Below are 144,179 nucleotides of genomic sequence, written 5' to 3'. Positions count from 1 at the left end.
CAAGGATGGGAGCAAACTGAGCAGGGCCAGGTTCCAGCACCTGCCAGCAAGAGTCAGGACTTGGGATAGGCTGGGTCAGGCCAGGCTACAGCATTCAAAAGTAAAAGTCATGACAGATGAGGGACCATGCCAAGCTGGGTCAGAGCAACCACTAGCACGCATGACATCTATGCTGGGAACAGGCCTGGTTGGGGAGAAAGGAAGACACTCTGGCTGGGTTGTGGTTCCCACTGTTGAGTGCAGGGCCAGAGTGGGAGTTGTGTTCTGGTCTGGATATGGCTACAGTGTCCGATAGCACAAATGTGGACTGGGGCTGGGCGCACCGGATTGGGCTGGACTCCAGCACGCACTGATGATCATGAGGACTAAGGTAGTTGTAGGCTAGGCTAGGCTTGGCTAGGCTAGGTTGTTGCCTCTGTGTGTGTAAACTAGGCTTGGCTGGACATGAACACCCAATAGTAAAACCCAGTTGGGTGAAGGCCAGTCAGGAAAGGCCACTGTTCCTGCTGGGACAGGAGGTGGACTGACCTATGGAACTACCAGTGTGAATGAGATCTGGCATTGGGAGAGGTCCTGATGGAGGAACTTGGGAAACTCTTCTGTCATGACAGTCTCTGCAGGTGAGCACAGGTACCACAATAGGAGAGCCCAGACTAGGCCAAAGAACATACATTTGGCACAGGTTTCAGGTGAACCAGGCAGAGCCAGTTCATATTACCTGCTGGTAAATCCAAGCACCAGAATAGAGTGTGGGTCAGGCCAGGTTCAGTTGCAACACATGCCAGCATACATGAGGACTGCGACTAGGTGCTGGCTGGACTGGGGTGGGCTGTAGCACCCAACAGCATGAACTGGAATTAGAGATAGTTTGGGCCCAGCTAATGTATAGCACCCAATGACAAATGCCGAGGTGAGGCTGGTCATACCACACTGGGCTGCAGCACCCCATTAGCACACTTGAGAATCAGGGAGGAGGGGGCAAAGTCATTAGGGAGGCTACATGGAGCTCCAGTGCTAGACCACCACTCCCACTGGAGGGCAAGAGTGGGGATAGGGGCAGTCAGACTGGGAAGGGCTACAATACCTGTTGTCCTTACATGGCCTGGACCAGGGGAAAGCCAGGTTGGGTTGACTGTCCCTCTGGTGCAAGCATAAGTCAGAATGAGTGTGAGTTGGTTCAGCTTTGCTGCAGCAGCATCAGCTGGCAGATGCTGGCACAGGAAGCTAATTCTGTCAAGTTAAACTGCAGAACCACCTGGAGAGTGCAAGGTCCAGGAGTGGGAATAGGCCCATTAGGGAAACAGTGGGCACCTCCCTCTTGGATTACCACACTGTCTAGTGAGCTTGAGCACCAGGACTGGGACAGGCATGACTAGACAGAGAGTGGCACCCACTGGCATGTGTGTGGGCTGCATAGTGGGGCAGTTGAGTTGAACTAAATTTAAATGCCCATTGATATGTATGAGAGCTGAAGGGGATGTGGACCAATCTGCTGTACATACTGTAACCGATTAGGTTACAGTTTCCAGTAGTGTCTGTGAAGGCTGAGTGTGTACTGGGCAGGATTGGGCTGTGCTGCAACACCCATTGTTTTGTGCAGAAGACAGAGCTGAAGGAAGAACTGATCCAGCAATTGCAACCAGCAGCATATACATAAGCTGATTGTGGTGACAGACTGTGCCAGACCCTGTACTGGCAAGCACACACAAGAATCAAGTCCGGGAACACTTCAGACAAAGTTTCGTTGGGGACCTCTCCAATTGAACTACTGGACTCAGAACTCTAACCATGAAAAGAGTTGCAGGTTCCACGGTCTGACCATGGAATGCATGTATCTAAGCTAAGTCTCCTTATTGGCTAAGATGGAGCAGTGGACAGCATAGCCAGGTGCACATGGAAAATATGGCAATACATTGGAGCCCGTTGAGGACACTTGGTATCATGACAGAGGACAGAACAAACTGATCAACCCACCCCCCCAGCCATGTGTTGGCAGTGAATATCTGGGCAAATGGATACTCTAAGGTGGGCTATGTCAACCAAAGGAATCCTGAGAGATTTCCTTGAGTTTGAAGTGGCGAGATTGGCAGTAATTCAGAACTGTTGGATTATCAAAACCACTTGAGCAGTGTCTTCAGAGCATGCCCCACATCAGGGATCCTGGGGAGGTTGGGAGGCTAGGTGTGTCTTCTCTTTTTATTTACCCTCTTCTCTTGGATAGAAAAAGGGAAAAAGGAGAATGCGGAAACAATGGTCTTACTCATTTTCATGTAGCGCTTGACCCTTTGCCTTTGACCCTAATCATCCCATTCAACTATGTAAAAATCATCAGAATAAAATAATAATAACAATAATAAAAGGAAAGAGATGCTGAAATGTTATTTGTGGTAAATGAAGCTTATTTTGATGAATGTCTAAATGAGTAAAAGAGGTAGTAGTAATAGGAATACTAACACCTTCATCACATATATTCCAGGTGTTTACTCTGACCTTGCTTTTGTTCTATGAGGCACTCCACATGTGAACACTTCTTACAAAAGATGTAAATCTTTACCTAATTCCATCTTTCTTTATTTATTTGAAAGGCTGAGTTACAGGGAGAGAGGGAACTTTCCTTCCACTGGTTCACTCAGTTTATTCCCAGGGTTCTTTTGTTGTCTTCAGCATTTTGCGTAGTTGTTGGCTGTCTCTTACCTGGGACCTCCTCCAACCTGGACTTCTATGACACAGTGGAAAGAGACCCTGATCTTTCCTCACTTACCCTCTTCCTCTCCTGCCTCAACTCCCTTCTGCCAGCCCTGGTGCATCACCCTGCTCCTCTGTCCCTGTACATCTTCAGTTTCTTCAGGGTCTGTCTTGGGGTCATAAATGTCTTCTTTTCTGGACTGACACTCATACATTATTGCATAAGCCATAGAGTAGAAAAATTATTTATGTAGCTGTCACATGGTGTTACCTAAATTGTCTGGAAATGTACTTAAAATGTTCAATAATTATTTAGGTTTGTATGCAAACACTGTATTATATATAAGGAATTTGAGAATCCATAGATTTTTGTGTGTCTTTGGAGAGTGCTAGAATAAATCCCTCATAGCTAGTAAGGTATTTACTAGATATCTTTAGCACATCTAGTGCTTGTTTTCTGAACGTATAGCCAAGTATCAGGTTGGACATTGAGAGTACATATATGAGGTGGCAAGTGTCATACTTGGGAGACAAATTTCCACACTTTAGGGTGAAAATGGCAGGAGGTTATTTTAAAGTACTTAGTGCCTAAGTGGACCACACTGATGAGGAGGGTCAAGGGATGGGGAAAGTAGAAGAGGCAATTGTTGCTAACCTCCTTTTATCTTTCCTAAGCTGAAGAAAGTGGAGAAAGGAGAGACAGCCACTCTCAGAGGCCCAACTACATCAGTGTTCAGAAATGGTGATCAGGCAGGCATTCCATGGTCTGACCAAAAATCCTGCTATTTTCCCCATGATTAGAGTTCTGCATGTGGTGAGCAAGTTGGGGGTGGGATCTCTAAAGAAACCTCACCAGAGGTGACCCCAGATCTGACTCCTGTGTGGGGTCCGGCACATTCTATCACCCCCATCACATCAACCTACACACACACTGGTGGTTGCAATTTTCTGGTCAGTTCTGTCCTCAACCCCATCTCATATGCAAGGCGATGGGTACTAAGGTCCAACCCAACGATGCCCACCACACAGCTGGTCCTCATGCACACCAGCAGTAACCTTCAGCTTTGACTTGTGTGCAGGCCTAGTATGAGCAGCAGACTGGTCCAATGTGTCCGGCATTCCACTAGGCTCTCATACACATCAGTGGGTATTTAAGCTTAGCTCAGCCCAACTTACTCCATTATCCAGCCCGCACTCATGCTGGTGGGTGCCACCACCTGTCCAACCAGGACTAGCATGATCCATGATTCTCATGCTCACCAGTGGGAGCTGCAACCCATCAGAGGTGTGCTTACTCTGTCCGTGTTAGGCCCATTCCCAGCCCCAGATCCTGCACTTCCCAGGTGGTTCTGTGTTCTAGCCTGACAAGACTTGCCCCCCAGTCCAAGCACCTGCTGGCTGATGCTGCAGCCTGCACTTAGCTTTGGCTCACATGTGCATCAGTGGATATGGTTGCTTAACTCAGCCTGGGTCTCCCCCTGACCCAGCTCACATGCTGGCCTACAGGTGTTATAGCCCTGCCCAGCTTGGTTCGTCCCCAGTCCCAACTTTCATACTTACCACCACGAGCAGCAGCTCAGTAGAGGTGTTCCTACAGCCTCATATCATACCTCACACATGCCAGCAAGTGGCAAGCCCTTACCCAGCACAGTTTGCCCCTAAGTTTGGCTTTTGTATGTGCTGGTGGATGTGCCATCCCGGCCCTCCCCACACCCAATTCTTGGGTGTGCCTGTGGGTACTGCAGTTTGGACCAGCCCAGCCTGCTTGCAACTCCAGTACTCATAAGTGTTGATGACTTCCATGATCATGCCTAGCTTGGCCTGTCACTATTTACCCTCGAGCAAACTAGCTGGTATGGCAGTCCCAAAGAGTTCAGTGCACAAATCCCACAAAACCCAGTTCTCTTGTGACTGATTAATATAATTGCCCACCCTATCATGGTTCATATCCTGTCTTGACATTCACTGACGAGTACTGTGATCAAGCCCTGCCAGGTAGGCCCCCCAGCCATGGCTTTTGTGTGCACTGGTAAGCAGTGGTTGATACCAACAATCCCAGCTCAGGTCTCTGATGTGGGCAGTTGTATTGGTTTGACCAGGAGAGGTCCTCTATTTCCCCTCCTCCAAATCATCCAATCTTAGCCCCCTCATTTACCTGCAAGTGCAGTAGCCTGGTTGGTGAAAGTCCCCCAGAAGTCACTCCTCACCTGTCATGTTCTCCCTCAACAGTCCTCCCTTCCATACATCCCCAGACTCCTTTCCATGAGCAACCCACAGCCCCCTTTGCCCAGAAGCATGCAGATCCCTGAGCCCAGTCTTCTGGTGGTGTGTTGTGTTGACCTGGGGCCCATGCATAATTGCATGTGCTTTCCCAGATCCTGTCTGCTGGTGAGCCTGTATCTGCCCTCTACATATCTTGAAAAAAAAAATAGGACAGGCAGTTGTGCTAGCACACTGGTAATAATTAACATAAACTTGGCATTAACCAGGGCCAGAATGCCTGCCAGCTATTAACAAGTGTAACACTTGTCTAGGTATAATTCAATCTATGTAGCTGCCTATAGCTGTGAAGGAAAAAGCTTTGATGGCAAGAAGTAATACACAGCCAACTTTATTGTATGATGCTTGGATAGATTTGTATTGAAGGGGAATTGCCTATAGTCTGAGTCCATCCAGATGCTTATGGTGAATAGGGCACTGTCTAGAAAAGGAGGAGGGCAATAAAAGCTGAAGTTAGTGGGACAGAAGACAGAGCTTTTGTTTGATGCTCAGTTGGTACCATAATAAGGAATCTACAGATCAACATGCTTGGGAAGGCAGAGTAAGCATAGAGTCTTTGCAAAGTGAGGGCTCTGTCTTGTCAATGAATGGCAGATTATATGTATAGTTTCAAGGGGTACTCATAGACAAGTTCTGCATGGGCAGACCAAATATGATTCTTGGGAGTATTTTTTTTCAAATAATAATGTGTCAAAGTTTGAATGTAACATTTAACCTTGAGCTTCTGAGTTAATAGTTCTCAATCTGAGGTGCCCTGAGATGTGCTATGGCTTTGATGTCACTTGTTTTGCCAAGGTTCTTGAACTGGAGGCACGCTCCTCAGGGTGGTGGTTTTGAGGTGGTGTGAACATTTGAGACATAATGCCAGGTGGCAGGTCCTTAGATCATCAAAGGCACTCTCCTTGGAAAGGAGCACGTTTCTTGAAAGAGCCTGAAGCTGGGTCCTGCAATCTCTCTCTGGCTTTCTGTTTCAAACAAATTCCTAAACAAATGTCTCTGCCATTTTCTGTGGAGTCCTTGTCAGAGTCTGTTGGAATTTTCAGACTCCAAATTTATGAGCTAAATAAATTGCTTTTCTTTTTAAAATTACCTTTTTTTTTTTTTACAATTATAAGGAGCTCACCAATCCTAGGTCCAAAAACAGAGGTCATCTCTGGTTTAGAGCATCTTGCTTTCACACAGAATGGGCCATGCACCATGAATCCAGAGTCATACTTCATGCATAGAATCTGAGACCCTGCAATGAAGGTGCCATGTCTCACCTTGACAAGATTAAATATCTGGGAGACAGGAATTCCATACAAGAGGTGGTATATTTCATGCCTGAAGGCACAGACCTACATATGGAAAGACAAGTTCACCTTTACACACTCAGAAATCCAGGTTTTCACCATAAATGACCAATGCCAAACATGGAGAATCAGATTCCATGTCTAGGGTTAAGTATGAAGATGTAAGCTGATTCTAAGCCTGAGAAATCCAGGCTACTTATTCCAGGCATAGGTGGTTAGGTTCCATAGGTGGTGGACTAGACAACCTAATTTACATTATCATTGCAATAAGGCTATATTGCAAGTTTGGAGAAAAGTATTATGTTAGCTGGAAGTTATGATATATCTTAGAGGCCTAATTTCTTTTTACAAAATTTTTATTTTATTTTTGATGATGCTTACATAGTTGATTAGGGTGGGAAGGGTCCAGGATCAGGGGAAAATGGGTGAGACCTTTGTTTCCACATTTTCTTTTCCTTCCTGTATCTGGGGGAAAGGGAGAGACAAGGGGAGAAGCCACACCCAGCCTCCCAACCGCCTCAGCACTCAGGGATGGGGAATGACCATTCGATGTCATCCCAAAGTCCCTAATGTGGAGCATGCTTCAAGGATTCCGCTCAAGTGGTCTCAATCATCCCAAAATGCTGTTGACCTTGCAGATGCAAGAATGAGTATATCTTTTCAAGGTCCATTGGTTGATATAGTCCACCTCTGATTCTCTGGTTACTCAGATATTTGCTGCCATGCTTCACTGGGATAGGTGATCAATTTGTTTTGTCCTCCTTCCTCTACTACGGTACCAGGTGTCTTCTGCAGACTCCAATGGTCTGGCGTGTCCTCCATGTGCCTTGGGGTATACCATCTACTGCTCTGTCAGTCACTAAGGAGGTCTAGTTTGGGCAGATTCACTCCATTGTCAGATCACACGTCCTGCAGTGGCCTAATTTCATGGCTAGAGATCCTAAAACACATGTCTAGTCATATGAGACTAGAGAATGTTTGATGTTATGGGAATGATTCTATATCTAGGAAGGCAAGATTCACATTTGGATCAACATTGCACACATGTGAAATTAGAATGCCTACATGAGATTCTAATTCAGCAAGTACTAAATTCACATTTAGATAGCTACAATCAGCATGTAGAGAAACGATATTCTTCCTTAAAGAGCTGGATTTCACTTTAGGTATTTCAGATTCCAAGACAGTTGGGCTACATTTTTAGTATAAAATCGGCTTACACATCTATAAAGGTAGAATATGCACGTACAACTAAGTCAATGACTGACCTTACAGGGAATTTCATACAGATTACAAAGCTTAAAGCAATGGAGACCTAGATCCACAGGCAACAAGTGCCAGGCTCAAAGCCTAAATTGTCATATTTCACATTTGTAAGACCACATTTCATGCTTGTAGAGTGATCTTATACATGTGGGGCATCAGTTCCATTCTAACAAATGCAAGAGTCATGTTTAAACACCAGGATTTCACAGATGGAGTACCAGATTCAGTGATCAAAACGAGTTTTCTATAACTCTGAATGTTAGATTCTGTATCTGGAATGCCAAGTTTCTCACTTAAAGGCAATGATCAGAATTGAAATTTCACATACAAGATATCAAGGCTGAGTTCCTTGAAATTGACTTTTGTATATGTAGTGGGCCATGTTCTATCCCTTCTATGATGATGTCAGTTTCCTTGTTTAAGGCTCATTACCATGCATGGGGATTGAAATTCCACACAGTTCCATTCTTGCAGTGATGGCTTCCATGTACGATGTAAATGTCACACACAGTGCTATTCAGCAGCATGCTTTGGAAAGCAGGCTCTTTGGCTTGAGAGTCAATGACTATTATTAAAATTCCAGGCTGCAAGTCTAATTTTGGACTCCATACATTTCAAACCTAGCTCCATATATGTAGAGTGAAATTCTCAGTGTTGACCATGATGTTCCATGTAAGACTTGTGGTTCTCACAGAATGTGATAAGCATGTGACTTCACAGATTTCATGCTTAAAGATTAAAGTCACACAACTAAAGTGCAGGATCCATGCTAATGTTTTAACATCTATGTTTAAGGTGGATTTTGAAAAAAGCAGAATTTTGCATTATGTGGTTTTAGTGTCAGGTTCCATGAAAAGAGACTGAAATGCCACAAATAGAGTATGAGGTTTCATGTTTTCATATTAAGGTTCCATACAGTGCACAAAATGTGATATTTGGTAATCCACGTTACACATTCAACAGAGCCACAGCCTTTGACTAAACCACCAGCTTCTATGTTGGGGTTCCAGACTGCCCATGTCAGTCACCACAGTCTATGTCTGCAGGTTGAGAGTTCATACACTGAGATCCAGGTTCACTGTTTGAAGGATTCTATTCAATGTGAGGAGTATAAAAATTTGACACTTTCCACATTTGTGGTATCATAGTCCATACCTCAGGAAAGCTCCATGATTTAAAGATTGATATTTCATATATGTAGTTCCAGATTCCAAGCCCTGGAGACTAGATTATGTTACTTGAAGAATGTCAATGGCAATTTTATATGCTTCTATATTATAATCTATACCCAGTTGCATCTCTGGGAATTGATATTCCATATGTAGAGTATCAGATTCCATTGTTATTAGTGAATATTCACTACGTAAAATTATGTATTTAATATGTTGTGAGAAAGGCACCATGCTTTCAGATTAAGCATATTTTTGGATAGTAAAAGGTCTATGCTGACAGACAAGTGTGCTTTCCTTGGACAGCTAAACTCCAGAGGTCAAATCTCATGCTCCATTCCTACAGCGACAGATTTGAAACACAGGAAACCAAAGCACACACTTGTAGGTTAAGATTTCAAAAATAATCATGTTGCATATTTTAAAGACAGGTTCCCATGTGAAATTAAAATTCCACATATGGAATGCTAGACCCATTCTTTTTGTGCCGTAGTTCATGTCTAGAATTTAATAGCCACACGTAAAGAGCAGACTTTCATACATTAAAGGACTTAAAAGTTTGTTATATACATGATTTTAAGTAACAGTCAGTACATGAAGACTGAGACATATATGTGTGTCTAAAGTCCCGTGGGTAGAAGTTAAGTTTCATTGTCTTGTAAAACAGCTCTAGTACACATCCATGTTCAATGCCTGAATTACGAGGTTGCTGGCAAGCATGTTGTATTACATTCTTACAGCTTGAGGTTCATTGGGCTATATAAAGTAATTGTAGATGCAAATTCCACAGGTGAAACTCCATCTTTTTTTGATTGAACAAATGCAAGACGTTGATCTGAAGTATTGTGCCTATGGATCATAGCTTTTCATTGGAAACTGAGATTCATGACATTAAGTATCAGATTTCATGATTTTAAGGCTGGGTTATATGCTTGGATATCAAAAGTTCACACATGGAATTTAAGGTTAAATCCGAATTGGGTCCTATTCCACAAGTGGAGATTGAAATTCTTTGTATGGTGGGAGATGTTAGATTTCTGGAGCAAATTTGGATAGTGAGATATTATTTAAGTAGTACAAAATATTCAGCACAATTTACATACTCTACAGCTAACCTAAATGACTCAAGCATGAGTGCCTAGGTCTTGAATGTCAGGTTCAGTACATATGACACCATGGGTGTCCCTTGTCTAGTATTTTATGCATTGTGGAGTCACAGTCTATCTTTTGCAGGAACATTTCAATCTAGATTTACATATAGCATTTTTTTTAAGATTTATTTTTTATTAGAAAGATGGGTGTACAGAGAGGAGGAAGACAGAGAGGAAGATCCTCCTTCTGATGATTCACTCCCAAAGCAGCCACAATGGCTGGAGCTGAACCCATCTGAAGCTGGGAGCCAGGAGCTTCTCCAGGTCTCCCACTTGGGTGCAGGGTCCCAGGGCCTTGGGCCATCTTCGACTGTAATCACTAGGCTATCGTGCTGGGCCCTACATATAGTATTTTACAGTCTACCCTTGGTAAACTAGAGTATACTTGCTGTGTCTGTTTGAATATCAAGCATGAATACATATATTATGAACTTCATGCTTGGCAGATATAGGCCATGACTTGTTCTGCAGCTCACATGAAAAGTTCCTAGTCTGAAGTGTCATGTTGCATGAGTAAGCACTTGTTCTGTATGTGAAGATTGAGGTTCCATTTGTGAATATTATAAGACTAGACTCCATGATCGTTGATTATGATTCCATGGGTGGAAAGTTCATGCTTATTGAGGCCGATATCATACTCTGACATTGAAATCCATGCACAAAGGGTCGGTTTTTACACTTGTGGCCAAGTTCCATATTTTGAGATGGAAACTATACGTTTGTAGTGTACAATCGGCAAGGTTTCTCATGTTGAGTTGTCAACCTCTATTTCTTGTTTATATAGTTTTAGGTCACCACCTAAAACTTTCAGGCTCCACACCTAAAACTCCAATTGAATTTGTAAGCAGAATTTACATTTGTAGTTGCTGTAAATGTTTGGAAAGTCATATTTCCATGCTTCAAGGTCTAAGTTTCACAATTAAAGGGACACTTTCTACAAGCAGAGGATCATATTTAATGCTGAAAGCGATGTTTCCCATTCCTGAGGCTCTAATCCATGTATGTGGCTGGGTCTTAAATGTAAGACTGGATTTAAAGCTTGGAAAAGTAGAAATTCACACTTAAAAGACCTACATCAAAGACAAGATTTTCTAACTATTTGATCAGATTCCAAGCCTCCAGATTTAACATTCCGTACAGAATTGAAAGATCCTTATTTGTAGAATCAAGCTCTAAGCATAGCTCAAGCATGCCTTGAACCTGACACTTGATTACTGTTGGCCAGTCTCCACAACTGAATTTCCATGCCTCAAAACAGAAAGTTGATTTGTGCATATGAAATCCAGATCCCTTGTCTATTATGCCACATTTCATGCACATGTGAATTATGGTACATGATTACGGTGATTCAGGCCCTCTTTTCTCATCTGGAAGGCCATATTTCACACTTGCAAGAACGACATTCAGTTTCAGAGTCGCTGAGTCCATATATGGAGGGCATGTTCCATGACTCCATGCAGGATCACCTGCCTACAGCATCCACTTCCACACTGGAACATTAAGTTAAACTCATGGGGCCAATTTCACACCTGGAGCAGAGATGGGGCATGCTTGCTAGGTCACATTCCAAGGCTCAAGAACCAGGTTTCCAAGAAAGAAAGGCCATTTGCAGGGTCAAAGGACCAAATTTGAAGCCAGAATTATCTGGTTTCATGGCTAGGAGGCCAGGCTCTAGGCTTTAAATATGCTCCGACTCTGTTGTAGCTGGGAAAAAGAGGCACTACTATAGAACTGGTCATCCTAATTGCTAAATTGAGGCTTATTGTGGCATAAGCGAACCTGGAGTATGCAGAAAAAGTGTGCAACCTGCAATGGTGTAGTAAAATACCTCTTATGAGTAAATTTGACAAGGTATATAAAATATTTTTGGTTATGCACTTCCATTCATGCCTGTTCAAACTAGCAGTTACATGGATGATTACTGGTTGTTAATAGTGAGCCAGGTATTTTTACTTGCATTGTACCATTTTTTTCCCCATAAGATATGCCCTGTTATTCAACAAATGGGAAAATTGCACCACCGGGAGCTTTACTGATTTTTTCCCAAAGTCTCCTATCTTATATACAGTAAAGTAAGAATATGAACTCTGCCACGTTTAATGTGTTTTAAAACAATAATAGGCTTTGTCTGCAGTGTTGAACAAACCCCAAATGAGAAGCAGTTAGTGCTGATTCCCTGGCTGCAAAACCAGACTTATTTCTGTAATTTAATACACAGAAACTATGTTTTGGACTGCAATGTAATCTTAAGTGATGTAAAAAAGAAATGATATATCAAATCTAATAAATGCTTGTTATAAGAATAAATAAAAACATTCCATTCAACTTCAGAGGTATGAATGTATGGCATACACACAGTGTGATATTCATAATTAGTTCTTATAAAGTGATCTTTCTCCCTGGAGCATTTGTGGAATTAGCTGATTAATCATCCCCACATCCTTTAGAAGGAGATAACTGTATCCTGTGTGCACAGAGCCTCGGTTATCGAGCTCAGAATGCTTTATGAACATTATACACAGTGATAAGCAGGCTCCAGGCACTTCAACTACACACAAGCTGCCCTTGAGGATATTGCGATTCATTCTTCCACTAAGCAAATGTTTATTTGGTGTCATAACTGGAAACCTATAACATGGGGCTAATAATAGCCCAGGGAGGCAATTCATTGATTGCATTGGCTGAATGTAGTGGCGAGCGTGATAGTGGGCTGTTCTCATTAAAAAACACATAAGTACCTCATGATTGCCCTGATCCAAACATAGACTTGATCTCATGATGGCAGTTCCTCTAAGTACAGAGGATTTTTCCTCATCTGCATATTTTCCAATCTGCAGAGTTGATTTCTGATTTGGCTAGAGAAAAACTAACAACGTTGACCTTGCAGTACAGCCCCCAATGTTTGCGTTTGTTGCTTCTCATAGCTAGTGCCACTGTCTACTGCATCAGAACCCATTCATTTTTAGACATGGCCTCATACCCAGTACCATCCTCCACTGCAATCTGAACATATAGGGAGCCTCGCTTGCCTAGAAATCTGAGGCTTCATGTTCAATCACCTGTACCTTTAGCCCAGCACCAAAGTACTGATACCTTTTAGAAAACTAGGCTTGGGCTTTATCTTAGATGAGGTTCCCTAAAAGCAAAGCTAAAAGGAGGTGTTTGTGAAAATGATATATATGTTGGATGATCTCAGGAGGAACCCAGCAGGGAGTGAGAAAACCAGGATGGTAGAGGGGCTGAAACTGTGATTTAAGTTTGGCTTTGGGTCTAGCATTGTGGCATGTCAGATTAAGCCTCTAACTGTGATTCTGGCATCCCATATGGGTGCTGGTTTGAGACCCTGCTGCTCTATTTCCAAACCAGCTCCCTGCTAAGGCACTTGGGAAGCTTATGCCCCACGATCTCAGTTGTTACGAGACAATAGCATAGACTCAGTTCAAGACTGCTATTTCTTATTGGCCAGATATTTAGCAGTGTGTTACTTCGATCACTTCCTAGTGAGAAGGCATCGATTTTTGGCCCATGGATGTCTCTAGTTTTGTAATTTAGATGCTCCATTGATGCGATCATTGCAAAGCACAGGGCAGAAGCCAACCAGCAAGCAATCCTTTTTACTTTGTGGTTAGTACTTCATATGCACTGGATGGTTTCTGGTGGTGTGCGGATGTTGATACAGAGTTACAGGTGTCTGTGCTTTGTGCCCTCTTCTCTAAGAGCACCCACTTGCTCTTTCCTAAGACCTCCTTGTTTCAAGTCTTCTCATCTTGAGTCTTCCAGGTCGCTGAACATTCGGCCAAGCCATTCCCTAAGATCCATGATTAGATGCATTTTTGCAAGTCAGATTGCTAATTATAAGTAGAATGTGGGGTTCTCCACACAAATAATCTATCTCCTGGGCACATCTCACCACAGCCTTTCAGGATTATGCTTCAGTTAGAGTATAATTCAATGTAAGTCCATTTTTAACCTGCAGGCCATACTGGGATAAGCCACTTGTGAACAATTCCTGTGTTTCTTTCTTTCCATTTTTTGAACACTTGTGTTTTATCCTGTTAGCCCCTCTGAAGCCATCGTACCAGTTGAAGCATAAGTGTAGATGCAGAATGTCTGGGTAGTTGGGGATGTGGCTCTCTTATTGTAAATTATTCTTGTCTCCTAGACATACTTAAGTCCACTTCAGATACTCCAGCTCCAATTTAGGATGGACTTTTACTTTTGACATGATGAGTCTGACATATTTAATGTCATGATGGATGACTCTGGCTATATGATCACTTAATTGCCTATAATCAGGATCTCAATATCCACCGGGACCCATAAAGCGAGCCAAATTATGCTTTCAATTGTTCCTGTAATTCTCTGCTGCAGAGCATAACTGTCTCTTAGAACCCTGAATGTCTGTAATGTGATTCTCCTTCAGGCTTTACCAGAAATGTCTCCAGATAGCTGCAGTACTGTGGAATCTGTGGGATCATTAGACCAGACTGGCAAGTTTGTACAGTACAGCCTAAACCTGCTGCAGAATACTTCTTTGTTCTGAAGCTACTTCACTAGTAACAGCCTCCCATGTGATTTTCCTCCTGAGAAACGAGTTCAAGCAGCATTCCTACATGCCATCTCTGCTGCTTTCAAAGCCCAAAAAGTTGATTTAGGGTTGTGCTCCTTCATCAGTGGTAAGAGGGAGAAGGAAAAACTCTATCTTTTATTTGAAGCAGCTGACTTTCACACTCCACATTACTGACCTCTAAATATTGTAGCATGTTTCTGAAACATTTTAGAGTTTGACTCTTGTGATTTGGAGCATATGTCTTCCTGCATACCTAGAGTATTTGCCAGTTGTTGTTCATCAGGTTCAAATAAAATGTCAATAATATATTGGGTTAACGTTATGGTCCATGGGGTAGTCAGACGCCTTTGACCCATATTGTTAACACCTAGCCCTGTAGTAAAACCTTGAAAACATACTCATTGTGCATGCCGCTCCCACCACATGGTGGTGTGAACAGTTCCTTTATCTCCTTCTTCATGGCTGCAGAAGCATGTTTTACCAATCCAATAGCCTCATATTACAACGTGATTTTTTTTTAAAGATTTATTTATTGGAAAGTCAGATATACAGAAAGGAGGAGGGACAGAGAGGAAGATCTTCCATCCGATGATTCACTCCCCAAGTGAGTGCAACAGCAGATGCTATGCCGATCCGAAGCCAGGATCCAGGAACTTCTTCTGGGTGTCCCACACAGGTGCAGGGTCCCAAAGCTTTGGGCCGTCCTCGACTGCTTTCCCAGGCCACAAACAGGGAGCTGGATGGAAGTGGAGCTGCCGGGATTAGAACCGGTGCCCATATGGGATCCTGGCGCGTTCAAGGTGAGGACTTTAGCCGCTAGGCCACACCTCCGGGCCCTACAATGTGATGTTACACACCACAATCTATTTAGATTTTGCAATGCCTTCCTGATAAATTACATAGAGATATAACAAACTTCACCATTTCTGAATCATTTAACTGTTCAAGACTGTCCTTCTTCCTTCCACTCCATCTGCACTGTGATATCATTTGGGTTTTAAAAGGGATGTTTTATGGCATTCCGCCTGTTTTTTTCTATTACACTGCCTCTTCTTCCACAAATCAAGTGTTAAATGTGGAAATTCTATTCCACCAGCTACTAAATATGTCCCTTCTCACTTTACATGTAAGAATTGGGGAAATGATTGTTGGGTGGATCTGTGGGCCCAGTGACCCAACAGTGTGATACAATTAAGGTGATCTACACTCACTACTACTATGAGATGGGAAGAGGTTCACAATGGGACTAAGAATTTCACAATGGTAGTATCAGCTCAGAGCTGTCAAATGGATCTGGGTAGTCCCATCACACACACATCTTTGAAGGAAGATCAGCAATTGATCTTTGCTGAAGTACTGTGGTGTTCACTATTTGAGGGGATCTAGGCACTATTTCAGTTGATGAGTTCTGAGCACTGTCTCAAGTCTCATAATCAGCTGAAGGATCATGGCATGGGCAGCAACTGTGTGTGTATGTATATGTGTGCTCTCTTTAACTAGTGGTATATCTTGCCTTTGACAATATTATGTTTTGTTTTTTTGACGTTTATTTATTTTTATTGGAAAGGCAGATTTCAAAGAGAAAGATAGAGATGAAGATCTTCTGTCCACTGGTTCACTCCCCAAGAGGCCACACTGGCTGGAGCTGAGCTGATTGGAAACCAGGATCCAGGAGTCTCCTCTGAATTTCCCTTGTGGGTGCAGGGTCCCAGGGCTTTGGACTATCCTCTACTGCTTTCCTAGGCCACAATCATGGAACTGAACAGGAAGTGGAACAGTTGGGAGCTGAATTAGCACCAACATGGGATGCCATATTTTGAAGTGGAGGATTAGCCAGTTGAGCCAATGCCCTGGCCCTGGAACATCATTTTTGTTTTTAATTTTAGATTTATTTATTTTTATTGGAAAGGCAGATATACAGAGATGAGGAGAGACAGAGAGGAAAATCTTCCGTCTGATGGTTCACTCCCCAAGTGGCCTCAACAGCCAGTGCTGTGCCAATCCGAGGCAGGAGCCTCTTCCAGGTCTCCCATGCAGGTATAGGGTCCCAAGGCTTTGGGCTGTCCTCGACTGCATTCCCAGGCCACAGGCAGGGAGCTGGATGGGAAGTAGGGCCACCAGGATTAGAACCAGTGCCCATATGGGATCCTGGCACTTTCAAGGAGAGGACTTTAATGGCTACACTATCACGCTGGGCCCCAGAACATCGTGTTTTATGAGGCATCTCCACAGATTCATAAAGCTCAAGCACCCCTGGCTGCCTTTCTGACCTTACCAGTATGTAAACACATGTCTCCGATGGTTACTGTTGTGTGACTTCTATTCTGAGAGGTATCCTTCCCATTGCTACTAAGAAGTCTAGTTCTGTACCAATATGTCTTATGTAAAGAACAGCCACCACTCAGCTTGCCAATGATTAAGATCTCTCTCTCTTTTTCTCTCCCTCTAGCTCTCTCTCTTTTCCCTTGGCATTCTTACGGTCTTGATTAATAGATTGCCATTCAGGGATTTTACAAAGGAATCAGCTGGTGGTTCTTTCCAGCTTATATTATAATTTGACTCCAACACACCCACTTCACTATACTTTCTATTACCATATAAACTGCTTTTCTTAATTACCATGTCATCTCACCTACTTAAATGGTGGGACTTCAGTCTACCTTGAATCTCAATTTGCCAGAATTCTTTTATATGGTAAGAGTGAGCTGGTATCCCAATTTCTCTGGATGTACTATTGAATCTTGAATTCAGCATAGACATTTAGGTATAATATCAAACTTGAAGAAAAGGTTTCTAACATTTATTGATGATTCACCTGGGGTACCTTTACCAGACGTGCATGATGTCTCCAGCTGTTTAGGGTGGTCCAGCCACTGCTGTTAGCATCCTATCCTGGAGTATTTTCCCTGGTTGATGGGAGCTACCTTGCATCCTTTCCCCACCATGTGGTTCCACAACACTAGTGACTAACTGCTCAGACTGTGACTATGATGGTCATATCTCAGCAGGACTGAGAAGACTTCAGAAGTAGCAGCGGGAAGAACAGGATTGCTCCTGAGAGGGGTTTTGCAGATTCTTGCTGAAGTAGATGTGAACGTGTCAATAGGGGAGATTCTCCAATAATCACACCACCATGTCCTGACAGGGATCCTTAGAACGTCCTGGGTAGCAGACTGTCTTCCGGTCTCCACTCTAAAAGGCAGGTCTGGGTCTCAGTTCCAGCCATTCTGATTTGCCTCTCACTTCCACTGTTTGCATTTCAGTACAATGGTGTATGTACCACTTCCTGTGCTTGAAAGCTGATAGCATTATAGAGACATAGCCAGCTTCAGAGCATAGAAATCAATTAAACCACCATGATTTCCATGTCTTCAACTCCAGTGCTTTCGAATATCATTTTATTGTACCATTCTCATTGTTACTGAATATTATTTTCAAGCATGATTTGTTCCTGTTATCAAACAGTAAATTTGTACATTAAGGATTTAAAGTCAAATAATTCATGCTTTACCTAAGCAAATTAAATTTTTTTCCCTTGGAATTATTGAGAATATTGACTTCTATGAATTCTGTTGAGGCGGTGAAGAAGGAAATGCATTTTAAGAATCACATTTATTTGCAAAAGAGGTATTTTATCTGAGGAGGTTTTGAAGAGGGATGATGTATGAGCTGAAACTTAAGTTCCTCTCTTAAAATGCTCCGAAGTGTAAAACACTTTTGCAATATTTCAGATTATAAAATAATATAAAATTGTCAGTTTTTATGAAGATGCTCGGAAGAAAACTAAACAGTCATTTGAAATATTATCATCACAAAAATGGTGATCAATATTTTGAATTTTGGTAGCCTTTTTTCCTAATAGCTGTCACAGTCATACTCTCTTCATGTAATAATATATGCTTAAAATATTGATTAACCTGATTTTGATGTACTTTTGAATGTATCAAAATTTAATTAACCAATCCCTTTTGTATGAAAACTTGAATTATATAAAAAGCTGCTGTTCATAAACTATGTCACAATGAATATAGAACATCCATCTCTACTGGATTCAGTGTGTTTCTCTTTCCCAGTTTTTCTGGCTCCGTATAGCTCTTGGCTACTCACTGAATGGAGAACAGAGGTTGCCTTTGCCTCTGCCCTGTCTGTTGGCCCTGGGACCATCTCAGTTTCTCCTAAACATAAGAGTCAAGCAGAAAGCGTGAAGCTTGGCAGGGCAGCCGAGACTCATGCTATATTCCAGGGGTCCGAGAATGTTCCACCTACATTCACCATTCCCCAACTCTGTTAGAGCAAGGCATTCAAGGTTGAGAACTGGGGGAATTGTATCTGGGCTCCATAGACTTTCTGGGTGAACCAAACACATAACCTCCATTTTTAGTAGTTCTGAGTATGCAGACTGTGGAGGTGTTGGGGTGACTCATGGTAAAGCACAGCTGTGCCACTTCAGCTAGGTGATCTGGACTTATATGTCATCTTTGTGAGGTCATCTGCTTGCTACCTTAGAGAGACATGTCAAGAAACAAAACTACCAGGACAAATGGCGTAAAAATCGTAACAACATAAACTGTCACACCTTTCCAGAGAGGTTCAATTAGTTTGCACCATCCTATTCACTGAATGCTAATTTCTTTTTTACACAGAAAATGTTGGGCTATGAAATGAACTCTTGCTCACTGTCTTCCTTTGTTTTCTGATGCTGTAACATGATCCCTAAGGCTGAGTAGTTTATAACAAAAAGAGATCTACTTTGGCTCATGATTCCCAAGGAGAGTGAGTTGCCATCCTCTTGTTGGTTTCTGGTGAGAGCTTGCTGCTGCTTCAGCTGGTTGGGCAAGGACCAAAGGGCAAGCAGACAATTATGCGAGAGAGGATACATGTGAGAGAGACCCAGGGAAGGTGTCCGGCCCTAGGTAGCAATCGACTCTTGAGATGGTGAAGCAATTCCTACGGGGACTAAGCCAGTCTCAAAAGAACTAACCCACTCCTGGGGGAACTACACAGATCCCTGTATGAAGGTGAAGTTTGTGACCTGATGATGCTGTTTTCTTTGTTGTTGTTGTTGTTTTTGATACAGTTTGGTTGGCGTTGAGGTCTCCTTTCTGTTTTGAGAGCTCACCCAGCTGGCAGTGCTCTTATGTATTTTGGGGATATCACATCAAAACCTTAGTACTCACTGTTAGTAGTTTTTATCTTTTAATAAAACTAAATTCAAACTATTTCACTATTTCTAGAAAAAGCTCAGTGGCTTTTGACTTGCAAAAATGTTCTTTGGCACATTATGATACTTTGTTTATCAGATTTTCCTCCTGCATTGTTTCCATGAGAGAAAATAATAAAAAACCCAACTAATTAAAATATTTCTTTTTATATAAGACACTGAATTGATGAATTTAAGTGTGAAGAGAGCAGAATGAACATGGTAAGGTGCCATGTGACAAATTTGTATTCATCATTTGCCAAGCCAATCCACTGTAGCAGATGATTGACATACAATGGGAAGAAGGAGGAGTAAATGGGCTCACTCCTGTTTTGAGTTGCCAGTTCACAGACGCAACAGGAGATACTTTGCACAATCTGAATGTGTTGATAGGAAGAATATGGAACCAAGATAGGGCAGCCGAAAGCTCTGCAGGGCAATTGAACTGTAGACATACGTTTCTCTATAGCTGACTTTGCAATAATAAATAAATCTTTCTAAAAAAAAAAAGAATAAATGAGAGAGAAGCAAACTGTTGCAGTGCAGAACTTAGGCAAGTGTATATGTGCGATGTGTGCATTTGTGCCTTACAAACATCTGCATATGAGGGTAAGAATATGTTGGCATCTGCAGATGTACGCATGAGTGTTTGGGAGTTGGGCTCAGGAGAGAAATGAAATGAAGTGTTATCTTGGAAACAGCACAAGGGACATTTAGACTCAATTCCAAGGTCAGTGATGGCCAACATATGTTCGTAAGAGGGGGAAGATCACATGCATTCAAGATCATTGCTCTGACTAGGTTGAAACATAAATAGCGAAAGGAAACATGAGAGGTTGGGGGAGCCAGAGAGAGGTGACAGCTCACAGAGGAGGTATTCCAGGGGCCAGCCATGGTAAAGATACAGACAAACAGAAGGCGATGCACTCCAAAGCTGTTCATGTGTTACAATTTACAATACCAGGTGGATGGATAACTAGACTTGTAAGGGATCAAGAATCTAGGATGATCCCTATTCTTCTTTATATATACATATAAAAAAAGATGAAACTATCTCATCCCAATGCGTCCTGTTCTCTTCCTCGTAGTCAAAGGGAACTGAAAAGAGAGCCATAAAATTGCTTACTGCGTAAATGAATGATAATTGACTTCATTCAATTTGGTCCGTTGTGAGATAGCTCACTTTATCCTCACAACTCGTCATGAGGTGACAGCTATTGTCATCTATCTTTTCAGATGAAGGAAATGAAGATACAGGTTAAACAGTTTTCCTACAATTCCACCTTTCAGATGTGGAAGACCCAGGATGAATCCCATCCCCTCCTGTGTGTGTGTGTGTGTGTGTGTGTGTGTGTGTGACTTTGTTACAGACTCCAAAGACTGAATTACTTTCCTACAAACTTGTGTGTTGAAGTCTCAATCCCAAATTTTACTGTTTTGGAAACAGGACCTATTCACCTATTTATGGCTAAGTGAGGTTGTAAGTGTGGATTCTGGAGTAGGATCCATACTTAAAACCTCATTTCAACTTTACAATTACTTATCAGGTTTTTTTTTTCTTTTAAAGCATCACACTTTTAAGCTGAATCTTCCTCTTCCATTTTCTAACAGACAAATTTGAAACCAGAAAGAAAATTGGAAGGAAGAAGTTACTGCTGCACTTAAGTTCCGAGAATTTTCTCAAGTATAATTCAATCTGTAAACTGCTTTTGTGAATTGGGCTCTTTTGAAAACTTACCCTAAGATGTAAATAAGATGATACGCTTTTTATGGCACTTACATAGGATTATATCCACTTACCTCTAGGATAAACTGTGATGCAAAAGACTAGCTTTCTTCATAAAAAATATATTGTATGAGGCTTATCTTGTGGATTTTGAAATGTCTACAAGATGACTAGTTTTAAGATTAAAAATACAGGGCCCGGCGCGGTGGCGCAAGTGGTTAAGTCCTCGCCTTGCACGCCCGGGATAAATTTGGCACCGGTTCTAAGGAAGCAGCCCCGCTGCCTTAAGCTCCCTGCCTGTGGCCCAGGAAAGCAGTCGAGGACGGCTTTTGTGAATTGGGCCTTTTGCACTTACCCTAAGATGTAAATAAGATGCTCCGCTTCGGATCGGCATACATCGGATTATATCCACTTACTTAGGATAATCTGGACGGAAGACTTCCTCTCTGTATCTCCTCTCTGTATATCCGCCTTTCCAATAAAAAATAATAAAAATAAATAAAAAAAAGATTAAAAATACAGTTTCCAACTCTTGTGCAGTGAAAAGTAGTTTACAAATCTAGCCATTTTTGAAAAAATTGTTTCAAATAAACTTGGCTCATTCTCAAGCTAGGTAACATATTTTATTTAACTTTTGGGTGTTCTGTTACGGAGAAATGATTATGTGGCCATTCTCTTCTGACATAGTTCCTTAGTCAGGAGCCAACTTACATTTTTAAAAGTAAATGTCAAATGCATTGTAGGAGTTTTTATTCGTATATAAAGGAGCAGCCCAGAGGAGAAAATGCTACACAGAAAACTGACAACTTTTCACTTTCTTTATAATCACAGATGTTTTAGTCTCCCATTTTTTTTCCTGTAATAGAGTACCTAGAAATGAATAATTTACACGAAAAAGAAATGTATTTGTCCCGTAGTTCCCAAAGCTGCTCCACATCGGTGTCTGTATCCTGTGGGAGCCTTGCGCTGCATCATAATGTGGTAGAAAAGCAGACGTGTAAAACAGGTGCATGTGGAAGAAATAAAACACAAGGACAGCCTTGCTTTGCAGCAATCTGCTGCCTTCTCTTTGGGTCACAGCTGTTCCAGTCTTGTGCGCAGAAGGACAGCACTAATTTTGCTGACCTATCCAATCAACTGCTAAAGGTTGCATCACTTCTCAGCACTGCTACATTGGGGACCAACTTTCAATAAGACAAAGTATATGCAAATCAGAGCTGCAGGACAGCAAAGGAAGCACATATATGCTTGTTAGGGGGAGGAATAAACATGCTTGTAGCATTCTCATGATAGCGTCTGCCCATTGGTCCAGCTGAGGTTGGTGTAGCTTGCAAAGTTGCACACATGATGGCCCTACCATGTGTGCTCTTTGTTGATCTGTTCAAGAGCTGGAAATACAGTACTGACTAAAACGGGGTCTGCCCATGAAGTGCTCACAGCCACAGCCACATCCATTTCATTAATCGCACGAGAATTTTACAAAGTAACTATCATTATACTATCCTTAGAGATGAGAAAATTAAGGCTCTGACAGGTTAAATGACTTGCTTGTGATTCTATGGCTGGAAAATAGCAAATCTGTATTTGATTCTGAGGTCCCTCTCCAGGAGCTTATTATGATAGCCCAATGGGGCAAATCAGAGAAAAATCAGACCTGTTTTTAGAACCTGGGTAGGGACCCATAGGGCATCCACATAGAACTGTCAGCCACTGCTTACACTGCCTTGCAATTTCACATTTAAAACAATGCTAATGTGTATTGAAACCATCACAATTGTTTTCTCTGATATCCTTATGAAATTGCAGCCAACGCGATCCAAGTTGAGTTTTTCTCTTTTGAGGATATGGGGGTGCTTCTTTGTTTCTCTAAAGATTCTCTGAGAGGCAACCCAGAGCACCCAGCTCTGCCCAACTTCAACAGAAAGTGCTTATAAAACTTCCTTCAGATTTTCTGGCCTCTTTCCTTGTCTCCAGTCTTTTATCATGAATGCATGGAGTTAAACATCAATGATTAGTAACAATTATGCATTCTCTTACTTTAATGCCAAGAAGATTTATTTTTTTCTTCCTTCGTCCATTCATTCCACATTTACTGAATGCCATCATGTGACTAGCAATATACAGGTACAAGAAATAGATGGAAATTTCAGTTCCTGCTTGCAAGCGTCTCAGAGTTTAGACAGGCAAGAACAGAGGAGACCAAAAAGTGATAACTTTTTGGATGCAAAAAGGGGACTGGAAGGAGTACAGCACAGTGCTAAGGAAACAGGGAGGAGGGGGACCAATCAGAAACCAGTGGTTGGTGGGAGTCTCAGCAGGGGAGATTCTTCTGGAGAGAAAAAGATGTCTGAGCTGTTTGTCAAACACCAGCTACTGGGTCATGGGCAGGCTGATTTAGCGAAGTTGTGTTCTTCAGGCAGACAATGCCAAGGGAAAACACTCAGAAGCATAACAGTGAAATATATATCTACCAATCTACAAGTCATGAAAAATAATCACATTTATGTGTGCCGTTATTTTTGTGCAAGGTACTGTGCTAAGTGTCTCGCATTGCATACATTAACTGGATCTTCATCTAAGCACTCTACAGGAGGTATCATTCTTATTGTTGTTTCTGAGTAACTGACAATGCTTTAATATTGACCAAAGATTACAGGAAGCTGGACTGAGGTTTGAGCTTATGTCTTTGAATATCATAGTTTTTCTATTTATCCCCTCCATACCACTCCAGTAATCCCAAAAGGTCAGAATGCTGAAGTTGGGCTGGAGGGAGAAATGGCAAGAGATGGCACAGTGCCGGTAATTTTATTTTGAAGGCTCCAGTGAGCTTCTGCAGGATTGCTAAGCAGGTGTGTGCTATGCTTAGATATGCATTTTAGAAGCTTCATTGTGTGGAAAGTGTGAAGTATGGAATGAAAGGAGGCCAGACTAGAGATGGGAAATGCCAGCAGGTGGCTGGGGCACTGCTCCTGGTGAGATATGGCAGTTTTCTGATTTCGTATGGTGGTAGGGATGGAGAGGAGGGGGGTGGATTCCAAAGATATCACTTGCCACTGACTGAATGGAAATGAAGATAGAATAGAGGGAGGGTGGGAGTCAGGGAGGATAAGAGTCTAAGATTATTTCTGGCTTTCCCTTTGGGGTGCAGTGTTGAAATTTCTCATTATTTAACAAGCTATCAAGTATAGAGTAATTGGGGGGAAACGATGAATTCTTCTTTAGACAGTTAATTCAAAATACCTAAGAAATATGCATAAGGAGATATGCACTGGTGACACTGAAACATGATCCACGTAACCACTGCCACACAGCAAAATGGAAGCCATTAGATTGGATAATATCAGCATATGGAAGGGCAAGAATGGAGCTGAGCGAAAAGGTAAATCAGAGATACAATCTAGAAAGCATGCATACTGAAGGCTAGGAGAACTGGAAGAATCCAGGAAAGAGGTTAGGAAGGAGGAGGAATGTAATTAGAAAGCCAAGACAAGGATATTAAGAAGAAGGGGGCTACTCAGCAGAATCCAGGGGTCAGAAAGTGTGTGACAGTAGCAGCGATCACCTCAGCTTACTGGACCTCGAGCTGCTACAGACTGTGCCTAAGTTTCAGTCTCTCATCTTACAACATGGTTGCAAAGTAGTGCTGGTAGGAAGAGCATCAAGTAATTTCATCCAGTAGCTTTTCTGTGCCTAGTATTTGCTGAACCCTGCATGCACAATGCTTCACTCTGAATTTTTAAAATAAATCCAGCACTGGATGTTGCAGCCATCTAGGGAGTGAACCAAAACTCTTTTTGTGTAACTCTTACAAAAATGATAATAAATTAAAAAAAAAACTTTAGGAAAATGTTGTATTTGTATTTGTAAAGAAGAGTGACACAGAAAAAGAGAAAGCTCTTCCATCCACTGGTTCACTCCTTTAAGCAGCCACAGTGGCTTGGCCAGCTGAAGCCAGGACACGGGAACTCCACCCAAGTCCTCCATATGGGTGATGGGAGCACAGCTACATGCAGCATCTTTGGCTACTTTTGAAGTGTATTTTTAGGGAGCCTGCTGCAAAGCAGTACAGGTAAGACTCATGCTAGCACTCCGATATGGAATGCTGGCATTGGGAAGGCACCCTAAGCCACAGCATCACAAAGCCAACCCCTCATCCTTGTTTGCACAAAGGAGGAAGCTTGACTGTGAGAGAGAGAGCGAGACCGGAAACATTGCCTGGGTAACATATTGGGTTGTTGGGGAATACTGGGCGCTCAGCATAGTTTTGCTTTGCTGAGATGGAAGGGCTCTGAGTAAACAGAGTTTTATTCCACACAGTGGCATAATAGAAAGAATTTATTATCAGGGTAAAACAGTACCTAGGAGAGTAGACATTAATGGTTAATAGTTTTGGTGCATGCCACTTTTTCCAACAGATTTTCTAATTTTGCCATCCGTAGTTACATAAGTGATCATGCAAAGCAGGTCCTGATGGGGAGGAGTCCCTCTGCTCTCCCTACAAACCTCTAATTCTACTCGTTCTCATGGCATTACAATTTTCTGTTTAAAACTGTGTCTGTTTCAGCTTTGTGTGTCCTGCAAAAGCAAGGATCATTCTTTTTCATCATTTCCCCTGCCATGCCTGTTAGCCATGTGGAATAAATCAGGCAATCAACAAATGTCTGAAGGGAATTTGATTTTCTTATATCCATTATTTTTTCCACTAACTTAATACATGGCCCTTTAAAACAGGAGGAATTTCATCTGAATTTATTACCTAGAGTTTAAGCATGAGAAACAAAGGGTCTCTTACTCTAAGGTAAAACAGAAAAGAAAGAAATACCTAGGAACACTAGGTATTTCAGAAGTTGATAGGAAAACTTGGAGGAAAAACTGGGAGGACATGGTTATGGAAACCAAAGATCCTTTATCAAGTTGGGTGAAGCTGGCTTCAGGGCTCTGCTGGGGCTGTGGCCACTGGACTGCTTTGTGAGCATCCATTGCCATTCACACGTTTCTCTTCATATCCCTTGACATAGATTTAAAGTCCTAGTGAAGTAGCCCATTGGATGAGCCAAGTCTCATCCTCTAGTGCTGCTTCCAGGAGACACGGAGCAGCACTATGTTCCTTCTCACCAAGGGGGTAGATCCTGGCCCCTGCTATGAACACACACCACACGGACAGAACCCCTACAGGAGAAGCATTTTGGATATCAGCTGCAGGAGCAAGGAAAATGTCCACTACTCTAGCTGAGAGATTCTGAGTCATTGCTCAAAAGGGCAGTCTTCCCTAGAATTTAAAATACAAACAAGGCAGACTCGTGGTTATCTGGGATTGTTTAGAGAGGGCCTCCGCGAGGCAGGGTGGGTGGGAGTACAATATGTCCCTCGTGATTACCTTCTCCTGAAACGCTAGAAATTCCTTTCCTCAAAGTCTTGTCACAGGAAGCCCGAGAGCTGGAATCTAGGATTGCATCTTCCCCCACCCTTCCGCCTCTGGCCCTTATCAAAGCAGGTTGATAAAAAGATGCATTTCCTCCCCCCAAATCTGCTGGTTTCTGCTTGCAACTGACGCTGGGCAGAGCAGGGCAGCATCTGTGTGTCAGGAAAATGATGTGTGAAAACAGTTTTCAAAAATGCACTCTCTCTAGATAAAAAGAAAACTAAAAATACGTGTGGTTACCACTTTACAGAGCCTATTGAATTTGGCTGTGAATGAGAATCTAATTGCCATCCGTTTCTAGTGGAGCTTTCCACGAACATCACATTTCCATGAAAAAGAGATGTCAGCTATGGTATCAGGATGTTCATGCAGAAATTAGAGAAATAAATAATGACCAGCTCATTGTTTAATGTATGTATCATTCTTGGTAGACCATTAGAAGAAATATGCCAAACCACAGGTGCAGAAAATGTCATTCCTTGCTGGTACAAAAAAAGGAATGTTTTTACCTACATGCTATGAACTGCTCCCTGGTATTGAATGATGATTAAAGATTATTCTCCCGTTCTTCATTTTCAAGCAGAGAAATTCTTCACCACTTGTTTTTTCTGCATTTGGATTAACAAAAACATCTTGTGAGACTGAATTTAAGGGCTGAATGGATCTGCACAATTCAAAAGGGACAGACTGACATTGCACTTGCTGCAAAAGAATCATAGTCAATGCTCCATGCACAAATAAGATATTTTTGTAAACTCAGTAACTTACTGTTGAATATTTAGCTGATGGAGTGGTTAGTCTAGTTTTTCTTTTGTTAATGATTTTTCTTTGATAAGCCCCGGTCACAGGATAGGGTCTCTTTTAGTAGTTCCAATAAGGAAAATCATAGTCAATAAGGCAGAAGTACATAAAGATGCCAGTTAACAGTTCCAAAGCACACCTGAATCAATATCTCTTCCCTGATTAAGTCTGACATCTCTCATCTCTAGCTAATTAAGTCCAGAATTCTAGTCCTTGAACTTCACAGCTCTCCATCCTGTAATCCCTGCTCTTCTGATGATAGTTAATTAATTTTCCCATGTATTTGATGTAGAATATGGTCAAATTCAGTGGTTCTTAATCTTTATTACACATCAAAATCACCTAGAAAGTTTTTAAAAACTGTATACCCAGGTGTGGGCATTTACTCTAGTGGTGAAAATGTCCTCGTTCCAGTATCAGGGTTTACCTCCTGCCTCTGACTCCCGACTTCAGCTTCCTGCTAATGGAGATCTGTTAGATGAAGTCATGGCTGAAATCACTGGGTTTCTATCACCTGAACGAGACATCTAGGCTCCTACCTCCTTGCTTTGCCCTGGACATTGTAGACATTTGGGTGGTTAACCACAGGGTAGAAGCTCTGTCACTTTGTCTCATTCTCTCTCTCTCTCTCTCTCTCTCTTATTTTTCTCTGTCTCCCTCTCAAATTGTCTTTTAAATAATATTATGGTCTGGATGCCAGCACTCAGGCATAATGCGCAAAGCCATCATCTGTGACATCACCAGTCAAGATGGATTGCAGTTCATGTTCTGGCTGCTCTACTTTCAATCCAGATCCGTGCTAACGCACTGAGGAAAGCAGCACAGGAGGGCCCCTGCCATCCAACTGGAGACCCATAAGAAGCTCCAGGCACCTAACTTCAGCCTGACACAGCCCTGGCCACTGAAGCTATATGAAGAGGGAATTTTCAGACGAAAGTTCTCTCTTTCCTCCCTCTCTCAATCTCTCTCTCTCTCTCTCTCTCTCTCTCTCTCTCTCTCTCTCTCTCTCTCTCTCGTGTGTGTGTGTGTGTGTGTGTGTGTGTGTGTGTGTGTGTGTTTTCCTTTGTATAACTCTGACTTTCAAGGAAATGAAATCTTTAATTATGCCCAGGGACCACCATATGCTGCTTGAATATCAATCTGGGGATGAAGCAGAGGCACTGAGGTTTTAAATAAATGTTCATGGGCTTTTAAAAGCTTCTTATTTTAGTTATCTATTGTTAAAAGTCAAACCAAGGGTTATTTTTTTTCTTTTGTAAAGCAGTGAAGCTTTTCCTGTGCTCTGTGGATCAGATGTTCTCTCCAGGCCCAGAACTGAGGCAGGTTCTGTGCTCCTTGATGTCTGGACTGGGAGACCTCCTGTGGCTACCTTGGGTCATCTCTGCATCCCTCGGAGGCTCCTTTGGTGTTTCTGCTGCTTAGGCTGAGAGAATGAGATATCCTGCGGCTCTGTTCGGCTGCGCGTGCCAACTAGACACCTGTATATGCCTTTCTATATGCCCTGGACGCTGAGTGCGTGGTGGCTAATGATGGTCAGACTTGTGGCTGGAAGCTGCGGAAATGGGATCATCACAGTCTGCATTTTTAGTCTAGCCTCAGAAAGCATGTGGTGTCACTTTTGCTTCAGTCTATTCTCTGATGCAGTCACAATCTCATGTTCAAGGGAGAGGATCCACTTCTCTATAGAAAGGGCATCAGTAAATCTGTTGCCCAAGTGGGTGTTTGGAAGGTTGGTTACGACACCATTACATACTGCAGTATCTGGGTGCAAGTCCTGGCTGTATTTCCCATTCAAGCTTCCTACCACACTGAATCCTGGGAGGCAGCAAGCAACGCCTTAAGGAGTTGAATCCCTGCCACCCATATGGGAAACCTGGATTGAGCTCTTGGCTCTTGGCTTTTATCCGACCCAGCTCTGGCTGTTGAGGGCATAGCTGATGGCCGATTCTCTCTGCCTTTCAAATACATAAATTTGCTAACATGCACCACGCATGATTCCAACACACAGCCAGATCTGGACTTAACACTGGGACTGGTGTTGTCTGCGCACTGACCACCAGGGCGGGGCTGATGATGGATCTGCACATCTTGCAGGCTGAGGGCCTGCCTGCACTGCCTTCCTTACATTTTGTGCTCGAGGAGCCTCATTTTTACCATCCTCTTGCTCTGTGTGAATCCTCAGGCCACAGGGGCTCTTAGTTTGACATGGGGCTTCTTATTTTGACAGGGAAATTCAGGGAGACTGGGTTAGGACCCTGGATAGTTTCTGCTCACAGATCTCCCAGTGGGGACTCTGGCAGCTCAGCTCCCTCTTGCTTCTCTGGTGCCACACCCTTACTCAGGCTGTCTTCTCTGCGGGCAGACCTTTTTCCTTTTCATTTTTTTATCCACTGCAGTGAAGTTACTTATTTTTAAGATCATCTTTCAGATCACTAACGCTTTCTTGGTCTCTGTAGCCACATTAGCAGGTATTCCTCCTTTGAAATTCACAGCATGTTTCAGGAGCCTTGGGCAGTAGCATGGGGTGCCACATCTTGGTTGTCTTGGACTGTTTTTTTTTTTTTTTTTAAGAAATAACACGTCCTGCTTTCTTGGGAGGCCACAACGGAGGCTGGATCGCCCTGCAGGCAATTTTGTTTGGACAAGTTTCCCTGCTGTTTGCCTCAATGTGCCACGGGGGTCCGCTCTGTAAGCCATGCACCACCTGGCAACAGCCTCACCCACACCTTTCTGGATGTCAGGAAACAAGGGACTTGCCACCTGATGAAAGATGAACTCAACTTGCCATTACGGCAGCCCGCCCAGCATCTCTCAATGGTTAAACAGTTCGTCTAAACCCATTTTTAAAAAGGATCATCTTAAATTTTTAGTTCATTTTTCATCTTATTTGGGAGTCCCCAGATAGTCACCAGGGCTAGACCTTTCCAAATGGAACTTTCTGGATGCCTACTCTACGTGGAGTTCGTATCCCTGTCTGTGCACAGCATGACTCCAAGCAGGACTCCAACCCTTTGAGGCTGTGACCACTTCGCGGATGAGGAAAATCGGGGCCTTTAGTCTTAGGAACGTGCTACATTGCAAGACATCCCAAGAGTCAGGCAGATTCGGAGTCAGGGCTTCAACCCCAGTGGAGAGCAGCAGTTCCTCCCTGGTGGAGTCAAGAACTCACTCGCCTTCGGGGAGGGATGGACAGGGGGACCTGCTCTGAGCTAAAGCAAGGCACACAAAACCTCCGCCAGCCACCAGGGACTTAGGGTGTCCACCCTTAGGGAGCAAGCCTAGGGGTCGCGGTCCTTCCTTACTTGGCTGTTGCTGCGCCGGTCTCTGCCGGAACGCTCCCTCCCCTCTGCAGGTGTTCTGGGGCGCGCAGGTCCTCATCAGGGGTGCCGCGCGTTGCATGGTGCGGGGATGAGATGGCCCCGGCGCCGTGAGCAGGGCGTGAGAGCGAGCAGTGCGGGAGCGCGGAGGCCGGGGAGAGGGCGGGGAGACCGAGCTCCGAGCGCGCCAGGCAGCGCACACCCACTCGCAGCCGGAGGCGCTCGGAGGCAGCAGCTCGGCCTCGCCCTTGGCCAAACCCAAGGGTCCGCCCAGCCCAGCCCGGCTCCCGGCCGGCCCCGGACCATGGAGGATTCCCGGGAGACATCTCCGTCCTCCAACAACTCTGAGGAGCTGAGCTCTGCCCTGCGGCTGTCCAAGGGCATGTCCATCTTCCTCGACGTAAGTGCCGCAGGCAGGACTGGAAGCTGCCACAGCACCTGTCCTGTCCCCTCGGGGATCTGGTGGGGGTGGGAGCGGAGTGGCCAGTGTTGGAGCCCAGAACTTGGGAGAGAACTACCCCATCCACCCAAGAAACGACCACCACTCTGCTTATCTAAAGGGCTGCCCCAGACTGCAGCTTGAGATTCCTCAGCCCTTAAAGGAAATCTCCAAAAGTTAGATTCCCCAGCATGGCAGGATTGTATAGGTGCTGCGTTGGGAATGCCACAGTCTCCGTTTGGGTGAACAAAAGGGTACGAGGTGGGGTGGGGTCTCTGCCCGCCCCGGGGCCGCGGAAGCTTCAGGGATGCCCAGTGGCGCACAGAAGATGCCCTGCCATGCCATCCTCCCTCTGCCCCTGGGAAACAATGACTTGGAACACGTTTTGTTTTCCTTGTTACAGCAGTGGCCGAGGTCTCTATCATGCTTTCTTTCTTTCTTTCTTTTTTTTTTTTTTTTTTTTTTTGTTTTTTTCTACTGCTGCTTGTCCCCGATCCCCCAGGGTCTCCCTTACACTTTTACACGTGGTAATTAGTATTCTTTTCTCTGTCAGTTTCAGCTATTTTGCCTTTGGTCCTGTCCCTCCTCCATCTCTCTATGTAACAACGCTTTTCCTATTCTGCTTTCCGAGGGGTTTTTCTTCCCTCATATGTGGCTACTGTTTTAATGGCAGTGTGGTTCCTTATTTATTTATTCCCATTGACTCTGCGGTCTTGCTGTGCCCGTTGTCCATATTTTATTCCCCTGTCGCCTGGTTCCCCTCTCTGTCTTTGCTGAGTTTTCCTCTTTCATTTGTCTGTGGGCCCCCCAGTTGTCACATTCACACTGACCCCCTCCCCAGGTAGTGTCTGACCCACTGGGGACCTTCAGGCAGCCTCTGGCTTTGGCATGATGGAAGTGGGTGAAGGCGCAGATACAGCTGCATGCCCTTATCAGAGTTATCATTTCTTATTAAAATCGAAGTGAGGAGGAGATGGGCCAGAGGCCAAAAACATTTATCTGTAGCAAGATGAAAATATGAGGAAATCAAATTATTAGTATCATAATGGGGAAGCAGAGATAATGAAGACGGTAGGAAGTGGAATGGGGAATCTTGCAGAATTTATCTTGAATGGATTAGCTGGAATGTTTTCTTCTTTTTTAATTGAGAAAAACTGCACTCAGTCATTAAAATTGGTCTAAGGTAAAAGAAGATTTGAGTGCGTGTTCTGGCTGCCTTCTTTCTTGACTCGCACAGGATTCCAGGCGTTCGGGGCTGGCCACCCTCTTCCGATCCAAGTGTCCCAATTTCCATGGGTTCAGCCCAGACAGATGGACAGGTGCTTTCCCATTGGTGAGCGTTTATCTCTGCTTGCCTGGGACCAGTCGGTGATGGTACTAATGGTACAATTGACGGTGCTGTACCCCCTAACTGTGCTCTTCAGGGCCTTAAAGTTCAGGAGGAACTGAGCCGAGACAAGGTGCAGGTACCACAAGCGCCACAAGCCAAATATCCCCAGTGGCGGGGACCAATCAAGGCTGCAGAAACATGTTTCTTTGGAGGCTGACAGCTAACTAAGCTGCTAGCCATGAACTTGAGTCAGAGCAGCATGCTGACATAGGAAGAGCCAGAGTTTCCTTATGATTTTTTTTAGAAAGCAGTTACCAAGTTCTGTTGAAAGTGTCAAGATGAAAATATTGAAACCACGTAAATGGAAGATGAGCCTCCCCAGCCTACACTCCAACCTCTGCTCAAGGAGGCAGCTACTCTGAAAGACAGAGAGGAGATAGAATTAGAATTCTCATTATGAAATAAGTGTGATTACCCCCAAACCCTGCGGTCGGACAGCATCTGGTTACTGCACTGAAGGGGCTTGTCATGTTTATTTCTAGAATGGAAAACTAAAAACATGAAACTGATTCCATGTAAGAGGTGTTGACATACTTGTTTGTCAGAAAATGCTAGTCTACCAAATAAATTGCCATTAGTTCTTGTCTCAAAAGGATTTTGTTTACACTTGGAGTCATTTTGTGAAAAAAATCTGACACTCTGGTGAAATACGTGACATGGAAGAGCATTTATTACTTAGGGATTTTTGAATTATTCATTTTGCTTGTAGCAAAATAACATATGCATAAAATACATCATTTACTTGATTAGATTTAATATGTCTTAATGGCACTGCTATAAAAGATTGTTTTTTGATATAAAAATAATAAATAAATAAGGAATAAATACTATCTAGTCCAAACTGGGAAAGATGTAAAATCAACTGGAGGCTTCTACATCACACAGACTAATTTCCAAATTTGAGAACAATTTTGATTTGCAGTGGTGGTCTTAAAATATCACGGGAGCCAGCCTTGTAGCACGTGGGTTAAACCACTGCTTGCAGCACTGCCAATATTCCCTATCAGAGTGCTGTTCACAGTCCTTGCTGTTTGCTTCTGATTTGCTACTAGTATGTTTGGATAAACAGTGGGAGATCTCAGAATTGTGTGGCTCCCTGCTGTCCATGTAGGTGTGGCTGGAATACCGGCCTCTTGGCTTTGACCGGGCCCAGGCTTGGCCAACACACGAAGGTGCTCTCTCTCTCTCCCTCTCTTTATCTCTCTGCTTCTCCTTCTCTCTCCATCTCTCTCTCCTTCCCTTCTTTCTCTTTTTCTTTTTGTCCCTCTCTTCCTCTCTCTCCCTGTCTCTCTCCCTGTCTCTCTTCTCTGTCTGTTCCTCTCTCTCTCTCTGTCACTCTACTTTTCAAATAAATAGTGTTTTTTTTTTTAATTTACTTATTTTTATTGGAAACTCAGACTTATAGAGACAAAGATCTTCCACCTGTTGGTTCATTCCTCAGGTAGCTCAAATGGCCAGAGCTTAGCTGATCTGAAGCCAGGAGCGTGGAGCTTCTTCTGGGTCTCTCACTGTACAGGGTCCCAAGGCTTTGGGCTGTCCTCTACTGCTTTCCCAGGCCACAAGCAGGGAGCAGCTCTGATAGGAACTGGTGCTCATGTTGGATCCTGGAGCATGAAGGTGAGAACTTTAGCCACCAGGCTACTGCTCTGGGCCCAAATAAATAGTGTTTGTTTAAAAATGAAATACTATGGAAGGATTCTCTAGAAAGGGCTTAAACTGCTATTAGAATAATGCTAATGACTTTAGACATGTCCAGTTCTTAGAAACTAAAAATAGATAAATAACAAAATCACAGTGGTATTTCCAACAGTGGTCTTTTGCTTCATTTCCCTCATCTCCCAGTCAACCACAGCGATAAGCATGATATTTGCTTCCTGAGGCTGACATAACAGTTCATGAGAAAAAAGGGTACTATGCTTATGAATTTGAAATTTAGTAGTTACAGCAGTGTTCCGTGTTGACTTGATACATTAACTGTGGCTAAATCTGTCAGCCCATACAGGGACTGCTTTTTTATCAAGCTAGTTTACATGGCATTGTCTCTTAAAAATGACAGGGGTAAGTATCAGTTCATTGTAAATACTCATTCAAACCTCCCTTGGGGCTTAGCAAACCTGGCACTGGGTACCAAGGGACTCTACCGCACAGGCTGGTACGGGAGAGGGTCTGAACGGGGCTCTGTGTGCAACAACACAGCAGCATCGGAAGGATGGCCCTGGTTTCTGCGTTGCTTCCTTTGGCCAGAGGGCTGTGTTCCGAGCAGAGGGCGGGCCCGATGGAGCACACATCACTGGGATGCCATTGGTCCCTCAGCGCCGCCCTTATGCTGAGGGAGGAGGGTACGGCTCAGCCTGGAAAGCAAGAGCAAACCCAAAATGAAACTTGCTGCAACTCCATCCACCCTCTGCCAGCTCCCCTCCTTTGCCTTTTTTTTTTTTAAAGATTTATTTATTTATTTATTTTATTGGAAAGGCGGATATACAGAGAGGAGAGACAGAGGAAGATCTTCCGTCCAATGTGTCACTCCCCAAGTGAGCGCAACGGCCCATACTATGCCGATCCGAAGCCAGGAGCCTCTTCCGGGTCTCCCACGCGGGTGCAGGGTCCCAAAGCTTTGGGTCGTCCTCGACTGCTTTCCCAGGCCATAAGCAGAGAGCTGGATGGGAAGCGGGGCTGCCGGGATTAGAACCTGTGACCATATGGGATCCCGGATGTGCAAGGCGAGGACCTTAACCACTGCGCCATCACACCGGGCCCCCCTCCTCTTCCTTTTAACTGGGAAGGACGTCTGTCTGTCTTACTTCCCAGGTGAGGTGGGACTGAGGTTGAGAGGTTGGGAGGTGGAACTCCCCTGTCTTGCACACCGACTATACTCTTCACACCTGACACAGTGGTTAGGTGGCCAGGGACTTGGTAAAAAGGAACAATAGCTTTTCCTTCAAAAGGTCCTTACTCCTGAGTCCTTGTACACATTGGTCTCTGAGGGCAGAGACCTGTGAAAGGAGAAGGAGTCCACTTAGAGCCGTGTACTTCTTTTTGGGCAAACAGCAGTTAGCTTCATCATTGGCTGAGTTTCTCACACAGGCCTCCCCCATGGCCAGACTAAGAAAGTATTCTCACTTGTGCTGGTTGCCTTTCTTCCATCTTCAGTTTAAGGTCTACTTCCCCACATTTTGTCTTAGGTAACATTGCCGCCTGTGGGTGTTCACAGCATGAGTCACCTACTAGGTCTTCCCTTTGGGATGAGATTCCATGTTCTGAACAATGACCGACTCCATCCTGAGTCTCAGATTCTCAGAAGTGCACCTTGTGTCTGACCAGCTTGTCTCATTACCCAGGAGTGATCAGCTGTGAGGTATGAGGCAGTGGCAAATATTAGCTCAAGGAATGGTGATTATGCCCATTTGGGGTTAACATTTACACTTTCATGCCTGCCATTTGATAGTTTATGGTAAGGAATTTTAGTCAAAGCCATCAAAGGAACATTTTTTGTTTGTTTGTTTTAATGTTAGGGAATGTAATTTTTCTGGGTTTCATTAAACATTTGATTTGAGTTAACTTGATTTGACAGTCAGGTGGAAAGAACTTCTGTCTGTTGATTCTTCCCAAATGGCCGCAGAAGCCTGGGCAGGGTAAGATTGAAGGCAAGAGCTCATGAAGGAGCTCCAGTTCTCCTGTGGTAGAAGGGCCCGGGTGTTTAAATGGTCCCTTGTTGCCCCCAGGCTGCACCTTAGCAGGAACCTGGAAGTGCAAGTAGAGTCCTGACTTGAATCCTTGCCCTCTGATGGGAAATGGGGGTGACCCAGGTGATAGCCATCCCATCTTCAATTTTTTTTTAAGTGTTCTTAAGTAGTCTCTTGAGGTAAAGTAATGTCTTCATTACTCTTTAAATGGCATGGAAACTTCAGTATTATCTGTATTTGAATTTGAAACCTGTCCATGATATTTAAATTCATTTGCTGTTTCCTCTAGTGATAACAACCGTAAGATTGACTGACCTGGTTTACGGTGGTAACATAATATAATGAACTCAACTCTGATCGGCAGTATGTTCTTTATTAGTCTGTGGGCTCAGAGGCAAAATTTCCAGCAGAGACAGTTGTGTTCGTATTTAATTACAATAAGTGTCTCATTAACGCAAGCTGCTGTCTTAATCTCATTTCTAAAATGCTGAGTACTACTTCAGATTGTCCTTTATGAAATGAAATGTCACTGGTCCTGGGTCCAGTGCTCTAGTGTGTAGAGTTTGCTCTCCTAGTGACCGGAACTCACAAGGACATCATAGAACTTGAAATAAAATGGGAAGAGTGTGTCTGCGGTAAGAAAAGGCTTGTGCTGTGTGTCTTCTTTCCTTTCGGTTGGGCCCCTTGGTTTGGGGTGCAAGCAGCTGGTCGTGCTGTGGAGTTAGTTCCCTGATACATCCCCTGGAAGTTACTTAGCTAGAGGATAAGTCTTTGGTGTCTCATTTTGCTTTAATCATAGTTCTTACTACTGAATTCAGCCTTCCTGTAAAGTAATAATTCAGTAAAAATCAGGACCAATTTCTTACACACATTGGTCAGGGCAATATTCATTTGATGTTAGAAAAGTTTGATAGTGCTAGTATTTGATTAAAAAACAGGATAGCAGTAGTGATTGGATTTAGCCATAACTCATTTCCAGGAAGTTCTCAGAATAAAAGAAAGTAATGTTGTGTAGTAGAAACCAGTGAAGCAGACAACCTGGAATTAAAAAGCGTTGCCCAGGTTTCATGCTTGCCTCTAAGAAATGCTGTTTGAACAGAATAGCTCTGGTTATTTAAGTATAATTACAGGTTACTCCAGAGAAAGTGATTCCCAAGGGCTGCTTGTAAGTGACTAACATTTGTCATTGTTATGATAGAGGGAAATTTTCTTTGGTTCTCTGTATGTTTCTCATTGTTTTAGTATCCAGATTTTTCTATACATATACATAAACATGTACACATACATGTTAGCGTTAATGAGATTGCAGCTAATAAAAAAAAAATCCAAGCTATTTTGGGATTTAAAAATAATGCTTGATTGGCTGCTGCACTGAAAAACAGAGATCTTACCATCAGGATAACTAGGTCAGGGACTTGGTGCCCCAAAGGCCCAGTTTCTCTGAGTCCTTCATGCTGCTTCCTGAGATGGTTCTGCCCATGCCATTATTCTGTTATTTCTAGGGCTGTCATAGCAAGCTACTGCCACAAAACAGGGTGTTTTAAAAATACAGATTTTTCTTTCTCAATTCTGGGGGCCAGATGGAAGGAATGAAAGCCGTGATGGGTTCCTGTTCCATCTGAGGCCTCAGAGGTGAAGCTGTCTCATGCCTTTTTTGTTGTGTGTCCTGGTAGCTGTCAGTCCCTGCTATTCCTTGGTGTGTAACTGCATTACTCCAATGAGTTTCTGTCACCATAAGGCCTCCTTCCTTTGTCTGTGCATCTCAGTTTTGCTCTTGCCTTTATGGGGTACCAGTTATTGGATTTAGGAACTATCCCATTCTAGCAACACCTCATTTTTTTTTTCTTTTAAAGATTTACTTATTTTTATTGAAAAGGCAGACTTATAGTGAGAACGAGAGATAGGCAAAGAGAGATCTCTCCACTGGTTCACTCCCCATATAGCCACAGTAGAACTAACCCACAATGAAGCCAGGAGGCAGGAGTTTTCCTTCAGATCTCCCGGGTGGGTGCAGGGGCCCAAGGCTTTGGACCACCCTTCATTACTTTCCCAGGTCATAAGCAGGGAGTTGGATTGAAAGTGGAGCAGCTGGGACACAAATAGGTACCCATACAGGATGCTCACATAACAGAGTATTAACTTGGATTCCACCGTGCTGGCACCAGTCCCTCATCTTAATTTGGTCACATCAGCAAAGATCTTATTTCCAGATGACATTACATTCACAAATACTGAAGTTTAAGACTTCAACATTTGTTTTTACAGGACACATTTCAACCTGCAACATAACATTCATGAAAGAGCTGATACCATTTCCTTGCAAGGATCTTTTTCAATTCAAACCTAGCAGAAGGGGAAATGCAGCTCACTCTAAGTAACCCAGCAAAATCACGCTCTGTTAGTCACTGGTCCTACTGTGTTCTTCCCTGAGCAGCTGCTGTGGCCAGAGGGATAGGAAACCTGGTTTGCCTAAGTCTGTGCCCATGTGGAGCAACAGCAGAAGAAAGATTCGTTTCTCAGAAATCCAGAAATCATTAGAGAAATGTAACAACTATCAGATGGTTGAGCCGTCCGTCTCTGTCAAAGGCAATGTAAAAAGTTTAATTGTGTCATTAATGATACACACACACAGCAAATTAAAGACAGATGAGCTTCTTTCTATTGAGACGTACTCATTTTATCCTTCAATCTTGTCATTAGTTTTATTTACCTGCATAGTTGACTTATATTAACATGTACATATTTAAATTTAAATTTGATGATGTTGACATAAGTAAAACCATGATCACAGTCAAGATGATAGTTATCATTCCGGAAGTTTCCTCATATCTTTTTTTTTTTTCTTCCTTCCTTGCCCTACCAGTTTCTAGGCAATACTTACCACTTACTGTTGCGGTAATTATTTTGTATTTTATTACTTTATGTAAGTGGACTCATTCTTTAGGCACTGCTTCATCTATAGGTTTTCTAATCACTTGAATTATTATAAATACTCCCAGTTAGTATATCTATTAATAAGTCCTTTTTAAAAAATGTCTAGCAGTATTCCATTGTAGCAATATGCCAAACTTTCCATATCTGTTCTCTTTTTGGTGAACATTGGGTTATTTGGGGGTTTTGAATATAATACCAATATTGATTGGGGAAAGTTTGGTTAAAATTGAAATGCCTTTACTTTAGTAATGGATGAAGTGGATGTGAGTATCCTGTTCATAATAATATTTATCAAAAATATTGATAATTTTTTTCCTTTTTCCCTTCCAGATACTGAGGAGAGCAGATAAAAATGGTAAGTTCAAAAATCTGTGGTTTCTATTTACCTATTTGTTAACATTTGGAATCATCTTTTAAAGGATAGCAAGGAGGAAGGTGAGAACCCTAGGAATGGCCATGGCAATGTAATTTTGTGTGAGCCAGTCACAGTTTTGGGCAAGTGTAGCCTACACATAGCCACAGAAAGTTGGCCGAGGAATTCTGACTTGACAGGAATGTACAATTTTTGTCCACACTGAACTTCAATAGTAGCTTTGGTGATGACACTACACTCTAAATATTGCCGGAAAACTTCCCTTGCTGGCTCATCCCTACCTTTTGATCATGGTTCATGTTTCACTGTGAAATTTGCAGTGTTTACACTGGGGGGTGATAATCCAGACAGAGTGTCAAGGGGCCGAAGTTGTGGAAAACTAGAAATAAGATAATTTTTTTTTTGTTAATGTAATGATGACTGAACAAAATCCGGGTATAAATAATATTTTTGACTCCTTTATTCTACCAGAAATTGTGTTCCATAGAGTACTAAAACTCAGAACTTATTAAGTTAATTCTGCTACTATGGGACAAATACTGTGGTAGAAGTATATTTTTGACAAAAAAATGTGGGCAGATTTCAGATACAAAGAGTTCTTTCTCTTGTGTTTCTGTAGGGAGAAATTAAGTCAAGGTGAATATCTGATAGATGGCAAGTTCTAGTCTGGTTTACTTTGAAACATCCAGATCAAGAGGGCTTGACTGCAATTACACATTTTTTCCACAACAGAAAATGTGTATCGATCTAAGGAGCGACGGTGCCGTGAATGCTGATGATATTTAACTGTACCTATGTGCCAGAATTTATAATTATGTTTCAGTGATTGACGTATCATGAATCAAATGTTTATTTTCTGAGATGAGAGTAATGACGCTATCGTTGTTTTCTCATCTCATCCTTCAGCCTTTTGTCTGACAAGCAGCACCAGGGCATGCTAGCATCAAACGGAATAGCCCATCTGCCTTTGCGCTTCTTGCCTTGTGTTTCAGCCACCGCCTCCAGCTCTGAAATGACACATCACCCTCTCCACTCTCTCCTGCTTCTTTTTGGACCCCACAGCTCTGATAAAAGACCATGATTGCTCATCTGTCATCCTGCTCTCCATCAATATAAACATGATAATCATAATGCTAAGATGATCATAATCTATAGTCATAATAAAAACAGCTGAAGAAGTAATTCCCATGACTTAATGGCCTATGGTAACCTTGCATGCCACGTTTTAGACAACAGTCACGTGAGCTGTCAACCCTCTGAATCATATCTTCTCACCAGGCTCCTCCCAGTGATAGCTCCCTTCTTGTACCCTCTGCTAACACATATCCTAACATGGTATGAACGCTCCCTCCCCAGACACTGAGCAGCTTCTTATGGTGAAAACAATCAAGATCCTTTCTTGATTGGTATTTCATTATCTATACTCACCCTGCTATGCAACAGGACACAAGAATTTCTTCCTCTTTACTATAGCAGAGTACCTATTAATCAACTTCTTCCCAAAGGTCTCTTCTGTTTACCAAGGTATACATGTGTTAAAATTTCACATGGCACCCCCAGATATTACAATTTTAATGAACCAATTAAAATGAAAAAAAAAAAGCCAGAAATAACAAAGCCATGTGCCCACCTGTTCTGAGACAACACTCCCCGTGCTTCCTCCTTTGCAGCCCCCAGAGCTCTCAGTTCTCTGAGCATCCATCCCTTTCCTCTGCTAAGTCAATCCCACGCTGTCCTACTTTGCCTCCTGCCTGCTGTACCTTTGCATCCTTAATCAGCTTGAGACTGCTCATATATTGTTTATGTTTTTGCTCACCAGGCATCTGAATTGGGAAACCTTCAGTTTCTTTGGTAGGGTTCCACCCTCTGTTTCCAACAGTTGGGCACACATTGATCATTGCCTTTGTGAGTGGAGGACCACGGTTGTTATAGAGATTCTGTTGTTCTGAGAAAACATGCCTCAGGAAGACAAGGAACTTGTCCTAGGAGTAGATGCTAGACCCAGCCTGTCCTAGGTACTCATTAAACATTTGTTTAATGCATTAGTAATGATTGAAGATGTTCTACTTCATTATTCAACACCCTTCTCTCTGTTCACTGTTCTCTGTATTTCATCTCACTTTACCTTCTTCCTTTCTGCTCTGTGTGGTCAGGAAGGTCTGGATTTAAATAATCACAATGCTACCAAGTAACCTGACAGAGAGTGTAGATAATGTTGCCCACGTATGTCATGGTGTATTATGAATAATACATGATGTATATAAGATCTGCAGAGATGTGCCTGGTACGTACTAAGGACTTGGCACTTATTCGGCTGTTATTGTTATTATTAATGCTATTACTACCAAAGACTTGAGCTATCTATTGTGTTATTCCTTGGCTATTTGAAGCATTTCAGCTATTTCTATTGCAATGGATAATGGAGAAAAATAATAAGACTATTTATCACACATGATGAATTGTAAAGGGGAAAGAACAGTAAATAACCTAATGTAAATGGAAAGAAATAAGCATAAGAAATTAACCATCTTTCTGTATCGTGTGCTCATCACAGTTTCTGTTTGCAAATAAACAGCTGCTGCATGTATTTGATCTCTCACTAACAGACTATCATGTGAATCTCCTGCAGACATCTTAATTGGGGGTGGAATAATAATGAAAGGTGTAAGAGACAGCATGCGATATGGCAGTCCTCCTGCTATAGGACAGATACACTTTTTGGACTGTATCTGACATGAAAGAAAAAATCCAGGACAACAGCATGATTTGTGGTTAGTGATAACAATGATGTCTTGAAGAGATGTTTTTTCTTTAGTTGTTTTCAAACCATAGGCTGGGACATGGGGATAAGCTTGAAACTGGGACTGCTTACGTTGCTACTCCTTTGAGCTAAAGAGCCCAGAATTAAGCCTAAAAATGTAAAACTCCTGAGAAAGCTCTTTCACAATGGTTGAATATAAATGACTTTATGAAAAACATTTTGAAATTTAAACTTTTTCTTTTAAAATGATTACTAGAATAAAGATTGAATGTATCCGTGATGTGTAATGTGATGATTAGACAAACATATGTTGTGTAATGATTCCCTCAATCAGATTAGTTAGCACATTTGTCACTGCTGGTAACACATCGGGTCTTCAGTACCTGTTCATCTGAAACAAGTTGGTTGCCATTGGTCAGCATCTTCTGTTCCTCACCACATCCTCCTACCCTGGACAGTGGAAATTTACATTCTGCTTTCTGCAAGATTGACTTTTCAGATTCCATATGCAAGTGAGATTACACAGTACTCCTTTGTTTATGTCTGGGGAAAAGGTTTTTCAGCTATAATAAAAGGCAAAATGGAGAGTTTGGAATAATGAATAACACTACGCTCTTAATGATGTGAGCCTACTAAGATCTACTACCAATTTTTCTGCTCTTACATTTTTTATGTAATTATTTTTATTTGTCTAAAAAGCAAATGAAATACAAACAGGGAGAGAGAGAGAGAAAGAGAGAGAGAGAGAGGTTAAATCAGAGACAGATCTTTTATCCACTGGTTTACTACCTAAATATCTACAGCTGCTAGAACTGGATCAGATTAAAGCTAGGATCCAGGAACTCAATTCAGGTCTCTCATGAAGGAAGCAGAAACCTGAGTACCTCAGCCATCATCCATGGTCTCCCAGGGTGCACATCAGCAGGGAAATGTAATCAGAAATGGAGCTTGGATGCACACGAAGGCACATCAACTGCCAACTGCCTGCTCCTGCTGGCAGTCTTGATGAGCAAATAGGCAGTGCAGGTGGCACTTTTGATCCCCTTGAAATGACTGCTCTCTTTAAAATATCTCTCTAGTTTTTTTCAGGCCTTTCATGCAGCCTAGTCTTGGAATTTATTCATCTGTGAGGGCAGAAATGAGGGCAGTCCGCCGTGGTGAGCAAAATGGCTGCCATGACACAGACGTACAATATTTTTGAGTTTACCATCAAGAAGTACACAGGCAACAATTCGGCCTTAAAAACTAAGAAGAAAGCAGAATTAAAGGTGCCATTCAACCAAACCAAGCACTGTTTCTTATTTATGTAGTTTATGAGTAATACTGGCAAATGTTGTATACACACACACACACATACATATATATATTTATATATGGCTTTCAGTTTCTTATGTGGAAAAACCTAACAGACTCCTTAGCAGTAGCACTTCCCAGACCCTCCCCTCACTGTCTCCGAGGATCATGAAGTCCAAATCCACCTGTTGGCTCATGCACAGCTTCCTCTATTAGAAATGACGCTTAGCTTCCTGACTTCAGTTCAGGTTTAACCCACCCTGGAAGCTTTCTCTGAATTCTGTTGTCAGTAGTATGGCTTAAAAAGCAGGGGTCAATTTTATCAACAACATAACAGTATTTCTGAACTATTTACAATTATATAATAGTTATAACCTGAATTTGCACAGATTTTAAGAACAATGCTTTGGTTGTCAAGCTCATGGTAGTTTTATTTAGTTGATAATCTGAAACAAGCAGAACTCCAAGATCAAAATACCTCCTAAATAAATGAATAAACAAATAACATTCGCAAGGAAAACTCCTAGCCTGAGAATGATTTATATTTAGTGTTTCTGTGTCTGGAGATATTTTAATGATTTCATAGATTATATTCAGTCAACCCTAAGTGGATTTTACGCGATTAGTAACTTTTTAATTTGGTCAGAGTTGGAACTATAGTGTTAACAAGGAAATATGCAAAGCTGAAACAGAAGTTCAAAAAGGGGGACGAATTTGTCTGAAGTCACAAACATTCAGTAATGGATGTCTGTGATTATGTGTCCTGAGGCTGACCTTTGAGAAGACCCCTACTCACTTAGACTCTCCCAACCCCCACAATGGACTTCGCAACCTGGCTTATTTCTCATCACATCCCCTAACCCCAGAGAAGTGGGAAAGATGGCTGGCAACTGGGAATTAGATTATTGACACAAGGCTGACTTTTCTTTCAGAATTCCTCACTCCTTTCTCAGAAATCTTCAGGGAAAATGAATGAATGAAAATCAGATAACTTATTACAGATCAGTAAGACTCAAACAACTCTATGCATGTGTTTACTCTCAAGTATATGCCCTCTGCAACTATATACACCCACCAGCTTGAAAAGCAAAGTGTATTAGGGAGCATTCATTTAAATGAAGAAAAAAAGTCTATTGCCCTAATAGTGACCTTATTACCTCCCGTGTATGTGGGTGGAACCCATGAGTGAAAGTTTTGGTTATACTGAATTTTTTCTTTTTTAATAATATAAGAAAAACAAGATTTTCTATTTCCGTAGTACTTTTTTTTTAAAAAAAATGTAAAGCAGTTTCACACTTCACAACTGCGTTACTTTTTTTGCCAGAAGCAGAAAACTGTGAAAATTCTTATCTTTACATAGCTGGGCTTATCAGCTGTCACAGAAACAAACACATTTTAGATTCAAGTTCTTGAGCCCAAGAAATGGCGGTCTGGGGCTGGACCTCACAGGCTAGGAAGTCAGGTCCTCTGATCCGGGAGCCTGTGCATAGTCAGGTGACAAGCACCCTGAACCTGGCTCCTCCATCACAGATCTGGGAGTTGTCAGCTCAGCATACTTTTCTGGAATTGTTCCTGCAACTCCTCTACTCCAGCTAATCCTCAAAGTATGTTGTATTATGATGAAGTTTATGACATGGGTTCAAATCCTCATTCTTCGTCCTTTATCAAACTGACCAATTTCCTTAACGTTTTCATCTGTTAAATGGGTCTAATGGTTGTGCCTTTTCCCCAGGCTTAGTGAACAGTTAAATGCAATAGCATACTGAATTTCTTTTTAAAAAATAGCAATTCATTTTATTGTTTTTATTATTATTATCATTTTATGATACAGTTCCATAAGCCATGGAATTTTTCTTATTCCCTCCCCAAACCCCTCTCCTCCCACTGAGTACCCTTATATTATTACTTTAGTATAGTTCTTCATAAACAGTCATATATTCAACATTGTGGGCATGGACAATGGCAGAGATACAGCATCCTATTGTCAAGATATAATAAACAGTTTCATTGGGAATCCATCTTTAGTCTGGAAGCAGAAATGCATGCTGCATTGTATTCTCATATCTGGATATGATAGTCTCCATTACACAGTTACTATACATCCCTTTAAATGAAAAGCCACAAAACAAAATCAACAAGAAGAAAAAAAAAGAAATTAACAACACCATGAAGTTAAATAACATGCTACTGAATGACTAATGTGTCGCTGAAGAAATGAAAAAGAAAATCAAGAACCTTCTTGAAGCAAATGATGCTACTGTATGACCTATGAGTCATTGAATAATTTAATCAGAAGAAAGTGTTTTAAAGAGATGAAACTAACAAAAAAATCAAAATCCATGAGGTATAGTTTCCACTGATCTTTGTTGGTGAGATGTGTCTCCTGTAGGCAACAAATAGATGGGTTTCATTTTTTCAATCCAGTCTACTAATCTGTGATGTTTGATTGATGAATTTAAGCCATTTATATTCAGGGTTAATACAAATGTGTGGTAATTTGTTCCTGTCGTTTTAGCAATGGGTTGTCCATTGATTTGGTCTTCTGTTGTCATTTCACTGGGATGTTCTTCACATTTGGCCTTGATCTTGGTGGATGCTATTCCTCTACTCTGTCAACATCTGTAAGTGTTATTGTAATTGTAGGGTAGGTTTGGAAGAGGCACATTCTTTTAGCTTTTCTTTACTGTGAAAGAATTTTATTTCATTCTCAAGGACAAAGGAAAGTTTTGCTTTGTATGTTGTCCTGGGCTGACAATTTTTTTTTTTCTTTTAGAATCTGGAATATGTTGCTCTATTCCCTTCTGGCCTGTGGAGTTTCCTGTGGGAGGTCTCCTGTTAATTTAATTGACATTCTTTTGTACATCAATTGATGTTTTTCATGTGCACATTTAAGGACCTTATCCTTATATCCAATTGAAGAGAGCTTTATTATCATGTGTCTTGTGAAGATCGCTTTTGATCAGGCCTGTTGGGAGTTCTGTGTAGCCTCCTGGATCTTGTTTCCCAGTTCTTTCTCCAGATTAGGGAAATTTTCTCTTATTATTTCATTAAATACATTTGTAAACCTAGCTTTTCTTTCTACACCTTCTGGGACTCCCATAACTCTTATATTTGGCCTCTTAATAATGTCTTTCAATTCTTGAATACTTTTTTCAGCTTGTGCCAGCTCTGCTTTCAGCTTTTTGTTTGTTTCCCCCTGGTGACAGGAAGTATTTTCTAATTTTGAGATTTTTTTTCTTCTGTTTCCTTTATTGTATTTTGGAGACTCTCTACTATACTTTTAATTTGCTCCACTGTATTCTTCACTTCTGATATATCAAGTTTCATGTTATTTATTTTCATGTGACATAATCCTTAAATTCTTTGAACTCCTATATCTCATTGTTAATAAATTTTATAAGAAGTGTTTCAAATTCTGTATCCCCATTTTCTCGATATATTCCTCAGTTAACTCTGAGGTTGGCAAAGGCTTTTGCTCCTTTGCAGGGGAGTCTTCAATAATATTCATTGTGCCTTTGTCTTTTCTTTTGCTCTTGGTCATTGTACTTCTGGTTATCAGATTCTTCTCCTTGGGGCAGGTTTCTAAGCTGTGTCACCCACAGGTATATGATTCGATTTTACTTATTGTGGTTGGCACGTGTCTCTTTGTTTGCAATCACTTGTGCCACTCCCTCCAGCTAATTCTAGGTCTGGGTTCTTATGTTAGATTTCCAACATGGTCTGTGTAGCCCCATCTCCTGGCTCACCATTTTCCACCTCCTGTGAAACCGTGCGAGGCTGCACCATTTTCTGTACCACCTTTATCCCACTTCTGGTTGGATAGGTTCCAGGATTAGGGAGACACCAGATGTCCTATTTAGCTAGGTTGTTTGAGGTGGTCTTGCTGGAACCTGTTGGCTGTTATGTCTGAGGGCCACATGGACCTATTTTGACCAGTACAATGCCATAGTTAGTATTATTTTCCTGTGGGACCAGTGCAATGCACTGAGCTCAGTGAGTTCTCACCAAGCTCAGTGCATGCACAGCTCACTGTTTTCCCCTGCAGTCTTAAAGCCTTTGCCACACTGTACAAAATGGCGCCTGATGTGCCACTACTAGAGTTCTTGATGTACTGGCCATCAGGTCTGAGAGCTACCAGGACCTATCTTGGATGGAACTTGTAGGATGCCTTGTTGTTGCAGTTCACTGAGCCAAAATGTTTCATTCCCAGCTCAGTGCATGCGAAGTCCTTTCCCAAGCCTTTGCCTCCTCAAATTAAAATGGAGCCTGATTTGGCTCTGGTCTACAGTCTGGGCTGTGAAATCCACCCTGTTTCTGCACTGTCCATCTGGGATCTGCCTCTGTGTCTCTGCTCCTGGTCAAATGAAACAAACCAGCAGGATGAGCAGTTCTTTGTCTGGGTTCTCCTTCTGAGTTCCCAGTGAACATCTCTTCCCACCTTGTTGCTGGTGCAGTTCTGGCTGCTGCTGTTGTAATTCAGATTGTCCTTGGCTGAGTGCTGCTGAGGTGCTGGTCACTGAAACACCACCTGTTGTGTCTGCTGCTTTCCATGTCTGTCATTCTCCAGGTACCTTTCTGCTGTTGTTTTGTTTTCTCCTATTTCCTGGAATGTGCCCTCTCTGCTTCACACTGTCTAATATTTCTCTGGCTGTTTAAACGTGTCCTTATCCTATTATGCCCTCTTGAGTCCTTCCCAATTTTTCTTTCAAAGGTTTCTTTCTTTTCTGAAGTTCTGAAAAAATGTTATTTATTTTCATTGTTTATCCTAATTCTCATTCTGATTTGGTAGATGTGTTGTGGTTTAGGCTAGTGCCTAATATTTGCTTCCCAGATGCTTGTCTTTTACCTGGTTTAAGCACAGGTACCAGTGTAGATTGCCAAGTGGTCAGGTGAGGTTTGACATATGCTTTGGGCCATGTTCAGGGACAGGGTGCACCAGGCAGGGAAAGAGTGAGAGAGATGTTTCTGTCTTCTGTCCATTGTGTCCCCTCCGTCTCTAGGGAAAGAAGAGAGAGAGAGATCCCCTCTTCAGCATGGGCTCCCAAGGAACTTGAGAGGGGTGTGGCTATGGGACACCACCCCTGCAGGACCCAGGTTGAGGGGTGGTATTCACTGGGAAGGAGCCATTTGACTGACAGATGGGCAGGAAGCATCCAAACTTGTGACCCTGAACTGATTGCCTACCATGTGAGCCTTGTCAGTCGCAATGTCTTGCCTCCTTGTCACTGGTGCTGAATTTTTATCATGGTAGTGACCGCAGATTCTTTCTGCGACCTAAGAACCCAGAACTGCTGTAGTACTTGTCTAATCTTTTCCCTTGTCATCCAACTTTTCCTTCTTGTTATTTTCTTTTATTATTATTTTTAAAGATTCATTTATTTTTACTGGAAGGGCAGAGAGAGAGAGAGACAGAGAGGAAGATCTCCCATCCAATGGTTCACTCCCCAGGTGACTGCAACGGCTGGAGCTGAGCCAAATCCGAAGCTAAGAGCCAGGAGCTTCTTCCGGGTCTCCCACACGAGTGCAGGGTCCCAAAGCTTTGGGTCGTCCTCAGCCGCATCCCCAGGCCACAGGCAGGGAGCCGGATGGGAAGTAGAGCTGCTGGGATTAGAACCGGTGTTCATATGAGATCCCAGCACGCTCAAGGCAAGGATTTCAACCACTATGCTATCGCGCCAGGCCCTCCTACCTATATTTTCAAACTGTAATAACAATCTAAGTTGTGGGTGTGGGTGTGTGTTGTGTATGCACATCTGAAGTTGGTGCCTTAGGTCTGAAATCTTTCATGGAGGCTCTACTTTGTGCTGAAAGCTAAAGAAACTTAATTCATCTTCGTTTATGGCTTTTAAATAAAAGATGTAGTGGAATGAGGAAATTAGTCTGTGTGATACATTGAATAACTAACACTCATCTTGATATGGAGAATATTGCCTTGTGGGATTATCTTGGCTGCTTTTTCATAATGCCAAAATAACCACAAATCGGCATCCCTTCAAAAAGTAGTAACATTTTGATTTTTTTGTTCATATAAATGGCCCTCCTGGTCATTACTCATACAGAGGCCTTTAAACATTTTACTGAAGCTAATGAGAATTCGACATGGAAATGACAATATAGGACTTGAAATGAGAAGATCTTGAGCTCTTAGTCTCAGCTGTTCCTTCTTTTCTGTATTCTTTCACTCACCTGCTATTAGGCATTGCTCCTGTCACTGGATCTTATGTTAGACACAGAAGTTACTAATACAAATAAGATTCTAAAGTCAGTGCCACACACATGCTTATACACACATGTACTACAAAGAATAGGACAGAGTTGAGTTAATATTCACAATTTATATAATATTGATAGACATAAAAATTAGTATAGCCATTATGGAAAATAGTACTTAAATTTCTCAAAATCTAGAAAAAATAATGCTTCTCCTTTTTCCCTTTGTCATTTCCATAAATGATAAAGTAATAGACAAAATGGTTGGCCCTTGTGTCCCAGCATTGTGGTGTAGCAGGCAAAGCCACTGCCTGAGACCCCGGTATACTTTCTGTACTTTTTGCTCACCATCATTTGCAGTATAAGACCCAAGCTTCTAAGTGTGGAATCATATCACCAGCTTCTCTCCCTCAACTGTTTTATAGGACATTGGACTCCAGGTCCACCATCACTCAGCCACTGTGTATGTCATGCCTCTCATTTCAGCTTAAGTTTTCTCTTATAAAGCTTCCTCTGAATTGTGTTTGGCAGAGTGGCTTAGGAAACTGGAGTCAGTTTATCAATGAGTTAGGTCAGTAGCTGTCCAACTTTAAGTGGCCATTTATACCTTTTTGCTTGTCTCATAGCAATACTGTGATGATTACATGAAATAACATAATTCAAGATCTCACATGCTACAAATACACACTATAAACATGAGTGTCTTTGCTGGATAAACAAGCATTCTCTTATACATAGTATCTTTTGAATCAGAAACTTATCACATTATATTGAATAGTTTGGGTTGTGTTAATCTTCTATTTATTAAGGAGAATCCTAGATATTCTTATATCTGTAGTGAAAAGTATGGTGCTTGGCTTCCAGTTCGTGTTTAACAGACTTTGCTGTTTTAATAGCTTCTCCGTATCAGGACGTGGCACCAGCTCTTCAGCATTTCTCCCACCCATCATCCAGTGCTGTCCATGAGCTGCTCTTCTGTCAACTCTGCATCCTACTTATTATCAGGCTCTGTGGGGCTCCACTGTCAGAACATTTTCAAATTCTGATTCCTGCCCCCCCATATTCAAATTTCAGTCTCGTTTAAGTCTACAGCATCTGGCAGTTAGAGTACCAACAAGCCTTTTAGATTAGAGCAGATAAGAAAATCTATTTCATATTTTTGGATATAAAAATTAACAAAGACTTGTAGCTCAATAGCAAGTGCTCAGTGAGAATGGTATGTATTTATGCATCAGGAGAAGAGGGAATTTATGGGTTTGCCTTTGGTAACTGGCTGCATAAGGAAACTGTAGATATTCTTTGCAGGGATAGCGATACAGGTGTTGGAATGCTTCTCACTGGTTCATTAGGCCGCAATAAAAAAAAGAAATCTTTTCCTTTATAATCATTTCAGTAAAATTCTCAACTAGTTTACACTTACAAAAATATCTTACATATTAAAAAGCTGAATTTGGTTTTAATATTGCGGTCATTTTTAGTTGTGAGTTTTTTTTCCTGTGAATATCTGTTAATCAGTCAGTACGTGATGAATCTATGCTTTAGCTAATATTCTAAATCACATGTAATTTCTAAATTTCAACAGTTCTTAATTTTGTTTCATTGTGTAGCTTTATTAATGGCTTCGTCTTCAAAAGAAAATCTCAGAGTACTATATTTAAAGCAAGAAATAACTGTGGTAAAGGATGCTGTTTTTCAAATTTGATTGCTAGGCAGTCTTTGCCTACCTCCCCAAAGAAGCTCTTCCAAGGAATATGCTATTCATTATTTCAATTTTATCAATGAATAAAAGGAAATGTCTGAAAGTTGTCTGAGAACATGGAAGGAGTTACATAGAGTTTGTAGGCAGATTCCCTTCGAACTCCAGAATCCCAGCATTTGCCAGGATGCCTTATGTGCGGTTGCTCGCATCTGTAACAGAATTATGTTCCTGACATCTTGAAATGCCCATCCTTCCACATGAGTAATACTAAGTGATTCTCTGTAAGCTAAAACAGTAAGATAAACGCATGTGTAATTGTTTGGGTAATGATGCTCTCAAAGTGATTTGGCATTATAGAGATTGGAAAGCAAAAAAGAGCACATTTAATCTTGGCTAAGCTGTTTGTTCATTCCTTCATTTTCCAAATATGGCAGACATACACCAGCTAGTGGAAAAAAAAGATAAAAGAATACATAAACGTTAGTACACCTTTATTGGGGTATGATCCTGGGCAAATTAATTTTCTATTCTAAGTTTGTTCCCTCAAGCAAGGTGTAATAAGATTTAATTTGCATGGCCGTTTTGGGGAATAAGCAGGGTAAATATATGTAAAGTCCCAATGATGGTTAATATGTTGTGGGTAATCAAAATAGAGCAGCTTTCATTTGTTTTCCCTAATTTCCTGTAAATTCTGAAAACATGATTTCTTCACTTTTGACTTAGTCACAGAAGGTAGACATGAAAGTTTTCAGTTCTTATAAGGCTTCCTGTTCCAAGGACAAATTGTGTATTTGTGGATTGGAAAGAACTTTCCTTTGATATTTGCGCATTGATCTGAGACAACTTAGTCAACTTTAAGCTTGTAGGGTCCTGAAACCTGATGGATGCGTCCCAAAGGTTGTTGGGTGACATTTCCCTCTGGGAACATAGAGCCTATTGGTGAGTGAGCCATAAACACAGAGACAATTGAATAATAATGTCATCAACAATGCAAGAAGTGTTCCTCAGCCAAACGAGTGAGAAATACACTATTATATGTGAGTTCAGATGAAGAAGTCGTCTTTGGCCTACAGGTGGTACAAGAAAGCTTATGGAGTAATTATTTTCAACTAAAGATGTGTAAAAACTCTGATTAGGAGAAAAAAAAAGAAAGGTGATTTTCAAATAAGCCCAATTCAGGGTAAGTGATTAAAAAATGAATGCAAATTAGCTGGAAATCCTTGACTCTGGTAAATGAAATATCAAAATGAATTGTGTGGCTTATGCCAGCTCATACTGGAGGCGTGGGGGAAGGGAAAGGGGAGCAAATCAGTGATGTGTTATCTTCCTCTTTCTGTAACTTATGCTTGTATTAAAATATTTAATTTTCATTTTGCAGTGAAATTTGCATACAAGTGGAGCTGATTTTCTTTAGGTTGCTAATTTTGAATCTATATCCTCTACAAATAACTAATGTTCTTCTAAAAATGTTTTATCTGTCATTCTGTGAAAACCTGAGTAAACAGAGATGTTTTTCTTGTTGCTTTTCTCCTAGTCCCACATAAAATGTCATTGTTAATTCTTTGTAGAAGTGACACTAAGTGGATCTTTTAAAAAAGTAAATTAAAAGCATATCCTTTCCAGCCATGAACACTCATTCCCTCAGGATAAAAACAGGCTGTAAAAATATTCCCCACACAATTCTAAGTGACAAAATATTTTTTAGGCAAGTCTAACTTTCCTGATGAAGTATGTAAATATTTGGTTTCATGTCAGTAAAGGGCCATTTACTTTATTAAATTATTCAGTTTGTGACTTGGTATCTGGACAGGTATAGATTTTTAAGCCAAAGGCAGCATGGCAAATGTGCTGTCAAAGATACTGACATTTCAGTTTTCCTATTCTACTCTCTTGCAAAGCAGAGTAAGACCTAGCCATTGCATAAAATTATTGTGATGACTATGGTCAATAAAGTTTAGTATAAAATGCTTTGCTAGGTAATAAGTCAGCATTAAAGAGCTTTCAAGCTAATACTCTACGAAAAAATCTCATATGATAAAGGGTTTATTAACATAGTAGGATGGCGTATGTAATTAATGAATCAATGTTGTCACATTAGTATCAATTAAAGTCAATATTTGGTCCAGCTTACCATACTGTTTTATGTAATGTCCATTTTCTATTCTAAGATCCTGTTCCAGGTAGCCCAACTTTCAGTATTCATGTTCTTCAGGCTGGCTCCTCTTAAAACAGGATCTAACACTTGGCTTGCTTTGATAATCTTGCCAGCTTTGAAAACTAGTGGGTCTGGCATTCTATGAAATGTTCTTCTGTTGGGATTTGCTTGCTATTTTAATCATGATCAGATAGGATTATGTGTTAGGACTACAAAGGTAAGGTACCATCACATCCTATGTAGGATAAATATATATAGGATATATACACACACAGTTTATCATTTGTGACTGCTGGTTTTGGCGTTGACCACTGGCTGAGATAGTGTCTGTTGAGTTTCCCCATTGTGAAGTTTACCTTTTCCATTTCCTTACATATCTGGGGGGAAGAAAGTCACTATGCACAGCCTACATCCAAGGAGAAGGTACTCACCCTCTAGCTACTTGAAGGCTGCATATTTTTCATAAAGTATTTTGAATTCTGAAGAATGAGAAAGTTATTTATTCTGTCCTTTATTATTGAATTTTATTTCTATTACCCTAGCTCATATGGATTTATTATATATTTTAGACTCTATTGCTACCCAATTATACACCATTATCATTCACATTGTAAACCAGTTGTTCCTGGGTGCTTTTTCTATATCTCACCATTATGGGCAGAAGGGACTTGAGTACTTCCTTACTTTCCAACTCTACCACATTCTTCCTTTAAAATGTATACTCTATGCTAGAATCAGCTCTGATCTTCATGAGAAATTGCTTTTAGAAATGAAGATCTGGATTTAATTACCATTTTTAAAAGAATTTATTTTTATTGGAAAGGAAGATTTTATAGAGAGGAGGAGAAACAGAAAGATCTTTCCACTGGCTTACTCCCTAAATGGCGGCAGTGTCTGGAGCTGAGCTGACCGAAGGCCAAGAGCCAAGAGTATTTTCCCATTCTCCCCCATGGATACAGAGTCCCAAGGCTTTGGCCATCCTATACTACTTTCCCAGGCCACAAGCAGGGATCTGGAAGGAAGTGGAGCAGCCGGGACATGAACTGGCCTCCATTTGGGGTGCCAGTACTCCAGGCAGAGATTAGCCAATTGAGCCATTGTGCCAGTCCCAGGATTTGATTATCACCTATAGTCCTTGCTTGCACTTACACTGAACCACAGTCTTTTTGCCTTTTGCTTGCTGAATTTTTTCTTTACTGGAACCTTAAGTTCCAGTAAATGTAAATTAAAGATGTGTTATCTCAAACGTGAAAGAGAGGGACCGGTGTGCTGGCACAGCAGACTAACACTCCAACATGTGGCTGCGGTGTCCTATATGGGCACTCGTTTGTGTCCTGTCTGCTTATATCCAGTCCAGCTCCCTGTTTGTGGTTTGGGAAGCAGCAGAGAATGACCCAAAGCCTTGGGACCCTGCACCCACATGGGAGACCAGGAAGAAGCTCCTGGCCCCTGGCTTTGGATTGGCTCAGCTCTTGCCATTGTGGCCACTTGAAGAGTGGAGTGAACCAGCAGGTACTAGATCTTTCTGTAGCTCCCTCTGTCTCTAAATCTGTCTTTCCAATAAAAATAAATGGAACTTTGGAAAAAAAAAAGTGAAGGGGAAAAACCAAAAAGGGAGAGGAAGGGTGAGAGAGAGAAATGGAATATTGTTATATTCTCAGAACTGTAGTTATGGACTATGCTGAATCTGTTAACAGCTAAAAGATTGAAATTAAAAATATTTTAAAGATACATACTAGGATAAACTTTGATATTAAGTAAAATGCTATTTTTCCTGCAAGAAAATTCCCCTACAGTCTGGATAACAGGTACACTCATTGTTTCAGATGGTTCATGGTTACTTCTAAGCCCTGTCAGCTCATGAAGCAAGGGAGTATGTGTGTGCATGTTGATCCATATGTATAACATGCTTCTACATATTTTCATAAATGTCCGAATTAAGCCAAATATGAGGTTAGAGTGATATCTGTTCTATATCTAACATCTGTTGCCAGGCCTGGCATGATGACTCATTGGCTAAAATCCTTGCTTTGTATATGCCAGGATTCCACTTGGGCATTGATTGATGTCCTGGCTGCTCCACTTCCCATCCAGCTCCTTGCTTGTGGCCTGGGAAAGCAGTCAGGGACGGCCCAAAGCCTTGGGTGCCTGCACCTGCGTGGGAGACTGAAGAAGCTCCTGGCTTTAAATTGGCTTAGTCCCAGCTGTTGTGGCCACTTGGGGAGTGAACCAGCACATGAAAGATCTTTCTATCTGTTTCTCCTCTTTTCTGTGTAATTCTGCCTTTCCACTAAAAATAAGCTTTAATACACATTATAATATGGATTATTTTGACCTCCTCCTTGTGCTGATTTTTTTATGCCTTACCTCAACAGTGAGCTATCTTCCTCCCAGCATCTGAATCTAGTAACATCATTGTTTAATTCCAGTTCATACGTGTAGCAGTGACAGAATGTTTAACTCATACCTCCATGTAAAACTGTAACTGCAGTGTGGCGTTTCTGTACAGTTTCTTTCCCTTTAGCTGACAGACTCCATTCATCTCCCAAGGAACTCGGGTCTGCATCATTTCCCTTCCCTCCCTCCATTGAGGCTGTTGCATACATTTCTAGTATATATGAATTATTTTTGAAGGGAGTATGAAGAAAATACTAAAGGAAGAAATATCAAAATAGCTACTAGTGGGACCATACAATTTTTTTCACCCAAGCAATGAGTGATTTTTCTATTGTTCACATTCCAGCCAGAATTTTCAGGTTTTTTTTCAGGCTTTAATGATTCTAATGCGCTTGTAGTCATAGCTTATCACTATCTGATTGCAGTTCCTTTCTTTAGAGAAATGGATAGTAAACATTTATTCAACAGTCTATTTAAATAATAATTTATTCAAACAATAATAAACATTTATTCAGATATATTTGACACCCATGTATTTTAATTGGTGTCATGCTGGTTTATATTTTTTTCTGCATTTTAATTTAATTTTTTTTTTTTTGCTCTTGAATTTTAAGAAATATTTATATGTCATAGATTTAAGCCCTTATTTAGATTCTTTTTTTAAGATTTACGTATTTTTTATTGGAAAGACAGATTCGATTTGCAGAATGAAGGAGGGACAAAGAGAAAGATCCTGCACCCATTAGTTGACTCCTTGAATAGCTGCAACGGCTGGAGCTGAGTGGATCTGAAGCTAGGAGCCAGGAGCCTCTTCTGAGTCTCCCACGTGAGTGCAGGAACCCAAAGCTTTTGGCCATCCTTGACTGCTTTCCCAGGCCACAGGCAGAGAACTGGATGTGAAGCAGAGTAGCTGGGACACAAACCAGTGCCATTTGGGATCCTGGCACTTGCAAGGTGAAGATTTAGCCAATGAGCCATTGTGCAAGGCCTAGGTATGTGTTTTATAAATACATTCTGCCTTTCGTCTAAGTGTTTCTCCTCCACAAAATAAAGGCTTTGGTTCTGCAGTTCTGATGTCAGTTTTTTGTTTTGGTTTCTTTCTTTCTTTTTTTAGGACTTACACTTTTGGAATCTTACTAAACATATGTAATTCCACCCAAGGTCATTGAGATTTTTTTTCTTGAATTTTTCATTTTGTATTTAGATCTGTTTTCCATTTTAAGTTAACTTACGCTATCATAAAGCTGCAACTTTGCTGATGTTTTACCGGCAGAAGAACAGATGCATAAACGGAACCTCACCAAGAGTTCAGATGTAATAATCTGGCCCACACTGTGTGTGTCGGATGCTGTTAGTGATTGCCGAACCTATGGAGCCTTGTGTGAATTTTGGCTGTTCTTGGATTTTGGTGAATATTTCTATTTTGAGTAATTTCTGAAATTTGCATACATCTCTTCATACTGCTCCTTTATTATCCTTTTAATATCAATGGATTTTATTTTCTATTTTTGTTTCATTTCTTTTGCTTGCTTTGGCTCAGATATTTTTTTTTATCCCTGGTTTTCTGAAGTTAAAGATTTGATACTCAGTTCTTTCTGATTTTAAAGTTATTCATTTAATATTAAAAATTTCCATTTAAGCAGTATTTTTGCTGAACCGAAACATTTTGACAAGCTATGCTGTTGTGTTCATTTGGTTCAAAATAGTCTTTAAAATTTTCTCTTGACTGTTTTTTCTTAGCTAAGTCTTATGTTATTAGAAAAGGTCATGCTTCATTTCCAGTAATGAAGGATTTTCTAGTTGTCGTTCTGTTATGCATCCCAGTTTACTTCCCCGCTGGGCTGAGAACATACTTGGTATGACATTATACTTAGCCAAGAAGTGCTTTATCTTCCATAATGCAGAGTATCTTGGTGAGCATTTCATGTAAAGTTAAGCACATTGTATATTCTGCTGCTGTTGGGAAAAAAATCTACAAAAAATATCTACTTTGAGAAGTTCATGCAAAATGGAATTAAAATTTTATCTTAGTGATCTATGCTTTTTTATAATATGCATTGTTCATGAGCTCTATGAAGATCCCTTATAAAATGATGTTTAAGCCAACTATATCATTGCTAATTTTTTTTTTTATTTTTGGCCTACTAGTTATTGAGGGAGAAGTGTGAAAATCTATAGCTGCATTGGTTGCTCCTTTGAGTTCTGAGTGGCATTTGTCCCACATATTTTGAAGTTCTATTATTAGGTATACACACATTTATTAATGTTCATTTCCAGGAAAATTAACCATAATTAGGTAGTGTCATTTCTTATTTTCACATCTTTGAATATATACAATTTTGTGTAGAAAGCATATAGCTTATTCTTTTTATAATCACTCTAACAATGTCTTTTTTATATCTATCAAATCACATTTAAAGTGGTTATTCCTATTCTTTGGTTAATATCTATAATATTTGCAATGCTTTTCTACAGTTGAATTATTTGCTTCTTTTCCTGCCCTTCCTGCTTCAAATCAGTGTTTTCTAGATTCTATTTTATTTTCTCTTTAAGAAAATCTATTATTTCATATTTCTTTTCTGCTGTTCCATGTGATGTGCATATGCATAATTCATTTCATTATCATTAATATTTTTGTATTATTATTAAATTGTTCTTTATACAGTTATCTCAGATTAGTTCAAGATAAGAAGAGTATTTTATTTTACTCATTGCTCGTCCCATGACATCCTTCTAATTAAGTGGATCTGAGTTTCCTTTTACCCCATAAGAATTTCTAATATTTCTTAAAGGTCAATTCTGTTGACAATGAACAATTCTGTCTGATAAAGTCAGCTTGACTTTCACTTTTGAAGGATAACTTCAATGGATACATAATTCTGTGTTGTGATGTTTTCCTTCAATGCTTTAAATATTTCATTGCCCTTTCTTATTGCTTACTGCTTTCTAAGAAATCCAGTGTAACTGTAATTCTTATCCATGGTCCTCTGTAAATGAGATTTTTCTATTGGTTGTTTTTCTCTATTTTTAAATTTCCTCTGTCTTTTGTGAAGTTGGCTCTGACATGCTTTAACATGAGTTTGGTTCTTTTTCGTGTGTGGTGGGAGAGGTTCATTTTTCTTGGGTACATGCTGAGATTCCTGGTTTTGCTGTTGGGTGCTGTCTGTTTAATTGTTGGAAAATTCTTGACCATTATTACTTCAAATATTCCTTATGCTCCATGCTCTTTCTTTTTGATTTTTTACAGAGTTCTTGGATATTTTGTTCTGCCTTTGCTTGTTCAGTCATTTCTCATTCTTTTTTTCCCATGCGTTATTTTCATGCAGTTGGTGTTTTTGAAAGGATAATGATTTTAAGTGCTCACAAAAACAAGATTAATATTGCTCGAGGGAGGGAAATACTGACATGGTCATTGACCATCCTTAAGCTCTCCGATTGTTTGCTTGACTGTGTTAATTCCATTGATGAGCCAGGTAAAGGTATTCTTCATTTCTGCTACAGGTTTGAAAAATTATTTGTAGTATTTCCTGTCTATTCTTTTTTCAGAGTTTTCATCTGTCCGCTTACATTTCTTGTTCAGTAGCTTCAATGTGTGTGTCAAATCCGAGTCTGATTATGATGCTTGTTTTGTCTCTTCGGACTGTGCTTTTCCCTTGTGTTTTAGCAGGACTTGTAATGTTTTCTGTGAAAGCTAGATATGATGCTTCTCATCACAGAAACTGAGGTTACTAGGCCTCTAGTGTGAGGACTTACGTTAAACTCATTGAGCTGTGCAGCGTTAAATGTTGGTTCTAGTTGCGAGTCCCAGAGGTTTCGAGTTCCTCTTGGGTCTTCTTGTCTGTTGACTGTGTTTCCCTAGGCACTCCTCCTCCGTAGTGCCTAGTGACTGAGCTGATGACTCTTTCAACTCTGATTTATCTTTATTACGTGGTGTAATGGTAAGGAATAGGGGAGTAGATATGATCACATCGTATTCTTTTGATGACCCCTGATCCAACCTCTGCCATAACCACCAAGGGCCCTTTCTTGCCTTTGCACTGTGAGAACCTGGTGAGGCTCCAGGAAGCAGAACTCAGCGCACCATGAAGGTTTCTTGGAGATCACAGCCTATAAGACAGCACTCTCATGCAGCCCACACTCAGCTCCCAGCAGTTCATCCACATCATCACCTCGATGTGTCTGTCCGTCTCCTGCTCCCATGGCTCCTGCCACAAGGAAGCAGCTCTTGGCCTGCATTCCCTGGTTTCTCATCTGCCCAGAGTTACAGCAGCAATTTTTCCCTGACTTCATTTCTCTTCTAGGTCTAAGGAAAGTCAGTGAATTTCAGCCTTGTTGTGTTCTGAGTATTTAGATACAATATCTAACATCTCATGCGTTTACTCTGTGAATTAAACTCAGAAACGCTTTCCAGGTGTTCTTCTTGCACCATGGATTCTGTTATTACGTGTCATTGGAGATGATCATCCTTTGATATTTTGATCTTGGTAACCTAAAATATTTAAAGCATCCATATTATTAAAGTAATACGTGAAAGGAAAGTATTTTGAAAACATAATCATTCTAAGTGTTCACAAAACTACTTAAAAATTGCCATGGTTCTAGGGGGTCAGAGCTCTAGCTGTTGGCATAATTTTAGATGCAATTTGAGGCATAAATTAAATGAGTGCTTATAGAATTTATTAGGATTTTCCTAAAAAGCCAAACCAGTAGTATATGCTTGCGGATTGATAAGGAATGACATAGGAGGGAATTGCCTTCTGGGATTGTGGTTGGCACGCAGCTGCTTGTTTATAATCACTTGTGCCACTCCCTCCAGAGTTCTGGGTTCTTACATTAGACTTCTACCATGGTCTGTGCAGCCCCAGCTCTCACCAGTCTCCACCTCGTATGATACTATGCTGAGGCTGCACCCATAATGATAGAAATTTGAAGTTTCCAAAGTCTGCTCTGAGTTCTTTGGATTTTCACTATATGTATTCTACCCAGCAGGACTCTAACTCAACTACTGAGTCTTAGTAACGCTTAAGCATTGTTCCAATCCCCAAATCTCCTTGAGCTTTTCCATAACAATATGTCTTACTGCCTACTGGGTGTCTCTATTCCATAAACACGTGTAATTTGCACATGCTTTCTCCGCAGTGTCCTGGCTCTCAATGAGTGACAATAACTGGTGCTTCAACCAGTAAGATTCATGGTTGACTTTGTGTTCACTCTCACCATCACCAGCTCATTGCTCATTCCAAAACAGATTATACATCTTTCACTTCTCTTTCTGTCACATTTGATTTTTTTTTAAAGATTTATTTTGTTTTTATTGGAAAGGCGGATATACATAGAGAAGAGACAGAGAGGAAGATCTTCTGTCCGATGATTCACTCCCCAAGTGAGCACAACGGCCGATGCTATGCCGATCCGAAGCCAGGAGCCTCTTCTGGGTTTCCCACGCGGGTGCAGGGTCCCAAGCCTTGGGCCATCCTCGACTGCTTTCCCGGGCCACAGGCAGGGAGCTGGATGGGAAGAGGGGCCGCCGGGATTAGAACTGGCGCCCATATGGGATCCCGGGCGTGCAAGGCAAGGACCTTAACCACTGCACCACTGCGCCGGGCCCTCACATTTGATTTTGCCTGTAATTTTATAGTGGTTGATTCTACCTGCTACAACTGCAGTCAGCTCTCTGAAGTACGACAATGGCTCCTAAGTGTTTTTGGGAGAGCTGCTGATCTGGTTCAAAACTCCATACTGTGATTTTCCATGTTCAGAGCTTCTGATGGCATTGCCTTTTTGTGTTTAACACTCTGACTTCTCCTTCCTTCCAAATATACACTCTTTTACTATTCTGATTTTTCTTTCGATGTCTAATTTGCGTAATTTCTTACCCATAACTTAGTATTCCCTCCACATGAAATAATATTTCTTTATAAAGATCTTCCTTCAATAATCCCAGTTTTCCACTGTGTCCTACCACAAGTGCCACTTTCTGGGAAGTCTTGTCTATGTCACACCACTCCGACCTGGGTCCCTAAAGTTGCCCTTTCCGTTCTGCAAGTACTTGATTGTTAATTTGCTGTCTTTTATGATGGCCAGATCCTTAAGAACTTGTCTACCAATATCCTTAGTGTGAACTGCAGTGTTTGACAGACATTCAGATATTGGTAAGTATTTAAGGAATAAATGGATGAAAGTGTTTGGCCAACAAATGTAAATCCTTATTTTATTATTTTATTTTATTTTGTATTTCATTTTATGACAAAGTTTCATAGGCTCTGGGATTCCCCCAGCCCTTCCCCAACCCTCCCCCCGATACTGAATTCCTCCATATTGTTACAGTTCATTACCAGTCATGATTCCTTCATTGTGGGCATGGACCATGGAAAGAATTCAGCATCTTATTGTCCAGATAAATTCAACAGTTTCGTTGAGAGATCATTCTTGGTCTGAAAGTAGAGCTGGCAGGATATTATCCCCTCCATGAGATGCCACTATACAACTTCAACAACAGAAAGAAACATGGAAATTAGCTACATCATGAAGTTAATTAACATGGTATTAAGTAACCAATATGTTAGAAAATGCAAGTTCTTAACCACATCCTGTAACTACTTCCTTGACATCTCAATTTTAGTATATACACAACCAGCTGCTATAAACCTTAAAATGGTTATAGGGTACTATTCAGCTGTCTCATGTCTATTTTCATTTTTATAGTAAATCCATATTTTAAGACTCAAGATATCTCATTCTAAGTACACTACACAACGGCATCCTACTGTTTCCATGTCAAAAACATTAATGGAATTTATAAGGTAAAAGAGAGTAAGTTAGAGGGGAGCTAAGTATATTTAAGAGAAAATCAGAAAAAGTATTTGATTCTCAGAGAAAAAAATAACAGAGATATTGGGGGATTTTTAAAAATAAATATTTATTTGAAAGAGTTACAAAGAGGGAGCTGAAGAGGCAAAGAACGTGAGAAAAAAAGGGGGGGGGGGAAAGAGGGGGGGTGAGGAAAGAGAGAGAGAGAGAGCTTTAGTCTACTGGTCAACTCCCTAAATGGCCATGATGGCCAGGGTTGGGCCAGGCCATGTCCATGAGCCAGGAGCTTCTTTGAAATTTCCCTTGTAGGCACAGAAGCTCAAGCACTTGGGCCATTTTCTGCTGCTTTCCCAGATGCATGAGCAAGGTGCTGGACCATTAGTGAATACTCAGGGCTTGAACTCTTAAACTGATGTCCTTATAGGGTACTGTTGCCGCAGGTGGCAGTTTTATTCTACAACTGACCCCTACAACAGGAAATTTGACCCCATTCTATTTAGCTTTTCTGTGAGCCAGATCAACAGAAGTCAGTGTCATTCAATTAAAAAAAAAATAGGAACATTGAAGTCAAAATAGAATAACAAAAATACAGTTATTTATTCATGCAGAATCATACTTCAAGGGGATCTTTTCCTCCCTTTCCTTGAAAAAAAAAATTCGAAAAATTATTTGAAAGTTACTCTATGTACTGTTTAAAAGTGAAGTGGCCTAAAGCTTGCAGGCATTGTGTGTGTGGTAAAACGGGCTTTCAAAGCAGACTTCCATGCTTCAAGCCAGGACTTTAATCCAGTACCTCCGTCTTCCCTTTACATTTTTCCCAATAAGGTTTACCTTTTGATGCTTTCTTGTAGAATGATTTGAGCATTTTTAAAGTCAGTGTATTTATTTAATACTGTGCACATTATTCCTTGAAAACACTTACTTATCATAGGTTTGGTGCAGTGTTAGAGAAGCCCACCCCATGCACAGGATTCTGTAACAGCCCGAGTCAGCCCACACAGGAATTAGTACTGGTTCACCAGGGAAAACACAGTCCATCGTCAGTATGTGTACATTACTTTGTTTACACAGTGGTGACGCTGAAAATAGTGGGCTGGCTTCTGTATATTCCTTTTCTTTCATTCTTTTATTTGAAGATAGTGAGTGAAAAAGTCTTCTACTCTCTCTCTTTAGCCTATATCTAGACCTAGTATATTTGGCATATTTTTCTGGAAATGCATATTTTCATCAATGTAAGAAGATATAGATAGAAACACTACACAGAGCCTAATCCAGGATATATAGCAGGTTATATGGAACTGAAGTTTAAAACAGTCTTAGGAGGCATGAGTGTGAAGCAACTCATCTTAAAAGAGAAGCAGCACTTCAGACAACTGATGAGCCTTGTAGATTGCACTTGTGTTGGCAACAACTGCGTTGCTGCATACCCGCCTAGGGACTAGGGTTACAAAAAAGACAACACACAGTGGGTCATTCTTGTAAAGAGAATGCCATTTATTCAAAGTTGGTCCCCATTTTTATAGTCTGCTTAGCTCCTCCCAGTACTTTCCCAATGCTCAAGCAACTCCTAAGCTCCCCCAAGGGCATCTTAAAAAAGGGGAAGCAGGGAAGAGGGAACTTGCAGTCAAGCCAGGGGCCGAGATTGCCCATCCTGTTACACCTTGAGAAACAAGCTAAGCTGTGGAGTTAACCCTTGGGAGACCCGGCCGTGCACACTTGTGAATAGCTGAGCTCTTGTTTGTGCAGTCTGTGCTTTGATCTGTGTATGAAGGTTTGGCCTTCCTGAACCCTAGGCTTGCCTAGTTAATTACTGGCAAGAATTCACTGAAAGAATGAATACCTTATGGTACCTAGTCAGTCAAAAAGCCAATGAAATATATCGTTTCAAAACTCTTCAGTGTGTATGCATTTATATTTCACAAATAAGGATTTTTGAAAACATTATAACTTTAGGTCCTTAATGGAAAATCTAAGTGATTCAGTGACCAGGTTGATGTGTCCTTTACAGTAGGATCTTTCAGGTGTTCATGCAAGGAGGAATCACACGGTTGCCAAATGTTCTTCTTCTTCTTTTAAACTCAAACTGCCATACCTTTAAAGTCTCTTTGTGTTTTTTATCCTTACTGAGTTCTGTGTAAGATACCCATATATACACTCTTCTCCCTGCTACTCAGAGGATCTTCAGATTCTTTGCCTTTTGCAGCCACAATAAATAAAAGGTATTTTTGTCATTGGTGGGGCAAGTTAAGTCATTGCTTGGAACATCTGCATTCCAGATCCGAGGCCCAGCTCCTCTCCTTCCAATTCAGCTTATGGATGATGTACTTGAGATAGTTCCTGGCCATGATATGCCCAGCATAGGCTGTTGTGGGTGTTGATAAACAATGGGTGGAAGATACCTCTCTCTCCCTCTCTCTTTCTTTCTCTTGCAACCTCTCCTCTCTTCTGCTCCCCCACTTCCCCATTCCCCAATGTACCTCCCTTCCTCCCTCTCTTTGCCTTTTAAGCAGGCAATCCTGTAAAATTCTAAAAGTACTCATTTGTTTAAATGGTATAAGAATCAACAGCATTAGTCGTACAATTATAACAAGTCTTGACATGCACATGCGAGTATTCAGTCGGTATGCACTTAGTAGACATTGACACTGACCCTGCAATCTGTTAGATCCTGCATTTGCTTGGTATTGTGAATGCAAAACAACAGAATAATTGACTCTTTGTTGGGCTCTACATTGTTCGTGCAGATATCTCTTTAGTATGGGCAATCAAGTGGCTCTTTGGATGTTAAATATCTGTCACATGAATAAATGACCCCAAAAGACCCCAACAGCTCAGACTTCTAGTCCATCAAAGTATATACCTGAAGTCTATGTGGTATGTAGGTATGTTAAATTATCTTTCTGAGACCCAGAACTGTTCCTTCTTACTGAATGAGGTGTATACCACACACACAACACATAGCGCAAGCATTTGGACAGAGTTTTAAAGGTCAGAAGATAGAACAAGTATACAGCTTAAATGAAGTGCTTCTTTTCTGTTCTTACCATTTCAGATGATGGAAAGTTGTCCTTTGAAGAATTCAAAGCCTACTTTGCAGATGGTGTTCTCAGTGGAGAAGAATTACATGAGCTCTTCCACACCATCGACACCCATAACACAAAGTAAGGATTTCGAACTAGATTCTGTAAATGGGGCAGAGAGAGTGTGAGTGAGGACATGCGCATGGAGAGGAGCGAGGAGAGACACATGGAGGGCACATTCTGTAATGCTTCCCTAAGTCTGATTCTGAGATAACTCCTCTTTAGTAATTGAAATGCTCTGAAAGGCCGAACAATCTCCAGGAAGCTCTTCTAAAGTGGTTTTAGATTGCTCCCTTTTAGCAGAATGCAAAACAAGAGAATATAAGTAATTCTCTTATTAATAGACAAGTGGAATTTTGCATTGTTACTTAGGTGTCATGTCAATTTGCCTTGTTTAAAAATTGACCTTAAAGTATTCTTATCATGGTGATGTGGGTGGTTTGTAGCAGTCATCTGGACACCTCAGGTAATCAGTGCTAAGTCGTTGTTAGCGGAGGGGTGCAAGTGTGTAGGACACAAAATTATCCCTGAATAGTCAATGTCTGTAGTGACCTATCCATTTAATTTATTTTCCCTAAATACATCTCTTTTTCATTAATATAATGCTTAGACTGTTCTATATTAATGCATTTAAGAATGTCCTATGTGTATACTCATTATGCCTAAAGTATATAATAATGAGGACTTTGAGCTATAAAACCATAGAGATCTGCCTTTGTTTTAATTAAACTGGATGACGTTCTTTTGTGAAAAAGCACCATTTCAGCCATGCCTTTGGACTCGTCTGTGTGACTGTTGCGTGAACAGTCACAATCTTGCATTAGGCCAAGTGTGGTGCTGGTGTCAGGTAGTGAGATAGCACATAAAAAATCAAAAACAAATGCTTCTGGGATACATCTGTGAATAAACATGTCCTTCAGGCCAGCTATTAAAATTTTAAAAGATTAAATTCCATTTTCTCAAGCTGCTGATTATTTTTAAACCAATCAGTTTGTAGTATTTTTCACCACAGTGGGATTACATATTCTTTATACAATGGCTTAAGTATTTTGTTGTCAGAAATAGTATTGATAATTGTAAATTAAGAAGTTAAATTCAGATGTATAAATCTAGAAAATGATAGGTGGTACAATATGGAATCAGCTTATAGGTTAGTATAGAAATGGATTCACTAACTTGAAATGTAGCAGTGCTGCCTAAAAACCTATTTGAGTTATGTGTTCACAGAACGTGTTGGGACGACTAGAGAGAGGGAATGTTAGCCCAGTTAATAGGTACAGGGACAGTTCAAACAAGTTAGGTCATCATAGAAAAATAGAAATTGTTTTGTAAAGGAATTAGAAGTAGGGAAAGAAAGGAATTCCAAACAGAGGTGAGACCAGTAGGAAAAGCCTGGAATCGTAACAGGGAGGGGAGTAGCACATTTTTTTTTTTGTTTTGTTTTTTTTTTTTAACTTGCTGAAGCACCAACTCTGAGGCTGAGATTGGAAGAAGAGGGTCTGAGAGGGAGCATGGGCCAGCCAAGAAGGGATTTGTTTTATGTCATTACAAAAATGCTTCATCTTTGTTCCAGCAGTCAGGGGAAGCTCTTTGTGATTATGGTTTCAGTAAAGAAAGAGTTTAAGGGGATGAAGATGGAAGAAGATTGCAAATGATTTCAGTTGAACCTTTAAGTGTCTGTTGGGAAAGAATGTTTATATGTGGAAGAAAGGAAATCATTATTATTCTGAGAAATGATACTCTTGAGAGAAAAAATGAGCAGAGGCTCCATTTAAGTCTCAGATGTTAAGAAGATGCCGAGTCCACCGTGCATGCTGATTATCTCTTGCTTGCTACATTTGTCATAAAGTTATAGCAATATCTGCATTTGGAATATTTATTGAGAGGCATAGTTCCAGAATTGGGTGTCATGAAGATTTTTCAGTGTGTATTTACTCATATTAGTGAAAAACACAATTTCCAATAGATCTTGTTGGGCTGATTTTGATTTTTTTTTTTTTTTTTTTTTTATTGTTGCTTACACTGTATTGTGTAGTACAGTTTTATAGGCGCTGGGGATTCCCCCCACCCCTCCCCATACCCCTCCCCCCATGGTGGATTCCTCCACCTTGCTGCATAACCATAGTTCAAGTTCAGTTGAGATTCATTGCTTGCAAACACATGCCTAGCATAAAGTTCAGCGTCTTATTGTCCAGATAAGTTCAGTGGCCTCCTGGGGAGACCTTCTATGGTCTGAAGATAGGTCTAACAGAGTAAAGATCCGGTCGGTTAAAAGCCGCAACAAGGCCTCAGTATCAATATCCAACATTATGGAATTAATTGACATAGTATTGGGTAAACAATATGTTAAAAATAATGCAAGTTCCATTCTTCGAAACATCTGGGTTGAGACAGCATCAATGACACGTTCAAAAAATAACAAACAACCAAACAATAAATTACAGGTTAAATCAAGGCGAACATGTGGTATCTAATCTTTTGGGATTCACTCATTTCCCTTAGCATTATAGTTTCCAGTTGTGCCCATTTAGCCACAAAGAACTGCGTTTTGTTTTTTTTAACAGCTGAGTAGTATTCCATGGAGTAGATGAACCAAAGCTTTCTTATCCAATCTTCTATTGATGGGCATTTCGGTTGCTTCCATGTTTTTGCAATTACTGATTGTGCTGCAATGAACATGGGGATGCATGTTGGTTTGTCGTAAAACAGGTGTTTTGGATATATTCCTAGGAGTGCTATTGCTGGGTCATATGGCATGCAGATTCCGAGTTGTTTGAGTGTTCTCCAGACTGATTTCCATAAAGGCTGTACCAATTTGCAGCTCCACCAGCAGTGGAGTAGGGTTCCCTTTTCCCCGCATCCTCGCCAGCAAGCGTCGTTGGTGTTCTTGTTTATGTGGGCCAATCTTGCTGGTGTTAGGTGGTACCTCATCGATGTTTTAATTTGGATTTCCCTTATTGCTAGGGAGCTGGAACATTTTTTCATATGTTTGTTTGCCATTTGGACTTGCTCCTTTGTGAAATGTTTGCCCATTTCCCTTGCCCATTTCTTGAGTGGCTTGTTTGTTTTGGTTTTTTGGTTGTTTTGAAGTTCTTTGTATATCCTGGAAATTAGCCCCCTATCGCCTATATCGTGTGCAAAGATCTTCTCCCACTCTGTGGGTTGCTTTTTTACTTTGTTGATTGTTTCCCTTGCTGTACAGAAGCTTCTTAGTTTGATGAGGTCCCATTTGTTTATTCTGTTCTCAACTGCTATTGCTTTTGGTGTCCTTCTTAGAAAGTCGGAACCTACTCCTAGGTCTTGCAGTGTATTTCCTACATTTTCTTGCAAGAGTTTGAAGGTTTCTGGATGTAGGTTTAGGTCTTTTATCCATGTAGATTGGATCTTAGTGTATGGTGATAGATGTGGGTCTATCCTTTTGTTTCTACAGGCTATCAGCCAGTTGTCCCAACAACATTTACTAAAGAGGCCTTCCCACTTGCTTGAGCTATCATTGGTCTTTTTGTCAAAGATTAATTGGCTGTATTTGTGTGGGTTCCCTTTTGGTGCTTCTATTCTATTCCATTGATCTTCTTTTCTGTCTTTGTGCCAGTACCAGGCTGTTTTGATAACCACTGCTCTATAGTATGTCCAGAGGTCCGGGATTGTGATTCCCCCTGCTAATCTCTTATTTTTCAGGATGGTTCTAGCTATTCGTGGTTTTTTGTGTTTCCAGATGAACTTTTGAATCGTTGTATCCAGTTCCGTGAAGAATGTTTTGGGCAATTTGACTGGAATTGCGTTGAAAATGTATATTGCTTGTGGTAGTATAGACATTTTAATGATATTGATTTTGCCTATCCAGGAGCACGGGATGTTATTCCATCTTTTGAGGTCTTGTTCAATTTCCTTTTTAAATAGTTTGTAGTTTTCTTCGAATAGGTCTCCTACGCTTTTGGTTAGATTTATTCCTAAATACTTCATACTTCTCTCTGCTATTTTGAATGGTATCCTGTTGGTTAGATCTTCTTCCATCTTGGTGTTATTTGCGTACACTATGGCTGTTGATTTTCGTTCGTTAATTTTGTACCCCGCCACTATGCCAAACTCTCGTATAAGTTCTAGCAGTTTCTGTATTGATTCTCCTGGTTTTTCTATGTATAGGATTATGTCATCTGCATATAGTGAAAGCTTGACTTCTTCGTTTCCTATACGTATGCCTTTGATTTCTTTTTCTTGTCTTATGGCCTCTGCAAGTACCTCTAGGACTATGTTGAATAGCAGTGGTGATAGCGGGCACCCTTGTCTTGTTCCAGATCTCAGTGGGAAGGGTTCTAGCTTTTCTCCATTCAGTATGATACTGGCGTTGGGTTTTTCATAAATTGCTTTAATTATGTTGTGGATTTTCCCATCTATGCCTACTTTGGCTAGAGTTTTTAGCATGAAGAGGTGTTGGATTTTGTCGAAAGCTTTTTCTGCATCTATTGAAACTATTATGTGGTTCTTGTTTTGCAGTTTTTGGATATGGTTTATAACATTTATGGATTTCCGAATGTTGAACCATCCCTGCATTCCAGGGATGAATCCTACTTGATCCGGATGAATGATCTGTCTGATGATTTTTTGAATTCTATTGGCTAGGATTTTGTTGAGAATTTTAGCATCAATGTTCATCAGAGAGATAGGTCTGTAGTTTTCCTTCTCTGATGGTTCTCTGTCCGGTTTTGGGATTAAGGTGATGTTGGCTTCATAGAATGAGTTTGGGAGGGTTGCTTCCTCCTCTATTGTTTTGAAGAGCTTGTAGAGGATTGGGGTTAGTTCTGTTCGGAATGTTTTGTAGAATTCTGTAGTGAAGCCGTCTGGGCCTGGGCTTTTTTTCGTTGGGAGATCCTTGATGACTGTTTCAATCTCTACCTCGGTTATGGGTTTATTTAATTCTGCAGTTGCCTCCGGACTGAGTTTTGGTAAGTGGTGGGAGTCCAGGAACTTTTCTATTTCTTGGTGGTCCTCAAATTTGTGGGAGTACAGTTCTTTGTAGTAATTTCTAATTATTGTCTTAATGATTGCAGTGTCTGTTGTTATGTTGCCTTTTTCATCTTTAATGCTATTGATTCTCACTTTCTCTTGTTTTTTTTTGGTCAATCGGGCCAGTGGAGTGTCTATTTTGTTTATTTTCTCAAAAAACCAACTTTTTGATTTGTTGATTTTATGTATAGTTTTTTTGATTTCTATTTGGTTTATCTCCTCCCTTGTTTTGATGATTTCTTGTTTCCTATTGTGCGTGGGACTCTTCTGCTGCTGTTTTTCCAGATCCTGGAGGTGTGTGGTTAGTTCCTGTATTTGGCGTCTTTCTTGGGCCTTGACATGCGCTCCGATTGCAATGAATCTACCTCTTAGCACTGCTTTGGCGGTGTCCCACAAGTTTTGGAATGTTGTATCAGAGTTTTCGTTGGTTTCCATGAATTTTTTGATCTCATCTTTAATTTCTTCTCTGACCCATTGTTCGTTTAATAGCATATTGTTCAATTTCCAAGAGTGCCTATACTTCCTGGGGAGTTTTGAGTTGTTGATTTCCAGTTTCATCCCATGGTGGTCTGAGAGGGTACAAGGTATGATACTAATGTTTTGGAAGTTGTTTAGATTCGCTTTATGTCCTATCATGTGATCGATTCTGGAGAAGGTGCCATGCACCGCTGAGAAGAATGTATAGTCTGTGGCCTTAGGATAAAAAGTTCTATATATGTCTACTAAGTCCAGTTGTTCTATTGTTTGTGTGAGCTCTGTTGTTTCTTTGTTGAGTTTTTGTTTCGTGGACCGGTCCATTGTTGTTAGAGGTGTGTTGAGATCGCCTACAAGAATTGTGCGGGTGTCTATGTCTTCCTTTAAGTCTGTAAGTAATTGCTTTACGTAAGTAGGTGCATTAAGATTCGGTGCATAAACATTAATGATGGTGATTGCTTCTTGATGGATCATTCCTTTCACCAGTATAAAATGGCCTTCCCTGTCTCTTTTGATATTAGTTAGAATGAAATCTATTTCATCTGAAATTAGGATAGCTACCCCAGCTTTTTTTTCTCGTCTATTGGCGTGAAATATCTTTTTCCATCCCTTCACTTTCAGTTTCTTTGCATCCTTTCTGGTTAGATGCGTTTCTTGTAGGCAACAGATGGTTGGGTCTTGTTTGATGATCCATTCTATTAATCTCTGTCTTTTGATTGGTGAATTTAGACCATTTGTGTTGAGAGTTAAAATTGAGAGTTTGCAATTTTGCCCTGCCATGTGATTGTGTTGTGTGTGTGTTGTTGCCAATGTAGTTGTCTTGTTTGTGCAGCTTTTAGTTTGGAGACCTTCTTATTTGCCAGCTTTGTTTGTGATTTGCCTCCTTTTTGTCCGGGACTAGTGCATTTCTAAGGAGACTTTGCAGAGCTGGTTTTGTGTAGACATATTCTTCTAGTTTTTCTTTGCTATTGAAGTATCTGATTTCGTTCTCATATACAAATGAGATCTTTGCTGGGTAGATTATTTTTGGTTGACAGTTGTTTTGTTTCAGGACTTGGAAGATCTTTGTCCATTCTCTCCTTGCTTGTAGGGTCTCTTCGGAGAAGTCAGCAGTGATTCTGATGGGTTTTCCCCTGTATGTGATCTTTTCTCTACTTCGTGCTTGTCTCAGGATTCCTTCTTTGTCTTCATTGGAGTAGAACCTGAGCACCGTGTGTCTGGGTGAGGATCTCTTTGGATCATGTCTGTTGGGAGTTCTCTGTCCATCCTGTATGCGGGGTGGATTCGTGTTCCAAGTGTTTTGGAAGTTTTCCTGTATAATTTCATCAAGCACTGCTTGCATCCCAGATTCTCTTTCTACTCCCTCAGGGAGGCCGATGATCCGAATATTCAGTTTTCTAAGGTAATCCTTCATCTCTTGCATCATTTTATTAGTTTTGCTGAGGTTTGTCTCCAGCTGTTTAATTCGCTGGGCACTTTCATTTTGTGTGTCTTCTGTTTCAGAGATCCTTTCCTCTGCCGCATTTATTCTGTTGATGAGGCTTTCAATCTTATTCTCTTGGGCATCCAGTTTGGTTTTGATTTGTTGTATTTCGGTGATTATGCGGTTCTGGTAGTCTTCCAGCTTTGTGTCCACGTCTCTGAGAAATTTTAGCATTATTTTCATCAATTCCTTTGCTGGTAACACGTCCATGTCTTCATCTCGCATCGCCGATATTGATAATGGCTTTTGGCCCATGTTTGGTGGGGTGCTGGCTCTTTCATCTGGAGCACAGCTCTTTCTGGTGGTTTTTCCCATTGCGTTGGTGTATTCTGGTGGGGCAAATGAACCCGTGTGTTGAGGGGCTGTCAGGTGCTTTCCTGTAGAGATTGGAGCCTGCAGGCGTGGTGTTGCCGGGCGTGGTAATTTTCAAGGCACCGTTGGTGCGTTCTCAGGGCCCGGGGCTGAAGAGCACCACCTTGGGGGCCCAGTGGATTCCAGGCACACTCTGGGCACCTCTTCAACAGGTGTGACACCCCAGGGCGTGGAGGGATGGAGGCGCTCTCTGGGTGTGCCCCCTGCACGGGAATCCACAGGACTTAGAAGGTTTTATGTGCTTTCTCCCTGCGTTCTCCGTGTCAGGGACTGCAAGGTTTTTCAGAGCCCACCTGGTGCGTCTCCCACACACGGGACTGTGGGTGAGGCACTTTCCAGGCGTGGCTCTTGTGCAGTGAATCCACCACTCGTGGTGTGTGGGTGTTCAGAGCCCCTGCTCCTGTGTGGCTCTCTCACACCGGCCCTTAGCGGGGGAGTGGCCCAGGCGCCCTGTTATTATTTCACGGCAGGTTCGCACCGTGTCAGTGTGATGCAGGAGTTTTCAGAGCTCTCCTGGTGGGTCGCCCACGCTCAGAACTGCGGGGTGGGAGGCGAGGGGTGAGCAGTTCACCCTATGGGAGTGGTACCTGCGTGTCGGGGACACACAGCGCTACACTTCCCAAGTCTCAAAGCTCCTCTGACATCTGACACCTGCGCTGTGGAGGCGGCTGCTGCAGGCGGGGCCGCCTAGTCTGCTCGGCTGCTGCAGGCGGGGCCGCCTAATCCGCTCGGCTGCTGCAGGCGGGGCCGCCTAATCCGCTCGGCTGCTGCAGGCGGGGCCGCCTAGTCCGCTCGGCGCAGCGACCAGGGTCTTCCTGATGTTATCGCGCTTCCACCAGGCAGGATGTGGAGGACTCCAGATCCTCACCAGCAGCCTCTGCGCACTGAGACGCACTGGCCCTCTCAGTGTAGGAACATCCGAGGCGCCTTCCTGGTGCCCCCTCAGCCACCAACACCACTGTGCGTAGTTCCCAAGGCATAAACCCGACAGCTTCAGTCTCTCTGCCCCGCGTTCTCAGAGGCTGGACCCTCAGTAGGGGGTCAAGGAATGCGGAGGCTACCACGTCAACCCCCCGGCTCACCAAACGTCCGGCCGCTGCAGTCTGCCTCCGCCTCCCGCCGGCGACGGTCCGCCCGATCTCCCCGCCTCCGGGCTGTCCGCGTCTCCCCTCAGGCCGCTTTCAAAAGTGACTCAGCAGGTCTGGAGTGGGATGTCGGTTTCTCTACCTTTGCCCTGCTCCGTTCTCGCTGTTCTTCCGAGTTGTGTGGATCTTTTTGGCTCCACACTGTCCCAGGGAGCCTCACGGACCTCTCCGTGCGATTCCCTGCTGTTCCACTTTGCTGCTTCTGTAACTTTCTATCCCTCTTTCACTGGACGCTCTCTCACAGCCTTCCTCCTACGTCGGCCATCTTCTCTCAGAACCTGATTTTGATATTTTAATTGACATGGCTTTAAAATTATTACGTGCTAAGGATGTATCCATGAGGATTTCCACATTAAGTGCAAAGGAATAATTATCATTGTTAGTTATTCTCATGCATTAGGAACAACAGTGTCATCTGATCATAATGATATTCAACCTAATTTGGAGTTAAAGTATAAGAGATGGAGGCTTCTTAATTATATTCATGAAGTTCCCTTGGGGAGAAAAAAAGGTGTCAGTGTCAGACTTTGATCTTTTAGGAACATCAATTCAAACATTGGCATGGAAACTTCAGAGCTTTACTTTAAGCAAGTGATAGCTGTTATCTTTGCATAATACAAATTTTAATTATTTTCCCAATTGTGCTACATTGCCCATTTTTCGCCCCTTCCTCATACCTTCTAAGGCAATAAGTTCTCCTCCCAATCCTGCTGCTGCACAGCTTTCCCCAACCTCTAATCTAATCAAGGCCACAGCCTCATGGGGGAGCCTACTCCTACAGAGGCTGGACTTGAGTAGTCAGATTTCATCCACATTTTGTGGGAGGAGGAGAGATTCAGAGTCCCTCTCTGCTGCAGAAGTCCCCAAGGTACCTGGTTGTTTAAAACCTGTTAGTTTAACCTCTTCTTGGATTGCAGAAATCAGCGTCTGTTTAATACTGTACATGTTCTATAATACATTTCAATCCATTCTATTCTATGCCAAATTGTATTCTAAGTATCACCAAGTTCATTCTGCCAGCTATGGAAACTTAAGTCTCTTGCCTGGAAAACCTTATATTTGTCATGTTTGCCAAGTGACCTTGAAAATATTTGGGAAGAAAGAAGAAAGAAATGTAATTTCTGGGTCAAATATACTTAATCTTCATTTAAAAGAAAAAAATAATTATTAATTTCCTATTTTACCTAGTTTTACCTCTTTCTCTTCTACCAGAGAACTATGCATTTTGGTCAACTTTTCTAAGAGTTGCCATTCAGGGAGGAAAAAAAGTTAGATTCTACAAAACTTAAGCCTGGAGATAAATAAGCAAAAAACAAATCTGCAGTTTAGTAGCTTATAAAGTAAGGCTACCACAGCAGACGGAGAGCAAAAATATTCACAAGGACGAGCATTAGGTCAACAGGAACCTTCTAGGGTTTATCACAAGTGTTCTCACTCACAAAAAAAAACCCAGCTTATCCAGATTTTTGAGTTAGAGGAAAATATGTAGAATTTAGCATAAATCCTGCTGGTTAAGTCATAGCAGAAGAGGAGAGAAAGATGCCTTGGAGACCAGTATGATCCTCTCAGAGTGTAGCAACTTGGACTTGCAGATTGTCAGGGCAGAGCAAATGGCAGATCAGATGGAAGCTGTATTGCAGGATGAAAAAATGGGCATACACTAAAGGGTTGCATGGCCTTCATATGCAGCTTGTGACAAAGGACAGATAACTGATGTATCTAAGTCAACAGTTCTTTGTTCTAAGTTAAAATAAGTTTTGGGTGCTGAACACTGAAATTTTAACTCCAAACTTGTTCAATCACTGAAGCACACTAATGCAACAAAAATATCACCACCTCCTAAAAGAGCTGCCTCTGAAAGTTTCAAAAGCTCTTTCTTAAACTACAGTGTAATTTGTCTTTCTAAACTTCCACTTAGTTCTGTCCCTTAGGGCCATTCAGAATATAAATATTTTATGACAGGTCTTTCTAACAGTTGAAGGCAGCTTTCATGCATCAATGATTGGATAAACTCCCATAATAATTGAGAAGTAATTATAAAAATTGTGTCAGATGGCAGAATTCTACTTCTGAAAAAAAGTTGCTTATTCTAAATTGTTGCATTCTAGTGAAATTGTAAAGCTTGAAGAGCTGGTTTGTAAAGTTATCCAACTTTACTTTACGCAAGATTTCCTCCTTGAGTTATCCACCTCACTGCTTAAGTAGACATGGTTTCTGGAAAGCGGGAAAAGAAGGCAAAGGCATGACTCCTGGAATGAGCCCCAAACCCTGCATGGCATTGTGCGTACAAAGTTGATTTCAATTCCAGTAGTGGACAAGAGAGACCTTTGTATTAACACAACTAAACTAGCTTTATTTAGAACTGGAGGCTTACAAAAAATGTCAAGACTTAAGTGTTTAGAAAAAAATGCAGCAAGTCACAATCCCAGGTGCTATTCAACAAGTGTGGCATGACTGAGGAGAAGGAGTGAAAATGAAGGAGTGAGGGAGAAGGAGCAGGAGAGGGCAAGAAGCAATGTGTCAAGAGAACAAAGTGAAAATCAGAGTCCATCAGACTGGAATTAGTAGACAGAGTGTAGATGTTTCAGGGTTGAGATCCAGCCGCACAGATAGGGTTAAGGAGCCTTACTAAAATGGCATTACAAGTGCTCAGACGTAGCCTAAACTGGTCAAGAGGATGCTGGCAGAAAGCACAGCATGCAGGTGAGACACTTCTTGTATGCCAAACGAGGGATGAATGGTCTTTAACAGGCCAAAAGCTGTAGCAGGAAAGCTAAATACCTGTTAGACAGTTTTTCCTCAGCTTCTTCTAGGCTCTATTTGACCAGAATCACAAGAGAGAAAATGATACTGTGGTAAGCAGGGCTTACCGGTTGTGAGTGACAGAAGCATAAACTGAGGTGAAGTCTTGTAAGCTTGCCATGACTCACTAATCTGTTACTGGGTCTCCAGGCACTGATTCCATTAGTCCAAGAGAACTAGCATGGTCATCAGATTTATCTATCATTCACACATTTTGGGGGGATGTTGCTTTGACTTTAGTAATTGCACAAACTCATTTATTTGCTTTGACCATCTGTTTCTTCAACTCACAGATGTGGAAGGGGGAAAAAAAAGTGGTTATTTCCTGAGAATAGTTTAAACATTCTTTTCATTCCTGTTAAAGTGTTTCTTTAGCACATGGCCATTCCTCCTAAACTAAGTCACCCCACAATTCATGGTGTGGATTGGTTCAGAGGATTTCTCCCTGGGGGAATAGTGCCAGAATCAAACAACAAAATTCTTTTTGATAATTAAGAAGTCTAACATAGTTTGGGGGATTTATTAAGGAGAGAATTTTAATGATGTGAGAATGGCTTATCCTTTATCCTAGAAGTACCAGTTTTATCTAAAATAATGGTAGTAACCAGACCAGATTTGTTCCAAAGTAGATATGATTTTCAAAAGAACAATTTTTAAAAGAAATGTTTAATTTTTAATTGAATGAATTAAAGGAATTAAAGAGCATTTTTTAATTACTATGTGCCATGCAATAATTTGCAGCATCTTCTTTCATCTCAGAAACCAAATAGAAATGTATTATTATCGACAGGCTGCAATGGAATGATCAGAAGAAGGAAGTTAAATAGCTTGCTCTAAATCACCCAGATAGTATCTGTAAATGACTTGGATTTTCACAGGTGTGACTGTAAACAAAACTCAAACTATCCATTGCCATACACCTTCGATACAACCTCATATGTTAGCCGTAGTTTTATATCATAAATCAAAATATTCTAAGACGAATTTAAAAATCACGTAGAGGTGTTTTATTCTGGAGGAAAAGATGGTTACTCCTCTCTAGCTGTACACTATCTTTGGATGTACAGTATAGAGGTAATTGCTTTAATTAGTGCCTTTGTTGCCTAACTTTTAATATCTATTGTATAGGATTTTTACAGTGTGGGAGTTGCTTCAGTGTAGAAATGTTATTCCCTTTTCTTCTGTAGACATTGTTTCCATTCTTTGCCCAGTTCCCCTCGCTCTGTCCTACCTGCACACTTGGAATTCATCTTCGTTTAGACTTACTCATTACTCCCTCCCGTTGCTTTGTGCTCGCCTTCTTTTCTCTGTTGTTCTTGAGAACACTCAGTTTTACTGCTTCTTTTAATCAGTGTATGAAGGCCTTTGCTTTCAAACTATTTCAGATATTTTACATTTCTGACCATATCTAGCAAGTTATTTTTTGCTTGTCAGCTGTTCCACTCAATAAAAACTGAATAATCCTTTAATCATTATTGCCAGTAGGCAATGCCTTAAGTAAAATCAATTACTGATCAGAATGAGTACTGCTTACTGAGCAACCTAGGTGAATTATCTATTCACATAAATGTAATGCTCTTTCTTATCTCACAAATGCCAATAGATGGATGAAATCAGTGTAATAAATGTTCAGTCCTCATTACTTTAAAACACATGCTGCTCACTTCATGGATTGCCTCTTCCCACATGGCCAATGCACCAACCAATTCTGTCCTCTTTTCTTCAGGCTTCACCATTGCTACCAGAGCACAGACTTTCCACATTAGTCTCAGGAATCATTAGTTTGTTACAGCAGTTAGAGCTGTTCTTCCCTAAGATCCCATGCACTTTCAGAAGTCTTGAGACAAATGTGAACTACAAAGAAGCAGAAAGTCATTGTGTGCTTTTATTTATTTGTTTTTATTTTTTGTTTACATTTTAATATTATTATTATTTTATGATACAATTCCATATTCCCTTATCCTTTCCCAAATTCCCTCCCCACACCTAGTTCCTCTATATCGTTACTAATATATAGTTCTTCATACACAGTTATATGTCCATCATTGCAGGCATGGACAATGGTAGAGAGTCCAGCATCCTATTGTCAAGATATAATAAACAGTTTCATTGGAAGTCCATCTTTGTCTGGAAGCAGAAATGCATACTACACTGCATCCTCACATCTGGATGTTAGTCTCCATTTCACAGCTACTGTACATTCCCTTAAATGAAAAGTCATAATACAAAATCAACAATAAAAAGAAAAATAGAAATTTACAATGCTATGAAATTAAATGACATGTTACTAGATATGACAGTCTCTATTACATGGCTACTATACATCCCCTTAAATGAAGAACCACAAAACAAAATCAACATCAGGGAGAAAAAAGAAATTAACAACACCAAGAAGTTAAATAACATGCTACTAAATGACTAACGTGTAGCTGAAGAAATGAAAATCAAGAACCTTCTTGAAGAAAATGATGCCACTGCATGATCTATGAGTCATTGAAGAATTTAATCAGAAGAAAGTGTTTTGAAGAGATGAAACTAACAGAAAACAACAAAACCCATGCAATATAGTTTCTGCTGATCTTTGTTGGTGAAGTGTGTCTCCTCCAGACAATAAACAGATGGGTTTTGTTTTTTAATCCAGTCTATTAATCTATGACGTTTGATTGAGCTTAAGCCATTTACATTCAGAGTTTAATATGTATGGGTGGTACTTTGGTCCTGTCATTTTAGGAATGGGTTGTTCATTGGTTTAGTTTTGTGCTGTCATTTTATTGGGATGTTCTTCCCGTTTGCCTTTGGTTTTGTTGGGTGCTATTCCTCTACTCTGTCGACATCTGTAAGTGTTATTGTAGGGCAGGTCTGGAAGAGGCAAACTCTTTTAACTTTTCTTTACTGTGGAAGAATTTTATTTCATTCTCAAAGACGAAAGAAAGCTTTGCTGGGTATGTTATCCTAGGCCGACTTTTTTTTTTTTTCTTAGAATCTGGAATATGTCACTCCATTCTCTTCTTGCCTGTAGAGTTTCCTGTGAGAGATCTCCTGTGAGTTTAATTGGCATTCCTTTATATGTCAATTGATTTTTTTCACGTGCACATTTAAGGATCTTTTCCTTATGTTCAACTGAAGAGAGCTTGATGATCATGTGTCTTGGTGAAGATCGCTTTTGATCAAGCCTGTTGGGAGTTCTGTGTCCCTCCTGGATCTTGTTTCCCAATTCTTTCTCCAGATTAGGGAACTTTTCTCTTATTATTTCATTAAATACATTTGCAAACTCAGCTTCTCTTTCTGCACCTTCTGGGACTCCCATAACTCTTATATTTGGCCTCTTAATAGTGTCTTTCAATTCTTGAATACTTTTTTTGGCCTGATCCAGCTCTGCTTCCAGCTTTTTGTTTGCTTCTCCCTGGTGACAGGAAATATCTTCCAATTTTGAGATTCTTTCTTCTGCTTACTTCATTCTATTTTGGAGACTCTCCACTGTACTTGTAATTTGCTGTACTGTGTTCTTAATTTCTGATATACCAGCCTTGATTTGCTTTATTGTTTCCTTAAATTCTTTGAACTCTTGCATGTGCTTTTTCATTTTTGATTAGAAGCTTTAAAATGAGTCTTATGGAAACTGTGTGCCCCATTTTCTTGATGTCTTCCTCAGTTAACTCTGAGATTGGCATAGGGTTTGCTCCTTTGCAGGGGAGTCTTCAACAATATTCATTGTGCCTTTGTCTCTTCTTTTGCTCTTGGTCATTGTACTTCTGGTTAGCAGAGTCTTCTCCTTGGGGCAGGTTTCTAAGCTGTGTCACCCACAGGTCTACAATGGGATTTTACTTATTGCAGTTGGTACACAACTTTTTGCTTGCAGCCACTTGTGCCACAACCTCCAGCAAGTTCCAGGTTTAGGTTTTTATGTCAGATTTCCACTGTGGTCACCACAGCTCCAGCTCTTGGCTCACCACTCTCCACCTCCTTTGATACTATGCTAAGGCTGCACTGTTGGCTATGCAACCTTTCTCCCTCTTCCAGTTAGAGTGGGTTCCAGGCTTAGAGAGACACCAGGCATCCTATATAACCAGGTTGTTGGTGGTGCTGACCTTGCTGGAACCTGTTGGACGTATGTCTGGGTGCCACATGGGCCTATTTTGACCAGTACGATGCCACAGTCGGTATTATTTTCCTGCAGGACCAGTGCAATCCTTAGTGAGTTCTTGCAAGCTCAGCACATGTGCAGTTCACTGTTGTCCCCTGCAGTCCTAAAACTTTTGCCACACTACACAAAATGGCACCTGACGTGCCCCTACTAGAGTTCTTGATCTGCTGGCCATCAGGTCTGAGGGCTCTCCAGACAGTCTTGGATGGCATCTATAGAATGCCACATTGCTACAGTTCACTGAGTCAGAAATGAGCTCACTCCCAGCCCAGTATATGCTCAGTCCTTTCCCTTGCCTTTGCCTCCTGATGCAAAATGGCTTCCAATTCGACTCTAGGAGGCTGGCGGGGCTGTGAAATCCACCCTGTTCCCTCACTGCCCATCTGGGATGTGCTGCTCTGTCTCTGCTCCTGGTCAAATCAAACGGACCAGCAGGACGGACAGTTCTTTGTCTGGGTTCACCTCCCAAGCTCCCAGTGAAAGTCCCTTCCCATCTGGTTGCTGGTGGAGTTCTGGCTGCTGGTGGAGTTCAGATCGCTGTTAGCTGAATGCTGCTGGAGTATCAGTCACTGCAACACCACACCATTGTGTCCGCTGCTTTCCTGTGTCTGTCAGTCTCCAGGTACCCCTCTGCTGTTGTTCTGTCCTTTCCTATTTCCTGAAATATGTCCTCTCTGCTTCATCCTGATTAAATGTTTTTTCATCCGTATAAATGTGCCCTTACGCTACTCCACCGTCTTGATTCTCTATTGCGTGCTTTTAAAGTGAAGAGCTTATTTTTTTTTTATTTTAAAGATTTATTTTTATTATTTTTTCATTGGAAAGGCGGATATACAGAGAGGAGAGACAGAGAGGAAGATCTTCCGTCCGATGATTCACTCCCCAAGTGAGCGCAACGGGCCGATACTATGCCGGTCCAAAGCCAGGAGCCTCTTCCGGGTCTCCCACGCGGGTGCAGGTTCCCAAAGCTTTGGGCCGTCCTCAACTGCTTTCCCAGGCCACAGGCAGGGAGCTGGAAGGGAAGCGGGGCTGTCGGGATTAGAACTGATGCCCATATGGGATCCCGGGCGTGCGAGGCGAGGACCTTTAACCACTTGCGCCACCGCGCCGGGCCTGAAGAGCTTATTTTTTAAGGATTCATTTGTTTATTTTGGAAATCAGAGTTACGTATTAAAAAAAAAAAAAGAAAGGCAGAGAGAAATATGTATCTAGAGAGGGAGAAGGAAAAGAGAGGGAAAGGACTTCCTGTTGGTTTACTCCCCAGATGGCTGCAAGATCGGCACTGGGCCAGGCCACAGTGAGGATCTTAGAATTCCACCTGGGTCGCCCACATGAGTGGTGGGCGCCCAAGCACTTGGGGCATTTTCCACTGCCTTCCCAGGTGCATTAGCAGAGAGCAGGATCTGAAATGGAGCAGGTGAGATGCAAACCATTGCTGCTATGAGATATTGTCCTCTGAGGCAGGAGCTTAATCCACTCTACTATGAAGCCAGCTTGCAGAAGTAAAGGTGTTATTTACATTTTTTTTCAAAGATTTATTTTTTTTAAGATTTATTTTTATTATTTTTTCATTGGAAAGGCGGATATACAGAGAGGAGAGACAGAGAGGAAGATCTTCCGTCCCATGATTCACTCCCCAAGTGAGCGCAATGGCTGATACTATGCCGGTCCAAAGCCAGGAGCCTCTTCCGGGTCTCCCACACGGGTGCAGGGTCCCAAAGCTTTGGGCTGTCCTCGACTGCTTTCCCAGGCCACAGGCAGGGAGCTGGAAGGGAAGCTGGGCTGCCGGGATAGAACCGGTGCCCATGTGGGATACCGGGCGTGCAAGGGAGGGCCTTAACCACTTGCGCCACCGCGCCAGGCTGTTATTTAAATTTTATTATGATTTTTCTTTTGGGTTTTAAGGGCTTTTTTTTTTTTTTATAATTGTTCCATTAGTATGCTAATCTTGTCATCAGGCATCACTAAATTCTTTTGAAATAAGGACTTTGTTCCCTATTGCTTCCAGAAATCGCTATAGCATTGAATAAATATTTGGCTAATTGATTGATATAGAAGCAGCATATACTGATTAGCTCTGAGAGGCATGAAACGACATTGATGGTGACTTTTAGAATTTAAATGCTGTCTGATTGTAATGCCATTATAGGATCCCATCAAATAAAAGAGAATTGACATTTTTGGTCAGGAGCAGAGTATGATAAATTTGGCTTTTGACTATTAATTAAACTCAAGCAACTGCAAAGATTCCTTCCCTTTTAAAATAGTACTCTGTTTATGTGACTTACAAGATGTTATTTTTAATTTCAATGTAAATGTGGATTATTTTTCTTTTTAGACAGACACAAAATATGTTCAAATGAACAATTTCTTTTTTCTATTATAATTAGTGGGTATTCATTTACATATTAAAGTTTTGTTACTTAAAAAGAAGCTCCCACTATGTAGAACATTGCATTTCTTTTTTTGCCATGAAAGGTTTCTCAGTGAGAGAAAAAGCAAAAAAACAGATAAAATACCAATTGCTTTTAACAGTTAGCTGGACATTTAATAAGAAATAAGTCCAATATGGGTGTCAACTTGTCTCATTCGCTAATAAAGGTAGTGGTTTCATTTCCATTTTTTCAGCAAATCTATTTTGAATCAACATTAGACTAAAAATAATGACAGAACAGTTTGAATGTGCATGCAGTGGACTGAAGGGCTTTGGTTTCTTGCAGTGGCAGCTTTCTGTGCATCATCCTGTCTTCACTGCCATCAAACTGATATTATTGCTGAGACTACCACAAAGATTGTTTCTCTTTCACTTTTTGTGAATTGTTATTTCCCAGTGAGAATTCACATTGTCAGATTTGACAGCCATTGTTCCAGCTGAACTTACAGCTTGCAAGAAATTAGTCTTTTACTTCATAACTGCTCATTCATTTGTTCAGTAAGGATTTGTAATTATCAATAATAGCATGGGTCATGAATATGCATACATGAACAATTATTACCTTATGTTTAAGCGAGAATGACACAGTGATTGATAGAAAGTGTTACTCAATAATTCATGGAGGGTAGCCATTCCTGTTGAAAAGGAGTCAAATGTCCTGCTTGCTCTGCCTGAGGAACGTGAGAAGGCATTGCGATGCACTGGCATTTCCATCTTCAGCGCAGACATTAACCCCTATGGTGAGACAGGCACATGTTCTGTGCTGCAGTGCTTACACTCAATGTCTGACTCTGGCTCTTGACCCCAGATTCCTGCTGGTATAGACACAGGGCCACGTAACCAGGCTCCTCCTAACCATGTTGGAGACATGGATTGAGCTTCTGCCTTCAGGCTGCTCGTCTTGGCACTCCCCAGACCTAGCTAGTGTGGATATTAAGGCAGAGAACCAGTGAATTCAGTATTCTCTCTCTCACCCTTGCTCCCTTACTCTCACACTCAGTTTCTCTCTCGTTTTTTGCTCTTTCTTCCCTACTCTCTGTTTCTGAAATATATATTTTTTAAATTATCATCTTCACAGCTGTCTTTAATCTAGGATCTTTATAATGATCAGTTCTTGGTAATAAATGAAAATTTAACTTTCTGACCAAGAATCATTAAGTTTGAATAACCTATCTTTAAAAATTTTTTTTAAATTATTAATGAAAACGTTCAAAAATAATTTTAAAAGAGATACTGGGTTCTTGTGTTCATCTCAGGGAGGTCCCTTGCCTTTGCTGTAGGTCAAGCATGTAAGAAAATACGAAACTAAGGAAATGAAATCTTATTACTTGATCAGACCTTCTTTGTGCATTCACGAAGAATGACCTTTATAGGATCAGCATTGTGGCTTATTGCTGTCACCAATCACACTGTCATCCATAAGGCTGCTACCTCCTGTCCCAGTTGTTATACTTCTGATCCAGCTCCCCCTACTGCCCTGTTAAAAGCGATGGAGAGACCCAGATGAAGCTCTGGGCTCCTGGTTTCAACCTGGCTAAGCCATGGACATTATGGCTATCAGGAGTTCCAATCAGTGGATGCAGGGTCTCTTCATCTCTGTCTCTCCATAGGTTTTTCAAATACACAAATAAATCCTTAAAAATAAAAAAGAATGAAACTTTATTTTTAAGTATTAATGGAAATAATGGAATTGTGTTAAGTGTCCCTGAAATCCTTCTTTTGTCTAGTTCGTTTCAGTTCCGGCTGTAAGACTCCTCCAAGTTTGATGTTGACAAATTGTTATGACTATACTTAGAGTAGGATGGGAGAGATCTCAAGTCAGTGCATTTCTATTTGCTGATCATTCTAATTGTCTTTTTGCATTTCTATGTGTATTCTGAGTTCCCAGTCCAGATTTTACTCGTACAATTCTCATTTCAAACTCCCTTCAAAGTCAGTGGAAATGACTTTGTTTATATCTTGATTTGCTCATGAAAACTTAATAGGGATATGTCTTTTTAACTTTCAAAAAGAAATTATATAAGGAGAATAAATTGCATGTATTTTAAGTAGAATTCTAAGAAGATAATTATACTTCTCTTCCTCTTTTTCTCCCTCCATTTCTTCTTCGTCCCTCATTCCTTTTTTTTCCTTTCATTTTTGCAATAACATGCTTTCAGTTTACTTTATAATCACAGGCTTATAGCAGCACTAACTATAATGTTAGCAGCAGAATTCCTCTTCCCTAGGAATGCAGATAAGGGATAGAAGCAATAAGCTATAGCATGTTTTCAGGGAGGTATATGCTAATATTTGCATTTTCAAATTAGTCTCTGAAGTAATATATGAAAATTTGTCATCCTTATTACTGTAGATTTAAAAACCCATAGCATGGGGCCCGGTGCAGTGGCGCAGTGGTTAAGGTCCTCGCCTTGCACGCCCGGGATCCCATATGGGCGCTGGTTCTAATCCCGGCGGCTCCACTTCCCATCCAGCTCCCTGCCTGTGGCCTGGGAAAGCAGTCGAGGACAGCCCAAAGCTTTGGGACCCTGCACCCGCGTGGGAGACCCGGAAGAGGCTCCTGGCTTTGGATCGGCATAGCACAGGTCGTTGCACTCACTTGGGGAATGAATCATGGGACGGAAGATCTTCCTTTCTGTCTCTCCTCTCTGTATATCCGCCTTTCCAATAAAAACATAATAAAAATAAATCTTTAAAAAAAAAAACCCATAGCAAAAAATCTTCCCTCCAGTTTGGCTACACAGAAAATTTCCATCCTTGATTTATTTTGTGATTTAAATTCTGTGATGTAAGACTTGTTAATCTAGGTTTAAAAACAGAGAAAAGATAGTGAATGTTTTAATTCTGGTGGGAGTAGGGAGGGGGCAGTAATACATCTTTATCAGACTCAACACTCTGGCCTAAAGAGCAAGAACCACAGCTCATTTTCCTTCTTGATGTTTAAAAAGTTGTTATCAGTTTTTTCTCTTAAAAAAGATTTATTTTTTATTGGAAAGGCAGATTTATAGAGAGAAGGAGATATTGAAAGATCCTCTGTCTGCTTGTACAATGACCAAAGCCATCTGAAGCCAGGAGCTTCTTCCAGATCTCCCATGTGGGTGCAGGATCCCAAGGTTTTGGGCCATCCTTGATAGTTTTCCCAGGCCATAATCGGGGAGCTGGATGGGAAACATAGCAGCTGGGACACGAACAAGTACCCGTATGGGATTCTGACACATGCAAGGTGAAGATTCAACCATGAAGCTATCGCGCCAGACCTTGCCAACCTTTTCTGAGTTGGTTTTATGTGAGTGGTGCTGTTGCAAAAACAGTTAAAATATTGCATTATGCTGCCACAAAAGAACAGAGGAGTTCTTTGGAAATTTCAAGGGACTGCATCCAGCAGAAAGGTAGTTACATGTGAACTCTGAAATCAACCTACATCTCACTCAAACCATTAAATGAGTTGTGCCTTGCCTGTATAGAATTAACTTGTCATTCTTTTTAAAAAAAACTTCCCTAGTTTTTTTGTGTGGGCCAGATGCTGTGCTAGGTTCCAGAGCTATAGTGATAACTGATGTATTTATAGTTTATCAGAAAAAGCAGATAAGTAATAACTTGATTAATTATGACAGGGAAATACAATGTCATGGGGTGGATGAGTTAGGGGTGCACTAATTGCCTCTAAAGGATCCCCTAAGATATCTTAGAAATAACTTGAGATATTTATCAAGAAGAGGCACAGTTATGGGTGAGAGAGGAAATGGAACAGAAGAGTGAAATACACAGATGCCTTTAGGTGAGAAGGTGGCATTGTGTGGGAAGCTGTTAGACATCACATTACGGCGTCACCTTTAAAGGGGCTGCAGAGAGAGGCTAGAAAGACACAGGACCTGGCTGAAAGAGCTACGGAACCTGCAGGGCGTTATGATTGCTATCCTCGTGTCAGAGCAGAGCCATTGGAGATTCCTAAAGACGGAAGAGACTAGACAAGGCTTACAGCTTTAAAAGATGAAGGCGAAGGGGACAGAATGGATGGGAGGTCACAAGCCTGGAAACAGGAGCACAAGGGAAGAGGCTAATGCTCTGTTACCTGAAAACAGTTCCGGAGCGCCACCGGGAGGGGTCTCTGCCTCTGGTCTTCCTGAGTTTGCTGAAACATTCTGCTCTGCAAAGTTTGGAGGTGACAGATTTAAACTCATCTATAGTGAAGTGACCATGGTAAACATTTCTGGGTCATTTATCAAGTGCTGTACCCAAGAACCTCCCATCCATTCCGCTACATAGACTAACCCTATGACTGATTCTTTTTTGCACATGAAGAAACCAAGTTGCCATGAGTTTGAGTGGAATTTCCCCAAAGGCAAACAGAGAGTGAGGGTCCGGGCTGGGACTCTCTTTACTATTACCCTCTTCAGCCTCTTATTGAATCAATCTTTTTGTCTATTTATTCATTGATGATTGATTTGAAAGGCAGAATAACAGGAGGAATGGAGAAGAAGAAGAGGAGGAGGAAGAGGTGGTGGAGGAAGAGGAGGAGGATAGGGAGGAGGGGGAGGGGAAGGGAAAGGGGGAGAGGAAACTTCTTATGTGGGTTGCAGGCATTGCAAATGGGCAGCTTAACCCACTGAACCACAGCACTGGCCCTGAATCAGTCTCTGTATGATGCCCTGCCTGCATTCAGGCACATTAGTCTTCTTCTTCTGAAGCCACTGGCAAGGCAAAATGTTTAGTGGTTTGCAAGTTTTGGATATGAAATGGAGTTACTAATACTTTATGGCAGTGAACTTGTGAAATCTTCTCTTCAAGTGCACTTCAGTCTGCTAGCTTAGGAAAGTGCTAACTGCATGTGTGAATCCAGGAGTACATGGAAGTGCAGTCACGTGACACCCAGTCTCTGGCTCACTGAGGCCTTCTGGGTTCAGGGCGTGGGGAAAATGAGGATCTCTGTGAAGCCAGAAGATTCATTTAGTTTTCTGAACACTGTCCTGACCCTTCCTAGGGAGGAGGTTGCTTGTAATTATGTTGTTGGCACAGGTACCTTTTAGTGGATAAAAACCAAATATTCCAAAATGTGTGAGCCAGGAAGAACAACATGGCAGTGTTAAGCATATGCAAATACTAGAAGTAGTTAATCAGAAATAAGTGCAGATAACCTTTCAAGATTAATATGTCTGAAAGAACTTGAAAGCATGGAGTCCCAGTGACAGGAATTGCTGCCATATTCTTTGTCATCAGAATCGAATGAGAACTTGTACAACAGGCTTTCTTTGGAAAACAGAGCTTAGAATAGTGTAGAAAGGGATGGGTTCAAAATGTGTGCTGCAGTAATGGTAGAACATTGGAGATCACTTAAGCTTTTGGGGTCGTGTAGGAAGTGTCAGGAGCCACGCACTGCATACATTTGGGAACTCCGCCTCCTTCTTTTCTCCTAGTGTTTAGCAATATAGAAAATGGCCGGTAACTTATAGTCAGGGACTCAAGAAAAGGGGGCCACTGAGCATACAGGTTTTCAGTCTTGAGAGAAAAACAGAACCATCTGGATTGAATATCGGTGGTTGGCAGCTCTGAAAGCTAAAAGCAAGCCTTCAGAGTCCCTGCAAGAAACATCAGATAATGGTATAGAGAAGCAGCACCGGCTTCAGTGCTGATTTGGAAGACCTGACAGTTAGGAGTCCATGCAAGTCCCCAAACTTAGAGCCTAGAGGTCCCCTGAGATGGACCCCAGGGAGCCTCCTATGCAGTGTACCCATCTCCAGCTGCAAAGATCAATTGCTGTCCTTGGGCTTAAGATTGTTTCGAATCTGAGTCCTTCAACATGTAGATGTGATGTTACTTCTTTTTCAATTTTTCCGTTATTTCTCATCTCCTAAAGTTGAGTGCTGAGTGGGAGGGATGGATGGTTAATCTGCACCTCACCCAGCAAAGGCTGTCTGAGGAAGAAAATTGTCTGTGGGCTCTTGAGGGTCTGCCTGTGTGGGTGGCTCATTGGTTGCTATTTGCTGTGTGTTTTATGTAGGCTAGAACAGCTTGTCTCCTGGAGTTCTTTGCTCTGCAGATGACTTTCTCGGTAGTCTAGCCCTGCACTGTGCACCCTCAGAGTGTGATAAGCGTACTCAGAGGGTTTTCCGGTGATGCTCAGTAATGCCAGCAAGTTCTAAGACAATCTGCCTTGTAGATGGATGGAGGAGCTTTCCTTTATTGCCTTTCTCAGCGGTGCTCAGAATATACTGTTCCTGCTGTGTGCCTAGGGTTCTACTGAAGCTGATATGGTCTGAATGGGTAGATGGTATATACGGTGCAAGAGAGTAATTGCTAAAAACGTTGCTTTGAAATGTGGCATTTAGACATAGATCACTTCACTGCTATGTATTTCTGACCATGTCATTCCTTTGCTAGAATAAGGGGATAATTATGGGTATCGTCCTGTATATAGGCAAAAACAAACAAACAAACCTGCACATGAACACCCTCCTTAGCAGAGGAAAAAAGGGAGAATATTTCTGCATATCCTCTGCTTGTGTTTTTTTCTCCCTTCAGGTTCAAAAGCAGCTGTGATTTGCAGGGTCATAAATACAAGGTCTTCAGTATTGTTCAGTATATAGCAGAGAAATGGATCTGATGGCTTTCTACAAGCCCCACTGTGTTTTGTTATAACTCATTATTACATGTTCACCAACCAAAACGGTGAGACATAACTAGGTGACAGGACCCCAAGGACAGTTTCAGCACTAAATGCCAGGACTTGCTTCATTTCTTTTGAGCAGATTTCATTGGCACCAGCTGTTGGCGAGAAACTGTTCAAAAGCAAAATCCAGCGTAATTTTTAGACAGCGTTATTTTCTTATAAACTAGCACTTCCGTTTGTATTTTTGGATACTGAAGTATATGTCAAGGGAAACGACAACAGCAACAACACAATATTTTGCTTAGGTGAGGAATTTCTAACTCCCCCCCAATTAATTGAAAACATTAATTCAAACAATCTATGTGATTTCTCCAAATTATGACTGAGGCTGGGATAGCACCCAGATCTCCCAAATCCTCCATCCCTTTTTCCTTCATGCCATTCTACATCCTTACTTAGAGACATAGCACACCAAGAAACACCTGTAAGTTGGAAGTAGGAAAGAGAAATGTGTCTTTTTCTTTCTTTTTAAAAAATTTTGCTTCTTTTTATTATTATTGTTATTATTTTATGATACAGTTCCATAGGCCCTTATCCCTGCCCAGCACCCACTGAGTTCCCCTATATCATTACTAAAGTATAGTTCTTCACACACAGTCATATGTCCATCATTGTGGGCATGGACAATGGCAGAGAGTCCAGCATCCTATTGTCAAGATATGCTTAGCAGTTTCATTGGAAGTCCATCTTCGATCTGGAAGTAGAGGTGCATACTGCATTGTGTTCTTACATCTAGATATGTTAGTCTTCATTTCACAGTTACTGCTTATCTCCTTAAATGAGAAGCCGCAATATGGAGATATGTTTAGTTTTAGTATGAATTATTTATTGTTAATTACAATCACTTAATATGATACTTTAATAATTATAACTTCATTTTCAGGTATTTATCTTAGGTTTTCAAAAAATAAAATGCTCACTCTAGAAGTGAGCATTGGTTTCTCTTCCACTAATTACAGTGTTTTTTTTTTTCACAAATAGATAATAAGGTACATTAATTGGAAAAACTTATTTTTAAAACACAAGGTACAGTGTTAAATGTGAATGCTACACAACTTCCAAGTAGTATTTGTCATCAAGAATGCATTTGATGCATTAATACTTTCATGCTTTTATTTAACGAGTTTTTTTTTTAAATGAGTCTTTTTAAAAAAGAGATTTATTTTTCTTGGTAAATCAGCTGATATACAAAGAGGAGATGAGACAGAGAAAAAGATATTCCATCTGCTGGTTCACTCCCCAAGTGCCCGGCAATGGCCAGAGCTTCCTCCAGGTCGCCCATGTGGGTGCAGGATCCCAGGGCTTTGCTTTCCAGAACATTAAGCAGAGAAACGAATGAGAAGTGGAGCAGCGAGGACAGGAACTGGTGCTCGTATGGGAGCCTGGTGCTTGTTGGGTGAAAATTTAGCCACCGAGCCATCATGCCAGGCCCTAAAAATGATGCTTGAAATACATGTTTGTTTTTTTTTTTCTATCATTTTGACAAAAAAAGGTCATTGGTTTGATAAAAATTCTGGACAGAGTTTTCCCAAGTGAGTCATGGTTTTTGCTGCAAATAGTGGAGTGATTTTTTTTTCCCCTTTTTTAAGTGTCATCTATGCTCTTTATTTTTAAAGTATTTTCTTTGAGTGATTTTTGGGAACCTTGTAAAGTGATGCTTACAAAAGGGTTTTGCCCCATGAAGGGCCACCTGGTATGTCCCAAATTCTGTGAAGTAGAGCTCAAGCTGTGCGGAGTGGAAAAAAAAGTAGCATAGCCTTAATTAACACAAAATGGTATCTAATTACCTTTGTGCCAGCTCTCATGCTATTCTGAATGCTGTGGAGACGGTGTTCGCTTTTAAAGCAAGTTATATAAGATAACCTTTCAGGACTGGAACAATTCCAGCGATTTTGCCAACATGTGTTGTCAAAGAAAATCTTTGAGTCCACATCTTTTCAGTATTACTGCTCATATTTTGATCACTAATACATAATGATTTTCCAGCCTTGTTATTATAACAAAAAAAAATCTTTTGATTTAGCATGGAGATTGAAGGAACAATTATTCTACCATTTGAGTGTGCTTAAACTTATTCTCCCTACTTCAAAAAGAAACAGAAAATAACAGACATGTTATTGTCATCCCAATGGAAACTGTAACTGTGTCATAATAGATTTAATCTGTGAACTTTGCTTAGCCTCTGTTGAAATGGAATTATGATATTCTACAGTCATAAAATCTTACCTCAATCAACACTTGAGAGTTTCATTTTGGGAAAAAGTTAGTTACCATTGGTTTGATGTCTTTTATAACAAAAGATTTTGATGACAGGACTTGCGGTTTTAAATGCATTCAATCATGAGACTGCCCTAGTTAAAAACTCAAGTTTTTCTCACGGTTTCTGCTATTTTCTACCCATCTGTAATGATTGTTGAGTGCTAAGCGTGTGCCAAACTGCCCAGCCTGGGGCTTCTACTTTAAAATGACAGCTTCAACTCTAAAGCAGCAGTTTGTCTGATTGCCTCTCCGACTTGGTGTTGTTCTTGCAGAAAATGAAAATAATAGGTCTTTTTATTTTAAAAATACCCAGTATTACTTCTTGTAACAAAATCATTAAGGAAATAGCCATAACTGGTTATTGTGTTTAATTATAATTATTGTTTTATAAATGATCTGCTTTTTTGTGCTTGAACTCTCCAAAACGCAAAGAAAAGAGAATATAGGTTAGTATTAACTTAATGTGCCAAAAAGTATAAAAGAAAAAGAATAATTGAATATAACCTGTCAAATTGAATAGTCATTAATTAACTACAAATCACTTAAACTTCTCGCAGCTGTCAACAAGGAACTGAGGGAGAAAAGTAAAAAACGGAGATGTGGAAGAGAGGAATCGGAAGGACAAAAGAGAAGTGAATCAAGGGGGGACTATGAAGAGACAATTAATTGATTTTGCAGCTCATTTTCTTGAATGCAAAAACAATTGCATAAAAATGATAAAGTGGAGAAGCTTTGAGTGTGATTCACTTTGACATTCACTTCCGTAATTTAAAATAGGCTTGTGCATGTAGCAGCCCATTGTACCACCAGCATGTTACATAAAGAACCAACATAGTAAAGAATAGAAAGAAGGTACAGATTTGGAGAGATTTGGTGTCATGTCAGAGGCCGCAGGAACCAGCGGTCATAACAGATCGCAGACATTGGAGGAGGGGAGGATGAGTCAACAAAGTCATCTTTCATAAATACATAAATATGTAATATATGATACAGCAATACCATAAGAATCAGAAATTGGGCTTCATTGTACAGTTAGAAGAAAGGCATAGGATTTAGGAATAGGATATAATTAGAGTATTGGTATCTTGCTTATATCTTTGTCTATGAAAAATTTCTGTTTCCATTTAAATCATTAAATTCCGTGTGGTTCTGTCAAATAGTAGTTTAAAAAGAATCTGTTTAGTTTTGGGCCCTGGTTCCTGACACAGAGCTTCAAAGATCCAAAGAATTCCTGAGGAGAGGGAAGGAGCTTTTGTTATTTATAAGAAGCGCCTTTCAACCATATCTGAGTTTATGCTATTGAGGTGGCTTTTGTAGTGTGGCGGCTTGAAGCGCCAATCCAGTGAGCCGAGGGTTGGGACTCTAAGCCCATCCCTGGATCTGCAGAGCTGCATTTTCTAAGACCAGCAGTGATTTCACCAATCCTGCCCATGTAATTATGCCTCCGTAAAAACACGCCACAAGAGTCCTAAGAGCTTCCCACGGGTGGACACAGAAGTTCCACGAGGGTGACCACCGAGATTGAGGGCTTAGAGGTTCCGTGCTCCCCACCCTCATACCTTGGCTATTCCTGACCTGGATCGCTCCTAATGAATCAGTAATTAGAGCTATGATGTTTTCCTGAGTTCTGTGAGTTTTTCTAGATAATCTCTAAACCTGAAGAAGGGATGTGGGAGCTTACTCCGGTTTGTAGTCAGTAGAGGAAAAATTGTGGGTAACAGGAGCTGTGCTCTGTACAATCGGCATCTGAAACGGACAGTCCTATTGGCCTTAACCGAGGAGATCTGAGCTAACCTAGAAGCTAGGTAGTGGATGAATTTTAGGCTGTTCTAGGCTCCCTGCCCTCTGCCCAACCACCATCAGTGCTGTTGTGTTAGAGGACACGAAGACATCATTATTACCGTGAGTAAGAAAAGAGCAGAAAGTGCCTGCCGTCTGCTTCCCCGAGTGGGGAGGATTGGGATAAACTTTGTAGATGAGGTAGGAGAATGTTTGTAGAAACGCATGTCAAGGCAAATGATGACTGCAGAGGCTTGGGACCAAGCACGGGGTGAGGTGGATGTAGCAATCGGGGTAACCAGGTTCCCACATGATTCTGGCTTCTTTGTTTTTCCAGTCAGATCTTCCATCTGAGCCATGCCACACCACATGCAGTGCCCTGCGTTGGATTCTTCCTGTAAATGTACAGTCATGTCCTAAACCTTGAGGATTTAAAATAAAAGATCTGGGCAAATCAGATGGAGCTAGGAGTTCCATCTAGGTCTCCCATACAGATGATAGGGCTCAAGCACCGAAGCCATCATCTGCTCCTTTTTCAGGGACATGAACATGGAGCTGGATCAGATGCAGTGAACCCAGGACCAGAAGTAGCATGCTTGCATGGAATGCTGGAGTCTTAGGGGCTGTCTTAGCAAATGCCGCCACAATGCCCATGCTGGGAGAGAATCTTATTCCATATTTTAAAGACAATTTTTAAAAAGATCTGTTTATTATTTTTATTGGAAAGGCAGATATAAAAAGAGAAGGAGAGAAAGATTTTTCATCTGCTGGTTCACGCCTCAAGTGGCCACAATGTCTGGAACTGAGCTGATCTGAAGGCAGGAGCCTGGAGACTCTTGCAGGTCTCCCACATGGATGCAGCGTTCCAAGGCTTTGTGCCATCCTCAACTGCCTTCCCAGGCCACAAACTGGATGGGAAGTGGGGCCGCCGGGACTAGAAACGGCGCCCATATGGGATCCCAGTGCTTTCAAAGTGAGGACTTTAGCCACTAGGCTACTATGCCGGGACCCCAAGGCTATTTTTAGAGCACTATTAGGTTCACAATAAAGCTGAGCAGAAGGTGGAGTTAACATGTCTCCCCTACTCCCAGATAAACCAAAGCGGGCACTGCCAACATCTTTGCTATAGCAGTGTACTTTCTGCTACTGCTGAGCCTGCCTTGACCCACCACTATTACCTGAGGTTTGTAGCTTACATCACAGTTCACTCTTGGTCTGGTTCCCTTCATGTGGCCTCCAGACTTGGACAAATGCGTAATATCTATCCACCATCCACCATTAGTGCGCCATCAGAACAGTTCCACTGCCCTCAAATGCCCTCTTTGCTCCACCTGTTTATCCCTCTCACCCATGTATCCACACTGTGCTTTAACTTTTGTTATCTTTCCAACTACATAGCATCCCTTATCATCTTAACAAATACAGGGCCACAGGAATTGATGTACTTTTACCATTACTGTTTTTTAGTTTTATTTATGACATGGGCATTGCTTTTAGAAATACACATCCATAATGTCCTTTTTTTTTTGATACCTATGAGCTCACTCTCTTTGAGGAAATAACTGATTTCACTTTATATGAATATCTGCTAGAAAGTGTGCAAATTAAGATCCGTTGAATTTCTGCCTTGTCCGAAGCATTGTTCTAAGGATTTTGTGCTGTTACTGCCTTTAAAATTACTGCCACCTTTCAAAGTCCTGAAAAATTCAATACATTGTCTAAGATGACACAACTATTTTTAGTTAATTCACTAATCAATTTGAAAGACAGAGTTATAGGCGGGGAGGGGACAGGAAGGAAGGTAGAGAGAGAGAGAGGTCATCCATCTGATGGTTCACTCCTCAAATGGCTATGAAGACCAGGGGCTGGCTGGCCAGGACGAAGTCAGGAGCCAGGGGCTTCTGGGTCTCTCATTTGGGTGCAATCACATTTTTTTTTCTAATGATGGTTATATAAATTAAATACTTGATATATTTGTCTTTTTGATTTGTAATAAATCCTAAAAACCCAGGCAGTACTATAGGAAGCCCAGCTTGTAAATTTTCTCCCCTGAAGCCAAATCTTCATAACAAAACCCTTAAACAAGGAATCTAAGTTTCCCAGTTTATGACTTTGAGTCCTCACACCAGTCCATAAGCGCAGACTGATATTCTCATTTGATAAGCTAGGAAGCCGAGCCTCAGCACACTGGTGATTCAGGGGTGACCATGTAGCAGGACTGGGATTTCCATCTAGTACGTCTGAGTGGGGAGCTTTCACCATTAGCTACCCACCAGTGGTGCTCAATTTCACTTGCGTGTTGAAAAATCAGCTGAGCATTTTAACCTGGAATGGCCTGAAACAGCACAGTAAAGATGATGGAACATGTGCAGGGTGCGGAAGGGGGTCCGTCTGACAAGATGAGAGGAAGCAATGAAGGACGCGGTCTCTGCAGAGATCTGGAGGTAGGTCGATGCCCACCACTTTGAGAATTCTGCGAAGGGAGTTTAGGCTTGCTCCTCCTTGGGAATTCTAACCCAACAGGAGATGTGCTTTGACTGCTTCCTTCTGGATTTCACACTAATAAGTAGACTGCTTCTCTAAGACTGCTTTTCTGTGAGTGACAAGTGCTTTTCTAAGGCTGGGATTGACAGGTTCAACACTAAGGAAGTGCCATCAGTCAGTCATTCAGAAGGCACCTCTATAAATTACTTCATTTTCTATTCAAGATAGTAATGACAGTTGGGAATTATCCCCACTGGCTCTGGGCTTTCTTGTAAACAAAGTCTTTGTTGGATCTGTTTCCAAATCCAAGGATTTAAGACATTTCTCGCAATGCCTCCCCCCACCCCCTTGCATGATCTTAGAAGGGACCACTAAGGAGAGGTTCATCCGATGGCAAACTCCGTAAACACAATGAAACTGATGAAGATGATGTACAATTCCACCTTTCCCTGTCTTATCTGAACATATTGCAAAGCAGTAAGAATGCAAATTTTCACTGCCTGGATATTTCTTGCTGTTTGAATGGGCACCAGCCTTTCCTAATGACAGGTAACCATTGCATGTGATTGAGGGTCAATTCTGTCCAAAGTCAGATGACTGAGAACCACCCATGTTTGGGTTGGGGTTTGAAATAAGCTTACACAATGTGGTTTAGAAACCTTAGAGAACATGAGGCACAGCCGTGAGGCACAGTCAGTTATTGTTCCCGAGGGAGACAAGCAGATCATTGAAAAACTGTGTTGCTCAGCAGCTACACTGACATGTTTGTTTTTACTTCTATTGGAATTTCTGCGGTTCCTCTTTGAATTTTTTTAAAGGCCAGATCATTAGCTAGACGTACTTTGAGCAGACAAATAAGTAAAGTGTAATAGAAGGCATTCTATTGAAAGTTGAAGAAGAAGATGCAAAGTCCAAGACTCTTTTTCCAAAATCTTTTTTTTTAAAGATTTATTTTATTTTTATTGGAAATGCAGATATATAGAGAGGAGGAGAGACAGAGAGGAAGATCTTCCGTCCGATGATTCACTCCCCAAGTGAGCGCAACGGGCCGATACTATGCCAATCCAAAGCCAGGAGCCTCTTCCGGGTCTCCCACGCGGGTGCAGGGTCCCAAAGCTTTGGGCCGTCCTCCACTGCTTTCCTGGGCCACAGGCAGGGAGCTGGAAGGGAAGCGGGGCTGCTGGGATTAGAACTGGCGCCCATATGGGATCCCGGGCATGTAAGGCGAGGACCTTAACCACTGCACCATCGCACCGGGCCCTTCCAAAATCTTTTCCTTGCTTCCCGACCCCATGGTACTGCAGAATTTAGGGATTCAGAAAATTTGTTTTAAGTACACAAGAAAGATGAAATAGAAAAACGCCGTGTCCTAGTTCTACACAAAAAATCCTCCTTTCTCTTTTACTTAGACACTTATTTTTAAAAGGTGTATATATATATTTTTAAAGATTTATTTAATTTTATTGCAAAGTCAGATATATAGAGAGGAGGAGAGACAGACAGGAAGATCTTCCATCCAATGATTCACTCCCCATGTGAGCGCATCAGCCAGAGCTGTGCCAATCTGAAACCAGGAACTAGGAAGTTCTTCCAGGTCTCCCTCAATTGCTTTCCTAGGCCATAAGCATGATTCTAGATGGGAACAGGGCTGCTGGGATTTGAAGTGGCACCCATATGGGCTTCTGGAGCATTCTAGGCGAGGACTGTAGCTGCTGGGCTGCCATGTCAGCCCCAAGTACTTAAACTTTTTAAAGCTTGAAACAGTACCTATGTTTTGTAAAATCTACCTTCTCTAATCATGTTAATACATGTAAACTTTAGAAGAACTTACATTCCCCTAATATGTATCTCAACAGCTTGAATCAAATTTTGATTATAGCATACTATGAACTTCAAGGGGTAAAAGGAAGAATTCATTTCTCACTACTAACACTGTCTCTATGTACTGTATTGAACAGTTTTTTAGGATGCTTCTATTCAACTTTCTAGCATTGTCTGTTGGCAAAGATTGAATTCTCAAAGGCAAATTGATGTTTGAAATAAATCCATAGATTGGATTTTAGAATTACTAGTAACACAGGAAGATTGAGCATTTTGAGGCATGTCAGGTTCATGGTTGTGCATAACAATTTTTCATCACATCAAGGGAAAAGCATAAACATATGGCAAATCTATTCTTTTCCTACTCTACAAAGCAATTTCTTATTTTTTATAGCTCTTTTCATTTTTTGAAAAATATTTGGGCATTTCCAGTCATATCAAAGTTTTTAAATTAGGAAAATTTTGTTAATACTGTCCGTATATTTATGAAAAATGCATGTGTGAATTTTCTGAAACTTAATTCTTAGGCCTGCCATTTTGTGGAGTCCCATTACCAAATGCTGAAGTTATTATATGTGATACTGACAGACTACTTTATAATTAAATTCAACTACAGATAATGGGATATAAGAGTTTTAGTAAGTTTAATGTTTTCTTGACACTATTTTCAAGACCTTGAGGCCTAGAATAACAGATTTTTTAAAAGAAAATTGAATTTTTCTAAAAACCAATTATTTTATGAGGCTAGATGGTGGACATTAGCTTATATACGTGGAGAAACCAGGAATTGAACTCCATTTAACTGCATATTGTGCCAATGTTTTTGATATAAGCACTATTTCTGAGAAATTCTGACTAAATACTTGTTCACTGCCACTTACTTTGAGTTATGGTAGCAATCTGTGAGTATACTGCATTATTCAAAATGTGGATCTCAGACTGATGTCAGTCTATAAATTATTACAGACCTACACACATATAAGAAGAAATGTGAAAATATTTAGAAACCTTTATAACAATTGTATATTGCTATGACATCCGAGCAAATGATGCAGTTATTAATTTTTTACAGCTTTTTTTAAAAACAAAAATATCAGTCATCCACGATTTGGAAATGTGGATAATCTCATCCTTCATTACAGAGCGTTTGAGAAGCTCTGTCCTAAAGAACATGTGTGAGTCCTGAGAGTCACAGGTGAAGGCAGGACTAGATCAAAAAGGAGGGGGACAAGGGGAAGGGATGGAGGGAACGGTAATTAGGAAAAGATACAGCTCAGCAGAGCAGAAGGCCCAAGGGGTTTGTTTTGTGTGGAAGGAAAATTAATTTGTCCTTTGGTAGTGCTCTCGTTGCATATAAATCCTCAGTTTAGATCAGCCTTCTTGTTAGCCACATGGGACAGAAACCCAATTTTAACTGATAGGGAGAAAGACTTCACTAATTTGAGTAATGGTAGAGTCTTAAACAAACAATCAAATAAAAGCCCATGGAAACTGTTTCTACTTTCGCTCATGTCCCCAGATACCACTATGATCACAGCAATCACTTGGTGAGCTGAGGTGAGACACATGAGGCTGATAGCCCCTAGTAAGCCAATCTAATAAAATCAAGAGAATCACTGATGAGTCAAATGAACAGTAGACTCTTGAAGTGAAGTCTTACACGGACACGGATTCTAAGAATTATCGCATTTACTCTTCACCTTGTCCCACTGCTGCTACTCCTCTGGTTCCCTCTCGGGATCATGTAATTCTGTTGTATCACAGGTGGCATTCTGCAGTATGATGGAGAGAGTGTGACTTTAAATAGTGCAAGGTGTTATCTTGCCTTAGCCACATCAGAGGCAAAAAGGAGTCCTTTCTCATCAAGGTCTTTATGTAAAACCTGACAGAGTTCTCTAATGGCTGTACTGTTGCCATGTGCTCACGCTCGGGGGAGAGGAAATACTTAGGCACACATACCTGAAGCCAGGGGCGGGTTGGTTGGAGGTAGATTGTAAATGTAATGAAACCACAAAGCAAGTTCCCCTAGAACAGAATGATGTTACAGAGTGAAGCAAGAGATGAGCGGGACAAACATGTCACATCCAATGCTTTATGCAAAACTAGCCTAATCACATCAAAACCAAATGGTATGAGAATTGGCAGGAGACAGAGGAGGGAAGAGGGAAGATAATCAGAAAACAACAGAAGAGGGGAGAAAATCTCTACTGTAAGGGCAGGCTTGGGGGTTGGGGTGGTAGAAAGCAGATGCTGAGAAGCAGAGAACTGAGATAAATCATACAAGAGAGGTAGGGGTTGGAAGAGACGGATGTATTCTGGTTATCATTTGAGGACCTTAGCCATGACACAGCCTTTCCATTCTGGAATGTCATCAGTGTTAATCATCCAATCAAAGCTCAAAAATCCATGCAGGGTTGAGACTATAATGTTAGGCCACAAAGCAGCTGCTTGTTAAAAGTTTTATGCTTTAGCAGATATACAACCCAGTATAAGGAAAACAATATTGCGCAACTTTTCATTATTTCTTTGTCCCTAACCGTGCTCCCATATTATCTTATTATGCAATTGCAAAGTCAGAGTGCTTTTTATCTTCTGTATATGAAATATTCATGTACAACTTTTATATCTTACAATGATTTTAGGTCGTTTTTAAAGATTTACTTATTTACTTAAATATTTATTTTTACTTGAAAGACTGAATTACAGAGAGAGAGACAGAGGAAGAGAGAATGAGTGAGAACAAGAGAAAGAGATCTTCTATTTGCTGGTTTCCCCCCCAGATGGTTGCAACAGCAGGAGATGGGCACGTCTAAACGCAGGTGACAGGATCTTCTTTGGGTATCCCACATGGGTGCAGGGACCCAAGAGCTTGGGCAATTCTCTGATGTCTTCCTGGGCCATTAACAGGGAATTGGATCAGAAATGGAATAACTAGAACTCAAAGTGTGTCTGTATGTGGTGCTGGTGCCAAATGGTGAGGCTTAGAATGCTGTACCATTACACTGGACTCCAAGATGCATTTTTAAAACCTGGTGCATAGAAATACATTCAAAATTAGGACTGTACAAATAGAACAGATTCCATTTCCTAGGAAAAGTCCCAAGAAGAGCATCATACTTCCCTCCCTCCTTGTGCCTTGATGCCTTCTGTGTACTTCCTGATAGGCTCCGGAATCCATTCACCACATGCCATGAATGTGGCAAGGTGAATATGGTCTGACAGGTAGTGCTCTTGGCTTGCAATCCTGTAATTGTAGAAACCATTACTCACATGTGGACCAAGTTCACAAGAACCTGCTTGAAGTGTCAATCAGTGCTGCTCAAATTGGGGTTCTAGGAGCAGCAGTAGTCTTGGAAACTTAAGAAATGCGAACTCATGGCCCCACCCCATGGTGGGTAGTGATTAGACCTGGGATCCAGAAACCCATGTCTTGTCAAGTTATCTGTTTGGCTCTTATGAATACTGAAGGTTGAAAAGCACTGGCATAAATGGTGGTGGACTGTCCACCTAGGAAAGCCAGTTGCAGTAAATGGTCTAATGTCTGAGAGGGTCGTGTTGTAAGTAGAAGAGGTTGGAGAAGACAAATAAATATGAGAGCTCTAATGGAAAAATTGTAGAGGGACGTTAACGTCTCGGGAGAAATTTAGTGGAAGCCAGGTTTCCCTGTTACAGGCATGATTAAGAGAGAGCAACAGTGCTGTTCTGTCTGCATACCTATGTTAAGTGTCACACACAATGTGGTGAATGCATTCATTTTGTAGAGCTGCCAGGACAAAGTACCACACACTGGGTTTCATAAAGTAGTAGGAAGTTATTTTCTTAGTTCTGGAAGCTAGACATTCAACTAGATAGCATTACGCTCTAGGAAATAAGTCAATCCCAAAAGGACAAATATATGTTCTCTCTGTTGTAAGGCAACTAATTATAGGTACTCATGTATATACATATAATCATCTAGAGGAACTGTGTAATAGAGACTAACATGCCAAGAAGTGAAGATACATTGCAGTATGCATCTCTACTCCTGAATAAAAGATGGACTCCCAATGAAACTGTTAAATATATCTTGACAATAGGATGCCAGACTTTCTATCATTGTCTATTTCTACATTATCTATAATATCATGCTATACTTACATATCAGAATGATGGACCTGTGACTGTTGTTGAAGAACTATATTATTGCAATAATACAGGAGAAAAAAGTTGGGGATGAGGAGGATAGAAGGGGACATTCCTGAGCCTGTGGAACTGTATCATGAAACACAAAAATTAAAGGAAAGAGAAGTTCAATATCAAGGGATTGACAAAACCATGCTCCTTCCCAGAGGAGAATCTTCCTTTTGCCTGCTGCTGGGGATTGTGGAAAATTCCTGATTGTTTTTGGCTTGTGACGGCATAACTTGAGTCTCTCCATCTTCATGCGGGGACCTCCCTTATATGTCTGTATATCTGTACCTCAATATCTCTTCTCCTGTAACGAGAAAGTTAATGAAGAAAGGCCCACTCTTATTCTGTAGCACCTAACCTCAATTACATCTGAAGCAACACCTTTTCTAAAGAAGATCATCAGGACACAGGGCAATCCTTACAGACACATGTATAATATTTAGTACCTTTTGAAAAGATGCATTTCCGGGCCCGGCGTGGTGGCGCAAGTGGTTAAGTCCTCGCCTTGCACGACCGGGATCCTATATGGGCGCCAGTTCTAATCCCGGCAGCCCCGCTTCCCTTCCAGCTCCCAACCTGTGGCCTGGAAAGGCAGTCGAGGACGGCCCAAGGCTTTGGGACCCTGCACCCGTGTGGGAGACCCTGAAGAGGCTCCTGGCTTCGGATTGGCATAGTATCGGCCCGTTGCGCTCACTTGGGGAGTGAATCATCGGACGGAAGATCTTCCTCTCTGTATCTCCTCTCTGTATATCCGCCTTTCCAATAAAAAATAATAAAAATAAATCTTTAAAAAAAAAAGAAAAGATGCATTTCCAATTCCATTTTGTATCTCATGTCAGACATTGCGTTTATGTGCAAAAATTTATCTTATACTCATTGGCCTCAGGACTGAGGTCAAACGTTGATCAAGTTTCTGTAGTCTCCATCTCCGTATAGTTTTCCCTAGTTCACCTGTGACTAAAGGCTCTGGTGCACTCTTGGGCTTCTAGGAATAATGATTGACTTCAACAGAAGGGATTGAAAAACCTTTTTCCAGGGCTCATTTTCTCAACATCATAAAAATCGCACGATGTTGACAGCTTGGCCTTTTGTATCATCTTGTTCTGAGAACTGGGTACTTGCATCGATGATAAAAACACAGTTTCCTCTTCTACTCTTATTCTGGGTTCTTCAGTAGACTGAAGCATCCAAGATCCTATCTTGGTAACCCAGTCTCCAAAAGCAGAACTTACGTGTTATGTATCGAGGGCTCTACTCTTACGGCACCAGCTCAGGATTCTAATAAAACACTTGGTCCCAGCATGTGGGAAAGTCTGAATAGCATCTAGTCTGAAATCCCTTTAGCCACTATCTATGCAATGTTGCCACGTTTCTCTAAGACAAAGTCTCCCAGTTTGGGGATCCAATTTAGCTCCAGTGGTATGTGCAGTGACTGTACTATTGCAGGGGGCAAGTCCAGTTTTTGGTGATAGCCTTTCCCACAGTATTCCTGCACTGATGTTAGCCAGACTCTTGTATGATCAATTGCAAATGTTGCCCATGGATTTAAACGCTGTTCAAAATGTCCTCAAGGTCAGGTACTTCATCCTTCTTCTAGTGATGTAAACTGCCTCTCTTGACTTCTGTTAATGTTAGTGTATGCGTGCGCATGTGCACCTACATGCCAGAGCTGCCTCTATGTTTTGCCCTGGGCATAATGGAAAGCTGTTTTCAGATTATCCTTAGTGAATGAAGCTATCATAATATGACTTTGTAAAGTGAAGAATCCTACAATGGTTTTGCATTGTGCTACTTAGCCAGTTTGCTGGTAGGCCAGTAAACTGATGTATACATCAGTAGAAATCTCCCAACACAGTAGCTACACGTGTTGCATATACAATCGGATTCTCCCTGTTGAAACATGCATATACTTTTAAGTCAAATTTAATTCTTCAGACTATTAAGAAGTCTCAGAGTTTAGCACAATGTTTTGCCAACCGAAGGAAAAAAAAGAACTGCTCATTTACTCTGGTAGTGTTCAGGCTGGTGGCTGATGAATAGGAAGCTTGGTAAACGTAAGCTATGACTCACTCTTTCAAGATTCCAGCTCATGTCTCTTATTCCTTCCTCATTTTGAAAAAAGAAGCAAAAGTAAGTAAACACAATGAGAAGCAGCCAGAGAGGATTTAGGATGCTGGCTTAATTTTAGTAAGCGAGTCATACTCCTTCGTTCTTATTTATTTATGAGTTGAAACCATTAAGGCAGCTCAATTAGTAGAAAACACTTCAGAGATAATGAATATTGCTCATCTGAATAAAAAAATTGTTTTGAGGAAGTTTCCTAGGATTCAGAGCTTCAGAGGGCATTCAGAGTTCCCAACAGAAATGAGAGCCACATCCCAAATGTTCTCTTTCCCTGAGCAAGCAACATTCTTAGAATGGGAATTTGGTTCATCAGAGCTTGGAATGCCCAAAGCAGAAGAGTCAAGTCAAAACAATTTCAACTGCTGACATAGGTTACAAATGAATTGCGTTAGATTGTGTGTTGTGTCAGTGTTTCATTGGAACTGCCACAAGTGTGCTGTTTACAAAATTGAATGCCAAGTCCAAACTGACCAAATGCAATCTATATCAAGTAGCTTCATAAGGAGTTAAATATGAAAAGAGCAATTACCAATTTTTACTTTTTATGCTTTAACACTGCTTATTTCTCCTGCTTTCTTCTATCTTGTATATATACTGAATATGTATATACCTGCATACATACATATACACACCCATATATATAGGTGTATTTATGTCTGATATAACATTTACATAACTATTAAACATTTTTCCAAATTCTTGACAGCTCCTTAGGTATACTGCAATGATGATACATAATTTACTTATTCATTTCTTGAGTGTAGGATTTGCTTCATTTTCTCCTGTGGCCAAAGAGCTTGGAACGAATGACTTTATTCTTTAGTAACTGAGAATGTTCGGTAGATTTTTTTAAAAAAGATATATTTTATTTTTATTAGAAAGTCAGATATACAGAGAGGAGGAAAAACAGACAGGAAGATCTTCCATCCAATGAGTCACTCTTCAAGCGGCTGTAACAGTCAGAGCTGCACCTATCCTGAAACCAGGAGCCAGGAGCCTCTTCCGGGCCTCCCACACAGGTGCAGGGTCCCAAGGCTTTGGACCATCCTTGACTGTTTTCCCAGGCCACAAGCAGGAAGCTGGATGGGAAGCGGGGCCACTGGGATTAGATCCAGCACCCATATGGGATCCGTACATGAAGGCAAGGACTTTAGCCACTAGGATACCGCACCAGGCCCCTGTTAGGTAGTTATGTTCTGGTTCTGCTTCAGTAAAATATGTTTATAGTGTAACTAGTATCCGTTTTTTTCATTTACCTTGCTCTTCTATGTGTATTTTGATCAAAATGATGGCAGTACTAAAATATGGTTGTATTTTCTACTATGAATGTAAGAATAAGCAGGAAAATATTACATACTATCACATACCTTGTACACCCATCTGTAGTTTAGATTTCCTTTAAAATTCCAATGTTACAGAAGAATGGGAACATATCTTAGTAAGAAATCAGTTCTGGAATTCACACATATAAGCCTGCTATAGGAAGGACACTATTTTACTTCCTCCTACTAGCAACATAGCGTGTACAAGCAGCTGAACAAAAGAATGTTTGAGGCCACAAAAGCTACAATAGTTTACAAGCATAGTGCTTTATTAGAGAACAAGTAGAGCTGATACCTTGAAAACTATTCTGAACTGCTCTGTTTGCAATTTATTATAAGTAAGCTAATTTTAATAAAGTTGGGCTGCTCATTCTTTTTGAAATTCAAACAAAAATCTCACTTTAAAGTTCTTTTCAAGTCTGAAGTCCTTTGAAAATATTAAAGTTAGGAAACAACATGTATGTTAGTGAATAAAGTTGTTTTCAATACTATTTTTTTAAATGTCAAGGCTTTCTTTTCCTGCATCTAACATGCTTTTGAGTTCCGGTATGTCATTTCTTTTTTGCCTCTCTCCCCACCTCTATCCACTGCCATAGATAGGACAAACTTCTGAGTAGTTACTGATCAAACTCTTATTAGCTCATGTCCTTACACTTGCAACCAGATATGGACATGCAGACTTATTTATCATTAGACAAGTACACAATTGATATTTACACATCATCAAATTTTAGGAAAATTATGAAAATGCAATATCATGTAGAACTTCAAAGAATTTCCATTTTCTCACCTTGCTGGGGGCCTGCACTGCCAAGTTGCTGGCTTCCTTCTCTCATTCAGAATATCCTGCTCAGACAGTGGATGAGCTGGGCTCATGGCCTCTTTCGTACCTACTCACGGTCTGATCTCAATCCATCTGCCACTGACATTTTTGAAGTATAAACCTGACCATGTTACTCACTTGAAATTGTATGATTCCAAGTAGACAAATGAATAAAGAGAAACTGTTTCGGTTAGCATGCAAGGCCTTTCATTATTTAGTTCTGTTTCATTAATGACCTATGCCAAAGGAACTGCGCAGTTTCCTGAAGTTCAATGAAATACTCTGTCGGCTTTCATCTGTTATTGCATGTAGCTTTTGCTCCAACCTGACGTTCCTTTTTGCTTTTTCTACTATTACTCAACCTTTGAGGTATAGCTAAACATTGTTATTCTATGTATTTATGGAGATTTTTGCTAGTTCTCTACTTGCATTTATTGCCCAGTTTAGTGTAATTTAGTTATTTTAAGAGTCTCTAAGTTGAGCTCTTATTGCCTAGAAATAAGCTTGTTCATTTTGGTATATGTTGAAACCTCATATATGCTGGCAGTTAGAACAATGTGTGTTACTGCAACAAAGGTTTCTGGAGTGAAGAAATGAGAGAATGAATACGTCTCAGTACCAGTTTACAGATGAGTCTCTTCGCATGTAGCAAGTACTACTTTGCATGAAGATCCACTTGAGTGTGGAGACAGCATTTGCCCAAAAGCAAACACACGGTATCTTAAAATAGATCTTATATTTAAGCTGCATAACGAAATGAGTGAAGTAACTGGTAAAGATGCAAATAAGTGAAATGTTCACACCAGTGTTCCTTCTCTCCAGGAATCCTGACTGCTTCTAAAAGCAGAACCGGCCCCAGCTGTGGGCAGCAGCCTACATGGCCTTGTAGCTAAGAGAGTGTTACACTGCTGGGGGCCTGGCTGATGCCAAATTTAACTGCATCAGTGTGCCAGCATAGTTAACTATTCTTTCTTTCTTTCTCGAGTCATGGGGGTGGGGGGCAGGGAACCCCAGGCTGGGACACATCATCCTGGCCCCCAGGCGTGGGGGACTGCAGCTTGCCTAGAGGGGAGAGTCTGGGGAGGTATAGGAGTCATGACAGCTGAGGGCATGTTAGACAGGGCAAGAACGAACTAAATTACTCTAAAGACTGAATTTAGATTCATAAATTGTAGTCCTATCAAGTCAGAAATCTAGCAGTTATCAAGTGTTTATTACATGCCAGATATTCTTTTAATTATTTTATATGCGTTTAAATTCTATGACATTTGTAAGCCCATGGTATTATCTCTTTCTTGGTACTCAGGATGTGAGACAGAGAGAGGCAGAGTGTCCCAGGTCACATGGAAAGTAAGTTGTAGTGTCAGGATTTGAACTCATGCCTTTCTGACTCCAGAGCCTCCTGCACACTCATGCATTATACTCTCAGCACAGTAGTGGGTGAAGGGCAACTCTAAGGAGTATTTTTTTTCTGAGACTGAATCTGGCACAATCATTGTTGATAATCTGTTTCTATTCCTACAGTATAGAATTTATAATAAAACCTACCTATATTAAATTTATTAATATAATGTAGATTGGAAAATAACTGTATTTAAATATTAAAAACATATCAAAACTATCACAAAATTAATAATGCTTTCTAAAATGTCTTTTTCAGCAATCTTGACACAGAAGAACTATGTGGTAAGTCTGTTTATGACCAAACTCTTTGCTTGTTTTCCAAGGCAGTATAATTTGATACTCACATATATATACTTATTCTGGCTTTGTTATCACATTAGGAATCCTGGAGTAAAGTAAAAAAATCATGATTTCAAGATATCTTTACCCATCAAGTTTGCTCATGTACATATTTCACTGCAGAAAGAGATGGACCTCATTAATGTATTCAGAGAAGGAAAATTATTACTCCAAATAGTACATCAGTTTTATCAGAACAAACTTTCCCCCAGTTTGAGCCTATCCTTAAATTGGTGTTTAAGACAACCTCATTATTCTCTTCATAATACACTGCGCAGAACCTTTTGTTACTGTTTTGCAAAGCTGTCTCTTTGAACTATAAAAATCACTTTGTCCCACACCTACCTAAATCTTTCTGGAATTATAAATGTCACTTGCAAAATATGTGATTCAAAGATGAGGGATGAAGCTTTACAAATGCCTGGTCTAGTGATTGCTTCATTTACTTTCTTCATCTTTGTGATTGAGGACAAAAGTCACAGATTAAGAATGTCATGGGTAATTGTATCTGAAATTTATTCTTCATAATGAAAACATATGGATCATTACATATGTATACTTTAACAAGTCCTATTTCTCTCGGTCCTGGAACACTTTAAGTTTTCTGTTCTAAAGTAAACATGTGATAACGTTGTCCCGTTTGGATCTCTCTCAAGGCTGGGGAAGCACACCTGCACTTGCACATGAACATCTCCAGATTTGTTGCACAAGCCACTGAACTCACTGAATGTCCTATAATTTTTAGTTTTAGAAATTTTTTAGGGCCTGGAGTCATAGCCTAGCGGCTAAAATCCTCACCTTGAACGCGCCAAGATCCCATATGGGCGCTGGTTCTAATCCTGGCAGCTCCACTTCCCATCCAGCTCCCTGCATGTGGCCCTGGGAAGAGGATGGCCCAAAGCCTTGGGACCCTGCACCCACGTGGAGACCCACAGGAGGTTCCTGGTTCCCGGCGTTGGATCGGTGCAGTACTGGCCACTGCACTCACTTGGGGAGTGAATCATTGGACGGAGGTTCTTCCTCTCTGTCTCTCCTCCTTTCTGTTTATCTGACTTTGTAATAAAAATAAATAAATCTTTAAAAAAATTTAAAAAACATTTATTTTTATTGGAAAGTCAGATATACAGAAAGGAGGAGAGACAGAAATATCTTCTGTCCATTGATTCACTCCCCAAGCGGCTGCAATGGCTGCAGCACAGCTAGTCCAAAGCCAGGAGCCAGAAATTTCTTCTGGGTCTCCCATATGGGTGCAGGGTCCCAAAGCTTTCAGCCATCCTTGACTGCTTTCCCAGGCCACAAGCAGGGAATTGGATGGGAAGCGGGGCCACTGGGATTACAACCAGCACCCATATGGAACCCTAGACACTTAGGGACAAGAAAAAGATTTTCATGACCAATGGAAAATAAAGAAGCTCATGGTTGGTGACAGTCATGGTAGTTTTGTCCATAGCCATTGTCCTGATATCCTGCATTCTGGCATTTTGTTCTGGGCATTTTGATTAGATGGCACATAATCACTAGTTAGTATTGTCAGATGGCCGTTGTTGATGGCTTTGTTAAATTCTAGAACTAGGGCCCGGAGCAGTACCCTAGTGGGTAAAGTTCTTGCCTCACAAGCTCTAGGATTCATGGGGCAGAGTCAGACTGGAAAGCGAGATATGTCTAAAGGGAAGCACTTGGTGCTTTTGTTCATAGATGAAGCACCGGCAGAGAAAAATGGGGAAAATCTGGCCAGCTAGTAACACACCCCTAGGTGGTGGCACCACTCATGTGTGGCTATTCCAGGGCTGAGTGGCCAGGAGGGCCCATACGCATCCGTGCCACCAGGCTTCCTGCTGAACAGTAGTCTCCATGATGATGAGACTTTGCAGCTCTCTACTGAAACAAACAGAATAAATATTCTTGAATAATTGTATATAGTGGACATGTAATCCATCTGCCAAGGCTTTTCCACTGTGCACACCCAGCAGGCGATAGGCATGGCAAGGTTACACTTCACGACGCTGCACACCCTCACGCCCATGTAGGCTGTCCTTGCCAGTAGATGTAGACAGAGAAGGTGCAGGGCTGGGGTGGTTTTTATGATAATTTCGTGAAGGTGGGAGATCCATTTGAAGTATAAGATGTTGAGGTAAGGCAAGCCAATTAGTCATTCTCTCAGCTCATTTAGATAATTCTCTTGTCCATTTTTGCCTTACCTGGAATGGGTAATCTGATGAGAAAACAGAGCTTTGGAAGTAAGAATATTCAATGGCTCTCTTTAATTTGCTATATTGCCTCTCTGTTGTCACCAGGAATTGAAACATTTTAAATTTTTAAAAAGAGTGAATCTTTATTTAATCCCCTGTAATTTTAATGTTTGTCTTTTCTTCCAAAATAAGGGAACTAGATAAGGAGTTTACCATATATTCCCCCATATTTTAGTTAAATGAACTAGTGGCATTACCTGTTTGTTAAGTCCAATAACGGTAGTCCCAATCACGGTCTAATTTTCTTCCTCCCTCTTCAACAATCCATATTTTAATTTCCATGGTAGGGTTTCATTTCTCATTGTTTTGTGAACATTAAGTAAATATTTAAGTTGGATTCTAATCAAAACCAAGTGCTTCAGTGCTGGCAAGAGAAATGCCACCTCACGCCCTGCGCTGGCTCCCTCTGTGCGGGAGGAGTGGGGCGTGATTGGCACAGAAGGTGGAGTTCACGTGGTTTCTCCTGCAAGCTGATGAAACATTGCAGATGTCTAAAACTTTCTGCTGCTTTCATTTGATCTTAGAGGTTACTCACAGAACAGGGAAAGCATGATATTTATTTTTGGGGATTAGCTTATTTCACTAAGTATAATGATTTTCAGTAGTATCCACGGAGTTATAAAACCTAAGATTTCCTCCTTTTTTTGCTAAGTGATATTCCACAGAGTGAGTACCCCATCTTTTGTGCACTGGCATCAGCTGGTGGGCACCGGGATCACTCCACACCTTAGCCATTATGTGAATTATGCTGATATAAAGATACAAGTAGAGATAACTCTCTCACATGCTGATTTCATTTCATTTTGATAAATCCCTAAGAATGGGATGACTGGGTCATATGGTAGATCTTTCCAATCGCTGAGGACTCCCCCTGGTGGTTTCAATTGTGGTTGCACTGCTTTATGTTCCCACCAACAGACGGTTAGAGTAGGTTTCCCCCACATCTTTGCCAGCGTGTATTGGTTTTTGATTTTTAGCTGATTGCGATTCTAATGGGGTGAGGTGAAACCTCACTGCGATTTTTATGAGCTACTGCACTGAGCATTTTTTCCTATGTCTGTCGGCCATTTGGATTTCATTCTTTGAGAAATGCCTGTTCATGTCCTTCACTGCTTGATTTTAATCAAGCAATTGTGTCTGAACTCCAGCACTGAATTTTGTATTTTTGTATGTGTTCCATCTTTAGCTCTGATCTAAAGCAATCATGAGCATAATTATTGCTTTCTTCTTAAGACTACTTTCATAACCTTTCCATTTTTCCTGAACCCTTTTGCACTTGGTAGCTAAGAATTGTGATATTTATAGATGGATGAAGAGCAATTGCAACTAAAGTTCATGCAGCGAGAGTGATCAGAAAGCAAATTTGTAAGGAAGCTTTGGAAGGGTGAATACATCGAATAGTGCAATATTAGCTCTTCCTCATGTTGCCCACTAAATATTCAGCTATTTTAAAAGTTAGATGAGGTCTACAAATAAGATAATAAAAACTGACAGTGCAGGAAACTGTACATAATAAAAGCTTACTAGCTTTCTGTGCTTGGTTATTTTAGTAGTTGCATCAGCCTGCATTGCCACAGCACATGCAGTGCAAAGAAACCTGTCTTTTTCAGAATGTCAGAGCCCTGGCTACCCAACTAGCACATGTTAGCCGTGATTTAGTTGTAAAACAACTTGGGTAGGGGCCCAGTGCGATGACTCAATGGCTAAATCCTCATCTTGCAAGCCCAGGATCCCTTAAAGGTGCCGATTTGTGTCCCACCTGTTCTGCTTCCCATCCAGCTTCCTGCTTATTGGCCCGGGAGAACATTTGAGGTTAGCCCAAAGCCTTGGGACCCTGCACCCTCTGAAGAAGCTCCTGGCTTCGAATTGGTTCAGCTGTGGCTGTTTAGGCTGCTTGGAGAGTGAACCAGCAGACAAAGGGTCTTTCTGTCTTTCCCTCTGTCTCTCTGTCTCTCCCTCTTTTCATAAACTTTAAAAAAACACACTTGGGTAATACTGATCTACTATACCTCATTAAATAATCCATGTTTCTACAATTCTAATACTCCTATTCAGAACATGAGGTCTTTAGATGCATATATCTCTTTTCTGCTACCTCCCTGTTTTTGTTTTCCTGGTCTGTTTTAGAAGGTCTCACAAGATCAATATAGACAAAATAACCTCAATTCAAGAGAATACTGTGAGCCCAGTTCCCAGTGTGACCCTTGTGGCAGCTATGGGATTCAGTAATTTGGAGAATTGAAATACAGACTAGAAACTACGAGGGGTGGACATGTGGCACACCTCTGAAGTCACTGCCGAGCATGCTCGCGCCCTATAGTGGAGCACCTGTTTGAATACCAGCTGGTCTTCTTCTAATCCGGCTTGCTGGCAGTGCACACTCTGCTAAGCAGCAGGCCTTGGCTGAAGGACTGGTGTCACTGCCGTTCATGTGGGAAGCCTGTATCTAGCTTCCAGCTTCTGACTTCGCCCTGAAGCAGCTCTGGCATTGTTGGCCACCAATGGATGAGTCAGTCGTCAGTCTCTTTGAATTCAGATATAATCAAACTTTAAAAACAAAAGGTGAAATTAAAAAAAAAAACTTGCAATTTTTTGGATACAAATCCACTGATAGAATGCCTTGGTGGAAGGAGAACCCATCCTCTCGTGAGTGTGTTATTGGAGAAGGCGTGCCAGAGGAGATCCTCGGAGCACCATTTGTTTCCTGGGCTTGCTTCATACATCATTGTTTTTGTAAATTGTGCTCTTTTCTTTCGTTACTCATATTCTCAATGCCCAGACTCTACTTTTCAAAGATTCTTCACATAAACTGATGGTGATTGGTTCTCACATGGTCCATAAGTGCAGGACTGCCCTGTTTCACTCAAAGCCATAGAGTCTATATTTGGTTCTCAAGAAAACTGAGTATCCCCCCCCCCGCCAGGAAATTATTTTAAGAACCAAAGGAAAAGATTTTTACAAATCTTAATTTTTCTGAAACTTGTTTTCCCCACCTCAGTGCTGTGCTTTCAGCACAAAACATTTGCCCAGTCCACACTGGCATTGTGATTCAAATGAGGAACGGAGGACAATAACCAGAGTAAAACATTATTCCATGTTCATGCCCAAAGCCATCACTGACCACCCCTGCGCGGCTGCCATATTTTGGGATATGAGGGTGGACTGCCAGAATTCTAAGCTTGTGATCAGCTCCCACACCTCAGCTTTGATAGAGCCATGGTTTGTATACTGTGATGAAATCACTCCTGCAAGTTGATTGGTATCCTTGGCCCTTTCTGACAGTGTCACCAACATTCCTCAAATAGTTGACAGTACATATGTGTATGCCTTGCAGATTGGAAGATTAGAAGTGATACCATGCTTTTCGAAACATTTCCAGGGTTTCCCATTGTCCACAGTAATGTCAAATTAAATCTACATGATAATCTCCTTGGAAACCTTTAAAAAACTATTCCTGGCATTCAATCCCCAAAATGGATTTAGAAGATAACGTCATATGGATACTCTTCATTTCTAACAGATATTCTAGCACATAGCATTGTGGAATAGTGAGTTAGGCTGCCATCTATGACATCAGTACCCTGTAAGGGCATCAGTCCAATTCCAGCCATTCCACTTCCAACCCAACTCCCTCTTAATGTGCCTGGGAAAGCATCAGTAGATGGACCAACGGCTGCTGTACTTTAATGTGGGAGATCTAAAAGAAACTCTAGGTCTGGCCATTTTAGCCATTTGTGGAATGAACCAACAGATTTCTCCCTTTCAAATAAATAAGTAAACCTTTGTAAGCAAGCAAACGAAAGTCTTTAAATATGCAACAACTGACCTGAGGACTTATTAAGATGCACTTGTGATTCAGCAAGCTTGGATTAAATATTACAGGCTAACAAGTTCCCAAGTGGAATGCATGGTTCTAGCCTGAAAACTAGATCCTAGAGAATTCTGATGCTGATGGTGAAAAACACTGACCTAACCTTGAGATCAAAGTTACTGCACCTAGCAAAGAATGTTTGAGCACATCCAGCTTCCTCTCTCATCCCTGATCTTTAGTGTCCTGCTTCCTTACTACCCAACGTCCTTAATATCGTTTCATTCTGTCCTTTATGTTGGATTAGGGTTAAACTACACACTCCTGCAAGCATAATGAGGTAGTACTTGCTACATAGACTTTTCTCTGATTATCCAATGGTTAAGTCCTTCTCATCCTTTAATGGCATTGTTGTTATGTCCCCCCATTAGGCTCTGTCTGACTTATCTCAAGCAGGCTTGAGCATTCTCCGTTCTGTAATTGGATTGCATGTTGTCCTTGAGCTCTTGAGCCCTCGCTTCGAACAGTGATCATACTTGTTTGTTGGGATGTTACTCTACCTTCGCTGATTGTTGGCTCTGTAAAAACAAGTTGTCTGTCTGTTCACCGTTGTATCATCACCTTCTGCCGCAGCACCTGGCACATTAAAGGCAATAAGCACAGTCCGTCATGAACTGAGTAAATGAACACTTCGCAATATGAAGTGGAGGGAAATTATTCTTTCTATATTAAATGTCTCTGGTTCTTTCATTTAGCTTCACTTGGAATTTATTGGAGCCTCATTAGCCTTGACTTGTTGAGAGGTAAAAAGCTTGAGTGAAGTGGAGCTGAAATAATTTAAAATAGCTCCATTTTCTACCCAAAGTTTGTAGATTATCAGAGTTCTCTCTGTTATCAGTTCTTTTTCTTTGCTTGAGAGGTAATTTTCTTTTTTCTTAGTAATTTGTAGAGTTGATACGAATAGATGGACGGAGGATGGAGAAAGAATGACTCCGGATAGGTGTCAGCTCTGAGGCTTCTGGTCATTGGTTTGCTCGTGGGTTTTATCATCGTGTGTCTATGTGTGTATTCATTGATGAGATTTCAAGATGAAAGTCAACTTCTCTCCTGGAATCTATACTGATACACTTTTTAAAAGGTGACCCACTGCATTTAATAAACCTGGTATGCTAATGTTCCACATTCTCCTGTTTTTGCTTCATGCATTTCTGCCTAAATGTATTTTTATTCTTAACATTTCACTGAGATATAGTGTTATGCCAAGACATGCATTAAATGGACTGATAAATGAACATTTTTGTCATGTTCATATTCATAGTCAAATCTAGATCCCGGACAGAGCATTAATAGGCCCCGAAGAATCTTCATTGCTTTCCCTCCATTTCTTTTTTTAGCACTTGAAATGAGTGTATTATCATTTAAAGGTATGATTCAGTAGAGCCATATTTACATACCAAATAGTGTGGCATTCACACAGCTTATATCTGCTGTATATTACCTACAACAAGTAAGAGAAAAAGAAGATATATTTTCCTTTGGGTCTGGTTTTCCACAAACTTAGGATTTTCTTCTTTTTAATAGCTGAGTGATATTCTACCATGTCTGTAGATCACATTTATAACCCAGTCGCCAACAGACAGGCATCTGAATGGCTTCCATATCTTAGCTGTTGTGAATTGAGCTGCCGTAAACATGCAGGTTAACTTTCATATGCTGATTTCATTTCCTTTGGATACCTTTGTGGGATAGCTGGGTGTCAGTAGGTAGACCTTGTTTTGGTTTTCTGAGGAAATTTCATTCTGCCTTTAGCAGCAATTGTATCTGTTTATATTTCCACCCATGGTGTGTTATGGTACCTGTGTACTCTTACTAGAATTTGTAATTTTAAAATTATTTTTAGAATATATACATTCTGGCTGGGATGGCAGTATGCATTTTTTTATGTTTGTTGGTATTTATGTTTCCTAATTTGAAAAATGCCTGTTCCTGTTCTTTGTCACCTATTACAATCTCTTTGAGGCTTGGTGTGTATTATAATTTTCTAAAACCCTAAAGCTTCCAGTACTTTACACTTTATCCTTTTTTCACCTTTGTATGGACTTGACTTAATGTTCTTCCAACTCTGAAAATCCTACAGCGATGCTGTCAGTTTCTAAAGAGTGTTGTCCACGGATACTTAGTGCAGTTCAAATAATTACATAAAGTTAAACATCTTTATCAACGTTATTAAAATGTCAGCATCATCATCATCATAATTAAAATGTTAGTTTGAGTTAGGCATGTAAAGACTGTGTGCTTTCTCACTTAATTCCAGCTAATGCCTTCTTAATAGAATATTTATAAGAGATGCTTTGCATCATTGTCTTCAAGCATTCCATATTTTAGAATACATTGTGCTTTTTTGGGCAGAAATGTGTCATTTAAAATATTTTTTGTTTTCTTTGACATATAGTAATTATACATATTTATGGGGAATGGTTTGACATTTTAGCACATGTATGCAATGTGTGATGATCAGATCAGAGTAATTGGTGCATCAATCACCTCAGATATTTTCTATGTGGTAGGAAAATCCAAAATCCTGTGTACTAGCCATTATCAACAGTCACCACCCTACATAGCTGTAGAACATTGGAAATTTTTCGCCTTTCTAATTGCATTCTTGTGTCTATTAACCATTTTCTCTAATACTCTAAGACCCTCTCAGGGCTTAGGTTCTGCTATTTTATTTAACCTGTACATCCATATACTCTATTTTGATAGCTATGTTCTAGAATTTATTTGTTGTTTGTGTTGTCTTTCTTCTTAGAAGCCTACACATTGACCAAATATATCAGTGGTACCTTTTGTTTGCTCTCGCTATCAACATCAATAATCGCACACGGAGTGTTAATTTAATCACAGAAGCTTTCATCAAAAATGTTGGAATTGATTCTAGGATTCCTAGTAGCTTACATGAACTATATTTACATGTCAGTTTAATTTCACAAATACAAAGGCTACATTACAGAGGCACAGTAATAGCCTGCTGCTCATCCAGAGATAAAGTTCCCAGGGGTGATGAGGACCACTGGTTTTCTACTACCTTCAGGCTCCTGTTATTTTCAGCCTATGAATGTACTAAGCCAGATAGCTCTCATTTTAGAAATATTAAGATTTCTAAATCTAAGTGTAAGTCATGTCATAATAACTTAGATGTTAGTCATGACTTCCTAACTCAATCTCTGTTCCAGTCTTAGAAATATGAGCAATATATGCAATACAGAAGTTATCCCTAACATTTGAAAAATGTGGTAAGCACGCCCTTTGCCCAGTCCAGTTTGTTGGAAAATGAAAATGGATCCCAATGGAAACAGCCACAGGAAGGACCCACAGGAGGCTTTGCTTGCGTTCTGCAGCGTTATTGATTCTTAACTTTGAAGACCGCTTACATTCCTGAAGTGTTTCCCAGAAAAAGCAGTAAAATGTAACTTGATGTCTTTCTACTTCTGTCAGAGTAATGGGTATAAGAATACGCTGTGGGGAATTATTTTTAATGGAAAGAACCATTTCAGCAGATCTAGATTCATTTCCCACTGTTTTTGTAGGAAAGAAAATCATGCAGAAATAATGATAACCATGCAGCTTTCTCTTTTTTAATGAAATAACCCGTGTGCACATTTAGTCCCATTTAAAAACTCTTTTGTAGTCTCCTTTTGTAACTGACAGTTTATTTGTTTTACTCATGGACTGCATCATCTAAGCTTTCTTCTTTTACCATTATCTACACTGAGACACTAATATATTTCCGTATTTTCACTTTCAGAGTATTTTTCTCAGCATTTGGGCGAGTATGAGAATGTACTAGCAGCACTTGAAGATCTCAATCTTTCCATCCTGAAGGCAATGGGAAAAACAAAGAAAGTAAGGAAAAGCTGATGTTTATTTGGTATTCAAAAAGTACGTTCCTTGAATTCTTTGTTGAAAATTTTGCTTTACTTCTTAATTATTAAAGTATAGATTACTTTTGTCACTGATTATTTATTTTGTTGATATTAAGTGGGCTGCTGCTTTTTTCATTCATAATGCAATTACACATGCTTAGAATGTGCCAGCCACTGCATTTTAGGCTGAGGATACAAAGAATTGGCTCAGGAGTTCTTCGTCTGATGGGGACACAAGAGTGTAAATGAGTAATGACAATGCAGTATCTTGTAGAGAAGCTCAGGATTAAAACCCAGTTCGGTCTGGAGTGGATGACACCCGATTTCATAGAGATAATGAAAATACTTATGGCTAGAAAAAATCTTCAACGGTTCTGTGCCAGGAGGGTCACAGGCATTTAAAGGCATGAAAGTTGATAATAAACCAAGTACAGAAAATCAAAGAGTGGAATGATGTGAGTGAAATATCTGTAATCCTGTATTTACAGCAGCACAGTCTGCAATAGTAAAGGCATGGCAACAACCCAGTTGCCTGTCCAAGGAGGAATGGTTAAAGAGACTGTGATACATCTACTCCATGGAATATTACCCAGCCATTAAAAAGAATGAAATTATATCATTTGCAGTTAGATGGCCCCAACTAGAGACAATTATGCTCTCTATGAAATAAGTGAAATAAGTCAATCCCAAAAAGACAAATACCATATGTTCTCTCTAATATAAGGAAACCATCATGCAAATTGGAATGTATAGTGATGGAGTAATGGAGACTACCATATCCAGATGTGAAGACACAATGCAACATGCATCCCTACTTCCAAATAAAAGATGGACTCCCAATGAAAGTGTTGGACATATCTAGACAATGGGATGCTGGACTGTCTGACATTGTCTACACCAGCAATGCTGGGGCACACTTGAATGGTAGACTGATGGAACTGCCACTCCTTATGAGGGAACGTACTGTTGTGACAATATGGGGAAAATCAGTTAGTTGGAGGCTGGGAACTGGGGGTAGTGAAAAGAGCTTGTATCCCAAGAGAAAGTAAGTCAGCCAATATTTGAAGCAGAGATATGAAAACATGTGCTCTTTTTGAAAACACCACACAGGAATTAATTTGGAATAGGGTAGAAATGACAGAGGCATCAGGAAGACAGGTGGAGAGATCAGTCCATTACTGTGATTGAATGTAATTTGCCTCCCAAGGTCCATGTGCCGAGTTTGGACCATCACAGTGATACTGAGAGACAGTGAAACTGCAGAGCTATAATCTTTTTTGTAGTTTTGTAATTGGGTCATAAGGCACCATCTTGGGACAGAATTAATATAGTTCTTTTTTAATTTAAATTTTCAAATTATATTCTCTTTACCAAATAGATGTCATTTAAACAATGTGTTATAAACATTTAGTATTTTGCTACAGTTTGGGGAATACAAAATGTCTCTGGAGAAGCAGATTTACATATGACTACTAAAGTATAAAATTAGTTTCCATTCTACTACCAAAACATATAGACCTACAGGCATAGAAACTTCTATGAGGGCAAAATAATAGATTTTGTTTTATGTGTATGTTTTAAAATGTGTTTCTTTCTTTATATAAAGTAAATAAATTTCACATATTTCACAATAGAGATTTAAGCACAGTGTGATCCTTATTACTCTACTGCCCCTTTTGCCCGCATTTCCATCAACCCTCCTCCTCCACTATTTTTCCCCAGTTTATACAATGGCATATTTTTATTTCACGTGGAAATCAAAGGCATAACACTCCACTAGGTAAAGATATCAACCCATAGACAGTCGGAAGAAAAACACACTCTTCCCTAGGACTGCTGAAAAAAGCTATCAAAATTATCCCAGGATGTTAGGTTCACTCATATAAATTACATTTTTTGCCCTGCATATTAGTTATCACAGATTAGATAAAGCATATGACATTTGTCTCTTGGGGACTGGCTTATTTCACTAAGCATAGTGGTTGCAATTATATTCAGTTAGTTTTCAAAGACAAGATTTCATTCCTTTTTTATTTTTTGGCTATTCAGTATTCCAAGCTATGTGTGTGTCTATGTATATATTTCTTTATTCAATCACCATTTGATGGGCATCTGGATTGATACCATATATTAGCTATTGTGAATTGAGCACTGTATACATGAGGGTACAGATGACTCATACACTAATTTCACTTCATTTGAATAAATACACAGGGCGGGATGCCTGGATCATATGGTGGACCTTTTATCAGCTATCTGAGGAATCTCCATACCGCCTTCCATTAAGGTTGTGCAAGTTCACAGTCCTTCCAACAATGGATGAAGTACCTTCTCCCTCCCTATCATTGTCAGCATTTTAGTTTTAAAATTATTTTTGAATGATAACCATTCTAAGTAGTGTGAGATGAAGCCTCATTCTGTTTTTTCGTTTGCATTTTCCTGGTGGCAAGTGAGCCTGGCTATGTGTCTACTGGCCATTTGTATTTCATCTTTGAAAAATGGTTCAAGTCCTTTGCCCATTTCTTAACTGGATTGTTTGTTTTGTTGCTGTTGAGTTTCTTGAGTGCTTTTTAGATCCTTCATGTTAGTCAACTGAATACTTTGTAAATATGTTCTACCAGTGTGTTGACTGCCTCTTCGCCTTGTTGACAATCTCCTTTTCAGTGCAGAAGCTTCTTAGGTTGATGTAATCCCATTTTTTTTCATTAGTTGCTTGTGCTTCTGGGGTCTTTCCCAACAAGTCTTTATCTATACCATATTTTCAGTGTCCCTGATATTTTCTCTAGTACTTTGATGCTCCCAGGTTGTAGATTCAGAACTTTGATCAATCGATTACTGTGTAAGGCAGGGATCCTGCTTCACGCTTCTGATGACATTGATTCTATAAATTCACCAACATGACATAATTTCCCACGTTTTAGTGTCATTTTCAGTTTACTTCTTTAATGTTTTATAATGTTTGTCGCAGAGATTCTTCACATCCATGGGTTATATTTATTTTGAGATAGTAAACATTGTTTGCAGCTGTTTTGTGAAAGGGATTCATCTTAAATATTCTGTCTTGGCCTTGGCGTTGTCCGTTTGTACAAAGGCTATTGATTTGTATGTTTTGATCTTGTAGCCCATAATGTTATCAAGCTATAGGAGTACCAGTAATTTCTCAGTAGAGCCTTTTGGTTCCCCTGTATGCAGAATCATGTAATCTGAAAACAAAGATGAGTTGACTTCTTGCTTTTCAATTTGTATCTCTTTGATTTCTCTTTCTTGCCTAATACCTATACTTAAACTTCCAGGATTTCACTGAACAGCAGTCATAAGGGTAGCCACTGTTGTCTAGTTTTGAACCTTTGTAGAAATGCCTCCGACTTTCCCATTCAATATGATGTAGTCTAAGGGATTTATATACATTACCTTGATTGTTTTTAGGAATGTTCCTCCTATACCCAATATACTTAAGATTTTATCATGAAAATATATTGCCATAATCAAATGATTTCAGGGAACCTACTAAAATAATCATGTAGTTTTTTATTCTGCAGCTGGTTAATGAAAAATGTTACATTTATTGATTTCTTTATGTTGAAGCATTCCTATGCACCAGGGATAAATCCCACGTGCTGGTGGATAAATACAGTGATTGATGTATTCTCAAATTATGCATTCTCCTGAAGTTTCATGAGATATCCTGGAATGAGAATTTTTTTAAATGTTTATTTACTTGAAGGTTAGAGTTACAGAGTGTGTGAGAGTGGCAGAGAGATCTTCCACCTGCCAATTCACTTCCCAAATGTCTATGATGGCCAGGGCTGCACCAGGCCATAGCCACCGGCTTCTTCTGGCTCTCCCAGGAGTGTGCAATGGCCCAAGCTCTTGGACCATCCTTCGCTGCTCTAGGTGTATTGGCAGGGAGCTATATTGGAAGTGGAGCATCCAGAATTCAAACCAGCATGCATATGGAATTCCAGAACTGCAAGTGATATTTTATCTGCGATACCACATGCTGGTCCCAGAGAGACTTTTGAAACTGTGAACACTTACTAGACCAAAGGTGGAACTTGAAAAGCAAATGGACAGAAGGTAGCTGTCAGAAATCTTGAGTCATATAACTGCTTGGTCTGCAGCGGGAAAAGGAGAAAATCACCAGCTTAGCTCGTAGAAAGATGCAGGAGTTGGTGACACTACCTGGTGCTAAAATAAGGTGCTGTGTTGGAAGTTAGTGTTGAGAAACTATTAGATTACAAGATCATATGCAACAGTGTATCGTGTTGGCCTCTTTGCCAATCCAGGTGGAAAGCACAGATCTGTTTATGGAAAGGGAACAAATAAGGTCTATGGCAGCAGCAGCTTGCTAAGTTTACAGGATAAATGGCAAGCTTCCAGCAGTCTTCCAAGGTAGAATTCCCAGAGCATCAGCAAGTAATCTTCCAGCTGGACAGCAAGAGTCTTCCCTGAGAAATCTAACAGCATAGAAGAGAAAAGCTAAAGATTGGCCAGTAATTAGCTTGGGCCAGAGTTTCTCTCTCCTCTAGATTGTTAACCCGCTGATCAGGCTGTTCCTACCCTGTCCACCCTTAAATATGCAACAATCTAGAAGTGCTAACAGAAAAGCCAGAGGCCAAAACAAACCAAAAATTTTAAAATATATGTAAAGAAAAGGTAAGGGGACAAGAAAGGGAGAACTAAGGAGTATGGTGGGAGAAAGCAAAAGAGAGTTAACATATGGAATTGTTGAGCAATTTCAAAACCTCAAAAATATTACCCATCATATCTTTGGAGAAATAAGAGAAGGTATTGCTTCTATCAAGACAGAAAAAGATATCAAGCAGCAAATAACCAGGAATCAAGAGCAAGTTAGTGAAAGCTAAAACAAGAAAGTAGAATAAACTATATAGGATTTTAGAAAATAAAGTTTGGACAGTCTTCCCTGAAGCAAAATGAATCAGATAACATAAGAAAATCGGAACATCAACCCAGGTTATTTTGTATCCAAATGAAAAATTTCAAAAAGAAAAACAGAGGAAATTGAACACGGTGAGGTCAGAAATACATTTTTACTTGATCCCTTCAGGAAAGTTTGCAAACTGTATAGTCATTTATTTCCTTGGAAACCTCTCTCCATGTATGGGCATTTAAAAATTTCTGCTAGGGCTGACTGGCTGCTGCTTTTCATTTTTTTTTGACCCCAGTCTAAAAGCAGTTCAGTATGTCAAAAGATTTCCACTTGTTCTTGGCTGAAAATAATCTGAATGAGTATGAAATTGTCATCATGTGATGTCTGTCAGGAGACAGTGGGTTGTGTCATTTTCTTGCCTTGTATCCCCTAGGTCTGCCGTAGGAATTGGTAAATAAAATGTGTTAAAAATACCTTGATGGATTAACATTCACCCACTTCCAAACCTAAATACCAACTTGTTCCTTAAAAAAAAAAAATTGTTCCTAGGGCTGTTCATAAGATTTTGAGATTTTCTTTGAGATAAAGGAAGAATCCTTATTTCCTCACAAATGTGTACCAAAATCATGTTCTTTTCCTTGTTTGAATGTAATGAGGCTTTGTACAATTTAAATGGAGGTCAACCTGTTACTTTACTCTCCTAAGTAATAAAAATCTTCTTGTTGGAAATGACCAGTAATAAAATGCATTTGACGCATATTGTCAATCTATCTAATCAAGGATAACCCTGTATCGGACTTTTAAAAAGTAATAAGAAAGAAACAGTCAAAAACAAAATCCATGAGGCTCTTTGTGTGACAGTTCAAACGTAGGTGAAGTCCAGGAGTTTTGACAATTTTGAAGGCACTGGTGCACTGAACTCTGTTCCACCCTGTCTGGCATAATGAACCCTTCTGACTGAGAAATCCAGCATTTTTTTTTTGAGACCGTCTTTATATTTTTAACCAGATGAAAAATCTTGTCTCAGTAGGAGAACTGAGTGTTCTAGGCTTTTACGAAAAATGAAATACAAGCCATTTGTGCTCTGACTTGACTAGAAATACTTCTGTTTGTGGCATCAGAAAATGGATAAAATGGGTTCAACTTCTTAAGCTCCAGGAGGTGACTCAGGACAGATTTAGCATGTCATCATTATTTTTCCTTCATTCTTCTCTCCATCCTATTCCCACAGCTATAGACTTTTGACAGATCCTCAAGAACTACATGGATTTTTTTGTTTGCTTGTTTATGTTTCTAAAGCAAAACAGTACAGGTCTGAAAGTCCTCAAGGTAGCTAAACCAAAATCTTCAATATAACTTTGGATTATTATGCTAAAAACCTTAGGTTTGATGTTTAATTTTTGTTCTTTGAACAGGATATGAGATAAGGCCACTGGCATCATTAGGATGTGGTGTGTTCTCTGAGAGTTCTTAATCATGCATGATTTTATGTAAGGATAGGTACGGTTGCTCATTTATTGGTAAGGCTTAAATGAAGGTGGTCAAAAATGGTGTTCTTAAAATGATTAGTTAGGGCTTTACAATAACTCCAGCAAAAATTTTCAGAATTAAAATATGTATATTCATACTTAATCCTAAAATTTCTCTTTCAAACAAGCATATTCTACAGTATATCTTAAGAGAAAGAATAGAGTGAGTCCTCACATGGTTGGGTCTTTGTCTTCCTTGCTTCTTGCATCTGTGTTTGGGATGTATATTGTTTCTCACATCTGTAGATACCTTCTTCTCAACTTTCTGACTCTTACATCTCTATTTTTAATGTTTAGTTATCCTAGGGATTCGTATTGCTTTTGTTAGCTAAATATTTTCTTTTTTGTTTATGAATAGTGATAGATTTCAGAATTTCTTTTTTATTGTTTTATGACACTGTTTAATAAGCATTGGAGTCTTCCTTCCCTCTCCCCCAGTTCCCTCTTCTCCCCACTGTTCTCCCCTTCAGTCTTACAATGGGTGTCTTTTGTGAATTTTCACAAGTCCATCATGCTGCCACTGAGGTGTCTCCCAACAATGTAGCTTATTAGCCATATCACTGTGAGTCCATCCTTGTACTGCATGCATGAAAACATACTTCTCTGTTTCCACTTATGAACATATTAATTTCTGCTATACTTCCATTATGCATCCCCTTGAGTACAGTCCATCGTGAAGAGAGAAAAAAAAAAAAGAAAGAAAAAAAATTAGTGAATCTTCATCCACATGAGGTTGATGAACATATAACAAAGGTGTCAGTGTGATGCTAGGGTGGTGAAAAAGAGTGTCCAACATCTTCCTTCAGAATAAATGCCAGCTTTTGTCCCATGTGTCGCTAATGAAAGCACAATAAGGGCTGGATCACCATTGCTTATAGGCAGTAGCAATAACAGTGATAAAAGGGACATTGACAATCTCAGGTGATTTGCAAGTAATCAGTCTTTTATGGTTGATTGATTCATCGATTACATTACAAGATCTTATTACAAATAATTTGGAAGTGCAATCAGGTAGAATTCACAGGTAAAATCCTTATATTTCACATCGTATTATCATATATTAGGGCAAACATGACATGTGACCTCTTGGGATTGGCTCATTTCCCTTTGCGTAATTGTCTCCAGTTCAGCCCATTTAGCTACAAACAATTGTATTTCATTTTTTTTTCATAGCTGAGTAATATTCCATTGAGTAGAAGAACCACAGTTTCTTTATCAGTCCTCTGTTGATGGGTGTTTAGGTTGCCTCCATGTTTTGTGATTATTGATTGTGTTGCAATGAATATAGGGGTGCATGTTGCTTTCTCATGTAACAAGTCTTTTGGATATATTCCTAGAAGTGGTATTGCTGGGTCATATGGTAGGTAGATTTTCAGTTGCCTAAGTATTCTCCATACTGACTTCCATAGTGGTTGCACCAGCCTGCAGTCTCACCAGCAGTGGAGTAGGGTTTCTTTTTCCCTGCAACATTGCCAGCAGGTGTTGGTAGTTTTCTGTATGTGGGCCGTTCTTGCTGCAGTTAAATGGAACTTCAATGTTGTCTTTATTTGGATTTGCCTTTTTGCCAGAGAATTTTTGCATATGCCTGTTAGCCCTTTGAATTTGTTCCTTTGAAAAATGCCCGTTTCCCTTGACCATTTTCTTGGCTGGTTTATTTGTTTTGTTGTTATGGTGGCTCTGGTGTTCTTTATATATTCTGGAAATTAGCTCCTTTTCTTCTGTGTAGTGTGCAAAGAGTCCAACCTACACCTTTATCAAGCAGAGTATTTCCAACCTTTTCTTCTGAAAATTTGATGATTTCTGGGCGTAGGTTTAGATCTTTTATCCATTTCGATTTGATCTTTGTGTATGGTGAAAGGTGAAGGTCTTTCTTCTTATTTCTGCTCTTAACCAATTGTCCTATCAGCATTGATTGAAGAGACCTTCCTTTTTCCATGGATTATTTGTGTTTTCTTGAAGATTAGATGACTGTGCAAGTGTGCATTCTCTTCTCGTGTTTCTATTCTACTCCATTGATCTTCTTCTCTGTCTCTGTGCCAGTACCAAGCTGTTTTGATTATTACCGCCCTATAATATGTCCGGTTGTGATCCCTCCTGCTATGTTCTTATTCTTCAGAATGGTTCTGGCTCTGTGTGTTTTTTTGTGTTTCCAGATGAACCTTTGTATCATTTTTTCCAACTCTGTGAAGAATGTTCTTGGTATTTTATTGGAATCACATTGAATGTATATATTGCTTTTGGTAATATGGACATTTTGATGATATTGACTCTGCCCATCCAGGGACATGGTATGTTTCTCCACTTTTTGAAGTCTTCTATTTCTTTTCTTAGCGTTTTGTAGTTTTCTTCATAGAGATATTCCACATCTTGTGTTGAGTTTATTCCCAGTTATTTAATTTTCCTCTCTGTTATTTTGAAAGGTATCATGCCGGTTAGTTCTTTTTCAGCCTTGGAGCTGTGTGCATGTACTATGGCTGTTGATTTCTGTTTATTGATTTTGCACTCTGTGGAACTCTTGTGTAAGTTCCAGCAGTGTCTTTATTGAGTTTCTTTGTTCTCCTATGTATAGAATCATGTCATCTGCAAACAGAGATAACTTAACTTCCAATTTGAGTTCCTTTGATTTCTTTTTCTTGTCTAACAGCATTCACAAATACGTCTAATATTATGTTAAATAGCAGTAGTGATAGTGGACATCCTTGTGTGGTTCCAAATCTTAATGGGAAGGCTTTCAGTCTTTCCGTATTTAGCATGATGCTGGCATTGGGTTTTTCATATATTGCTTTGATTATGTTGTAGATTGTTCCTTCTATGTCAACCTTATTTAGAGTTTTTAGCATGAAGTGGTGTTGGATTTTATCAAAAGCTTTTTCTGCATCTATTGAAACTATCATATGATTCTTGTTCTTTAGTTTTTTATGTGATGTATCACATTTATAGATTTACGAATATTGAACCATCCCTGCATGCCTGGAATGAATCCTACCTGGTCCAGATATATCTGTCTGATGTATTTTTGTATTCTGTTGGCTAATATTTTGTTGAAGATCTTAGTGATATTCATCAGGGCTATTGGTCTGTAGTTTTCTTTCTCTGTTGATTCTCTATCTGGTTTTGATATTAAGGTGATGTTGGCCTCATAGAACAAATTCGGAATAATTGCCTGCACTTACATTGTTTTGAAGAGTTTGTAGAGTATTGGGGTCAGCTCTGCTCGGAATGCTTTGTGGATTTCAGCAGTGAAACCTCTGCTTTTCTTTGTTGGTAGGGCTTGAATTTGCTGACTCGATTTCTGCCTCTGTTACAGGATGTTTAGATTTCCTGTTGCTTCATGACTAAGTTTTGGTAGATGGTGAGAATCTGGGACTTATCCATTTCATGGAGGTCTTTTGATTTGTTGGCATATAATCGTTTGTAGTCATTTCTAATTATTTCTGTATGGCTGCAGTATCTGTTGTTATGTTCCCCTTTTCATCTTTGTTACTATTAATTCTTATTTCTTCAGCTTTTTTTTTTTCTTTTGTCAGTTGGGCCAGTGTGGTGTCTACTTTGTTTATTTTCTCAAAGAACAACTTTTTGACTAATTGATTTTACATATTTTTTAACTCCATTTGGTTTATTTCTTCTCTTATTTTGATTATTTCTTGTTTTCTGTTGTTTGGGGCTTATTTTGCTGTTTTTTTCTAGTTCCTTCAAGTGAGAACTTAGCTCATTTATCTTGTGTCTTTCTTGTTTCTTAATGTAAGCACCAATGACAACAAATTTACCTCTTAACACTACCTTGTAGTGTCCCACAATTTAAGATATGTTGTGTTTAAGTCTTCGTTGGCTTCAAGAATTTTTTTTTTATTTCTTCTTTAATTTCTTCCCTGATTCATTGTTCATTCAGAAGCATGCTGTTTATCTTCCAAGAGTTTACAAATTTCCTGGGTGTTTTGATATATTGATCTCCTGTTTTACTCCATGGTGGTCTGAGAAGATGCATGGTATGGCTTCAGGGTTTTTTTTTTAAGTCAATGAGACTTGTTTTGTGCCCTATCATGTGGTAGATCCTGTAAAAAGGTGCCATGTACAGCTGCAAAATAAAGTATATGCTGTGTCCATGGGATTTAAGGTTCTACATGTATCTATTAAGTCTTTGTTCTATAGTCTGTGTGAGTTTTGTTGTTTCTTTGCTGAATTTCTGTCTCATTGATCTATCCGTAGGGAAAACATCAATAATTACTAGAATGTTTAATTTGAGAAGCAGATACACACCACAAAGACAGTCACAAGAGCTCCCATTTAGCAGTTCGCCTGTCAAGTTCCCATACTAACTAGGACTGAGTTAGACCACAACTGGCCGTGTGGTTCATCATCACTGAGTCATTTAAGTTATCATCGCTGCCTTCCAAGTCTGCACTGATGAGAAGCCAGAATCAGAAGTTGGAGCTCAGTATTTAGCACTTTATTAAGAGGCCTGAAATTCATAACCAGTGAGTGATTTCCAGGACCAATTCCCTACCTTATTACTAGAATTTACACAAGATTTATTGTTACAATTTTACTTTGCTTCAGGAAAAATATCAGAGCTGAAAGATATCATTTATACAATACTAAAAAATCTTCTTAGCTTGTAGAAGGCAAGCATTCCTAGTAAAAAGTATAGTTTCATTCTAATCTTTTTAAGTGTTCACTGATAATGAAATGCAAAATTCTTATAACCCAGAAAACACAAGAAAGTAGTTTTCAGAAAGCTTGCTTGGAATCCCATTTTTTCCTTGAAATAAGCATTCTATGTTAGTGCGTTTACAAAGAAGAGTCAGGGACTAGAAGTATGACAAAATGGAATATGGTCCCGAGGCTGTCATTTTGGTCCAATAAGTAGGAGAAATAGCAACAAGATCATGGTTAAAATGGATATCCGAGGACAGAGCATCACAGCTGATGGTCAAGTCTTGGCAGGCTCTGGACTTGGAGTGGCTTCTTCCGTGAACAATGGCATTGTTTCTTTTTATCCTGTACTGTAGCCCTACAGCACCCCTACTTACCTGCCAACCTGACTATTCTGGGCCAAGTCACCAGACAAAGCCTTAAGAAGACTCTTCCCTGCAAATATAGCACTCAGGTGACTGAACCCAAAGATAGAAAGAAAGAAGGAGAGAGAGGGAGAAAGATAAAGAAAGAGAGAGAAAGAAAAGAAAGGAAGAAAGGAAGAAAGAAAGAAAGAAAGAAAGAAAGAAAGAAAGAAAGAAAGAAAGAAAGAAAGAAAAAGAGAAAGAAGGAGAGAAAGAAAAAGGAAGGAAGGAAGGAAGGAAGGAAGGAAGAAAGAAAGAAAGAAAGAAAGAAAGAAAGAAAGAAAGAAAGAAAGAGAGAGAAAGAAAGAAAAGAAAGAAAGAAAAGAAAAGAAAGAAAAAGAGAAAGAAAGAAGAAAGAAAGGAAGGAAGAAAGAAAGAAAGAAAAAGAAAGAAAGAAAGAAAGAGAAAGAAGAGAGAAAGAGGAAGGAAGGAAGGAAGGAAGGAAGAGAAAGAAAGAAAGAAAGAAAGAAAGAAAGAAAGAAAGAAAGAAAGAAAGAAAGAAAGAAAGAAAGAAAGAAAGAAAGAAAGAAAGAAATTAATTAAGGAAGGAAGAAAGAAAGAAATGAACCTAAGCAATAGATACCGTCTATTCCAGGCACCATGTATTCAGTGCTTTGGAGTTTTCAGTGTCCTGTAATGCACTCTATTTTCTTATTGTTCTTCTTCTTAATGGCATTCTTGTGAGAAATTTTTGCAAATGATAATATACCCATCTCAAAATAAGAGAAAAATAAGTAATGAAGTGGACAGTTGATTTATTGATACCATAAAGACGATAAGATTATCCTCATTAATTTTTTTTAAACTTAATGTTTATAAAGTTCCAAACTGTGCATAATATAAATTTTCAATTGCATGCTGTATCACTGTTTACTGTTTCATTATTTACTTACTAGAAGAGTGGAATATATCCTGAAGAAAAGCTAATAAAAGTAATAAACAAAAATATTGCTGCCCTCTGAGCTTTGTAGGAAATCCATAAACCATCTAATTAGGAACCCAACTAACATTTTTCTAGATAGTTTTTTTTTCAGGTTCGTTTCTTGAACAAATCATTCTTTATCCTGTACTTTAAAAGGCACGTTTATGATTTGTCAAATGCTTACAGCAGAGCTCACTGTCATGTGCCATTGATAAAATTATAATTTCTAGCACCATATTATTTTATTATTAAATACTCGGGTATGTTTAAAATATGAGGTACAATCTTTCTTTATTCTTTTTCAAATATATTTTTCTCTTCTTTTGCCATTTTTACATAACTTTTATATTTTTCCAGATCCAAGGAAATTTTTAATTGGCTTTCCACTAAATTTGTAAAATAATTTTGAGATCTGTTATCTTCATAATATTATCTCTTTACATTCAGGTGTTTACATAATTCTCCACATATTCCAGTTTCCTTTTATGTACTGAGGTTTTCTTGTGATAAACTCACATAAGTTCAGAAGATTCTTTGCTTTCTGTTTTTCACAATTCCATTGCTTTATAAATTATCTTTCTCCTTATCCCTAAGTAAATAATGGTAGGATATTAGAAAATGATTGATGCTTGGTCTATGTAACTGGTATCCAGCTTCCATCCTGGGTAACTCTTCTTCCTGGGAAACCTATGACATACCATTTATTTTCCTTTGCTGGTAAAATAGCTTGAACACTGAGATCTATTGCCACAATAAGCGCCAAACCATTTCGTCCGTCTCCTAGGGAAACCAACCAATCTGAGAACAGTCTTTAGCTTCATTCTGACCTCACATTTTTCTGATCACAACTGGAAAGATGTATTTTATGCCGATGCTTGTTACATAACTTTTAAATTCAATGTCATTATCACAAGGCAATAATAAATCATTTTATACTTCAGAATCATGTCAGACTTCCTGCTATGCCAAATATAGTTTATTTTTTTAATATTTGTTTATTTTTATCAGAAAGTCAGGTATATATAGAGGAGAAGAGACATAGAAGAAGATCTTCTCTTCAATGGTTCACTCCCCAAGTGACCGCAATGGTCATAGCTGACCAGCCAGGATCCAGGGGCTTCTTCCAGTTCTCCCACATGGATGGTACCGCCGGGATTAGAACCATTGTCCATATGGGATCCTGGCTTGTTCAAGGCGAGGACCAAATATAGTTTTGAACAGGTTTAGGCACAAAATATTGCAAATACAAATGTGTAATTATGGCTTTTGACATCAAATAAACAGGAACAATATAATTGAATACCTAATGTGTTTAATTGCCTATAATATCACATAATATAATATAATATAACATAATATAATATCCAAGGTTAATATAATTAACCTTGTTATCCAAAATGGAAAAAAAAGATCAGTGTTGACAAAATATGTAAGTCTTCAGGCAGTAGGTGAGGCTTAAATAGAATAAAAGAATAGGGCCTGGTGGCATGGCCTAGCGGCTAAAGTCCTCTCCTTGAACGCGCCGGGATCCCATATGGGTGCTGGTTCTAATCCCGGCAGCTCCACTTCCCATACAGCTCCCTGCTTGTGGCCTGGGAAAGCAGTTGAGGATGGCCCAAAGCTTTGGGACCCTGCACCCATGTGGGAGACCTGGAAGAAGTTCCTGCTCCTGGCTTCGGATCGGCATAGCATCGGCCGTTGTGCTCACTTGGGGAGTGAATCATCAGATGGAAGATCTTCCTCTCTGTCTCTCCTCTCTGTATATCTGACTTTGTAATAAAAATAAATAAATCTTTTTTAAAAAATGTAAAGAATAGAAAGGCATTCTCATAATAACCTTTCTTTGATCTCTGAAGGAGACAGTTTGGGGATCTTCTTCTGCCAGACCCTCCATTCTTGTTGGAAGAATCTGCGGTTTGTAGATAGATGGGATCAGGTCATACCTGTTATTGTTTACAATAGTTTCTCTCTTTTTAAACGGTTCATTGAATGATTATTAAATATCAAGTAGTGATCTCAGAAATAGTCTCAAATTGAGAAGACTTATAAAAGAGCAGCTTGGTAAATCTTTAAAGCTGTGGCAACCCGGAGCCCTAGGTGAACCTGTGGTGTGTCATAAAGCCACAAGGATTCCTATTAATAATCTTTTTCTCATGATTGTTTTTTATTTTCAGATGATTCTGCCAATTATCCAAACCCTACTGCTCCTTCTCTCATCCTACCAAAAGATGGGTGAGAAAATCTTTTGTGTGTCACATGCTTATAGCATATTCCCTTCTATTTTTATAAGCTTTGACCAATATGTACTATTTATATTTTTGAGGGCATACTGCAACATTTCAACATATGCACACAGTGAAAACTGATCAAGCCAGGCAATCAGCATTCCCACCTCCCCAGGTTTTCTTCCTGTTAGGTGTCTTCCCACTCTTCTTTTCCAGTTCCTTTATAAGGCGTGTAAAGTTACCTTGATCTTCAGTTGTCCCCACATGTAATTGTGGTTTCAACAGTTGTTTATGTACTTCATGGAGATCTTTTACTCTGTTTTTTTTAATATCTTTTCCTGAATCGCTGGATGGAACACATATGTTCTTAATAGAAATTAAGGCTTAATTGTCAGCCTAATGATGGGAAACGTACAAGGCGCTTAAGACACTATTTAAACAGAGAAATTGGTTTACTTTGCCTAAGGACATAATTTTGAACTGCAGTTGTCTGGGTGAACTCACAGCCAGCGCTGTTTCTGAGGAATTGGTCTTGGAAAGATCAAAAGCAGAGCAAGGGAAAGTTGGTGCAAACATTATAGGGTTTATACTGCACAGCACATGATTACCTTTGTCATGGAAACAAAATGTGATATGACGCATTTCTTTTGCCTGAGGTATGAAAGTGCAGAGCTAGAGATAAAAAAAACATTGGTCTGTTTTATTTCTTAGATCTGGCAGGTGTCAATCATTATAATTATGTTGAAGATCTTTCTTGTTTGTTGTTGCAAACAATGTATTCTAAATATCAAGGGCCAATGAATTCTAATAAAATTATCTTTGTACTAATATAATCAAAATAGAATAAATACAGCAATAATTCTGAGACAGCTATCTCCTAGGTGACAACAGAACGACAGAGTTCATGGCCACATGCTGTTGTATGATGATCCTTTGGGAATGGCTTTTATAGTGACCTGTCGGCTGTGTGGTGACATGGGAACTGTAACTCATGGCTCTGCAAGGTGACTGAAAAATCTGAGATCTCTTAGAAACTGTCCTTGATGCAACTAACTTTGGATTTATTATACATCTTGGTTTTCTGTTACCAGTTACCCTACAACTCATAAGGTTGCAACAATATGGGAAGGAGATGTGCTCATTAATTATGCGCCTAGGAGTGAGAGAACTGACTACTGGGTGTCTCTCCATAAGAGTCTTCACCCAGAAGAGCTCTTAGCTTTCCTTTTTAAACAACAACAATAATAATGTGATGATATAGCTAACATTCGTTGAGCTGTCGGTGCTTACCAAACCCCATGTACTTTTATTTTCGTTTCGTGTTTTACTCTAGTCCTATTCTTGTGATTATTCCATTAAGCAAATGAAAAAAAAAATACAGGTGAAAAGAATTTAAGTGCCTCCCTCATGGTTACACAGGTGAGATATTCACTGCAAACTCAGAGACTCATGTTCCTTGAATTGCAGTCTTAACTTCCCATCTGGGTGCTAAGAGCCAAATGGAGCCATTGCTACTGACTCAGCGTCTGCCCTAGCAGGAATCTGGTGTCAGGAGCCTGAGTGGGGTATTAAGCCCAGGACGTTCATGTGGGACATGGACATTTTACCCATCGGGCCAACTGCCCACTGTTGCTTTCATTTTCTTTAAAGATCATTTTTATTGTGTCATTTTTATTGGAAAGTCAGATATACAGACAGATGGAGAGACAGAGAGGAAGATCTTTCGTCCAATGATTTACTCCCCAAGAGGCCACAAAGGTTGGAGCTGAGTCAAACTGAAGCCAGGATCCTGGAGCCTCTTCCACGTCTCCCACATGGGTGCAGGATCCCAAGGCTTTGGGCCATCGTCAACTGCTTTCCCAGGCCACAAGCAGGGAGCTGGATGGGAAGTGGGGCTGCTGGGATTAGAACTAGTGCCAATACAGGACCCCGGAGCATTCAAAGCAAGGACTTTAGCCACTAGATCACCGTGGTTCCATTTTTAATGGCTGGGAACCCATGTCAACTGATTTCAGTCACAGTTTCAGCATAAATGACATGCTAGGAAATGGAAAGGAGTCTTAAGTGTGCAATGGAATATCCTGAAAGTCTTGCCACATGACACACGTAACAGACAGGACAATCTCAACATGAAGCCTTGAATAGCTTTGATAAGGGATAGTTCAATCAATATGCAGTAAGAATTATCAGTCTTTCCAGTGTATATGGAAAGTTATCACGGAGTAGATGGCATTTATGCTCAATTTCCAAGAACAAAAATTAAGTCTGTGGGTGAAGACTGACTGAATTATTAGAATGGCAATCGCTTAAGCTGAAGATAAGCAGAAGCATGAGAAACTAAAACGGCACCTTCACGGACCTTAGCAGGCTGCAGGGTGTTTGTGCCTGAAGGGATTTTGATGTTTGTGGATATTCAGCCTGAAAGAGAAATTGGCTGAGAACTGCAGAATTTAACGTAAGCACTGAAAGGGCATTGAAAAAAACGGCAGCAGGAGATAGAGTGGGTGTCATGAGAATCAATTAGGAGAACTTTTAGTTCTCTCATAAGAAAATGTTCTCTGCAGCTGTAATCTTTAAATGAAAGCAATCTTTATTCCTGGCTTTGATCATTAACATTTTTTTTCCAAAATATTAAATATTTAATTATATGTAGTCATTTTAGCTTGTGTTTTATATTTTACTATATGCAACTTAAAAATGAAAAATCGAACAGGTCAACCAACCATCTCAGCTATGATGGACTATGTCAATCAGTGGATTTTTCGAAGACCTCATAGTGCTTGGAGTGGCAAGATTGACAGAGATTCATAACTGTTGCAATATCAAAACCACTTGAGCAAGAACCTCAGAGCATGCCCTACATCCGGGACCTGGGGAGGGTGGGAAATTGGGTGGGCCTTCTCCCTTAAATACCCCCCTTTAAACATGAAGGTAACAATATGGAAAACATACTAGTATTATCCACTTTCCTGTAGCCCTTGAACCTTCTTATCCTAATTAACTATGTAAAGAATGTCAAAATAAAATTTTATAAAATTAAAAAAAAATAAAAATTGAAAAATGTTCTTCAGCAGAATTTTGAATAGATTTTTCATCATTTTTAATTTTTTTGGTTTAAAAGTTGTAAAACTTAGCTAAAAAATCAAGAAATCTATTTTTGATTTTTTTTTTTTTTATGATACAGTTCCATAGGCTCTGGGATTTCCTATCCCCTCCTTCCCTACCGATTTCCCTCTGAATTACAATGGGTAGTCCTTCATGAACAGTCATTAGTCCATCATTCCACTACTGAAGTGTTTCCCAACATTGTAGGCATGGATAATATCTGAGAATCCAGATTCCTTCGGTTAGGATATATTCAACAGTTTCACTGGCATTCCCTCTGTGGTCTGTATGCAGAGATGCATATTACACTATGTCTCCACATCTGGGCATGCTAATCCCTGCTATACTTCTATTGTATGTCCCCTTAAATACAGAGCCACACAGCACAGTCCACAAAAGGGAGGAAAAACAGAAAATATTCACCAACATGAAGTTAAGCAATATGCTACAGAATCACCAATGTGAAAGGATGAAAAATAAAATCAAAATCTTGTTGCACAAAATAATGCTATTGCATGACCCATGTGGTGCTGAGGAATTAATCATTGTCTTTGAAATCAAAATCATTGTGTACGTTTTGCTGTACTATTCACACAGTTTAATGCATGTTGTTCTGAGTTTTAGAATGAATTTCAGAAAGTTTTCTCTTATTTTCCACAAACAATCCTTATTATAACATAGAAAAGATAAAGTAAAACTGAGAGTTTCTAGTTTTCAAAAATATCACCTTTGATCTGATTCTTTTTTGGTTGTTGACATTACAGAATGGAATAAGAAGCACAAAGCCAAGGTTAGTATTTTCCTATTCAAGAATACTTTTTGTATAATCCATCCAGAGTGGAGAAAGGCCAAGAATTCTTGACTTAAAACGCCAAACGAAACAGAAGTTATACACAATGTTCAGAAAATACTTGTGTGAGGATTTTCTTTGTTCTCTCAGGAGCATCAAAATGTATCTGTTGTCAATCTTTCTTCTTACATGACTACGTGGTCTTTCTATATTCCTCAGATTATTGTTCTTTCAGTTAACTGAATTTGAAAAGGAGTTAACTCACAAGTGTCATCTCTATTATAGTAGAAGACATGATTCAGTCAAATATCAGCATAATAATAAAGATTTGATAGCATCATCATTTCTTTTTTACAAACATTGAATCATAAATATCATTTACTATCAAGTTTTCTTTGCAATGTATATGACATTTAAAATTTTACGAAAGAAATATTTAAGTGAAAAAGAAATGTTACATTTCTATCACCCAAGGAAAAGGTTGTTTTTATATTTGTGTCTTCTCCAATTCCTTCTTGCTTTCTTTTCTTCTTTTATCCCTAATAGTTGAATCAATCACCGAGTCCTAATGCTTTCATCTGGTTATTTTGATCACATCTTTCTCTCCCCACTGCCTGGGTCATGGCAAAGCCGCCATGACTCTCGCTAAGATTACTTGTTACAGGTTACCTGCTTCATGACTTTGAGTCTAGTGTTGTCTTCAGACTTGCAGGCTAAGAAATCATTCCAACAATCAAGACTTTCCATCATTTTCCCTATGTCTTGTAATGGCTCCCTTTTTTCCCTCAGGAAGAAGTCCAGCCTCTGCCTGGAACCTTCTCTCCTTACCTGGCATCCCTTCTCATGTCTGTGTAGTATTGCCACTGGTCAACCTGCTTGCAACTTCTCATGCTCCCCACGGTCTCTCTCTCTCTCTTCACTGGTCCTCCCCTATAATGGCCCTTCTTTGGGGATGACATTGCTTTTGCTTCCCCACATCCTGGCTCAGGACTATCCACCTATTCTTCATCTGACTTGTGATACTAAGGATTTGGTGCAAATGGCCCTTCTCCTGAGTAGCTGATTTTGACCCTCCCAGAGAGAACTGAGTGCTCTCAAACCACTTCATGCATATTCCCATGATAGTACCTTTCGTGTCGTACTTGTTTGTCATCCCAATTCACTTGAAGTCCCCTTTTTCTGTCTCAGGATAACATCTGCAGCTATTGTTCAGCTGGTTTATGCATGCAGGAAAATTTTAAACTATATGTTTTGGTTCCCGAAGAGCTGAGATTATAATGCAGATCACTGGTGTTTATGAAGTATCCAGGAGAGAAGAGGGATTTGATAACCACAGCCAATATGTGCCCAGGTTAGAGTCCAAATGGGTCTATCCCAAGAAGATAGGGAAAAGGTGACAAGGAGCAAGATTCACTGAATTTCCACCCGAATTGTTCCTACAACTTGGAATGATTGATTGTCAGGAGCAGCAGATTATTTTTTGAATTGATTATCTGGTTTTGGATTCCACTGGTACCAGAGGTCAGTGGCTCCTATGAGGGGCTTGGATGCAGTTTTGGCCAACCGAGGAGGACTGAAGAAAAAATGAATTGTCAGTTTCAATCATGGTATTCTTATGGTTTTGTATTTTGTAAAAATGGGTTTTAAAAATGTCACCATTAAGTTTCCCCACAGTTGAGCTTTTCCTTAATCCATTTTGTTGAACTTTTAAACTGGGCTTGTGTGTTACACATATTCAGTTTACAATCCTCTGCTCCGACATTTTGAGAGCTGTCACCAAGATTATACTGTGGCAGAACATGGTAGGTGCAGGTGAGTAATACTTTTAGTTTCTTAGAAACAGAAGTGTCATTCTCATGCTGGTAATCTAACCAGCAGAAAGGAGAAATAGAAGCACCTACATGGGGACAGTATAAGCATCAGAGAAAGCATGCAGATCGCAGATTTGCTTATGCTCCTTAATATTTCTGTTTGGCTTTCCCAACCTGAATATTTTCATAATGATAATGCTATACAGAGGTAAATTCTCTTTTAGAAGAGAAGACAGCTGATGGTACCAGATGGTGGCCTGTGCTTTTTTCCTTGTCAGTCTCATCCTCGAGTTCTGCATTATATTCCTATACAACCCAACAGGGAGAACCGCACCTTCACACTGTGCAGATCAGGAGTATCTTGAGATTTCTCTGAAGGAAAAATTTCATACTCGGATTACACTTAATGTGATTGCTGGCTGTGCTCCTTGCCAGAATATTTCTAAATTAGTGTCTTTCGCTTCATTTCTCTCTTCATCCTATGTGAATTTCTTGCTTCACAAGGATACTGAGAAGGAAAAAAGAAGGAAATGTGTAGAGGGTCTAGCACCGCATGTGCTATCAAAAGATACTCTGACCTCCCAGATAATTCCTGAATTTTAGCCTTTGTCACTGGAAACAATATTGAAATATGTGGTTTGGTGCTTTATGCAGATATGATAAATTATTTTTTTAAAAAAATAACAGCTCAAATGTTTTTATAAGGTAGAGTAAAAAAAAAATTTTAGAAACAAGGCTAATGAATAATCTTCGTAAAAACTGGGGATGTGAACTTTCAGAAGAAACTTTTTTACTTCAACTCAGAGGTTTGCCATTCTCATAAAAAATAATAAATGTGAGTAATTCATAAAATTCCCCTTCATTGTAGAGACACCTCTCTGTGCTGATCTGTGAAAACCAAGTTTCTGGTTGTAACACACAGGTCTGTTTCTGAGAGCATATCAGATATTTCCTTCAATGACTGACAAGCTGCTACTTATGGACAGATGTACATATAATTGCATGAAGGCCCAAATGTCTGTCAATAATAGAATTATCAATCTTCTCTGTATTGTTCCAATTTTAGTATATGTGCTGCCGAAGCGAGCACAATAATAGAATTATCAAAACTCAAGAAAAATTATTTCATCAGAGTATAGGGGAAGCGCTGAAAAGGAAGCATAGCTCCTAGTCAACCATCTTCTTATTAAGATGATCAAAACAGATCACCTGCACTGACAGTATCTATACTCCTACAAGCCGCTAGGGAGCACAGAGAAAGGAGGTGGGGTAAGTAGCTGCAGGAGAGTGATCCAGCGCCTCTGGTGTCAGAGGCGAGATTAGACAGTGATCTCAACAATGAGGAAGCACAGCCATCTTTTGAAAAACAATAAGTAAAAGTGTACACATTGATGGAGAGGGGTCCCTCGGGTCCAGTTTAATTGATTTCCAAGAGCTATGTAACATACACACGGTATTCCAAGTAGTTAGACATCAAATAATAAATACAAGGGGAAAAAAGCCTGTAATGTCACTCAAATGATACAATGATTTTTAAAAGGGAATTTTAAAAATGTATTTATTTATTGAAAAGTCAGATTTACAGAGAGAAGGAGAGACAGAGAAAAAGATCTCCCATCCATTGATTCACTCCCCAAGGGGCTGCAACAGCCAAAGCTGAACTGGAGCTTCTTCTAGGTCTCCCATGTGTGTGCAGGGTCCCAAGGCTGTGAGCCATCTTACACTGCTTTCCCAGGCTGCAAACATGGAGCTGGTTGGGAAGCAGGGCCCCCGAGACACAAATTGGCACCCATATGGGATCCTGGCACGTGCAAGGAGAGGACTTTAGCCACTAGGCTACTGTGCTGAGCCCCATGCAATCATTTTTTAAGCAAAACATTTTTACTAATGGCTACTGTCTAGTCATTTTATTGCAGTTTTTCCTACACAATAGGAAAAGCAATGGTTGCCTATTTGATAGACAGAATCTAACCAGAAAAATAATTTGAACCTTTTCCCCTGCCCTAAAAGATTCAGTGCAAAATGCCTAGAGGAGACCTGTATGGCCTTGGGCTGTAGCCAAAGGATCGGCTCAACACAGATGCACAATTGGGTACCCTGTGCACATACTGCGAATGGATCCCAAAACTAAGCAGAATAAATACATTAATTTTTATTTATACTTATATACTCATTGCTGGAATGTAATTTTCACAATTTGGGGGTAAATTTTTAAATTAATTAATTAATTAACTAATTAATTAATTTTGTCATACAATTCCACAGGCTTTGGGGTCTCCACCCAGTCTCCTCTCCTTACTCATTTCCCCTGTAGTATAGTCTTTCATAATTGATCGTAAGTCCATCATTCTGCTAGTTAAATATATCCTGGCATTGTAGGGATACACAATGGCAGAGGGTCTAGCATCATCAGGATATATTTAACAGTTTCTGTGGAAGTCCATCTTTGATTTGCAAGTAGAGATGCATACTGCTTTGTATCCTCACATCTTGATATGCTAGTCTTTACTGTTCTGCTAGATGACTATATTTACATATATGTATGTTTCTCTCAGATAGATAGATAGATAGATAGATAGATAGATAGATAGATAGATAGACAGAGAACATATAACATTTCCCTTTAGGAATTGGCTTATTTCACCAAGCATGTTGATCTCTAGTTGGAACCATTTTGTTTCAAATGGTAGAATTTCACTCTTTCTACTGGCTGAGTAGTATTCCATAAAATAGATGTGCCACAGTTTCTTTACTTCTCTTTAAACTGGTATCTGAGTTGTTTCCACGTCTTTGTTATTGTAGATTGTGCTGATGTAAATGTAGAGTGCAGGTCATTTTCTCATATGCAGATTTTACTTCCTGTGGATTTATTCCCAGAATTGCAATAGCTGGGTCATTTGGCAGATCAATTTTTAGATCTATTATCACTCTTCATATTGACTTCCATAGTAGCTGTACTAGCCTACCTTCCACTAACAGTGAAACAGGGTATTTTGACTGCAAATCATTGCACAAGGTCAGGTATGGAATTTTCCACTTGTGTCGTGTTTCAGATTCCTGGGTTTTGGGATTTCAGAATCTCCTTGTAGAGGTGCTCAATTTACAGCGTGTGGAATCCTCCTGTGCCAGCAGCACTCTCTTGCATTTTGTGACCTGAATTGAAGGCACAGATGAAGCACAGGAGCTAATTGCTAGTAAAAAGATAGTTTTTGCAAATCACTTCTTTTAGACTAAGCATTATACAGCAGTGCTTCAAAATGTTGGTGGGAAAATGGACTTGAAGATCAGTTTATTCTGATGCTGAAAGATTTAAAATTTATACTTTTTTCATTTAATGCGTTTTCCATTAACTTTTGAAAATCTCTAAGGAACGTGGAATTTGAAAATTTTTCCAACCAAAATGTGCACATCTGTTAATTTCATCTTCTGCAAATTATCAAAGAACTTTCATGTAAAATGTGTATTTTATGCAGCCAAAAAGATATATATTTTTGGCTGGGTCTCACAAATTAAAAGCAGCAGTAAAGCTTCTCCACTTCAAATTCAGGCTAAATACTTGGCAACTCTCTTTGTTCCTGTAATTCTTGTGGAAATTTTTAAGGTCTAGTTAAGATGCAAATCCACCACAGATCCACAATTTCTTATTTGTATTCCAAAATACAAAAAGTTCTGAAAACTGAATTTTTTGTTGTTGTCATTGCTGTTTGGTAAATTTAGGCCCAAATCCATTTTTTAGAAAAACCAATTATAATATTTATCGTTTTACTACAAAAATAGCAATGTGGTCATTAGTCAGTATTGTAACAGATCCAAAAATCTACAACCTGAAATACTCTAAAATCTAAAATTTTTGAGCACTGATATGATGCCAAGGCTAGAAAATTCCATAGCTGATCTTCCGTAATGGGTTGTAGTTATATTGAAGAGGTGCTAAGTTACATTATGTAAAATTATTTTCAGCCTGTATAAGAAGTATATATAAAATTGGAAGAATTTTCTGTCTAGACATGGATCCTATCCACAATATGTCTCATTATGTATATGTCTGAAATCCAAAATGCTTTTGATCCCAAATGTTTCAGATATAGAATACTCATCTGTATATAAAATACCGTGCATTCTGAATTATGGCTCTCCAGATTCAAAAAACTTCCAGGCTTTAAATGAATCTAACTTCTATAGTTTCAGTTAAAGATTGAACTATGATGGGTATATCATTACATAAGATATGATCATGGATCATTTTTAAAGATTTACTCATTGATTTGAAAGGCAGAGTTACAAAAAGAGATAAGGAAATATGCATCTTCCACCATCTGGTGGTTCACTCCCCAAAACACTGCATCAACTGGGACCACTTTAAGCAGAAGCCAGGTGCTTCTTCCAGATCTGCTTTGTGTAAAATGGGCCCAAGTACTTACTGAGCCATCTTCTGCTGCTTTCTCAGGCACATTAGTAGGGAGCTGGGCCAGAAGAGGAGCAAGTGGGTCTCAAACCAGTGCCCCAATGGATTTTGTCATTTCAGGTGGCAGCTTAAACTGTTATACCACATGTTGGCCCAGGTAATAGATCTTTTTTTTTTTTTCCAGACCATTGGATTGTATGTCTCAGATACACTGAAAAGAAATATGTTCTTATGCATTTTTAAGAAAAGACTTATTTGTTGACTTGTTTATTTATTTTAAAGGCATAGTGACAGAGAAAGAGAGATCTTCC

General features: G+C 40.3%; 1 protein-coding gene across 5 annotated transcripts; it reads left to right on the top strand.

Moving 5' to 3' along the window:
* Positions 1-30,901: 30,901 nt before the first annotated feature.
* LOC121166448 (N-terminal EF-hand calcium-binding protein 1-like) lies at positions 30,902-133,143 on the top strand. 5 transcript variants are annotated; one of them, XR_005885412.1, is made up of 6 exons: positions 30,902-31,279; positions 39,656-39,680; positions 66,076-66,184; positions 76,690-76,861; positions 109,071-109,096; positions 119,016-119,081. XR_005885412.1 is itself a non-coding variant. In XM_040995570.1 (6 exons), exons 1-5 carry the CDS (start codon positions 30,971-30,973, stop codon positions 119,126-119,128), a joined length of 582 nt encoding a protein of 193 aa, XP_040851504.1. In that variant the 5' UTR covers positions 30,902-30,970; the 3' UTR covers positions 119,129-119,149; positions 133,110-133,143. The 5 variants fall into 5 exon arrangements, 3 of the variants coding, with proteins under 3 accessions (XP_040851504.1, XP_040851503.1, XP_040851505.1); XM_040995570.1 differs by lacking the exon at positions 76,690-76,861 and adding an exon at positions 133,110-133,143 and having other exon boundaries at positions 119,016-119,149; XM_040995569.1 differs by lacking the exon at positions 76,690-76,861 and adding an exon at positions 121,348-121,535 and having other exon boundaries at positions 119,016-119,113.
* Positions 133,144-144,179: the final 11,036 nt, after the last annotated feature.

This window comes from Ochotona curzoniae, unplaced genomic scaffold (assembly GCF_017591425.1).
Source record: "Ochotona curzoniae isolate NIBS_2020 unplaced genomic scaffold, NIBS_Ocur_1.0 patch14, whole genome shotgun sequence".
Lineage (NCBI taxonomy): Eukaryota > Metazoa > Chordata > Mammalia > Lagomorpha > Ochotonidae > Ochotona > Ochotona curzoniae.
Note: the sequence above shows the minus strand (reverse complement) of the source record. Positions and strands in the feature narration are given on the sequence as shown.

Excerpts from the sequence above, each read along its gene's own strand:
- LOC121166448 (XM_040995569.1), top strand. The coding sequence starts at position 30,971 with ATGAGATGGCCCCGGCGCCGTGAGCAGGGCGTGAGAGCGAGCAGTGCG. Across the intron at positions 31,280-39,655 it reads GCATGTCCATCTTCCTCGAC|ATACTGAGGAGAGCAGATAA; the intron begins GTAAGTGCCGCA and ends TTTCCCTTCCAG. Across the intron at positions 109,097-119,015 it reads TGACACAGAAGAACTATGTG|AGTATTTTTCTCAGCATTTG; the intron begins GTAAGTCTGTTT and ends TTTCACTTTCAG.